The following is a 143,594-nucleotide window of genomic DNA, read 5'->3' on the forward strand; positions in this document are numbered from 1 at the left end:
AATGGACTTCATCTGACAACAAAACATACCTTTCAACAAAACACAAACTATTCAAGTCAAGTAGGGGCCTGATGATGTTCTTCATTAAGAATGCACTGATGTGATAAACTCCCTGAAGGGGATTACAGCTGAAGAGAGTCACTTCAGTTGCCAGACACAGATGTTTTAGAGAGAAGTAGCTTATCACCAGGCGGAAGGTATATCTATTATATCATTCCTCAATGCTGAAGAAAACCTTTACACTTAAAGAATTAGACTTGATAGAAGTTGTAGCAAGCCACTGTGTCTTAATTTAAAATTTATACCTGCTAAATGCTTCTTGATGTAGTCTTTTGAATGTGGCATAGAGCAAAGGCTTTTTCTTCAGAAGCAACCACTGGGATAATATGGGATGTCCTAGCTGATGTGGTTAGCAGATTCCTTTAAGGATTTCATGAATCTCAGCTGTAGACTTTGGAACTAGTGAACTTCTTTTTTCCATCTGGGAGGTAGACTTAGTCATTGCTGCATGCTTTCCCCAAAACTGTTTCCACTGCAGGGTCTGTTATCTGATGTTTTTAAAACAAATAGTAAAAATGCAACATTAAATAGTGAAAATGAATCTCACAACCACTGGAGGACAGCTGGTGGATTAGCAGAACAGTATGAAGGTGCTGAAGGTATAAACCCATAGCTACTTTTTTTTCTTTGTGAGGAAGCTTGATGACACTTACTAGTTGAGGCCTTTGCTTTGAATTACTGCCTGGAAAAGTCTTATTTTGAGCTGGAGGCTCTCTGTATAAATTAGGTGCCAGAAGTTCAACATTGCTGGAAAGAATCCAAACTTGTTGAGCTGCTGTGCTGTGCCGTGCCCCAGCCCGCTGAGTTTAGGTGAGCAATTCTCTTGGCATGTTCCCTTCTTTTATTTTTTTTTTTCCCCAGCAATCTCGATTCCAAAGCTTTCCCTTCTTCCTGTGCTCTTAAGCCGTATCCCTCAGAAAGCAGAGCCCAGAAGTTTGACTTGGTGGAGTTTTAACAGTAGGTGGCAGTGGGCAGCCAATCTAAACCAGCTGGTCTCCTCTTCCTGCATTGCTGCTGTTGTGTTGGTTTCTGACAAACTCTTCCTGAAATTACTGTCTTGGAAACGGTTTAAGAATCAGGTTTACCATCTTTTTCATGAAGAATTAAAGAAGTTATTAAAATATAAAAAACTGGCAGGTACAGCATTTTTTTAAATTCTTACAAGGTATTGCAAAAGAGATGTTGCCTGATGTCTGTTGCTCGATAATCCTCCTAATTGTGTCAGGACTGTAAAAGAAGACTTGACTGGACTGGAGGCAGTTTTAGGCACGCTGGTAGAGAAGAGGATGAGAAGTCACTGTTAAAATTGCTTGGATATAGCACTGAAGGCATTAACTGAGGTTTTGGAGTTTTAAAGTAGTATGCTGAAGGCATGAAATACAGCAGTGTCTTCCCAGCCCCGCCCTCCCCGATCCCATCGTATGACAAGACTAATGGCAAGAAAAGGTGATGATGTTGATTTCTACTGATTATCATTACCACTATTATCTGTAATGTCTTTCTGCTACTGCAAGTTTCTGTGGTTCAGATCAAGTAGATCTCCTATGGAAAGAAGAATGATTCTGGTACTTTTTGTTTGGTTGTTTGGTGTTTTTTTTTTTTCCTTTTCTTGGATACTTTTCAAGGAATTCCATGAGTATTAACTTCCCCTGAATGCTTGCTGTGACTGCTCCTAGGGAACTGCATGTGGTCTTAGTCAACTGCAGTGTGCTCTGGACAGGCCGCCAAGAGTAGAGGGAACCAGGGAAGAGATGCAGAGCTTCAGCTGTCTGTGCTGTTGGCTCCAGAACCTGCAGATCTCATCTTCTCTTCCTTTTTGTGATAGCTCTGTATGTGCAGGACAGAACTGTTGCCACTTGCCAATTGCCCTGTGTGTGACTTGGTTATCTCCAACTGTTGACGCTCTGGGGATTGAACCTGCAGTCAGAAACCCTCATGTGTTTCCCCACTGGGGGGGGGGGAACCATCTACTCCCTGCTTATAAAACCAAAACTCTTTCCTGTAATTAATAACCTGTTGTGGGAAATTCATGTCATGCTTATCTAGTGAAATCATGTCTGAATTGCTGTAAGAGGCAGAAATGTGGTATGCCACAGGGAAGATAAGCAATGCTGCTGAGATATGCACAGGTGCACGTGGTTTTGACCTGGCTTTACCTGCAAACCTGGCGAGCGTTGTCCCCTCTGTTGGAGGGAAGCTGTGATCTAAACTCTGTGGCCAGATGGCACTGAGAGCTTCCATCACAGCTTATGAGTCACAGAGCCTGGACAAAAACTGGAAAAAAATAGGTGCACCCCTTGAAGCTTAATTTCCTTTGCAGGGATGGGGTTGTAGTTTTGTGTGGAAGGTGTAAAAATTAGAGAAGTTGTGCCAACAGAGGCTTCTGTGGATTGACCAGTGAGAAGCATGCACTAGCAAAATGTAGCTACCATGCATGTACACACATCTGAAACCTCTTTTCTAGTTGATTTTTATCTAACCATTTCCAGATTTATTTTACAGGCTTAGAAATTGTTATTGTAATATTCTAATTAGTATTAGAAATAATTTGTCTGTATTTGGGGAATACATGCAAAGATCGTACCCCTTATTTTATCCCTTACCAGCTAGATGCTCCTAAAAATTCAGCAGAGATTTGCAGAAGAATTTTGGTTCTTTGCTGCCACGTGCTTTGGCCTGTAACGTTTTTAACTTGTAAAATAAATTCAAAGTTTGAATTAAACTACCCAATGAAAACCGGGGCTATAAAGTCTCTGTGGGTAGGCTGACCAATGTGTCCGGGCAGTGGAGAAGCGGGGCCACGGGAAAAAGCCGGTGTTCACAGGGCGTGCTCCACCGGTAATACCCAGGCAGCGTTTCGGGAGGGCGCAGCGCGGCGGGAGCAGCGATGCTGGGCTTTCGTCGTGGTTGAGGGCGGGTGTTTCCAGTCCTGAAGTCCACTAACGGCGTGGAGACAAAGCGGCGGCGGCTGGCGCTGCTCGGAGACGCGGGTTGTTCCCGGGAGAGCCGCTCGGAGCAGCCAGCCGCTGCCCGGGGGGAGCGGCCGCGGCTCGGCCGCCGCGGGGAGCGAAGGGTTACGGGGCGGCGCCGTGACGCCACGGCGTTGCCGGGAGACGGCGCGCTGTTTTCGCGAGGTGCCCAATAGGCGTCGGGGAAGGTGATGTCATGCCGCCGGCGGCGCCTTCTCATTGGCCGGCCCTGGCGGCGGGGCGGGGCCAGGCCCGGCCGGGGCCCCGGGGCGAGGTCCGCGGGAGCGTCCCCCGGCGGCGTGGGGCCCCGCACCGCGGGAGGACGGCCTCGGGCTGCGCCGGGGCTTGTGCCGCCAGAGCGGCCGCCTCGCTTGGAAGAAACACATAGCGGGGGGTGGGGGTGGTGTTTAAAGCTGGTCACGGCCGCGGGGAAATGGCCGGGCTGGCCCGTTCCGTCGTCCGTCCTCCCCCCCGGCCCGGTCCCCGCCGCCTCTGCAGGTGGATCTTCCGAAAGCGAAGTGCTCCCCGAGGCTTGAGCCGGGGGCGGGGAGACTTGGTCCAGCAGGTTTAAAACATGCGAGACACTTCTGGGACATGTTTTAAATATTGATGTATTTCAAAGCGCTGTAGCAAAAAAAGTGTCTTTTGTTTTTCTTTGCTGGAATTAGACAACTACAAAAATAGCTTTCTGACCTTTTTTTGGCGCCCTCCCCCCCCCCCAGCTGCAACAGTATTGTATTAAACAATACTTATTATTGCATAGGAGTTCCCATTTTTTTTATCAGTGCTGTTAAGGTTCCTTCACTGCTTTAGAAAAAGGTATGTTTATATACAAATTAGGTCTGAGTTTTGTTCTCCCTTCATCTGGGAACTTCTAATCCTCTTCCCTTTTATCCTTTTTAATTACTGTGAAGATTTTAATACGAGTAGGAAAAACAGATGGAGCTGGTTTTGCTGCAGAGAGCGCCCTGTAACGGTGCTGATTTAGCATACTTTCCTTCCAAGCCCGCCCTGAGCTTCTGAAGTGCTGCTAGCAAAGTACTTGCGTTTGAAATGTGAATCCTGCACTCCGGTTCAGGGAAGGGAAAACTTTTTTCTTCCCCCCCCCCCCCCCCCCTTAAGCGGGTCTAAAAGATTTATGGGGTTGTTTTTTGGACAGCCCATCCTTAACGTGGGTCTCTGAGACTTTGCTCTGGCACCTCAAGGTTGTTCTGTGAGGTTTGACTTGGGCACTGTAGCTCAGCTGCCAGGTCCAACTAAGAACAGGAAAAAAAACCCCAAAACCAAAAGGTACCTTGAGCAGCGATGCTAAATTGGCCGCGTACACGAAGAGCTAAAAGGGGATTATCGGCAGGACCATCCGTTTGAGGCAGCAGGGAAGGCGGGACTCGCGGATCAGACTCGGGGAGGCTCCAGTGTTGGAGCCTGACCTTGGCCAGCCTCTTCCCACCCGCGCTTCCCTGCTGCCGGCGCGTTTCGCCGGGGTGTCGCGGGAGGAGGTGACCCCCGGGGCCGCACACGGATCTCGTACCGCACAGCCCCCCCCCCGCCACCCCGCTGAGTCCCGGGCCCCGGGGGGGGGCTGACCCCCGCCGCACCGGCCGTGGAAGCTGCGCCCCCCGCTCGGCCGGGGCCAGGCGCGGCGCGGCGGCTCCCCGGGGCCGCGTACCCCCCGGCGTGGGGCAGGAGGCGGGCCGTCCCCCGCGGGAGCCGCGCCGGCCCCTCCCGGGGGTGGGCGGCGGGCGGGGCGCGGCGGCTCCTCCTCGCCGGGCAGGGGTTAGTTTCGGAGCGGAGCCGGGGGCGACGGCAGCGGCGGGAGAGCGGCGCCCGGTGGGAACAAAGCGGAGGACGGGCGGCGAGGCCGGGGCCGGGCGCCTCCCGCAACAGGTTCTCCCCGCGCGTCCCGGCGCTAGCGCAGGCCCTCCGCCTCCCGGGTCGCCGGTCTCCCGCTCCGGGCGGCGGGGCCGGCACCGGCCGCCCCCATGCGGTTCGGCTCCAAGATGATGCCGGTGAGTCCCGGGCGGGCAGGGCCGCGAGGGCTCGGCGCGGAGCGGCGGGAGGCGCCCGGGGGCCGCCCCCGGGGCGCGGAAAGTTGGAGCGGGGCAGCGGGAGGGAAAATGGATCCTGCGGACGTGGAGGGGGGCGGGAGGGCGACCCTCCTTCCCTCCGGCCTTGCCTGCCTGCTTCCCTCCCTCTGCCCAGCGCGGGCTCCGGTGCGGCCGCGCAGGGGCTTCCCCTCCCCCTCCTGTGTTTTTTTTTTGTTTGTTTTTTTTTTTTCTTTCCCCCTCCTCTCAGCCTTTCCTTTTCTTCCTTTTTCACGCCGGGATCAACTTGTTAGACGGGCCCGCTGGAGCAGAGCCAGGGCGGGGGGAAGGGAGGGGGCCGCGGGGCCCCGGTAGCACCGCGGCGGGGCCGGCGGGGCGGCGGCGGAGGGGGGCTCGCAGCGCCCGGGACCTTCGCCCCGCTCCGGGGGAGTGGGGGGGAAATATAAGTCTGTCCCGCTGGGACTGCTCGCTCCGCTCCCCGCGGGGTAAACACTCCTCTGAATCCTGCTTTTCTAAATAATGGTATGAAGTTCTTAAAGTTGCCTTGAAACGAGCCGTATCTGCTGCTTCTGGGGGGTAGTTTTGTTTTCGAGTGCCCGTACTCAAGGGGAAGATGGTGTCCATGTTGTTTACGGTTTAAAGTGATTAGGAGCTCTGGGGGGTAGGTATTCCCATTGCCGGCTGGGAGAGTTTCAGGAGTTGTTCGAGTCTGTGTGTGTTAAACCTGGCCTGCTCTGGGAGGTGTCTCTGGTTTAACGCTGTCAAAAGGGACAGGGAGGACCACCTCCTATCAGAGTTTTAACGTGAATTTTAAAACTACACCGGTTTTGTCAGCTGAAGTTGGATGAAAGCATAGCACAGCGGCTTTGCTTAGTTTTCAGCGCAAAACACATGAAGGTGAAGACATAAAACACTTGGTTTCCTTAAAAAGCATGCCTGCCCCTGAACACCTGGTTTTACCAGCAGGGATACCCCATGAAATCCATAATCTGTTGTTCTGAGAGACTGGAATATGTACAGAAAATCCCAGCAAGCTTAATACCTGCTTAGTCCAAATTGAGGGTGCCTTAAAACATTCTCTCTGCCATCCTCCCCCGGGCAATACGGCCTGCCTTACCGCGCTTGATACCGAGTAGCTTTGCACGCATAGGTAGTCCTTTCAACAGCACTCTTCTATTAAAGATTATTTCCAGTTTAACTCTTCCAGGAGCTGACTGAATCAAGCGAGGAAGGAACTGTACTGGGAGGTGAAACTGGGAATCCATGCTGGAAGGATATGGGTGTTTCAGGGATGCTTGTTTTGCTGTCGGTGTGAGGTTCTTCCTCTGCAATTAGAAGGAAATAATGAGTGATAATTTGATCTCGCAAAACACTAGAGAAGGCTGGGTGACTATTGCTGCAGTTAATGAGGGAGGAACAGACGGAATATGAGCCCAACTACAGATTAAATAGTCTATGTGTTGTGCAACTGTGGTGTTGTCGACCCATGAAAAACTAAGAAAAACAAGCAGTAAATATAATAAGGTGTTAATTCAACCCATGTCAAAACCCAGCTAGGTAAGCACCCTCATGTAACAGTGAAATCTCTAAGAGATGCTATTGCTGGCCAGTTCCTTGTCACCAAGTTCAAATAAAGCAGAAAACAAGCAGGAGCAGTCTTATCCCATCAGCATGTGCAGGTGACAAGTTCTAGAGTATGCATGGCCCTGGTGGCTCAGACTTTTCTTTGGCCAATGACTTGACTCATTAGTGATTCTGGTTTTTAACCCGTATATAAAGGGATGGATACAGCCTTTTCACATTGTGTTTACTGTTAATAATGAAAGATTTGTGAAGGTTGAATGTGGCTAAAGGAATTAAAAATGTAAGTATTATGAGTATTAGAACTTTAATTCAGCTTTAAAAAAAAAAAAACGAACAAATGAAAACAAAAAAGCTGAGTTTTGGTATAGTCTTCAGAGGGATAAGATTTCCAGCAGTGCGAAAGAGTGTTAACAGACGTGCTCTGGTCCATTGGCTGTAGGGCACATAAATGGCTACTTGCCACTTTGAAAACATTTTATAGTAAATATACTCACATGAATGTGAAAGTGTGGAAAATGCAGTGACAAAGGTAATTCTTACTATTAATCTTTTTTTGGAAGTATTTCTACAATTTCCTCATTGTCTTTTAGTTAAGGTAAAAAAAAATTAAGGTAATCTCACTTATCTTTTTATAAAGAGATTGAAAGAGTTTGGGGTGGGAAGACGATGGGAAGAGGAGGGTTTGAAGAAAGTCAGGAGGGAGCAGGGCATCTGACTGCTCTTTTATTTATGCAGTAATGAGGTGTTCATGGTCTTGAGTATCTTTATCTGCCTTGTTTGAATGAGTAGTAGGCTGGCCCTAAACCATCTGCAAAATGTTTTGTTTCTTGCCTAATGTTTCTTACAGTGTCTCTCTTCCTCACCGTCCAAATAAAATTGCCTGTATAAGGTTTTAACTCTCTACTCCAGATCCATCTCTCCCCTGCTCCAGAAGGTAGCGTGTACAAGGGATTAAACAATACAGGAGGGCTTGTGACCCCAAGCGGGGAATACAGCAAGCATGAGCCCAGCCAGGAATTCACCTCTGAGCAGCTGCCAGTGAAAAGCTTGGAAACTGCTGTAGCAGCATAACTACTTGTGCTCTTGGGAGACTACACTGAAATGGGAATGTTTTCCTTGTGGTGATGACAGATAGGAGCTAAACTGCTGCTGTAACCGTATGTCAGGACAATGTGATTAGAAGTCTGCATAAGGGTGTAATACGAAGTAATTTGTGTGTAGCTGTACTGATGAAGGTAGTAACAGGGTTAATGCTGGCAAGCTGTGTGAAGTTGTCTCACCTTTCATCTGCAAAGGCTTGTGGGAGTGTGACTGGTACTGTTAAGTAGTGAAAAGGAGCTGGAAACACTTTCTAAAATAGCATATTTTTCTGCAGCATAATTGGTCTCTCTCCCTTATTTTACATTATTACCCTAAAGATGAGCGTGTATTGAGAAATAATTTGCATCATTATGCATACTGGATAAATGGCTTTTCGCAGATAGTAGGAGGTAACACAGATTGAGCTACCCTTTAATGCCCAAAGAAGTTTTTGGATCAAAACCCCTTGATCTAGATGAGGTCCATTTTGCAATTTGTCTTGCGTGCAGTAGTTATTGTGAGCCTCCTTGAAATCAGGATGGATCCAGACATGCAAATATATTGTTATGGTTAGGGACTAACTTGGCAAACTGGAGAGTGCTTAAATTCCTAAATTAGTTTTGCCTTCTATAATCAGAAATGACTTAAACTTCTGAAACTGAAGTCTCCTGATAGGATGTGTTCTTTTCTAATCAAGTTAAACTAAGCTTTAAGTGTAACCCTGCAACTTTGATACCGTAACGAGTTGTGGTTTCCTTCTAAAGTCTGTTGAATGCCTTGTTCCAAGTGGTCTTCTCTGAGCTGTTACGTCCAGTGAGCACTGGACTTAAAGTACGTATTTTCGTTGCAGAATGCTCGCTTCTTTGTGGATGTGTGTATGTTTTTAAAATGTATTTTTAACCTTTTAAAAACCCCTACAATTAAAGTTGGTTTGCTTGTTCTGTTAGGCAGTTAATTGGAATTGCCATATGGATTCTGAATTACTGAAGTAGTGGAGTAGTAGCCCATCTTGGGCAATTTTCTTAGGAAACACTTCTTGCAGCTTAACTAAAGAAACTTTAACAGAAATGAATCTCTTGTGCTTTGTAAGATGAGCAGCTGTAAGTTTATAAACAAACTGACCCCCACTAGAGTTTAACAGCTTGTTATGATATCAATAAGTGATCTGTAGGATCTGAGCTCCATTTCCTGTAGTCTTTTAATTATTTAAGCTCCGATCAGGTTTATCGGTCATTAACTGTTTTTCTTGTCTGCCTGCATGGATTTCAGTGCATGAATGGGGCTTCAGACAGAGCTCTTCCGAACACATGCCTCCCATCTTCACCTGATCGAAGTATTTAGTATCTGTTGTGTGTTCTTTTAACTGAATTTCCATTTAATGTTAACCAGTTAAAAGTTTTAATACTGTGATTGTATTCAGACATTTTAATGGGGTATTCAGTGTTTAAAGTATTTTGTCTAGAATGCTGAATAAAGCTTAGGTGATTGTTTTGCTGAGCTTTTTTACCACTAAACTTCTCCTACCTCTTGCACTTCTCTTATAGACTGTGACCTGTCATTATGCACAATAGGAAATATTGCCTTGAGGTTCCCAGACTACTCTTCCCCCCCACCCCTGCCCCTTCTTGTTGTTACAAGATCTTTTTTTTTTTTTCTTTTTTTCTGTCCCATGAATAATTGTTCCAGGAATAGTTCTAAATGCACTTAATTTCTCAGATGACTTTTTTTAATACCTTAGCCCTCTGTCTGCAATTTGTGTTATATTATGCTGCGGTATGTTAAATATCTTTCTTTGTGTGGCTTTTATCAGAAATGGGGGAAGGGCAATATTACAAATTCATACCAGATCAAGCTGTGGAGGCCATGGGAATAGCTAATTATGCTGCTTCTGATCTATTCAACAGTTCAGGGCGTGAGTGCCTCGTGGGGCTCCTGCATTTACTGTTTCAACGGCTGCTATGCAGTGATGAAGTTTGGGATGGGTGGATAATTCACAGGATTTTTTTTTTTTTTTCTTCCTAGTGTTGCCAGATGAGATCTCTGCTTTAATAGCAAGCAGGTCTGCTTTGTGGGATTAATTTACATGCAAGTCAGTTGGAGTTTAAAAGAGGCAGGTATAAAGGTTATTTCAGCAGAATAAACTAGCAGGATGGCAATGTGCCTAGCATTCCTTTCAAATTATTGATTAAGAAGCTGTCTTGAAAATGCTCCATTTGTCTAGCCGTTGTCCTTGTTAGTAGTCTGCCTCGGGGACTCTCCTTGCTCTCCCACTGTGCGTGTTATTGAGCTTGTTTAATTATGGGCAGAGTTGTGCCTTGCTGCCGCACGGTTTCTCTGAAGAGGGAGTTGGATAACCCTGGCGAGACTGACTTAAGCTGCCTCCCATGGCTTGGTGGCACAGCTGGAGGAGGACTTCTTGCTGCCCTCTGCGTGGGCCCACTGATAACAAAGGAATCCCCAGATCCTTTTAATCTGTGGGCTGTCGACTTCTTGTGAAGTGTGAAAATTTACTTAATGTTTTGGAAACTGGAAGGTGCTCCTATTCATGAGGTAACGAGCAGATAAAACTCTTCTCTTTGCTCTCAGTTTTATTATCTTTAGGCCTGGTTTCTCTCAGCTTAGTCACTTGTGAGTCAGGCTAAGTCTTTTTGATCTTCAGTTCTTAAACAGTTGGATGATATTGTGTATAAAGGTCACTAGAAATCCTGGACATCATGTGAAGTATACTTAATGATCTTAGTCACTGTTGCTTAACTGTTTTAGAGGTTTCAGGCTTTTCTGTGGAACATGAAAGACCTGAAACATTGCCTAAAATGTGTTAGATTGCTGTAGTTTGGGATAAATGTTCATGGAGGAGGAATGGTGAGGGAATCGGGGACAGAACAGCAATCATAGCTCTATCATGATGCTGGACATGTTAAAAGGCAGAAACTAGTCTTCTGCTTGCTTTTGCTATTTGCTTTTTGTTAATCATTAATATTCTGGATCTTGCTGCTGGTGTTCAGAGTTAGTCATGCATGTGTCCTCACCAGTTGTTTCACCATAGCGATGGCATTATGTGGATGTTGAACCTAGTTGTGTCTAAAGGATGAGCCCTTTGGGATTTCGTTGCTGTGGCGTTAATACCAAAAATTTTATTACTGAGATGGTACCATTGTTTCTGTAACAATTTCTTCTATGCTACAGTGATGCTTCCAGGTCTTAATATGATACGATTCTTTGACGTGTGCAGTGCCCTAGCTTTTATTGGCATCTATTTTAAAAAGGAGGATTAGGGGAACACTTCTTGCCTTTTTTTTTTTTTTTTTAAATCCTACTCTTACATCTTTATTTAATCCTTTTGCAAAGTAAAGCACCTGCATTTTAAAATCAAATGTACTGCAGTTATCCCTTGTTCTGCACTGTTCTCTTGGTTATGAAATGATTCAGGAAAACCTTTATCTGCAACGTATCTGGGTTATAGTTGTAGTACCCAAACTGAAGTGAAAACACAGACACATTCACATTGTTGACTTGAAAGCTTCTGACTTTCAATATCAAACATCTGGCCTGTAAAATACTAACTGCCACAGATCAGAGCAATTAATAAAGTGAGCGGAAGGTACAGAGAGGTTAAGCCATTCGTTAAAGGTCATGCAGTGAGTTCAGCCTGGGATTTGGGAGACCCATAGAGTCAAACCAACTGGTACATTGTGGTGCAGCTGGAATACAAGTTTGTCATATCCAACGTAAGCATTAAATGATCTTGCTTAAAGTAATTACGTTGCTTGCACCCCTGCTTCTGTAGGGTTAATCATGAGTGGGGAGAGAACCTTAATGGTAGTTTATTCTGTTCCACACTTCAGAACAGTCCCCAGAAGAAGTGCTTGTTCATAAATCCTTTACATGTGTGTAAAGGCAATGTTCCTGTTTCACTGTTTAAGGCATATCTTGGATATAACAAGCAGCATGTGGGGTTTGTTTTTTGTTGAATAATTTAGGAGAGTTTCCTTGTCTTTTGATACTTTTCTTTTGTGAAGCTTAACTGTGTAAGGAGCAATTTAGATCTAAGCTTAGATTACTGGTTTTCCTCTATTGCAATAGAGTGTTAAATCCCACTGTTTCTTTAAATTGAAAGCTAAGGAAGAGTCTCTGGAATCGTGTATTTTTCTAACCTTCAGTTTCCTTCTGTCATTTAAAATAGGAAAAATCCATATTTTCTTAGATCGTTTTCAGCGGGTTCTTTTTTAATGCTGTCATTGTTATTCCATTTGAGCTCTTATGCTGCACCAAACCACCAATGTGCTCTGGTACTTCAGTGGAGCAGCGGCCTGCCGGTCTGTGAACATGTTGCAGCCTTGCAGTGTGCAAATAAGGAGCTGGAAGACTATACATAAGCACTGGTGTAGAGTACCCGTCTTGCATTCTCGAGGTGTGGAGGCTTGGCCTTCTGCAAGGTGACTGTCCCCTTTTTGGGTTTCAGTAGCCACTTCAGCAAGACACGCAGGGATCTCACCCCCCTATTCCTTAGTTTTGCTGGACAAAGTTGAAGTTGTGCAAATTGGCTGGGCTAGCAAATCACACGGGGTACAGGAACGCTCTTAATCCCTGTGGCTGGGGCTCGTATTCAGTTGTTTCTGTCATACCTGTGCAGTTGTAATGCGGTGGTAATTTCCTTGCTGCTTGAGAGTGTGGCTTGTCCGGTGTGTGTGTTTTTTTTTTTTTTTTTTTTTTTAAAGTGTGTGCAAACACCTTTTTTTACCCTGCTCTCCATCCTATATAAGTGTATGCTGCCCTGAATCTACAACCTCACCCAGATCAGTATCTGGGCCATGCAGAGCAGTGATTGATGGCTCCTGCCCTGACTTCTCCAGGAAAGTGAAATCCATTCTTGCCATCTTTGGGCATCCCAGGGCTGGAAAGACTCTCTAGAGGATGGGATTCCCAGAATTTGTTAGAAGTTTTCTGATTTCAGCTGTAGTTAAGACTTTGTCTGTCTCAACATAATGAAGTGTTCACGAAAAGTTGGCGTAGCAGGGAATATGACTGATTTCTGGGTGCAAAAGAGGGAGGGAGCGAGCTGTCGCTGAGTTGTGAAAGGCAGGGTGTGTAGGGGCCAGGCAAAATACTCCAGACCTCCTTGGAGAATGCCACGAAGCTCTTTAGTGAAATACCAAAAATGACAAAGCCATGGGTCATAAGCCGTGTTTCTGAAGAGCATTGCCTACTTGTTGTGCTGTCCCATAGCCACTTTATCACTGATAGCCATGCTGTGTCTTCTAGCCTTTTGAAAACATGTTTTGCTACAAGTAAAGGTTTGTGTGGGGAAGCTATGGAAATGGCACTGTGTGCTTCTTGCCTCTGCATCGTTATTCATATGCTATTGTACGTAGGCCTTGCCATGAGGCCTTGCTACAGTGTGGTTTCCAAGTGTTGCACAAAACCATTGTTATTTAGAGTGCTTTTCTTGCAAATAGCATTTAGTGAGGTTGGGTTAGAGAAAAAGTTTTCTACCTCTGGAGAAGCTGAATGAATAGTAACAGGCTGAGGGGGACAATTTCTGGAGTTCTTGGGGCAAAAGAAGCCTGTTGAGAAGCCTGGCATAATATAAATGTTGATTTGATTAAACTCTACTCTGTTTAATTCATTTAAAATAGCTGTGACATCACCTCAGTGACCACCATCTTGTACAAGGCCTTCTGTGAAGGTGACAGTTGTGACTTTGCTGGTGACAACATGAGGAGCCACCCAGCAAGCCTGCTGCCTCGCTCTGATGAACTGCTCTCCCTTCCTTCGCTTCTCAGCTGGCATGTCTATGTAGAGTGCTGTATTGCCTAGAAGGAGCTCTGGGGAGGGAGCGGCGCTTAAATAAAACCTGTCAGACAGTGATCAACTGTACAATCTGCCACCCTTCTGCAGCTTCTGTTATAGTAGCTGAATGTTTCCTGGTGAAAGTTAAAGAATGTAGAGCTCCACGTTACAGGAGCAAAGGTTAGATCAAGCGGGGTGCTTGGTGGGCTAACGGGCTGACTGATGGGGCAAGATTTGTCCTTCCCAGTTCTGCTGTAGTTGTTGTACATATCCCATTATAATGTGGTTGACTAAGACTGTCTGACCATCCATCGTTGCCAGTGTTGGAATAGCCCCAGTGGTCCCTTTTAACTTGCAAAGTAACAAAAAAGATCCATCTGCTTTGGTGCAAAAGCTCAACGTGTCTTCTGTGCCAATTGAGTGCGTGCTGTTGTAGTATAGTATTCTTCAGTATCTGCACAGTTACTAATGACTTCCTGTGTGTTTGCAGCCCAGAAGTGGTAGGACAAAACCCCTTCTTTATGGCTTTGAAAAATAACTTCAGCTGTTATCAAATAGATGTGATAATCAAGCATAGGCATTTTGTGCTGGTTGTCTTTGGCATTCTTCAAGGTGCACTTCCATTACAACAGGAGTGCGTTCCCACCCAGAACTGGTGGTGAATCGGAAAGAGCTACCCTTCTGCAGAGGTATGGTGTGACATTACACCTAATTAATTTAATAGTAGGATGCTGCTCAAATGGATGGTCTTGTTCCTTTGGTTTCCATCCCCACCCAAAGCCATGTGTCTTTTGTAGCTTCCCCTTAAATTTACTAAGGAGTTGGGTAACAACTGGTTGGGAGGAAATGCTACTTACACTAAAGACAAAAAGCAACTAAAAGGCTTATATGGTGGAAGTGATTTGCCGTGTGGCTGCATAATCAGACATAATGGAGGGGATTTGAGAAGAGCATGGCTTGCCTCTGTCAGCTCACCGTTTAGGTCAGCTAAGCTGTAGGAGTCAGATGATACCTTATGCTTTCCTTAACCTCCATGTCGTCTTGAGAGATGGTAATAGAGGGGAATTTCTCCACCACCTTTGGGTATTCTTGCTCACTGTGAGGATTAAGTTGGACTAACGCAAACATATATTTATCCTGGTGAGATTGAGAAGCTCATATAGCAGGAAGCCTGTGCTTCCTGGAGGCAAGTATATGGGAAGCTGGAGCTGACCTTGAAAGCAGTAAAGCACACAGACTGTTGTGCTACATGGTCTGACATTCCTGGTTTGGGTTTGTTTCTTTTTTGCTTGTCCTGAAGGTAGATGACTGAACAGCATGTTCTGGGGTCACAGCATAAAGGAAATGTCAACCTGTGGTGTGCTAAAATGCCCCTGAATTTCACATTGTAGTAATGCACTTCAGGATACCAGACTGGTCAGTCTGTATCACAGAACAGCCCAAACAGCATATCCTGTGACTTTCCCCATACTGGAATTACCCATGTGGTTAAACATGTGTCATTGTTTCAGGTGCCAGAAATGGTGTGTCCTCTGACCTACCTGTGCATGTCATAAGTGTTTTGGTTTGTCATAGATCTGTTTTATGGAGGTAGGACACAGATTTTGGCAGCTATTTTCCTGGAGGGGTGACTAACATGATGTCAGGAGTAGTACTTTCAAAGGTGTTTGACACTAACCTCTATGAAGTTGCTGGGATTGGAGTAAACCAGTGTTCTACGCTTCTTTTTTTTTCCTGACTTGCTACATGATTTGTTTTGTGTTGCTGTTAAATCACAAAGCTTCTGCTCTCTTGTTCATTTTTTTTTTTTAAACTGTTTGAGGTAGACACTGACTCACCAAAAAAAAAAAAAAAAAAAAAAAAAAATCCTCTTTTCTACTTAAATACTCTGCCTCCCCAAGGGGTGCTCCCAGGAGCACAGCCCCCTGTTGCTAGTAAATAGAAGGTAATAAATTTGCTTGATGTGTGGGTCAGGCACTTGTTTCATGATAAATGTGGATTTGACATGCATGTTCTGGTGGGCTGAGGTTGAGTGCTTCCTGGTGTGAATGTTGATTGTCTCTTTATTGGCGAGGTTGTTATGTTGGCTGGAAAAGCAGAAAATGAGTATCTTTAAACCCAGTAAAGAGTTGGTGTCTTAGGCAGTGGGTGGTGTGGTGTGGGTGGTATAGGTGCCAGTTTACTGTGATAGCCTGTTTTGTTTAGGTGTAGGTTGTGTTTAAATACGCTTTCATCCCTGATGCGGGTGTAACTTTGCTTTTCTCCATGAAGGGTACTGGCTTGTACAAAATCTTTTTTGATTACCAGGAAAAATACTAGGCTTTCTTTTCATTGTAAGAATATACATGCATCTTAAGGGACAATTTTGAGATGTGCAATTCTCAAGTGTCCTGACAGGCAGCACTTAGTATGGCTTTTTATTGGCCTCTAGCTGTCTAGGAGGCTAAGAGAACACTTACTGCTAATGGGGGGGATGCAAAGCTCTGGAGCAGCAAGAGCAGCTTAGCTTCTTTTTTTATTTTCCTTTATTTAGGTGGGGTGTGTTTTGTTGTTTTGAGGTTTGGTGTTTTTTTTTTTTTAATACAAAGACTGCCTCTGGGTTTGACGCAAGTACAGAAAATTGAGATGATTCAGGCTTAAGCTTGAGTTCATAACCCCATTCATTATACTTGGATGTTGCCTTGGCTTTAGGCTCTTGTTAGGTGCAGTGTGTGTTGCGATACTGAAGAATGGGAGGAGGAGCAGCTGTAAACCCCTGTGGTTATGTTGTATGAGTTAGACTGTTATCCTTTTCCAGAGCATAGCACCTATTGTAAGAATTGTGTGGTACCATTTTTTATCTGCCTGAAAATAGTATTAATTGCTTTCTCCTTGTGTACCAAGTGTTTATAACTCAGTGCTGAACTCAGAAGATGAGGCAGAGTCTGCCTGAAGGGGCAAGCCTCCAAAGACCCAATTCTCCTTTGCTGACTCCAGGAGGAGGAGGAGCAAGCTCCAAGTAGGACACCAACTGTGCAAGTCCAAACACCGTGTGTAGGCTTGCTTTTCTGCCAGTCAACTCGCAGTAGGTTTTGGTGAAGTGTCCAACAGTGCAAAAGTGTGGCTCTAAGGAGCCAAAAGGAAGGATCTGGGGAGAAAGGGGAAGAGGACAAGGAGGGGGAAATGTGTGGAGGAGAGGAACTTCACAGGTGGCAATGGGAAGACATCTGTGAACATGCTGCCATGTGGTACAATATGAAGAATATATTCAGGGTTTGTTTACCCTTAATTCCTGCAGTTATTTAACTAAATTGATGCAAATCCAAGTGTGGATTCGGGTCCGAGCAGAATGAGGTGTATGTGATGTGTCGGCAAATGTGGGTGCTCAGTAAAAGGCTGTGGTTTCCTACATATGTTACTGAAACCAATTTAGTTTATGTATCTTAAAACCCAACCAAACTGGCCTGTATCTTTTAGAATGTTTTCTTCTATTTAATGCTGATGTTGGAATAGATACCCAGTGCCAAAGTGTAAGTGGCTTTAAAAGCCACACTTGATTTGAAACATTCTTGCCTTCAGTGATAAGTGGTAGCTCAACTGAGGAGCGCGGAGTGTGTTGCGCCTGTGCTTAGCGTTCATCCAAAATAGTAAGCTTCATTCGCATAGACCTTTCTGATGTCTGGTTTATGGGAGGATGTTTGCTCTCTTTTTGTGTATCAGAATGACTGAAGAAAAGTGTCAAGTCGGAAAATGTACCTTGGGTACAAAGTAAAAGTCTTTGTTCAGAAAGCTCTCTTAATGACCTTGTGCATAATACTCTACTGAAAGAGGGGGGGAACATAGGTTAGGAATCCTCTATTTACCAGTCCTGAGCTACGCTCGACAGATTTCACAAAATCAAAATGGATAAACTAAGATGATGATGATGATTTTCTATAAGGTTTGGCAGGAAGATTGTAATTGCATCTTCCTCGTTTGTAAGTCTGAACTGAAGCACTGAGCTCTGTCTTTGAGGTTGCAGTCCATGAAAGTAGGAAGGTTGCAAACCTACATCCGTTAATTTCAGCTGGTAACAATGCTTGGCCAGAACTCGGACTGTTTTCCTTGCAGCTCTTCAGATCCCCTAATGATGATTCAGATGCATGCCTGATAGTAAGATGTAATGTGTCATTTGTGCTATAGCGTTTGCCCAGTGTAACTAGTGTATACCAAAAGCAGATGGCTTTCATTCTGCTCTCTCTCTGCATTAAGGATAAGAGGGAGAAAAAAAGGAAGGGGAGGGGAAAGCTTCCTCTTTGCTGTTTGTAGCTCTTCTTCCCCATACCTCCCAAAACGCACATAGATGTACATTGTATTTTAAGTCCTGGAAAAAAATTGACATTTTTACCAAAGATAAAATACAAATACATAATAAACTTATCTTTAAAATAACCTATACAAGCAGAAACTACCAGGCCTTTGAGATTAAAGGCTCAGTCTTGTTTTCTTCTGTGATACAATTGAAAGGGAAAAGGGCTGTGCTTTATATAGACTGGGAATAATCTGAACAGTCCCATGGTGCTTCCTACTGTACTCCACCTACCTTGCATCATAACTTCCTTTCTCATATTTATGGCCAAAAGCCAGTACAATATAAATGGAGTAGTGTGTGCAGTGGGTGAGATGGCAAGAACCTAACTCCATGCATTTGGGTGTGGCCATAGGCAAATACTAAACTTTACTCTGCATTTCTGTTGAACCTAGCTTTATTGAACAGCTGAATATGAAAAGGATTGGGGATAGCAATCATCCCGTGTGCCTGTCTTCTAGTAAGTCTATTATCTTTTGCTTACCTTAATCTTCAGGTACAATAAGTGAGGATGCTGCCTCCTGAAGGGCTGTTTTCAGGTTCTGAGGAACTTGATGTGAAAGAATCACTGAATTACTTTATTATCGTGGTATACTTTGCATTAAGCGGAGACTCGTAACTATGCACCAGCTCAGAATGCTGCTTATCAGAACAGGAAAATGTGCTGTTGTGCAGGCTGTCTTCTGTTGTTTAGAAAGTTGCATCAAGTCAGCAAAAATACCTATTTTAGCAGCTGATTTCTTTATGGCTATCTGGGAAGGTGCAGCATCAGTGTTCCCACTAGGTAAGATGCAAGACTTCCATTTAAAACTCTTTGTTTGGAGGGGTTTTATATTTATCAGGGAAGACTCATTTGTGGTTGATACCATAGGTATCAGGTCGGTGGGTGGAAGCAGTTATTTCTCATTTCTGTCATCTGTACTTGAAATCTGATAGTTAATCTATTCATTCTAAAAATTTTATGTTGCTAGTATTTCAGCTAACTAAAATTAACTTCTAAAAATATGTTTTAGTTCAGGATGTAAATTATATTCTTGTAATTATTTTCCATCCCACACAGTGTTTGAAAAAAGCTATTTCACATAATTGTCAAATATATTTTCTGTATTGATGTATATTGCTGCTGTGTAACCACACTGTGTAGAAAAGTCATTGAAGGGCGTGCTATGAGCTCCTTTTTGGAGGCTTGTTTATACAGCACATTGGGTGTACATGCTTTCCATGTTGTAGGAAGATACATTGTCTCTGTTGAAACATTCGCAGTGTAATTTAATAGGTATAACTCGGATAACAGTAGAGAGAATATTACTGCAAAGCATTGCATTATTAACCTTAAGAATGACTTCCAATGCCTCCTTAAAAATGAGAGCTAAGAAAATTTGTTACACAAGCTAAGACCATTACTTAGCTGTCTTACGGAAATGTAAAAACTCCCAACACTAGTATTGTGTGGTTCAAGGGTATTGAGTTTTGGTCTAAAATGCAGAGAATATGGAAGGTGGTACAGAATTATATTATGAGCTCTAATGCAAAGTAATGAAATAAACGACTATTTCGAGAGGCAGTGTGCTTGTTTGGCTACCAAATAATGTCCTTGTCTCTGTTGTTGCCTTCTTGTATGCCTCAAGTTTCCCTGTCTGTAAAGTAGGAAACGGCTTGCTTGTGTCACAGCTTCCTGGTCATAAGATGCTTTGAAGATGAAAAATGCTATGTGAATAGATGCCACAGTTTGTGTTGTATATTATATGCTGTACAGGAAGACTGCATAAAGTTAGAAGACTGCATAAAGTTAGGAATTCAGCAAATAGTGAAAACCAGGGTTAAGTTTGTTTGTTTGTGGGTTTTTTTGTTTGTTTGTTTTAATAAATTCTCTACTTGATTATAATATTTTATAAAGGACTGAGTTTTGCCCTGGAAGATTGTTGTCTGTTGTTGAAATTTTATGATTTGAATTAGATCTTTCACTAGAAACTGTTGGGGGAAAAAAAAGTGTGTTCATCGTTTAAAGTTGGGTAGTTTCAGGGATTAATGAAGTCCTTGTATTTTAATTTACATCATGCACAATAATAGAGTTTTCCCCTGAATACTTGCATCCTGAATAATTGAGTATTAGTAGTATATTAATTAGAAAATGTCCAATTTAACAGCCTTTTAATACCCAAGATGTGTGATACCAGTTTCATAATAAGTAAAGAGTAAAAGAAGTCTGATCCTTACAGAAACACCATCAAAGCTGAAAAGTAAATTGCATTTCTATTTTTCCCCCCTTTTAATCAATAATTGAGGTCTTCTGATCTAAAGAGAAGATTGATATCAGGTCTTTGATAATAAACAATATCTCATTGGATGAATGTAAATTGTAAGGAATGTGTTTGCTCAGGTTTGTATTCCAGACAGGTTTGGAAGCTGTTTTGGGGGGTTTTTTTAGTATAACAGAGCAGGAGCCAAAATGTAGTGTGGTCATAGCCTAGCACTTTTGTAGAACTAGTTATTCTTAAATATTTTACTTTCAGTTGAAGAAAACTTATTTACAGGTAAGTTGAGACCTGTTATGTCGTATTTAATATCAGTGCAATTGTATGAAATGATCCTGTTGGTGGGCTTAGCAACAAATGGATCAGATTTGTGGGCAAATGTAAGGCTGTTTGGGACTGACGTGCAGAAGAGAGATGGAAGATTATGAAGTTGGGTGTGATGCCGCCTTGCTTTAATTGATGCCGCCTTCTCTCCTCCTGTTTGTTTGCTTTTTTGCTACATTCTCTTCCTGTTCCGGGGTGTGTTACAGTCCAGACTTAGTGGCTGTAGTTGGAGGTGATGCATAAGTAACATGGTTTGGAACAAAATGATATATTTCGTGCTGAGAGGACTCAAAGTTGTAATTCATACCAATTTGGATTTTCTTAGATTTGTGTCTCAAGTGGCAGGCTTTTTTGAGACATAAAGTCCTTTGTTTGGTACTCTGTTTTGCCATTCAGTTGTTTATAAGTCATATGTCAGAGTCCTTCCTTGCAAAAACTATCTCTTGCTTTAGCTCATGTGTCCTTGGTAATCCCTTTGATGCCCTTGGTGCATTCGATCGAACTGCCTCATTTGGTGGCTCCATAACTGCAAACTTTTATTTTCTAAGCTGTAGCAGAGTCAGCTGAAATCTGTGATGTGATTTTAAAAGGAACTGCTTCAGTAGGTACACAACACATCCCTGGTTTCTTGCAAGTATGCCACAGTACTGGAATGCTTTTACATTTTAAAGCTCTTCAGTACCCGCAAACAGTGAGTACATCTTGGTGGTGGGGAATGAAGGGGAAATCTTTAGTTTAGAACTTAGGGACCTGAGTCCTGTTTAAAAGTGCTCAGCCTGTATGTTGGGCATTCCGAAAACTGAATCTTTAAAAGTCTAAGAGAGGAAAAAAACCCTCATCCAAGGTTATATGGAATTGTCAGATATTTCAGTATTTGCTTGGATGCTGTCTTTAAAAGTAGTGCAAGGTCTGACTGAGATTTGTCATCCTCTCTTTTTTTTATCAACTCTTTCACTTACGCCTAGCTTGAAACTGAATTTTTTGCATGTTGTTTCTTCTTTTTTCCTTCTATCTTAACTCCTCAATGCCTGTATGTAACTGTCGTAACATCTTCGGTTTCAGGGAGGAGTAAAAGACCGCTTTATGCTCTAGCTTGATGCAGTCTACAGGATTCAAACTGCTGAACAAGGTGTCATGAGAGTATTCCTGTTTCCTTTGTTTTACGCTGCTGCGCAGTGATCAAACAGCAATATAAACTAGCTGGTAGGGTAGTTAATAAATGTTGCATTTGAACCATTCCCAGCGGAAGGATCACTTCTTGGGATCCTAATGTGAGGTGGTGCAAGCAACAGCAGTCACTGACGGATACGAGCAGCGCCAAGAAGCCATAGCGGGCTTCTGGTTCACACCAGCCTTCTTTACCTTTCCCAACTCTCTCTGGGGAGAGGGACATCTCTCTGATGGATGCTCCCTGGTCAGTGCTTGCCCTAGGCTCTGATGCGGCCAAGTGGGGAGCAGGCTACCCCAGGGGACCTCGCAAATGTGCAGGCAGTGGAGCAGGCAGGGCTAGCGCCTTGCCTCTCTCCTGCAAGGTAGTAAATGTGACCACCATTTGGGTGGGAGAGGAGGGATACAACTACTTAGAGGACTTCTGAATCATCTCAGCATTGTTGTTGCATCTAAGGGGAAGTGGGATGAGGTAACTGTGAAGGTCATGTTAATTTTGTAGCCTTTTAGTTCCTTCAGACTTGTAACACTGAGGTATTCTTTTAAGGAACTTGCAGAGTTTGGTTGCTTTTTTTTCCTCCAGTTCATAGAATATGTGGGATAGAGGTAATGCAGACGCTACCAAGTCTCAGAAATGGCCCCCACACACCAGGTTTGAGTGCTCTTGGCTTAATGTATTAGTAATTATCCTGAGCATTGTGGATAGAAATGGCAACTCGTGATCCTTCCTGTGTAGTTGTCTGTATTGGTAAATCCTAAGGATTAACAACTGGATATAAACAGGCACACTGAAGAGTGAACAGCCCTGTTAGGGTCAAATTAGGTCTGCTTTGTGTATAATGCCATGTTTTTTATAATTTTCTCTTAATGCCCATCTGTGAGCTCATATTTTAAAACCAACAAATGTTACTGCAGATACACAGCCTGTGCGATTTTAATGTTGCTCTGAATACGAGGTTGTACAGCATTAAATGTGAAATGTTGATGTGTTTTACATACCTATATAACCCTGCTCTACAGCTATTTGGGAGCCTCTTTTTTTATTTTACACTTTTCTGCCCCAATTTTTGTGATGAAGTGATATCCTTACCTGGTTGCACGTGGCATCCCTCACTGTCAGTCTCCTCTAGAAACACTACATCCAAAAGGTAGCATGTTCAGTGACAAAAGATTAAAGCTGAGTATCAGAGTTCCTGGTTGGAAAGCTTTGTCTCTTAATTTAGGTCAGTACTTCAATGCACTGTGCTGTAAACAGTGCAATGGTTGCGCCTGTCTTCGCTATGTAATGAGTGGATGTAGTAAGCTGATCCTACCTGACTGCCTGCCCCACAGCTTTGGTCCACACAAAGCATACCAGAGAGGGAGCAGGGTTAACACGAATTCCCTGCCACCCATGGGCGATCAGCTGTGACCCCGGCCTTGATTCAAGCTAAAATCTTGAAGTGCTGGGTGTTCTGCTCCATCTGCCTGCCTGCCCTCCAAGGGATTCACCAGCTTCCATCGGTCAGTAACTGGAATTTTGTTGCTGCCTTTGCATTTTCCACCTTTTCTCTCCTAATTTCTCTCCTTACAAGCTCCAAGTGTGTGTGTGTTTGGTTTTTTGCCATAATGTGACAACGAAATGGTTGGGGCATCTGAACATTTTCCTAAGGATTACAGACAGTTTTGAGCTCTCTTTCACCAGGCTTTTTTTGCTCTGTGAATATGTGTAGAAGGTCTTTAGGAACTTATCAGAAATGTTGTCTTGGGGAGCTGGGCAAAACCAGAGATCAGAAACTGGTGCTAAATCTGGTGCAGTGCCAGGGCCCGAAATATTATTTGCAAGTGTTTATACTGCCACAAGTGGGACAAATACTTATACTCTGTATAACAAGACATGCTGTGTGTGGAATGTTTTTGTAGAAGTTTTTAAAAGAATAAAGACAGCTTCTCTCATAGGGGTGGAGGGGCTCTCAGCACTTGAAGAGCCCTGAAAAGCCTTTGGAGATGTTAGGGATGTGTGTGTGCATGGTTCTGTTCTGGGGGAATCTCCAAGAGGGGGTTCCTAAAACTGTGAAGAAGATGAGGCTAAATTTCACTTTGAAGTGGCATCAAAAATACTTGTTCCAGAGTATTCACACAGTGTGAACACAGATTGCTGCATGTGACTAGCAGCCATTTGATACTGAAGTTGAGAATAGGTCTCAGAAGAGAATTGATGTAAATTTTTAGCTAGGAGATAAGCTTTGATAGCAGTTTAATATTAATAGCATATAGCGAGGTGGTGTTCAGAGGCAGTAATCATCAATATTTTCTATCAAATAAGGCAACTAATTCTTAAAATGCTCATTTTCTAGTTGTGGCAGGAAAGACATGAGCAAGAATAATGTCTAGCTGTGTGGTGTGTTTGTACAGAATAATAACCAAAGATCAAGGATCCTTCTGCAGCTGTGAAGAGGTAGCCAAGTAAAATATCCTTGCTTTCCTGTGAATGGTGTTTGGGGGGAACCTTGTATTCAGACTGAGACTAAGGGCGTAGCAAGTCAACTTGTGTTTCTAAGAAACCTTCCGATGAAATGTGTTATGGAAATGCAAATTATGTTTCCACTTCACTGCCTATGTAGTAAGCTCCAGTCTTTTTTTTTTTTTTCCCCAGATGTAATTGCCATTGTTTTTCACTGTAAAGAATATTTCTGAACTCTAGATGACTGTTTTTCCTGCTGTGTCAAATGGGTGCAGTATATACGTATAGTAAGGTGGGCGGAGTTCTGGCACATCACCAGAGAGAAGGAAGGAGCAGTAGGACCAGATTTAAAACCAAACAATTCTCCAGCAATGTAATTCAGTTGAGCAGAGAATTACTTCCATAGTGTCTTACTTGCTTGTACCTTAAAAAGAAGTTTGGTTTTGTTTTGCATTCTGTATGCACAGTAGTTAACAAATGATACAATTGTGTTGAAAATAATGCATTTAATGAGAGGATTGTGACTCTGATGTGCAGTCTGGCTTTGTGTTATAAAGTAACTGTGTGCTCTTGCCTTTGTCTTTTCCAGATGTTTCTGACAGTGTACCTCAGTAACAATGAGCAGCACTTCACTGAGGTGCCAGTCACCCCTGAAACGACCTGCAGAGATGTGGTGGAGCTGTGCAAGGAGCCTGGTGAGACTGAGTGCCACCTGGCTGAAGTGTGGTGTGGCTCAGGTAGGTTAGGCTTGCACTTTGTAAATTACTGGGCATTCACTACTTCTAATAAGGTAGTGCACAGAGACCTTGACAGATGTGGTCCTGTCCCACAGGGTTTCTGCCTTAGTTTTGTTAATATCTTCATCAGACCTGCTGTGTGATAATGCATCTACAGAAAGGCTCGCACATGCAAAAATGAGTTAAAAGAATGGGAATCAAGCATGCAGGATGTTCTTCTGTGTATGCAGCTCTTCTCTGACTCAAATGAGTCTCTGAAGGGTGTGGGGGAGTTGTTTTCTCTTCCTTCTTCTCCCCACAGTGGGATCCGAGTGGCCTGTGTGAGGTTTTTGAAGTAGCAAGTTGTTGTGGTTTAACCCCACCCAGGAACTAAGCACCACACAGCCACTCACTCACTTTCCCCCCACCCAGTGGGTTGGGGGAGAGTTGGGGGGAAAAAAGTAAAACTTGTGGGTTGAGATAAGAACAGATTAATAGAACAGAAAGGAAGAAACTAGTAATGATAATAATAACAATAATAAAATGACAATAATAATAATAAAATAATTGGAATATACAGAACAAGTGATGCACAATGCAATTGCTCACCACTCGCTGACGGATGCCCAGTTAGTTCCTGAGCAGCGATCCCTCCCAGGCCAACTCCCCCCAGTTTATATACTGGGCATGATGTCACGTGGTATGGAATACCCCTTTGGCCAGTTTGGGTCAGCTGCCCTGGCTGTGTCCCCTCCCAACTTCTTGTGCCCCTCCAGCCTTCTTGATGGCTGGGCATGAGAAGCTGAAAAATCCTTGACTTGGTCTAAACACTACTTAGCAACAACTGAAAACATCAGTGTGTTATCAACATTCTCTCATACTGAACCCAAAACAACACTGTACCAGCTACTAGGAAGAAAATTAACTCTATCCCAGCCAAAACCAGGACATAAGTATCAATAGTTCTGTGACCCAGTCAGAATAATTTCTTCAACCCCATAGCCATTTTCACTTGCAGTGACAAAGGAAAACTTCCTTTTTCTGATGACATTGTTGTTCCTGATTGTGTTAATTGAGTTTGGAAGGGGTGTTACCAGAAGTAGTAGGAGTTACCTGATGTGAAGTGCTCTAAAGAAGGTGTGTGGTGGGTGGGAGAGAGGATGTAGAAACTACTTTTGACCATCCCCTGTCCTTTTAAGCCTGTGGAAGGGGGTTTTTATGTGTGTGGCTTGTTATGGCTTTTGTTCCTCCTTCTATGTTCTTGCTGATTTTCCCTAGCTTGCAGTGCTACACTGGAACTGGAGAACATGTCAACAACCGAATCAAAAGCTAAAGTGTGGCTAACTTTTCATGGCTTAAATGGGAAAGGACTCTTGACTATCTCCTGTCTCTATGGTACTCATTAGATACTGGTAACCATCCAGAGGCATAAAATAGATGCATCAGGACACGACTTTAAGTCATGAAAAATAATGATATTGGATCCAACTTTTTTGAGATGCTTCAACAAAATTATAGAGAATCAGATGATAAGAGCTTATGTTCCTGTCTTCCTCTGCTGTTGGCTCTGGCTCATACCTGTTCAAAGAAGTCTTTGGTGAGCTGGATGTTTGTTTAATAGCATGAGATACCTGAGTTCTCTCTTGACTTTTAGCCCCTTCTGACAGAGATGTAATGTTTCTGATATTTCTAAGTTCAAAAAAAATGCAACAGAAATTTTTTTCTTCTCCTTAGAAAAGAAAGCATCTTCTCTTTATAAATGATAGTCAAATAAAATCACCAATCCAGCAGGGAAAGATCTTTTAGGAAAGTGTTTTTATTGTACATCTTTGTCCAACTCTGTCTAAATCAACACACTACCAAAGTCTACAGTGAAAGACTGTAGGTTTAGGTAAAACCGCTGAATTTATAGTTAGCCTTAGACCCACACCCTGTTGAAGAGCACAGGTTGTGATGGTAAGGGACAGGGTTCTCCTATTGTTACCAAAGTTGGAGCCCTGCTAGAGTGGGCAGCTCTTCTCCTTGTGTTTCCTGAACCTGGATTCTTGATTGGATTTTGAGATGTTGAGGTAGAGTATGCTAGAAAGGTTAGCAAGATTGTCCTGAAATCAAGGGAGAGCACTTATACCGAGAGCCAAGTGAAGTCTGCCAGTCCTTAGTGTCCAAATGGTCTTGCTAAACTGAAAAGTAAACTTCTGGCTGAGTGGGACCATATAATACATGGAGGTTTATTTGTAAAATCAACTTGTCAGCTTCTCTGGTACTCAAGGAGATGTAAGAAAATAATCTGGATACAGAAACATAAAGTGAAGCAGAGAATTTTTTCTGAGATAGTCTTTGTAAGGACATCATGAGATACCACGAGAATGGTTATCTAAATGTTACTTGCACAGCTATTGTCATAAGACAGAGGAAAAAAAAAAAAGTATTGTCCATTTATACAGTGAAAACCTTGACAATTGTTTTAGAAACCAAATTACTTTGTTCCCTTCACTGATCCTATCATATTTACTAATTATTTACTTCCATATACAAACATTGGTGTGTATATAAAACTGTATACAGTTTCAGATTGTACTTGGTAATAAAAAATGCAGTAGTCTCAAATCATGTAACATTAAAAGACTTGAGTACTGGATGAAGTACGTGCATGTTGTTTTGGATAAAATACATCCTTTCTTAAGCGTCTGTATAACATCCAGTAGCAACCATTTGCAAGATATGTTTTCATGCATATCTTGGATTTCGGGTGGGGGGTGCAGGGATGGAGAGAAATACTTTTAGCTTTTGCCTAATCTCATTTTAGATGTCAGCAAAGTTCACTATCTTGTTTTGCCAAGGTATGCCATGACTTCTATTTTGTTTGTGTTTTACACTGAACAAATTAAACTTTATTTTAAAACAAACATGGTGCATGGCAGCTAACTTTCTGGGGTAGAAACAAAAGATTTATGTTGGAAAATGACTTCTCAGACTTCAATTACTGAGATCCTTCTTAGATCACTGGTGTGTCTCTCTTTCTGACGCTTGCTCAGGAATTTTAGCTTCTGTTGTCAGACCTTATTAAGTGTACTTTGAAAGATTGCTGCAAGTGCGCTTGAGGCACTCTGCTCCCTGAAGGGGGCAAGTTTACTGCTCCCTGTCCTCCCAGTTTTACTTGAAATTTGATGAGTATCAGGGCAAAATTTCTTGATCTTCCTATTATTGCCAGAATTCTGTTAGGTGACTGCCTTGGCCACTGTGGAAAGCAGTCAAAAGGTGTGTGCGTGTATAAAGATTTTTTTTTTTTTTCCTTTGAGACAGGGAATAAAAAAATGAAGTCCGATTGTTTGTCCTTTCTTCTTGAGCTTTCCAAATGTAGTTTTGTTTGGTATTTGAAATCTCTTTGACCTTCCTTTGAAGTCACTGAGTGGTATTAACAGAATCCTTGTGTAAAGGGCATCTCCCTTGATTATAGAGTTTCAGTTGAAGTATTGCCGAGCTGCTAGAAATCTGTCTTATAAACCTGCTGTATATTCTTTAAGATGGAAATCTGACAGTGGTACTGTTGTTTTTTTGTTTTTGCCTTTTTTTTTCCTTGAATTAAGGTTTAGTAGATGAAGAGCTTATTTAGCTGTCTAGACAAGTAACCGCCGAGAGACTGCTTTTTCTGTAACAGTGACCTACTTGCTTATTCTGTAAAGCTAATCTCTTTTGACAATGACTCCAGAAATTTTCCTTCCTAGATTGCTTGAGCGCAGCTGCAGCATTTTCATTTAAAGGAACACTTTTATGTTGAAAAGAGCTTTTCACGTGCTGGAAACATGTTGGTAGCTCCTTGTCTTATGAAACTGAAAACATTTATACTTAACACCAACAATTTTTCTCCTGAAATTATTATTCCATATTAAGATAGTGACTTTGAAAGACCCTCCATTGAATATGAATGAACTACTCTCTGATTTCTCCCCTCTCCCCTCCAAACATCCAACAAAAGCAATGTCAGGAAAAACAAAACTGGTGCAAAAGTGGGGGTATTTAATTTCAGTATTTGTCTGCTTGTCTTATTTCTCAGGCCAGGAACAATATATTCTGTTTGTCTGGCACCCAGTGCAAATGGATCTAACCTGATCGTGAGTCTCAGATGTTGTCATAAGATACTATGACAGTATCCTGACTGCAGAAAGTTGACTACTATAATGTATTGACCATATATTTGCCATCACTTTTAACATAGGTGTAAAAATGTATGGTAAAATGTCTAGAATAACAAAAGCAATTGCTTCTATGTAAATATTTAGAGGCCAATAAGTAATTCTAATTATATAGTCTCTGTGAATGCTCAGCTATGAAGTGTGTAAAATTTGGAAGAACAGCAGTACAGAAAGGGAGGAGTACTGGTAAATGAAGGCAGTAGATAAAGACTCCCACTGGATTTTTGCAATATCAAAAGGCAACAAGTAAGGCTTAAAAATTGGAAATGTGACTGAATCTTGAACTTGGGAACAAGAGCAGGAAAAGAAATTCAGTGGACCTGTGCATGTAACTTTTTAAGAAATCTCATCTTAACTGTCTGAAAAGAATAGCAAATTCTTATTGGAGTTCCTTTTCTTTTCTCTTTCTTTTCTTTGAGCCATGAATCCAAAATAGTTTGGCTTTTCCAGGTTTATCAGAAGCACAGCTTTTGAAACACCTGTATTCTGAACTTCATCAAATTTGCTGTCTGAGAGAGTGAGCTGGATCTATGGCTGACAGGAGCTAGAGGAGAACACTTGAAGTGACAGGAGCTGTGATGGCTTGCTGAGGATCAAGCCTGTTGAGTACTGCGTAGGAGCCTCTTCAGGGTATTGAGTGCTTCTGCCTGAGCTTGAATGCAAGGCCTGCAATCTGGCATTTGATCGCAATCCTTAGGAAGCAGTAAGAGAAGAATTCTTCTTGTCTGAGAGTTTATCTTTGCATCTCTCTTATTTCTCATTGGAATAGGAGTAGGAATCGAGGCAGGGGAGCCCTTGAGGAGGGGGTGGGAATGACTAAGAAATAAGTTTGTCTGAGGTTCCGCAGAAGTGGAGCAAAAAGGTATGCCAGCACATTTCCTGTGGTGGTGAGTGGGTGAGATGATTTGCAAATACAAAACTTAAGGCACTAGAGCTGAAAGCTCTGAATTGCTTGTTTGCTTCCCCTTGGGCTGTGACAGTGCCTCAGCTTCTCCCTTTGGGGACTGACTTTTAAAGGACCATATCTACTTTTCAGAGGTGTTGGTTTAATTTCAGAAGCAAGGAGTGGTACAGTGCCTTCCTAAGGGAAAGTTAGAAGTGCTTTGGATGAGGGCAAGGGTTACATGCACACACTGTACCCAAGTAATAAAAGGTGTTCAGGTGAAAGATGATGGACAGACTTTTTTTTTTTGTTTTGGTATGTGCCCAAGCTACATAGGAATGTAATAGTCAACTGGCTTTTTACTCTTTCAGAACGTCCCATAGCTGATAATGAACGGATGCTGGATATTTTGCAGCGCTTTGGAATGCAGAGAAGTGAGGTTCGTTTCTTTCTTCGGCATGAACGCTCTCCCTGCCGGGAAGCAGGTAGGTGTTGATCTTAGCTGGTCCATTTGTCTAAGTTTCATTTCATTCCTCAAGGTTAAGGAAACAGCTTGTGTGTGTTATTTATTAATATTGGTAGTCAGTATGGTATTGCAGCCCTCTTTGGTCTGGCCGTTATTTTCTTACGAATAGAGAATGCTAGTAACAGAAAACTTGTTCATTTTAGTAAATACCTCATCCTTCCTTGCCAGATCTGGGGACTTTAAATCCAAATTGGAACTTTTGCAGGTTTTCTAGAGCTGGTCGTCACCAAAGCATCCAAGCGCATCCTGTATTAAATATATTAGCCACAGCTAAATACCTAGAGATCTGTGATGGTCTCTTCTTTTAAATCTACTAACCAAACCGTTGTCCAGTAACGTAACTTATTATTTGGGCTTAGGATGTTTCACCTGGATAGTACTTTACCAGGGTGATAAACTTAGCATACTTGTCAAAAGGTGGAGTTCTTTGATGTTTCTCCCACAATCTACACTTTCATATTAGTTTCAGGAATAGCATTAAATTAACTGCCTAGTCACGTTCTCTGAGAACGTAATATCTATGCATTGTAAATCTAAATATGAAACCTATAAAGAAAATGACTTTTTGCTTTTCAAGGTTTTTCTGTGCATCTCATGTTAATCTCTTCAGTAGAATCCGTAACACTTTCACCTTTAAATCAGTCTTCTTCCTCCCCTTTTTCTGTTTTCATCCTTGGTAATCTTCCTTGGTGTTGGAAATACCACATTTGTGTTAAGTGGCATTGTACCCAGCGTATTTTAAAATGGCTAAATGTATCTTGATGTTTGAAATGTGTAATGATGATAGAATGAGTACATGAAAAGTTAAAGCTGTGCTATTTCTACCTACCAAGGATCTTACAGTGCAGCTTAGTTGTCACACTGTAATTTTTCAAGTCCAGAGTGCTCATAGTATAAGGATTATTGGCATTTTATTGGCCACGGCATTGCTAAGCAATATGTTTGAGGAAGAGCAAATGAATAGTTAGGAGGTCTGCAGTTAGTCTTGCAAGAACATGCTCTTGAAATGGGTATCAAGTGATACCTAAGAATACCTAAGAAGTGAACAGAGATGGTTTCATCCTGTAGTACATGTGTGTCCTACAGGGAAATGAGCGAGCTTGGTCTTTGGCATCTGAACACCATTTGTACATAATTTGATGGAAACATTAAAGTAGGATTCTAGTTAAGTAGCATCTTTACTGTCACAATGACTGCCAGGAAAAAAAAAATTGTGCTTTTAAACTTTGTTATGTGCAAATAATCAGCTGTAGATTAAGTGGTGCAGCTTTCATGATAGGTGACTAACCTTTAACTGTTGTTATTCATATTCTCTGTGAGACAGTTGACAAAGGCAAACCAGAACATCTAGGTGCTGGTTTTAAGACACTGTGATCTAAATGCCTCACTGAATTAACCAGATATTTTTGTGTCATTTGTAGAGGGGAACATGGTTTTGTGACTATTCATCTGTAATGCAGACTTACTAGGGGGCTGTTGGCCACGGGAGAAATATTGAAATGGCATACTGTTGGTTAAGCTTTTTTGATTGTCTGTGTTTAAACAGTCTTATATCTCAAAATAAATGTTGCCATTGAACAGCAGTCTCACAAAAATATCTTGTGTCATCAGTCAGGTTTCTCTAAGTGGCAAGAGCATGGGAAGAACAGTTGTTCAGATTCTAAAACAAAATGATTGTACTGTTTCCCCTTTTGTATTGAATGCTATGTCTAAAGGGATAAGAAAAATCCTAAAATACCTTACCGTCTTTGACTGTCCTGTATTTCTTCTAGGGACTGGCCAAAGGTCTCAAGATCCAGCCTTAAAAAGAAATGGTGTGAAAGTGCCTGGTGATCGAAGAATAGAGAATGGAGTAAGTGCTTGATGCAGCGGCCAGTATAGTGAAAATGGGGGCTTCCCTTCCTTTGAGATACTGGTGCAAATCCTACCCTGGAAACTAAGAGGCTATTTTGGAGAGATCTCTAATGACTGCTGTAAAACAGACACAAAGCCTCTAACAATTATCACCCTTGATTTTAGTTCTTAAGATGTCTCTGAGGTCCACTGGTTGCCATATCTGTGTTTGCTGCTCTGAGATTACCCATACAAATTCAGCATACTTTCCCTTTTTTACTCCCATTGAAAATTTTCTCTTGTTTTCCTTCAGTTCATTAGTAATTTCATGTTCAGTTTTGTGCCAGAGATCCCTTAGTTCCAGATTTCAAGTTGAGACCAGTTAGTGTTTCAGCATTGAATCCACTGTCTGTCATTTTTTCTTGGTCCAGAAGATATAATTATGGATATAAGATTGAATCTAGGTTCAGGAAACAGATGTGAACAGGTAACTCATGTAATAATAATGCTACCTTTGAGGGTGGTGGGTTTTTTCCCCCGCTATATTTAAACTTTGTTTTCTTTAACTTGCATTGAAGTGCTTTGAATTGAATTTGAACGGTACACCTACGACCACAGATCAATCCTGCTGTGTGCTGAGCATTCTGGGCTCAGTCAGTCAAAGCTGATTCATGCTGAGCTTAATTATAAAGGGCTCTGAAATGCCTCTTTAAAATGCTGCTGAGATTTTGCTAGAAATATTAATGTTTCAAGAGATGTCAACTTGTGTGTGTTGCTGGTATGGCTACACGTGTGTATGAGCTTACAACTATTTATTCTTTTGCCATGGAAATATGCCATTTCTTTCTAATTATTTTACTGGATACTCAGTTTTTGTTATTATTTTTTTAAAGACCTTTATCATACTTTTCTGCAGTAGCTCTATGAAGTTGCATGCTAGCCAAATTAAAAATTCTAGACTTAGCATGCTTTGGATTTTCTTTGACAGGTCAGTGCTCCAAGGATGGATATGACACTGGCTGAACTTCAGGAAATGGCATCACGCCAGCAGCAACAAATTGAGGCTCAACAGCAAATGCTGGCTAACAAGGTGAGTTTGGAATGAGATTGTTTACAGCCAGGAACAAAGGTAGTAAGAGTCACATGAGGTGGAGGGAGGGTTGGGGATTTGTATTTTTTTTTTTTCACCTCTTGTAAACAGAGGGCTCCCTTTTTTTGGCTCCCTCTTTTTTAATTTGAAAGTCAACGTATGCAAATATCTAGCAGTAAAACATTAAAATAATGCCAGTGATATAAGTGACCGTATAGCTTACTGAAAGGATAGAGCATATAACATTAAGATATTGTCATTCACCCTGGTGGCTCTGCCAGCCCTATTTGTGTTCTGTGTCGTGACCAGCCATTCACCGGTTTGATCACCGAACAATGCTTTTGTCTCTGGATATAATGCTGTCCTGTAATGATATCTTGCTTTCTCCTGACAGAGTTCAGTGTGCCTGGTTTCCTGGGGCAGCTGTCTGGGAAAGATGGCATGTATGTGATAAAAGTAACTAAGAGAATGATTTATAAAATGTTTGCTGAACAATAACAGAAAAGCTAATGAAAGCACACAGGGTGCTCCTAGAATTGTTTAGGGGAAAAAATACTCTGAATGACTCCTCAGAATGGTGGCATGGATTTCATATTTGACTTAAGTGTTGTACACACTACTCTTGAAAATACTGTAGAAAATGCTGCTTTTTGCAAAGAATCGTTAAATGCAAGTCCATCCTGAAGAGCACTCAGCTGTTTGGATGGTTGAGTTCCCATGCCTTTCAGAATGTGCTCTACAGGGGGAGGCGGCTGCTCTGGGGCTCTTGTCTTGCTACTCTTCCTCTGTCAGAAGCCCCGTCTCACTCTCCTTTCAAGGTAGCTTGAGTTCTAGCACCCACCCCATGTTTAGCATCTTGTTTGGGTCCCTTGGCTTTCAGTAGGTGTATCTTGGGGGACTGCTTCAAACTATGGCTTTGTAATGGTTCTGAAGCACCTGCAAAGTGGTACTATGGCCTGTCAAAATAGCAAATAAAACTTTATTTCTGTTTTATGGTAAGAACTGGTATGAAGAAGATGCAAATATAAATATAAGAAATCAGTCAATCAGCGAAGCGATTAGTTTTCACTTGATCTTTAGCAGCACAGTTAATACCTATCCTGCTCAGATTAATTTGTCAAGGTAGAATGTTGCCCTCTTGGTTCCAAATGACAGGTGAGTGTTTCATATAAAAGCGGAGCCTGAACTCTCATAACTTTTGGTGGTTTCACTCACAGGTGGCAGTAATAGACCTTGGTCTTATAAATAGCAATAACACTGTAGTCACTGTCTATATGAAACCAGATATAGGAACATTATATATATATATATATATTTACTACATTACTATAAAGGGAATTGTACAAGATTTAAAAAAAAAAAAAAAAAAAGAGTTTGAGACTGGATAGCTACCCATACAGGTAGGTGTCTGCTGCCTGTGGTTTGCAGGAGAGTAGCCTTGTGGGTGTCCCATGGGAGAGTTTTTCATTTAACATTGTCTCCCTGAAAGGGCATTTAGGAAACCAGGTTTGCTCCAAAGAGAGGCTTTCCATTGCCTCTTTTCTGCCTTCTGAAATCAGATGCAATATTAAAAATAGATTCTGAGGGGGAAAAATACACTTTCTTTTTAGACATGAGCTGTATTATCTATTTTTTGACATTTTCCTGTGTGGGATTGACTCTAAACTAGTGCATACACTGCAGGTGCTGCCTGGCTTTCTCCGGAAGGCAAGCTCACGCTTTTGCTCTTCCTTTTTTATTCAAAGTGCACAAGAGTCCCTGTTCTAAATATGAGTGGTGATTTTTTTCAAGGAAGTGTTGAGTTCTAATGTTAGTAAGCAGTGGTAGTCTTGGCTGTTAGTGGGTGCTTGGGAAAGTCTTAGTAGTTCACCTACCTCTGGAACAACCTATCATCTCCAGAACTAGAAGCCATGTGTAATGGCCAGTGATTTAAAGGAAGTCTCTATAAGTGATATAGTGGTTTCTTTTAGCTCTAAACTATAGACATCTGTATATGGAAGCTGATAGCACACCATTTTACTCTTATACTCTTGGAGAGGCAGAAGGATCCTCTCCACAGAGATGATGTCTGTTGTATAAATGGGAGCCAGGTCACTGTGGAGGTTTTCCCATGTCTTGAATCATCCTCTGTTGTGATAGCAGTGATCACTACCAGGAAATTGTAAATTTTGAGAGCTTTGGTATGCAGTGATTCCCCTATCTTAAGTAGGTTCTCGCAGAACTAATAAAAATACAAAGAGTGATGAAAATTATCAATAATTTATGGAATACCTTCTGTATAAAGAATGTCTAATATATTCCAGCATGACTTACAGTTGCTTAAAATGTGACATATGATAGAGATCTGTAAAGTACAAGCAGCATGGAAAAGGTAGAGGGAAAATAATCATTAGCCCTTGCAACTCGAGAGCCAAGTAGTGATCAAATGAAATTGGCAAATTTCATGGAACATGAATGCTAAATCTTTCGTAGGCTTCAAAGGGTTTTGAGCAATTTCATGAAAGAAAAATTTACCAAGGGGTGTTAGACACGGATACCACCTCTGTTTCCGTAGGTTTTTGTACTACAGAATGGTTGTACCTGGAGGATTGTATTGGGACAGAATCAGTACATGTTTGCTCTGTTCTCTCAGACTTCCCTTGACAGTGTGAAGTCGGTATACTGGCCTAAAGCTGATCTGAGCTGCTGTGGCAATTGTTTTTAAGTTTTGAGACTGTTTTTGTCAGTACCTTACCATAAGTTCATGTTAAAAAAAAAAAAAAAAAAAAAAAAAATTCCTTGTCTTGACTGCAGGAACAACGTCTGAAATTCCTGAAACAGCAAGATCAGCGCCAGCAACAGCAAGCTGCTGAACAGGAAAAACTGAAGCGATTAAAGGAAATTGCTGAGAATCAGGAAGCCAAACTTAAGAAAGTGAGAGCACTGAAAGGCCATGTGGAGCAAAAAAGACTCAGCAATGGGAAATTAGGTGAGTTGCTGCTTGGGGAAAGTAGCCTGTGATTTTTCATGAAGTGTGGTTCTTGGAGCTCTAAAATTTCTGGTGATTTCAGTGATTCAGAGGCAGCATTTACAGTGTTCCAGGAAATGTTAATCTTAACAATTTCACATCTTGTATTTACCAGGAAGACTCCTGAATTACCTAGAACAAAATATATTTTTCTTACTGTATTTTAAAATATCCCATAAGGGCACCCTGTGTTTTGAGCCTAGCATATCTGCTTTTTAATTACAGAGTAGGTTTTTTCCTTGCTATACCTTTGTGTACCACAGTAACTTTTTCCATCCTTGATGCTAATACCCCACACATTTAGAGTGTTATTTTCTTGGCCTGTAACAAAGCTTGGCCTGATAGCCACATTGCCTCTTATGCAAGAGGTAACTTAATGGCCAAAGTGGCTGAGTATTTTCTTTTTAATTATGGAAATCTGACTAGTGTCTGGCTTGCTACTGTGCTAGTTGGGTGCTTGCAGTTCAGCATGTTGATGCAACATTAAATATTTATTTCAGACTTCATATCAACACACATTCTTCTGCCTACCTTTTCACCCTAACTCTGTATTTATTGGACAGAATTTGTCATTTCCAGCTGGATGCAGATGAAAATATATTGTTTTATTAAGTTAAAATATAAATATATTGTTTTATTCAGAAGCATGATGTTTTACAGATAAAGCAAAAGTGTTTTTTGTATGGGGAGAACGCATTTTCTGTTTGGGGGTGTGCACAAAATAAACATCAGCTTAAAGGAGTAGATGAATGGTAGAGTAATACAAGATCTTGGAGCATGCGTATCTGTTTACCTGCACCTTCCCCAGTAGGTCTGGTTCTTGGTACTTGCTCGAACTCCTACTGATACCCTAAACTTTGTTCTATAGTGCAACAGTTTTGGCAGTGGGAGCAGCTGATTACAGCTGTTTAAGATGCAAAAAGCCCTCTGAGTCTTTGTTTAATGTAACAGCTCGAGTGTTTTGTCATTGAGTTCCTACGACCTAAATTCAGAGTTTTAAATATCATAAATATGCCTTGTGGTCGAGTGAGCCTCTCCCTGTGAAATTCAACATTAAGTGAATTTAGGGTTCTACAGATGAAATTTAGCCTGGTAATGCGGTTTTTGTTTGTCTCCATACTTCAGAAAGTGAAAAATACTCTCTCTCCTCATCAGTGCTCTAAGTAGACTGAATTTGCATAATCTCGCTAGCGCGTTTGCTTTTACAACTGCTTGGAGGAAGAGCTGCTCTGACAGGGACCGTGAGTTGCGGCGGTCGGCTGCAGCCCGTGCGCAGCGCTGCTCCGGAGGCCGGCAGGGTGCTCTCTGTCCCCTCAACTGCCGCCTCGCCTCGGGAGCAGCCCACGCTCGGCTGTTTCTCAGGGCAGCTATTGTGCTCTCTCGTCCTCTCCAGTGGAGGAGATTGAACAGATGAACAGCCTGTTCCAGCAAAAGCAGCGCGAGCTGGTGCTGGCGGTGTCAAAGGTAGAGGAACTCACCAGGCAACTGGAGATGCTGAAGAACGGCCGAATTGATGGTTACCACGACAAACCAGTCGGCTGTAGCTGAGCTTGACCGCCTGTATAAGGAGCTACAGGTAATGGAAGGCCAGCTTGTGACCCAGAACTCTAAGGGCGAAAACTTGGTTGGGTTGTTTCTTACTATGTCAGAAAGAAATCCTATTGCTCCTGTTCCTGACAGAGCTGTGTGGCTGCCTGTGTGCTGAGGATGAAGGGTTAGTTGTACTGGGTTCAACGTAAACAGGGGAAGGAGCACGCAGTGTTTATACCTTTCCTCTCTGCAAAATTTGGAGACTAACCAACACTTTCTCTGGAGAAAATAATCTGAGTTTGCCAGCATGACTTGACTTTTTAGAAGGCTTTTCTCTTTGTAACTGTTTCCTGTCCCCCATCCTGAAAGTTAATTTGTTTTGATTTTTGTTGTTTTCCCCTCCTCCCCCCCCCCCCCCACCCCTGCTTTGTGAATTTATTCAGTTGAGGAACAAACTGAACCAGGAGCAGAATGCCAAGCTGCAGCAACAGAGGGAGTGTTTGAACAAGCGCAACTCGGAGGTGGCAGTCATGGATAAGCGTGTTAATGAGCTGCGAGAGCGCCTGTGGAAGAAAAAGGCAGCTCTGCAACAGAAAGAGAATGTACCAGTAAGTGTGGGATATTTAATAACAAAAAAATTAATTTAATTTGTGGCCCGTACAGTCGGAAGTAAAAACTGGCTTGTGGGGAAGGCTGTTCAGATGCTAGACTTGTTGTTTTTATCCATACGTGGTGGAAGTCTTGTATTATTAAAGTACTTTTCACGATACATTGGTGTTAACTTACTCTTTATGAACAAGAACTCCTCTTGTCCTCTTGTAAAATGGTTTGGTTTTTTTGGTGGGTTTTTTTTTTTTTTTTGCTATTACTACCTCATGTTTATCTCAAAGATTTTTTAGAAAACCATCTTTAATATCAGAGTATCATTTTCTACTTGTTTTATCTTTTTTGACTTCTATTTCAAACTCTGATGGATGGATACTGCAGCATAACATTCTTTAAATTTTCTTCTTTTTTTTTTTTTTTTCCCCAAAGGTCTCTTCAGATGGGAGTTTACCCCAACCAGTGGCTTCTGCTCCAAGTCGAGTGGCAGCAGTAGGTCCTTACATCCAGTCCTCTACTATGCCACGTATTGCTTCCAGACCTGAACTTTTGGTGAAACCAGCATTTTCAGATGGGACACAAGCTTTGCAGGTACCTGATGGTCCACTAAAAACACAAACTCTGCCCAACATGAGAGCTGGGAGCAGTTCACAAGCTAAAGCTCCTGCAGGTAATAGCTTATGATTAATATTTCTTCTGTGGAAATGTTTTGGTTTTTTATCTACCATCTCTGTCTGTTTTCTTTTTCTTCTGTGTTTTTTTGTTTTGTTTTCTTTTCTTTTCAAGCAAAGTATTGAGATGTCAGTCTTACTATTTTCCTGTCCCAGTGAATATACTTTATAAGCACTGAGGTTATACAACTCAATGTGTTGTAAATTAAGTAATCCTCTTAGTGAGCAATCTGGGTTGTTATACAGTGTAGAATGTAGGAGGATTTTTCTGTAAACTAGAGATTTATTTATTTAAAAATACTTCTAGAAACTATACAACAGTGTGTGTTTGAGTTCCTAGAGGCAGTTTTAGGACATGCATGGTAACCACCTGGTGCCTAGACTTAAAAAGTAGCAAAGCCAAGTTTTCTGATCATGCATTTTGGAAATGACACATGTAAAAGATTAACCAACATTACAAGAAGTATTGTAAAGGAGGGAGTTGATTGTAGCACAGAAATAGCAATAAACTTGCTGACATGTTGATGGTGTAGAAATATGGAGAGATGGAAGTCTGACACCTGACACGAGGCTTGGCCTCTCCTGGTAGCAGTGTTAATGGAGATTTGCCTGGCTTCTCTCTCCGGCTTTCTTCTACAAGATGCTGTTCAGCTCCATGAGAGTAGAAGTCTGGAGAAACTGGAGAGTTGCAAACATCTCTTCTGTGCTATTTTGGGAGAAGACTACTTTTCAGCTGAGAGATAAGAGAAACTCTGATCTTCCTAAAAGGAAAAAATGGAGGCTGAGCTTGTAGAATAGCTCTGTTTATTTATTTATTTTTTTTTATCTACCTCACTCCATCTCCAGTTCTGGCAGGTATTATTAAAGTAGCCGTGACACAAAACCAGTCCCGGTGTCTCTTGCTGTATTGGAGAATGGGGAACTGTTTAATTTTATCTGGTTTGCAGATCCTAAAACTCCTGGAGTGGAATTTTAGCTCTAGTCCGTACAGGATTTTAATTTTTTGCTATAGGAATCTGTGGTGGTATGCTATTTGAACTGAAACTTCACTCACTTTTTTTTATTTTTTTTTTTTTTTAGCATTTGGGCAAAACGACTTGCTTTCCTATAGAGAGAGTATCCGATGCTTTGTCAGAATGAAGCTTTTCTCCTGTTGCTTATCATTACTATTTGAATTTAATATCACTTATTGTACTATATGATTTAGAACTTAGTAGAGAGAATTTGGTGAAATATTTAAACTAATAGCAAGTTGCAAGCATTTTCGTAGTTATTTTTGAAGCAGACTGGTGTTCCTCAGGGGTCAATATTGGGGACTGACGCTGTTTAACATCTTTGTCGGTGACATGGACAGTGTGATTGACTGCACCCTCAGCAAGTTTGCTGATGACACCAAGCTGTGTGGTGCGGTCAACATGCTGGAGGGAAGGGAGGCCATCCAGAGGGACCTTGACAGGCTTCAGAGGTGGGCCCATGTGAACCTCATGAGGTTCAACAAGGCCAAGTGCAAGGTCCTGCACATGGGTCAGGGCAATCCCAAGCACAAATACAGGCTGGGTGGAGAATGGATTGAGAGCAGCCCTGAGGAGAAGGACTTGGGGGTGTTAGTTGATGAGAAGCTCAACACGACCCAGCAATGTGCATTTTCAACCCATTTTCAGAAAGCCAACTGTATCCTGGGCTGCATAAAAAGAAGCGTGACCAGCAGGTCTAGGGAGGTGATTCTTCCCCTCTATTCTGCTCTTGTGAGACCCCACCTGAAATACTGTGTTCAGCTCTGGGGCCCCCAAGATAAGAAGGACATGGACCTGTTGGAGCAAGTCCAGAGGAGAGCCATGAAGATGCTCAGAGGGCTGGAGCACCTCTCCTGTGAAGACAGGCTGAGACAGTTGGGGTTGCTCAACCTGGAGAAGAGAAGGCTCTGGGGAGACCTTATTGCAGCCTTCCAGTACCTAAAGGGGGCCTACAGAAAAGCTGGAGAGGGACTTTTTACAAGGGCATGTAGTGATAGGACAAGGGGTAATGGCTTTAAATGGAAAGAGGGTAGATTTAGATGAGATATAAAGAAGAAATTTTTTACTATGAGGGTAGGGAGGCACTGGACCTGGTTGCCCAGAGAAGTTGTGGATGCCCCATCCCTGGAAGTGTTCAAGGCCAGGTTGGTTGGGGCTTTGAGCAACCTGGTCTAGTGGAAGGTGTTCCAGCCCATGGCAGGGGGGTTGGAACTAGATGACCTTTAAGGTCCCTTCCAACCCAAACCATTCTATGATTCTATGGATGTCTACTCCAATGAATGAAGATCAGCTTTAATGCAGTGCCTGTATGCACAGTGAACATACAAATGATTTTTCTACTGTTTTGGATATCAGTGGCAGGATCTATTTATGCTTTAAGGCATCATGTTTTTCTTTGCACAATATTTCTCATCCCTTCTTACCATCCTGTCACTTTTAAGTTACTGTAAATATCCAAGGAAAGTTTCTTACTAACTGGAAAGAAGGCAGTCTAGAGAAGTTTCTTGTCTGAATGCTGTAAATGCAGACATGTGCTAGGACAAACAGTTTTGCTGCTGCCTTGATAGTTGTTTCTGAGCTTGGTTTGCATTCTCTGTTTAAAACAAATGAGCAAAAAACTAAAGTGATATGATTTATAGCAGTTAACATGTATATACTTGTATGCTGTCTAGACCTGACTCTTACAAAAAAACTGTCTGTAATAAATAAGTCAATAAAAACATTATTTTAGTTTAATCTGTTCCACTTGTTCTCTCCTAGGTTCTGTGGTCCCCGGTGCAAAACCTTCTCCATCTGCCACTGACTGGAGTAGTTCAAATGCAGACAATCATATTAGTCAAGGATCAGGCTTGACTTCAGCAAAAGGAATTGTGACTAGTGAAGGACAAGGTATGTTCTTACATGCTTGGCTAATCTTAAAATATGGAGAATCTAGATAATGATACGTGTCTCTTCTAAATGCTTCAGTAAGTATATAGAATTCATTTGAAAGCACAGAAAAAAGTCAAAGAATATTGCCATATAAGCTTTAGGATGGTGTTGCAGGGATTTATTTTTTTTAAAAGAGACTTGTTTCAGGTGGTGAAGTAGATACTAATGCATTCATACATGCTTCTGTTCAATTTGCAAGATACAGCATTTGGCAGGCCTTTGGGTCCTTAGTGCAGGAGTAGGATGGATACAGAAAGCATTCCCTGCATACACTGTCTTGAATATTGCACAGAACAGAACTCTCATTCCAACAATTGTGTTGTCCCTTTTAAAAGTCTCCCTCTCTCTCTCTCTAACAACAGCTGAAGGAGAAACTTTTTTACGTGACAAAGAGAAGAAAGTGCGTCCATTCTCAATGTTTGATTCTGTGGACCAGTCTGCTGGGCTGGGCACACTGAGAAAGAACCAGAGTAGCGAAGATCTCCTGCGAGAAGCACAGGTATGCAGGAAACTCGAACTACTGCATTCCATCTGACTGGGATTACTACACAGCTCTTCAAATACTGCTGCCAAGAAGCTCTTTGAAAAGTACCTAGGTCTTCTTTTAAAAGACTGCTTCTAAGGAAAAAAAGTCTTTTAGGCTTTTAATGGCAATTGGTAACTCAGAACTGTTCCCTACAGTCACTGTGAAGAAAATCTATCTACGTTTTGACTGAATACATAAAAATGGCTGTGTTACTTGTACTAGCATGTATGCATATAATTTTTTTCCCCAAGATTATATGCGCAGAGGCATTTGCATGGGGTGTTTTTAAGTCATTTACACACTTGTTTCACTGTTTAATGCAGCAGTGTCCTTCACATGTTTGATTGCAGCAAGACTTCCCACCTAAATCTTGGCACAAGGGCACGATTTGATCAGGTATGGCTGGAATAACACTGAAGAACTGGGGATGGCAAGTGCTCTGTTGGAAAACAAGCTTGTTGCCTACAGATGCTACTAAGTGCCTGTGCTATCTCTAGAGAAATTACTGTGCCCTGCCATTGTTTGATGTTTTAAACAGAGCTGCTACAGAAAGAATTAAAGAGAATGGGTTCAAAGTCTAAACAACTATGATGATAAAATGTTTACGAAGTCTCTTCATGTTTGCACTGGTATTGTAAACAGTATTGCAGCAACAGCAGAAATGCTAGATACTGTGTCATTCTTTGAGGATCTTTGGTCCTTCACAGCAGAACACATTTTGGTGTTTAATCTTAATTAACCTCTTTTCTTTTTGTCTTTCAGACAGCCAATAAAAATGTAACAAAGGTACCACCACCTGTCCCTACTAAACCAAAACAGATAAACTTGCCTTACTTTGGTCAAGCCAGTCATCTGCAACCTTCTGATACTAAGCTGGATGGAAACCTGCAGAAGCTGCCTTTGGCTATTGTAACTATGGGGAACAAACAAAAACCAGTGGTACAGCAGCCATCCCATCCTTCTCAGCAGATACAGCAAAGAATTTCTGTACTGCCTGCAGGTCCTTCCTCTAGCCAGGACCAAATTCTTCCCTCCTCCAAACAGGAGAGTCCTCCAGCAGCAGCTGTAAGACCTTTTACCCCTCAGCCGTCCAAAGAGACCTCACTTCCACCATTTCGAAAGCCTCAAACTGTGGCTGCAAGTTCAATTTATAGCATGTACACGCAACAGCAGACTCCTGGGAAGAACTTCCAGCAGGCAGTGCAGAGTGCTTTGACGAGGGCGCAGACCAGAGGACCACACTTCCCAAGTGGTAAGCATGTGGCTCTCTACCTCCCTTCTGTCTTCATAAACCTCAGATGTACTTTCCACATGGTCTGTGGGTATAAAGCTGTTCCTCAGGGGAATTAAGCAGGTTAGTGCAGCTGTAAGAATCTTGGGTGGATCTTACATGCTGTGTATCAGTGTTAACAGAAAGTGCAAAATACCTGTCTTGCGTTTGCAAGATAACTAACGGTAAACCTGGCTACCAGATTAATTCTCTTCAGTTGATTGTGTTATTCTGCTTCTTTGCCCTACATAGGTGAATCAGGTTACATGTTCTTTTTAGGTTTGTTGATCAAATATTCACACTTTTTTTTTTTTTCCCCACCCCTCTCTGAACTGCTCTGCAGTGTATGGCAAGCCTGTGATGGCAGGAGCTGGTGTACAGAATCAGCTGCCGCAGACAGAGAATGTCTACTCAAACCTTCAAGGCAAGCCAGGCAGTCCGGAGCCTGAGATGGAAACAACAGCCTCTGCTCATGAGAATCACGAAACAGAGCGAATACCCCGTCCCCTTAGCCCAACCAAATTGCTGCCTTTCTTATCCAATCCGTATCGTAACCAGAGTGATGCTGATCTGGAAGCACTACGGAAAAAGCTGTCCAATGCACCCAGACCACTGAAGAAACGTAGCTCCATTACTGAGCCAGAAGGACCTAATGGCCCCAATATTCAGAAGCTGTTGTATCAGAGGACCACTCTGGCTGCAATGGAGACTATCTCAGCTCCGTCACATCCCTCCAAACAGACAGCATCAGCTGCCAGTCCTGAAAGCCCAGCAGAAATCCCAAATCCTTATCTAAGTGCAGAATCGGAAAAAGAAACAGCTGCTTCTATGCCAGAACCGGCCATTGCTGAGGAAGCAGAAAACACACCAGCAGATCAGAGTGAAGCTGCTGTTCCCTCCGTAGCTTTGGACACTGTACCTGAGGGAGTATCAGATGGCGATGAACTCACGCAGCCGAAAATGGAAGAGCCAAGCCTAGAAGCTCCACTGCCACTGGAAGTATACATGGAAGAATATCCTCCATATCCACCACCTCCCTATCCATCAGGGGAACCAGAGAGTTTGGGAGAGGACTCATTCAATATGAGGCCTCCTGAAGTTACTGGACAGTTTTCCTTGCCTCCTGTAAGTATTAGCTTACAACTTGGGTGCCCTGTCAATAAGTCATCTCGAGGTCTGCCATAAATCCTGTGCGTTGTATTGTAGAACTTAAGCAGATGTGGGAGAATAGTCACACAAGTAGTCTAGAAGTCCCTCTGGGTATCTGTTCTATCTGTGTGATGCCCTTATCTCCAGAGTTAATGACAGTCATGAAAAGCCTCTGTTGTCTCTAGACTAAATGACATGATGAAAAGTTTCAAATGGAATTTGATACACAAATAGTAAAACTCCTCTGGACTGTAAAGAACATTCCTTATAGAAGTCTGCTTACTACATCCAAACTATAGTTGCCTCTTCAGAGAAAATAAAGTTCTTTTTTTTTTTTTTTTTTTTTTTTGGAGGCACAGATACAGATTTCACAAGCATTTCCTGCTATTGCTGATGAGAGATGGAAACTAATTATCTTAATCCTGGATTGCATTTGTTTATCTGAAAGTGCCTTGCTTGAAAAATATGGAGAAACAGGCTTCTTTAGTTTCTGCTTTAAAAACTCATTGGTAGACATCAACTGCTTGCATTTCTTCTACTGAAGTGTTTTCTGACTTTTTCTTTGGAACCTGATTTAACATCAGTCAGTTCTCAAGTTGTATCAAAGTGGAGTCTCTTAGGGCTAAGGGCAGGCAGCATTTTACCATCTTGTTTGTTTTGGAAGTTTGTATCTGCATGTGGTATGGTGTTATCTCACTGTTGTAGAACAGACGTGCTTACTGCTTTCAGTTCTTCAAAGAGTTTCTTTTAAAACCTATTATGAATAGCATTCTAATAACTTTATACATGAAAGTGTTTTTTTCCTCCATCACTTCAGTGCAGAGGAGTTAAAAGCTTTGAATGTGCTTTTTAACCTTGTAATTTCTGCATGGAATAGTCATTGCATGTTTTCATGCTTTAAAGGCTTTGTCCTTTCTCCTTTTTAAAGGGAAACTTGAGTGGTAGGATTTCCTCAATTGTAAGAACTAGTTTCTGGTTGGTTTTGTAATAATTCTGCAATGATGAGAAGAAACCGGCCCAACTTCTTGATTTCGTATTTAAATACTTGGGTTGTGCTGACAGGCACTTTCTTTAGAAAGCCTGTACTTTTGATATTATGTATAAATCAACAGGCAAAAGAGTATTTTCTGGGAATCTCTTCGTATATATCTTATCTTCACATGTTTGCTCTTGCAAAACATGAGTCATTTCTATTCATCTTTGCTTGGACATCTGTCAGAAATTTACATACCCTTATGAATAGTGTTTATTGCTGCTGCACAGCCAGCTGGGGAGAGTGCTGAGCTAATATATTGTCTAAAGGAAAGCGTACAAACTCAGCTATAGAAATACTTGGTTTCCAGTATCACTGGGAGTATCCAAAGTGTTTCTACACTTGGTTCTATATTCTTTCCAAAATCATTTTCCATAATGGTTTATGTTCCTGCTAAACTCGGGAAAATGTTAGGATCTTAACATTGGTGCTTAAAAAGTAGTCTACTTCATGGAGCGTACTATTTGGTTTGTGTAACAGCTTTGAGAGCTAATGCTAAAATGGTCTGAATACAAAAAAAAATTGCATTTTTTCCTGATCTTCAGGGATTTGGGAGTTTTATTAATGTGTTTGATAAAGGTGAATTCTGTATTTGAGTTGATAGTGACCTTGTCTAGAGATAAAGGCAGAGATCTTCCATAACATGCCTAAACTACTATATTTGTCATGTGTTGGGGAATTGGTAGAAAATAGTTTAAATTTCATATGAAACACTGCCTTAATTGGCCATTTCTGCTGTCATTCCCAAATAAGCAATCCTGTATTCTTATTCTTCCCAGAAAAAAATGCCTTTAACTTGTGTTACCTTTTCACAGGGGAAGAGGACGAACTTGCGTAAAACTGGCTCCGAGAGAATCGGGCATGGAATGAGAGTGAAATTCAATCCCCTTGCGCTGCTTCTGGATTCATCTTTAGAGGGGGAGTTTGACCTTGTGCAGAGGATCATTTATGAGGTACAAATGCTAACTTCTAAGAGAAGGAATAGCAATTCTGGTTCAAACTGGGAAGTTGCAGCTTTTCTTGACTGGGGAAGCTAAAATAATAGTGCACAACCTAGATCTGCCCTGGAGGAGATAAGTCCTAACAGGACATGGCCACTTGGAGGCTGGTTTTAAAAGTGTGTGAAAACCACACTGGATATTTGGTGTCAAGAGTATAAATTTGCAGGACAACTTTTTCCTCGTTTCTTACATAGTGTTTCATCCCCTATCTGACAGGTGGGGGATGTGAATTTTACTTAGAGTTAAATAGGCAAATACCAGAAATTTGTTTTAAATGCTTTTACTAAGCTGTCAAGATACTATTCTCCTGAACAACTTTAGGTTCTTACTATTAAAAGGAGGCTGCAAGCTTATATGTGAGTCGTCTTGTGAGATTGGTTACTGCTGTAGTTTTCTCCCTGTTGCTCATGTCCTTCATAGAAATATGGCTCAAAATCATATTTCAGAATAAGACAGCTCATTTTTGTATGTGAAGAGATGTTTATGGTACAGCGTTTCACGAGAATGTGAATGTCTCCTTTTCTGGCTGAATAGGTTGAAGATCCTAGCATGCCCAACGATGAAGGGATTACTGCACTGCACAACGCTGTGTGTGCTGGACACACGGAAATTGTGAAGTTCCTGGTGCAATTTGGCGTGAACGTGAATGCTGCAGATAGCGATGGATGGTAAGGCTTTCTTTAAGTGGTACCTTACAGATGCTCTCCACAGCAGAGCTGCAGCTTGGGGGCTGCTGCAGGTCCCTCAGAAGGTCCCTCAGTTTGCTCCTGTAGAGCTGGCAATGGCTCTTCCGCAGTAGAACAGCAGCAGTCGTCTGTGGGGCACCATATGAGAATGTGCCGAGGAGAAAATAGGCAAATTATATTAATGTTCCCTATATGAAAAAAAGTGTGTGTCTGAGGCCTAGTAGGTTGCATACAGTTGTCAGGAAGTTGCTCTCTCTCTTTGAGATACTGAAGACAGCTTATGTGTAACGAGCTGTTTGCTGAAATTCCCGATGTCCTCTCTGTGAGACAGCCTGTAGCTTACATGTGCACTGGACAGTATCTAGCCCTGGAAACTCTTCTCAGTTCTATGTCCAATACTGGGACAACTTAAAAACAAAACAAAGCAGAAAACCTCAACCTACAAACTAGGCTTGCAACTGATAATGGGTTACAGATCCTTCTTAAGGTAGCTAGGGACCTTTTTTACAAAAGGCTAGGAGAAGGGGGCAGTGATTTTACTATTATATCTGCCTGTAACAAAAGTGTCTAAGGCCCAAGACTGAATAAAGACGCTTCTTGTCCCTCAGCCTCAGCAGTCATCCCAATTACCTGCACTTGTCACCAAGTCAGGTCTTGAAGTAATTATCTAGATTGTAAGAGGCATGATGTCAGAAGGATATCTGAGTGGTTTTTTTAATATTGATTTATTTTTTTATTCTTATTGCCTTAATGAATGTTCTTAAAATGTTAATGGATTATAAAAAGGTAGCGTGACTAGAGATCCATATGGAAACCCAGCTTTAGGGCTCAAGCGGCTCTTGGTAACTCCTGTTATCTGTGAAAAGCAATTGCTCTTGACATCCAAGTTAAGCGTTTCTGGTGGGAAGCCTTCAGCAATGCAGTAGATTGCTGGAGGTCATGCACAAAAGTGGTTTGCCCCTAGGAGTGTGTAAGGACTGCTATGAGCAATAAAAGTAATGTCATCTTCTTGGCTTGCAGGACCCCATTACACTGTGCAGCATCTTGTAATAATGTGCAGGTCTGCAAGTTCTTGGTGGAGTCAGGTGCAGCTGTATTTGCAATGACCTACAGTGACATGCAGACGGCTGCAGACAAATGCGAGGAAATGGAAGAAGGCTACACACAGTGCTCCCAGTTCTTATATGGTAGGTGATGACAACTGAGTTCTGGAGTGTGCTAGGGACTCACCTGGCACTTTTCGGTACGCTTTTGGGTGAGAAGTGGTAAGCTGCATGCTTAGGATGTGTGCCCATGCCTTGAGTTTCTCTTGGAAAGAGAGAGGTTTTAGCCAGCTTCTTGTCACAAAATGAGGTCCATCGAGACTAACCTTGTAATATTGAACTTATAGAGAAGGTCTGAGTAACAAAATGTTCCTCTACATTAAAAACCTTGAAATGAGTTAAAAGCGTGCATCAACAAATGTATCAGTGTGAGGTGATGATTAGGTGAATCTTACCACATAAGTACTTTTTTTTTTTTACATTAAAACCAAAAGTGGTCTGGGTATCTCAGTAGGCAGTTCATATCTGCTACCTGGTGTCTTTTAAATGAGGAATATTTCCTAACGTGCGCTTTAGAACCAAGAAAGGTATTGCCAAGTTTCTGCCTAAATGAAGGTTAGTAAGCACTGAATTTGACTTTATCTTTCTGGCCTTTTTCTTCTCTTGCATTTAAAAAGAAATCCCATATTAAATTTAGATTTTATTCAAATAGTAAGACTACAGGGAAACTGTCTTTTAACAGAGAGGATTAATTCCCCCTAGGGTGTGATGCGTATTAGTCACTGAGGTTTTAAATTACTTTTCTGTATGTAGTTCTTGTCCCCTAGGCACCTACCACCAGCTGGAGTGTCATCTATCTGTAAGAGGTTAGAGTAATAGCAATGTAAAAAGCTGTAATACAGCCTTTCTGTTTTTGTGGAACATGCAAGAACTGAGCTTCTATAAGCTGCTCAGCCAGCGTATTTCAAAACAGTCTGCCCAGCTATCCTCACTAAGCTGGAAAACTGTATCTCTTGGTGCCAAATATATGGTTTTCCCTATGAAGGGAGGGAGCCTATTTAACTAGCATCAAAACCTGTGGGCTAAGCAAAATTCTGTTTAGTTTTGTATCCAGACTCCAATGGTGGTCATCAACAGAAAATGCCCAAGGAAGATTGTAGGACTAGGTTAAAAATAATACTTGTTCAATATTTCTTACTGGTTTTAACTCTAATATGAGTTAAGAGGTAGTATCTTTGTGTTGAATAGGTCTTGAGACATTTCTTTTGGGAATTTGTCTTAATACTTAAAATTCAGGTAAACAGCCCACAAGATCCTGTGGGAAGGAGATCCATGGCTTTATTATATACAGCATTAAGAAATACATTCTTTTTGTTTGTGGGGTTTTTTGGACCCACTATCTTTGTTGTAATCTCACTTTATACTCTGTTTTTTCTTGGGTTTGGGATTTTTTTTAATGTGTGTTATGAGATACTTTTTCAATGGGTCCTGAAAGGACTGTAAGCCTTTGGCTTATTGCCAGCTTTTCAAAATTGAAACCACTGAAACTAAGGTATCTCTTGATACATTGGCTGTTGAGCTATCAAATCTCCATATTGTTCCAGTAGGAATTAATCCTATTGCTAAGACTGTTTTTGATTGCCTATAGTTAATAGTAAGAAATTCATTCACTGGCTAAATCTGTCTCTTGCTGTAAAAGAAGTCTGGGGATGTGTATCTGTCTGTTTCCAGAACAGATACCACATTAAAACCTGGCCCTCTAAACTTGTCTGTAAGGTGAGAAACCTTGGTGTAATTCATTGATTCACCTAATCCCTTTTTGTTGTAAATGATGCACAATACTGAATATCACCAACAAGTACAGGCAGGTTTAAATAAAACCGCTAGTCCTTTAGCACTGATTAAATTACAAGTCTGATGCTGCTTAATTATGTCATTTTTCACTTTCTAAGGCTTAATGCCTGTGTCTGTAAGAGCTGGTTTGTGCTGCTACCCCCCTGTGACTGTTAACACTTTTTTAGAAGACCAGATCCATTGTATGAATCTTCTCTTTGTCTGCTTTGATGTTCAGTGCTCAGTCTTACCTTCCACATGGGTGCAGTGGAAGTAATTTAATTTTGCATGATGAGCTGGCATGCAGAAAGAACAAACTTGATTTGAGCAGATGCTTCCTTTAGCAGACGTAGGTAAGAGTTCTATACAATAGGTTGTAATAGGTAAGAGACGGAAAGGGAAATGACAAGTTTTGCAATACGATGTGCAACATACATACTCTTTGCTCCTGACAATACCAAAACCAAACAAAAAACCCAGTGGGATTCAGTATTTTAAAATGGAAAAATTACTTAAGAGAAAGTTTCTGTAACAGTTAAGATACTTTTTCTGCTTACTTGTTTGCTGCTTAGAAGCTGAGGAATGTGTACAGAAAGAATAGTATTTCACCTTTGGCTACAGCTTTAAAATGAGCAAGTTCTAAACATCTGCAAGGCATATGCATGTACTCCAGAACATCTTGCTCCAGAAGCAGTTGAACAGAATCATGTTTCTGAAGTCAGTGTTTAAAAAATAATTAAAATGGGGCAGAAGTTAAGAACTGCTGGGATAAAAATGTTTTGAGTTAACCAAAAGCAGCTGGTGTGTAGCAGACAAATCTTTCGGGTATAGGTCTGAGATGCAACTTGTTTTAAAGTTCTGAACTAAAGTGACACGGGTGGCAAATGACACCTCAGGCATCAAAATTACAATGGTCGTCAACATAAGCAGGTATTGCTATCTCCCTTTGACACAAAAGAGATTACTGATGAATTAAGAGTACAAACAAGTGTTTCTTGCTCATCACTTAGGAAGTGTGAACACTAGCACAAAAATACAACCTTTTATCCATCTGTGCTCCTCTCCGCATTTCCCTCGTATTTTTTGAACACATGTAAAGAAGGAATCTGTCTGCTGTGTGCAAGGGCTAACTTCACAATGCCACCTGTTCCAGGACTGACTTTGAGTAGGCTGATGACAACAAGGTGCTAAGTGTGATAGGAACTGAGGTGGTTTTTTGGTTTGGTTAGTTTTTCAGTTGTGTGGGTTGGTGTTTTTTGGTGTGGTGGGTTTTTTTTTGTGTTTTTTTTTTTTTTTTTTTAAACCTGTAACTTTTTTATTGAACTGCTCTGTTTTTAATGTTGCAGGAGTCCAGGAGAAAATGGGGATAATGAACAAAGGAGTGATTTATGGACTCTGGGATTACGAGGCTCAAAATGACGATGAGCTCTCAATGAAAGAGGGAGACTGCATGACAATCCTGCGCCGGGAAGATGAAGATGAAATTGAGTGGTGGTGGGCACGGCTGAATGACAAGGAAGGCTATGTTCCCCGCAACCTCCTAGGGGTGAGTCCTTGATATTTCCAGAGTAAAAAAAAAACAACCACCTCACTATGTGGAGTATACACAGCATTATTCTCATGCATCTAGGTTAAGTGCAATTTCAAAAGTCAAGAGGAAGGAGTTGATGATCTCCATTTATTCATTGGGGGAGTTGGGAACCTTGGCAGAGTAGGTTAACACCTTCTGTTTAGATACCTAACACAGATTTATCTGATCATGATGTGTGTATAAGGTTTTGTTGAGCATGTGAACAGAACAGGGTTTCCCCTCTTTTAAAAAGGGATATACTGGCACAAAGGGCCCTAAGAACTGAAACTTCTATGAAGAATTAGTCACGAGTCTTCCCCTGTCTGGGTGTACACAGTGCACCGTGTGATCCAAGATGGTTTCAGAGTTTTAAGAAAAATATTGCACAACTCTATAGTTATCTTTTTTTCTAGTGTTGAAAAGGAGATCATGTTGCCAAATAAAGGCAGATCTTTTTCTTCTATGCTCTTTAAGTAATATTTAACCATATGTCAAAGGCCTTAAATGAATGGCCTCTCCTTTGCTCATCACCTTCTGTACTACCTCTTTTATTAAAAACAACCATGTACAAATAATAGATACTTTCAATTATGTCCCCGTATTTTTCCTCGTGGTTGAGTTGCTAGAAAACCATAGCAGATGGACACATAAAAATTCCATTAAGCTTTTTTCTACATATCCAGTTGTCCTGTTGCTGGAGATAAGAGGTTCTGCCAATGCTAAAGATTAACCACTGTGAATTTTAGCTGATTGATGTATGATGCTTGAAAGAGGCTGAACCTCCTTCCTCATGTAGATAATCCTTAAACTGGTTAGATTTTGCAGAGCGACTATATCTAATGCAAAATCAGTTCATTTCTGTATCACTTTCAGGTCAGGCCTACCCACAATGTACTGTAAAATTCTCCCTCACATAGTACTTCTGCTCAGTTTTTTCCTCTCCAAATGTAAACACTTCCAAATTGAGAGCTGCCATCAGCCCTGCACAGAAAGGTCAGAAATGGCAGCTGTTTTTTTTTCCTGCCCCAGGGTGAATTGTGCACGTATTACTACTTCATAAAGTTTGTGCACTCAGCCTGAGCACAGGTGTGTAAGAACACAAGGAACATCTGTGCTTCTGTAATAAAAAGCACAAAGCAACACAGCTTAGACTGGGGATCACAACTCATCCTTCTAAGCACAATACAGTCTGAACAGAATCTTGGGTGAAAACTACCCAAAACCCAGTATTAAATGGTATGCTCTTCTGTCTGTTCAGTTGTCCTAGTACTGTTACTGAAGTATTATGTGGTTATTCTTAAAAGCAATTACTGGACTCTAATATAGCAGCTGAAATCTAGGCTAAGATGTTTAACACAGAGGAAAATGTTTGGTAGTTTAATATATTCTTGTATTAAGTTGTATTTTTATCACAGCTCCTTTATCCTTTTGCAGTTAGGTGCACTGAATAAAAACAAGGTTGAAATCATCTGCATCAGTACTCTACCCTTCTTAGTGACTCACTAGCTCCCTAAGCTGTGAGAGCTCTAAAACTGAATGCAAATAAGATAACACTGTCAAAATACTGACGACTTAATACCAAACAAAATCTATTGAACACTGTCAGGTGTTACACTACTCTGACTGACTTTTTATCTCTGCTAGTGGTGAAATCATACCAGGCTGAGACAAACCTTGTGGGTGAAGCTGTTGGTCTTCTCTGAATCATTAGCTGACTGTGAAAAAGAAAGCCAGAGTCTGGCTGAAGAGAGAAGAGGGCATCTTTAAGAACTTTAGCTGAAAAAACCTAGGATGTAATGTAGACATGCATTACTGTTTAGAGCATGGAGGATTCATCTTTCCTAACTGTACACTTCTATTTTTATGCCTGTAGTCATGCTTTGCAGAACAGTAGTTGTTCCCAAAGCGCTTTGCAAGTGGGAGCCAAGAGCTTCCCAAGCATCTTGGCACTGCTGTGTGCTGTGTTGAGCTGTGTCCCATCAATCGTCACCTGCAGCTGAGGCTGACGCAGTCTCTGTACCTGTGCGTCCATAGCTGGAATGTGTGAGTAGGACACAGCTCAAGGGCCACAGGGTGACAGCTACTGATTAACGGCTGGGCGGTTAAATGAATTTAACTGGCCACTCACTATCCACTAACTAAAGCACAGCTCCTACAGTTCTTACACAGCCAGATGTTTCCAGCTTGCCCAAAGCTATAGATATGTAAAGGCTGATAGGCATTGAGAGAGAGAAAGCAAAACAGACTTTAATACCTCTCTATTTCCATTTATAAAACAGGGAAAAATCCTGTAGTTCACTGAACACAAAAGTCTCTTGACTTACAAAGCCACATGCTTCTCCTAGGCTGCCAATCTGGGTAGAGCTTAAGGTACTGAATTAGGTGCTGTTTAATGCTTTCCTTCCATACTGACATGGTTAGTATTTTTTAAGATTTTTTAAGAATGCTAAATTTGTAGTTGTTAGTGATCTGGGTGTTTTTTATAACCATGCTTTTGCTACTAGAGATTATGTTAGAATTGTAGCACCAAAGAGAGGTTTTTCTTTCCTTTTTTTTTGTCTTTTTTTTTTTTTTAAGTAACCTTTTAAAGCACTAAAATTTTAAATCTCATTTCTATTTTACCCTCAGCTGTATCCAAGGATTAAACCTAGACAAAGAAGCTTGGCATGAAATAGTACAGAAGCCAGATTCTTGAAATACTAATCACGGATGACTTACAAAAAAAAAAATCCATTTTGTGTTGGTTCCAGTATCATGAGACTTATTTCAATGACAATGTAATTTGAAAGCTATGAAGAATGTGCTTTGAAAACAAATGAAGGATTGATGCATTAGCAAATGGATGAGGGCATTCTACAAGATGAAATAATGCTTACAAGCAAATGAAATTCTGCTGCCTTTGGTCTAAGCAAACCATTATGTTCAAGTACCCACTCTGATTTCTTCAAACATGGCAGAAAAGAATTTCCCATTTTTCTGCATTAAATACAAGGACCTTTTCAATTTACCATTGAAGGAATCATCATGAAACAGACAACTTGGCTTTGTCCAAATTTATCCCAAGGCTTTTTCCAGATGGGAGAAATTAAAATAGAGTACGTGCACAGCACCCAAATGCTTATTGCTGGAAGCAGAATCTTTGTTAAAGAAGCTAAACTGAAGTGCATGTGAACGGTGACAACCACATGACTGATCCATTAAGCAATAACTTTTAAAAATGCTGTAGCATCTTAGGAATTCCATGTATTCAAAATATTATGTGCTGTAACAGACAATGTAGTTTTAGATTCCTCTTTTTACAAAGAAAGAGCCTCACGTATTTATTGTATTTTGTACTTTGAAAACTAAGTGTAGAAACTTTCTGTAGTCCTTGACAACTTACTTACTTGTTTTTACTTGACTGTGATACCATTAAACTTTTGTCTCCTCTTAAGCTTTAACTCTGTGTGTTTTAGTGTTCAAGTTTTTATTAGACCATCTGAAAATGTTACCAGTAGGACACACTGCTGTTCTATGTTACACTAACATTCAACTACTTTCTGTATGAAATTGAACCCCTCCTCCCCATTCATTCAAGACAGTCTTTCTGCATTTAAAATTAAGCCAGATCTGTTACTTGCATATAGCCTTCGTTAATCTTGAAAGCTAAGGGCCATACTTAAGAAAAAAAACTCAATACAAGTATTTTCCAAATAAAGCCTTTCCCAGGGAACTATCCTTTATATCAATGGATTTGGGAATAATCATTTGATAATGAAGACTATTTAGATGATCAAATCCTTCCTTAAGCATATTTAGGAAGTGCCTTACCCTTCAGGCTCATGTTTTCCTCTTAGGTAAGTCAAGTCCTTACTGCTTTCTGAAAAGGTGCCTGTAAGTACATGTAATTGTTCATAGGAAGGAGGATACAATTCCTCAGGTGGGCAAACTTAAGTCAGCTGTAGTAAGAACTCTTGGAAGCAGCAATCTGCCCATGTTTACAGCTTCATGATTGTAACAGGTTGGGTATGTGGTATATAGTATCACTTACCTTTCTTGGAAACCTTTAGTTTTTCAAGCATTAATCTTTTAAAGTATCAGACTATCTAAAATTTTGTTAAGTAACTTAACTGACACACATCTAGAGTGATGTCAGTGCCTAGTCTGCTCCAGAATGCTGTTTTTCCCCTTTAAAGGCAACATACTCTGTTCCTGACAACAAAAGCTCTGCAGATTCTCTCTGATAATCTAAGAAAAAAATGTGCTTACTTGCAGAAGGAATAACTTTTTATTTAAATACTTTCTTGTATTGCAAAGGAAGATAAATAAGATACCTGAGAGCATGGCCTTTCTCTTGGAATCATCTGGTTGCCAACAGCCTCCTGCTATAGACACATCAATGGTCAGGAGGGAAGGACTTGTCCTTCAGTTTGGTCAAACATGTACTTGCTACTCAAATTCTTCAAAGAATATTTAACCAGAATAATGCTGGGGCTTGACAGAAAGCACACAAGGGACCCATAATGTTACCTAAACATCTGTATTCAGGGATATGCAATACCATCCCTTTTCTAGTTTCAGGTATGCAGGATAGAGTGGAGCTGTTACTCAAAAAGCACTTATTAAACCAAACTGTCTAAGCTATAATGAGCTTTCTTCCAGAAGTCATGTAAAGCACCTTAAATACAAAGATTTGTATTTTTGAAAGTTGTACTGAGGATTTATACTAAATTAAAGCTTTTGTACAGAGGATATATAGTAGTAGATAAAGACTGTCAGACCCATTAAAATGAGGTTGCAGATTCTGCTGTTGTTGAAGTAGAACACTCTCCTTCTTGTAACTGTGTGCAACATTTGCCGTGCATAAGTTAAGGCACATTCATGTTAAGATATTACTTGTATGTTTGCTTGATTATCTTCATCTGATCTTGCTCTCTTTGAGGTCTCTTGAGCTGATGTCAGTGGCTCAAATGACAGTAAAGCACAGCCACTATAACAAGAGAGAGGAAAATGGCCCAAGGTTAAGTTTAGTAAAAACACCTGTAGCAAGTATGAATGTTCACATTTCTAGCATGAGGAAGAAAGTAAGTCTACTGTTACAGAAGTAATTTTAGGATCTTTCCTGAACGATTTAAATTTATCTCTCATTTAAGTCAGAAGACTTTCAGGATGATTTGCACATTCCTATGTAGGTCCAGAAATAAGTTATGTTCAGGTAATAAGCAAGTTGAACATGTGTAGGAGGGTAGTTTTCTCCTAACTTAGTCCTTTCTGCAGGGCACACATGGTGCAGAAAGCAGCAGACATGGTCATTACCATGAGTCACTACTGCATTTACATTTTACCCTGCTGTTAACAGAAAAGGCAGGGAAGAAGCCTGCATACATATTGGCCAAAATTACTGCCAGTAAGTGAAAAGTGGCAGCACATTCAAGGAACCTGGCCTGTCTGTTAGAGAATACAGTGTGATGTAGGTACATTTTAAAAAAGGGTAACCTTTCTTAAGACTGCTTATAAATACACAAGCTATATAAATCCAGCATATATGTGAATACATACAATCAGTCAGAATGAAGCAGGAGTCTCTACTGTTAACCTCCCCCCAAAAGATGACAACAAACATTTTAGAGCTAAATGAACTTACATTAACGAGGTTCAATTCTATTGTTCCAGTTTTCTCAGTATCCAGTTTTCTAAACATTTCTGTGGTAACAGAGAGATGACAGACAAGGATGAATATAGGAACTAATTGGAAAGCCCTCACATTCCTTGTGCTTCAGGATCAAAAAGGAATTTAGTCCCAGAGTCTAAAATTTATGACAACGGTCTACACCCCAAACCAGAAAGGGCCACTCAAGTCAGTGCATGCTCATGTGCAAGAATGAGACTGAACATTTTTAGTGGTTCAGTCTGTAGTAGTAACGCTATTTGTCAATCTGTAAGTGTTTAGACTGATTTTTGTTTTTAAAGCAACATTTAGTTGTTTGCATGAAAGACTGCCTGGCTCCAGTTCAGCAGCCTGGCCTAAACGGCTGATTCCTAGATCTAGGAGGAGCGTGCAGACTGGGTTGCCGGAACGATAGCTCAGCTTTGAAGTTGCTTTGGTTCCAGTACAATGTTTTCTGAATAAATTATCCTGGACTTGAAAACACAAAGCAACAGAGTCTGTCGGGTTATTAAGCGCGTACTCACTGAACAAGGTTTCCAGCCGAATCAAACACCGGACAAAGTTATCAAAGTCAATGATGAGGTCTTCATCAGCAAAACGAGCCACAATGATTTGATGTAACTGGCAGTTCAATTTGAACCCTAAAAATACAACATCAAGGATTTAAAAAAGAAGAGGAAGAAAAAAAAAAAAATGCAAAAAGCTCCAACCAACAAAAAACCCACAACCTTATACACTGCCAGAAATTCAATTAGCTACTTTTGGTTAAATTCTCAAATGTTAAGAGTATTTACTCCATTTTTTGAAACTCCCAACAACCCCTTCTGTACTTGGAGCGATTCAGAGCTGTGACTGGGTCACATGTGTTTTTCCTGCTGCATGTGCTCCCACACTTGTACTCCTGTTTCCGAGGGGACACGGCCAATTGCTCCAGCTCGTGGGCCTTCCCTGGGTGATGAGGTGGCTGCCAGACTCAGCCCACTGAGACCCGAGATGAAGCCGTGGCTTTCTTTGGGCAAATGGGTCTCTGTTTCCAAAGAGTATCTAAACTTTGGGACAAAAAGAAATGCTGCCTCATCTTGCGTGGTAACAGGAGGGGAAAGCTCCAGAAAGCCCAAACACAGACATTAAGATGGCCCCAGAAGATCAGTAAGTTAATTTGGGATCATATGGCTCTGTGATACCCCGCTCACTCAGTGCTGTAACTCAGATTTGCTTTTCAGTGGTTGCAGTAGCAAACTGACTCTTCTTTTAATGCTCTTGTGAGCATCACCCTTTGGTCAAGCCACTTCCATTCCCTAGGTCAGAGTGTCCCAGTTTTACCAGCTTATGCCAAACCCACATATACCCAGAGAGACTCACTGAAAGACAACAGTATGCTGTTAGAAGGCCGGACTGTTGCAGTTATTTGTGCTTCTCCAAAAGCTGGTCACTAAAGAAAACTAACTGCAAACTTGTCACTCCTTTGAGATGCTTTTAGTATGCCTACATGGCAAGACACTGCTACCCAAATACAGGAGCCCAGGCTGAGTATCTAGATTAAACAGAGGCCTTTCAGGTCTGGGAACACAAGATTTTTCAGCTTACAAGTGATATACAGGAGACTAGTGAGCATCTATCAACTCAGCTTGAAACTGGTATTATCTTAAAAAAAGACAGACCAATATAAATACCTGCTGTTTCCAGCGCTCTCCTCATCTCATACGAATTCATGGTACCAGATCGATCCACATCGATTTCCCTGTAAATTTTCTGCAGAACACAAAAGCCAAAGTCAAAACCTGTCAATAATTCAGAGCATGCTTTGGCTTTCATCGGAAGTCAAGCATTTTGAAATGCAGCCTGCACGTTACTTAGAAGCATTTGCAATGTTGGTCTGAAGGACTAGGTACTTATCTCCGAGTTCATCTAAAAGCGGCTTTAGAAAAATAAGCCCTTTTTCATGCCGCAGCCAGAGCGGATAAAGGCTCCGGAGGATTCCTTGAATGCCCGTGCAAAATGGCACTATTGCTACCAAAGTGGCAAGACTGACACCAAACTCGCACCATTAAGTGGGAAGGCTAAACATACTTGGTTGCGAGTTAAAACAAAACAGAAACCCCTCCGAGGGTAAGGCAGGAGAAGAGGCAGCCTCTCCTTCAGCCCTTCACCCAAGCACCTGAAGGACAAGCAGCTGCCCAAGGACTCCAAGGAACAAAACCTGGGGGACTGAGGACACAAACGCATTGTGAGCTGAAGTGAGAGTCCCTGCTTTGGGAAGTGTGATTGTACACACTGTAAGAGGCAAAAATCAGTCTGCAGCCGCCTCTACATTTGATTGCATATTCTCTCAAAAATGTTGCGTCTTACCTGGTATTTCTGAATCTTTGTCCAGAGGGTATGGAACTCCTTCAGTCCCAGTTTACCACTCCCATCATTCTTTGTAGAGTTAAGGGAATCTCTCTGGAGGGAAGGAAAAGGGGTTTCCCTCCCTGTGCTGGGTTTACTTACACGGGCAGTTGTGACTTAATACTTAAAAAAAATTGCAGTTAAGAAAAGGATGGAAAGTCCTCTCTCAAAGACTCATCCCGTTGAATACATACTTGTTGCCCAAGATGTCTTTCTAAAGCCGTAAGATGATGGATTCATTTAAACCACGATCAGTTCACAAGCTCTTTCTGCTCCTCCTTTGGCAGCTCTCTCTCTCTTTTCAATACATGTATAAAACAGCTGAGATGATGCCGTTTTGTTCTGCGTATTTGGTTCAACACCTGCAGTTACAGGAGCATGACTCCTAAGTCTGGATTATAAACAGGAAAAGCCACAGCCAAGCCTGCTATTTGGAGAACTTAAGTTCTTGCACAAACAGCTAACAAAAGAACCTGGTCATGGCATCAGTCCCAAAAACTGCTAAGGAGTCCCTACACACTGCCATATTTTACACCAAATTATAGCAGAGCATCAATTTGGTTTGGTAATTTTCCCTTTTTCTAACTATGCAATTCAACTCCCACTGCACAGTGAAGCTGAACACATCTATTCTTAGACTTGATCCTTCATCCTACACTTTTGCCCTTGTTCTTAGGAGTAAAAGCTCCTAAAATCCAACATACTCTCTACTTCCTGTATTTATTTCCCCCATTTTATATTTGCAAAGTCCTCGTGGCTTTATGATGCCCTTACCAACTCCAGCCAGATAACAGAGCAGTGAAGTGCACCCAGGTGTGCACGTTCAAACTCTACAGCCAAGGCTATCCACACCATGCTGAGAGCCAGGTCCCTTTTCCCAGCATGAACATCACTTTCTCCCCAGCTAAACCAGAACATGCAAACGCTGGGAAGACTTCAAACCAGATCATCCTGTCTGATAATGGATTTTCCCTGCTGCCTGGGAGAAGGCATGTGCCACGGTCAGCAGTAATAGCAAGGGCTACCATTTTTATTCAGGGGAACCAGGGTAAAATGAGCTTCACCTCAGGAGTCATTAGTACATCAGTATGGACCCACCACTGCAAAGGCAGCTCACCTACTTCAGCACAGGCAGAAGAATATCATCTAGGCACAGCCTTAAAGGATACATCTAACAGGTCAACCATTATTTTGCATGTCTCAATACTAAAGCCATCAGATTTAATATCTTTGCCTGTAAAGAAAGAGCAAGAGACAGGATTATCACTGCACGCTGTACCATAGCACCTTCCTGAATAGCTCGTAAGCTCTATAACCAGCGTATACACATCAGCCCTTATTTGCTTCCGTGTCATCGGTGGCTTCCTTTGACGAAGACGCCTAGGGTGAAAGTTAGCTGTGATGTTTCCCCAAGCACACAGCCCAGTTAGCCTAGTTTGTAGGTGTGCTACAGAAGCAACAGGCAGAGATAAAGCTTTCCTGCCCTAATTGTCTGCCTGCAAAGACAAGGGTGGACTTTTGTAGGCAATGTTGCACTTCTGACCTTTGGAGGTCAGTGGTAGGTAGCTTCATGCAAAGGAAGAACATCAATCAAGCTTGGTAACCAGCAATACACCATTGCTAACTGGCTGGTGCACACAGACATACAACACAGTCCTGGCTACCTGGCTAAGATTTCACTTTGGAAATTAAAGAGACTCTTACTTCTCCGAGCACTTATTTCTCGAGCACTGTTTAATGGAAAGGAAAATGATGCAGAGCCAAGCTCTGAATCACTTCACAGAAAAAGAAGCCCAGAGTTTCAAAGTTTCCCCTCCTCAGGGACAGCCCAGACCATTGGGCTGGGCTACTGTTTGAATCCTGAGTGGTTCAATACTAAAGTAGCACCAATACCTTCTCTTGATTATTATCAAGCATTAATCAAATCCGTCCATCTTCCCAGCAGCCAATTCCCAGTAGCGGACGCTGGGATAAAAGGCCATATGCACCCTGCCAAATCACATGCCCTGTGAAACACACCTTTGGTGCAGGCGCAGCCCCGGCATTTTTACAGCCCCCTGAAGAAGCAGAGATAGCACGTGGCCACGGCCATACGGAGAACCAAGCCGCAGGTCTGGGGCAGAGCCCGGGGCTTTCACTCTGCCTGGGTCAATGGTGCGCTCTGTGCTCTCACGGCCACGCTGGAAATCTGCTGGTGGCCAGCTGAAGACACAGTTGGAGGAAGGTACTTACGTTTAGCCATAATTTTATTCAAGATGTTGCGCAGTTCGAAGGCGGAGATCTCTGCATCCTACAGAAAAGAGAAAAATTCTTCACTGTGAGCTGCAGACACCGTCTATCTCATAAGCAGCTTCTGACTCCTTTGGGTGAGTTGGCCAAGTTCAAACATCCCTTGGAGTTTATTTCCCCTGGATGGAAACGCAAGTGGTAAACTCTCCCCACCTCCCATTCCCAGGAGCACCACCAATTCCCAGGCATTAGCACACCGGGGGGGTGGGCTGTGGGGTCTGCCCGAGCCCCCAGGCAGGTGAGAGCAGCCTGGGGAGATGGCCCAGCCCAGTCCTCATCATCTCCTGGAGCAACCCATGCCCCATGCGCCTGCACCAAATGCTCTGCCCCAAGGACAGAATTAGGGACCTGTGGAGATCAAAGTCGAGCCTGCAGTTCAAAGAGAGCGAAGATTGTTCGGCAGGAGCGCTCACAAATCTGTTCTGTAAGCAGACGGGTAACTACACAGATTTTTGAATGCACAATTGTGCACAAGCTTGAGATCTGACTCGGTGCAAGAATTAAACTTCATCCTGGGGGAGGCATCTCTTTTACTGGTTACATGGGTGAGTGGCTAAGATGTTAACAGAAAAACACTCACACTTCCTGCTAGCTGTCCAAAAAGCTTTTTAAAGCTGGGTTCGATGTCATCTTCACTGATCTCGGTCTAAAAGAGAGAAACGGAGAATATGGAAAGGAGGAACTTTTCTGCCTGAAAATGACTTAATGCATTTCCTTGCCCCTAGTAAAACACAATTTAAATGGCAAAGTTGAAGGTACAGAGTGCTTTTACTTTGATTTTAATCACTTTTATTGTCAGGGGTGCCTCAAAATGCTGGCGTTGCAAACACTGCAGGAATTAAGAGCTTTTGCTATGGCTTTTACAAAAAAAAAATTAAAGAAAATTTAAAATTCTTTGTTCTATTAAAAAAATCACTACCAAATTCAGAATTTCACTGTTGCTGCTGCTGCTACTACTACTGTTGGACTAGCTGTCTTCATTTAACGAAAAGAAAGCAAAACATAAGTTCTTGTCTTGCAAAAAAAAAAAAAAAAAAAAGGAAAAAAAAAAAAAGAAGTCACACAGAGGGGTGGATGCATTAGTAGGCAAAACATCCCCAGCTCCAGGAAGACCAAACATATGGTGAGCCACTACTTACTCATGGAAACAATATCACATGCAAAAACACCCCCCTATGGCTAAAGGGCTGCACTCCTGGATTCCTGGAGTGGAAAAGGAATTTCCTGTGGCTCCAGTTACCCCTACAGAGAGCACCTCTGCTACCTGGGAAGCCCAAGCTCGCCACTCTGGATAAAGGACAACATGTGTTTCCACTATTGCTTATGATGTTCCTGGACATTATGATGTTTATGATGTTTGCTGGACATTCAACTATGGATATTGAAAGATCTGTTTTCAAAGTGGGACAACAGTTCTTGATTATGCTTATAGAAAAATGCTACCCTGCACAGGGAACAGGCACTCCAACCCCACTTATTTACAACAAAATTATCTCCGTTTAAAGCATTTAAGTTAAGATATACCTCTTCAAAATTGGCCTCAATTTCATCATCTATGACCCTAGAAAGATAAAGAAATCAATATTAAAACCAGAACAAGTCACTTCTCTGATGCTACAGAAGCATACAACAAAAGATTACAGAACAGTAGAAAGGTTTTTGCTTGCTTTGAATTAGGGAACTCAATATGAAAGGTCCCACACCCCTTCCCAAGGCCTTAGCCCAGCTGCTCTTTTAAGATGCAACATGTCTAAATCTTTTCACGGCTTCACAGCTAACGGTGTGGTTTGAGCCAGTTCCATTAAAACCCATTTTAATTTTATCAAAGGTATCATTTGGTTGAGCAAGTATCTTGAATTTTTTTCCAGCCTGATCTCAAAGGTGTGAGATCAATTGTTCTGATCAATGCGTTCTCAGACAGCCGAAAGCACACGCATGTCTGTCTCCCAAGCAGCGAACCCAGCCTGCAGCTCTCTGGGGCTTTCTTCTCTCCACAGACCAACCTGTGCTGTGGCACCCAGCTGCCTACAGCCCAATAACTAAAAATGTCTGCCCAGGTAGTGCTGGTAATAATAATAACAGTAAACAAACAAACAAACAACAACAACGATTTGTTATATTATTATTTTTCTTCCACCATTCCTTCCTGCTAAGTTTACTCAAACTTTCCTCTGTTGCACATGGGGAAACTGGCGACGAACAAGAACAGCTCTGATCCCATCCACGCAGGGCGATTGGGCATTCCCCCTTCCCACTCCCTGCGGGAAGCCGATGTACCCCCACCCTGGGCTGCTCCACCCTTCCACGCCCACGAGAAGGACCAGAGATCACCCATGTGCCCATACTGTTCTTATGTGGTTACAAAAAAGCTACATACGTGGAGTTTGCATTTTTTTCCGAGAAGACTCGCAGACAGAAATCCCCATTTTTGTTGGGTTCAAAGGTTGAGGGCACGACGATATATTCTCCTGCAGGGAGCTTGAACCGGTTCAGCACTTCTCGGAGGTTGATAAAGGTGTTCGATTTTTCCCTTGCTTTGTTGGTCAGGAAAAAGTTTTTGCTCAGATGAATATTTGTCTGGCCAGAAAACTTATGAAAAGCAAAGAAAGAGAAAAAACCCCCACAGTTTGCATGTATTTGCATTTACAAATTAAAAATATAATAGATACGACCATTAAATCTGGATGGAAAAAAAAAGATGTCTGTTCAACAGAGCCAAAAGAGAGAAGAGAAGAGAAAGGGGGTGGGTGCTTCCTACCACAGTACTCCTGAGCTGAGGCTGCAAACATATTTTGCAGATAATCCCAATAAATCATTCAGGTCACGCTTACATTTTGCAGATGATGAACAGTGTGTGAAGACATTTGGCAAACTCTTCCACCGACTATTTTTCTTTAAAGTGAGATGGCTTATGACCCATGTCCCTCTGGTCCCCAGAGCTGGTGCCACCAGGGGACTGCAGCTCAGCTCTGTCTCTGAGGTCAGGCTGCCTTAAAGCAGAGAGCCTGCTTACAGAGGCCTCCAAGAATAAAATAAACGTTACACATTATAAAAGCATATTTGGAGTGTAACATCTTCCAGAACAAACTCTTCTGCAGAGGGTTTTACAGGTGGGCTAGCTCAGCTCTAGAATCAAACATCAGGAATGTGCATGGTTCAGAAACCTCCCCCTCCCGTCCTCCTGGATTTTTTAAGGATGCAAAACCTGTCAGACCCGCTGTCACGGTGGGAAATAAAATTCCACCTTTTGGGGAAAAGTCACGGGACTGTAGCTAGAGTCTCTTTTTTTATGGAAATCAGGTTTTTGGACCACTAGGGTGAAAGCTGAGTGGCTGACAGAGTACTGCTAAGGCTTTCAAAAGGTACATAAAAAATTTAATTAACTGGCAGCACCATTTCCTTTCCTGATGAAACCACGTTTTACATAACAGCAGCTGGTTTTGAGCGTAGCCTCAGGAGCTGTGAGGTGCCCGGGCTGCTTTGCATGCACCCTTGAAGGTACAACAAGCACCATAATGAGATTACCCAGGCATTTTGCTCAACCTCGTTTGTTCCTCTGAGGAGCAACAGCTCAGAGGCATCTGCAGCCCTGCCTCCTATTGCATAGGCATCACTGCGTTGCCACCCCTCTCTGATCCCTGGGGCATGCTGCTATTAGCTACCTGCAGGTAGAAACAGAGAAAAACCAATAAAGACGGTGCTTAGGGAAAAGAAAATATACGCTTCCTTGGAATATTAGTTGTGTGTCAAACATGAACTCTGTGCAAACCTGAGAAAGCAGCTGTGCTCTGGGGGAAGAGGTGTGGGTCTGGGCTGGGAGAAGACCCGTGGAAGAGCAGCTTTGGTGAATTTCTGCAGTATAGAGAGCTCTCAAACCAACCCAAGATGCTCTGAAAACGCAACACGGGCTCAAGGCCCCTTCCAGAATAAATGGCCTCTAACTTTAAGACTCTGCACAGTCAATATTGTCCTGCAGTGAAGGAGGATCCTCTGAACTGTTTCTTCCCACAAGCCATTCAGCCCCAACTCTGCACCTTGACCACCAATGCATGCTACGTACCTCTGGGGGCACCTGCAAGGAGAAAAGGAGAGAGTTATTTGCCTGTTGAATGGCAGCTCCAGGGCTACTTCTTTTCACCGCTGTTTCGCGGATACATCCACACTCTTGAAAAAAAGACCCGGCTTGTGGGGGAAGGTGAACGCTGAGCGCACTGAGCGCACATCACCCAACGCTGACTGCTGGCTGAGCTCCCAGCTCCATCCTGGAGGCAGGTGAGGCTCACCCCGGGCAGCCTGGGCACAGCCTGGCACAGACACAGCCAGGCTGGTCGTGGTTTCCTGCTGACCCTCTACCCTGTGGCCCGCTGTGATATTTTTTGTAGACTCTGTTTCTCTACTATTTCTTCCCACCTTCTCTTTCACCCCCCCAACCTCTCCACCATCAGGAGAGGAGGTAGGGGCTAAGCAAGACAATAATGCAGTTTTCTGTTTCCTTACAGACTCCAGGGACCTAGCTTTGCTTTAAACCTTATTTGCCCACGGGGACCAAATTCTTTGACAAGCTTTTCCAAAGCTGGGATATCGAGAAAGCAAGCAGTCGCACATATTGCCTACAGTTACAGAGCAACCCGCTCTGGGCAAGACCAGTAGTCCTATTTTCATGGCCAGTTAAGCACTGTTCCTTTGCAGCTCTGAACAAAATGTCCTGCTTAAGGAGTTACCACAGACACGTCTCTGACCCTTCACTCAGCAGAATGAGTTTTACAGGTGTTTTGGCTGGTTCTGCTGCTGGGCTCACGCTCCCCAAGCTAGCACAGGTGTCCCAGCTAGCGTCACACCCCTACCGTGGCTGCTCTCAGTCTGCCACTTTTCACCACAACCTGACAAGTGAAGGTCAGACTGGATTTCTGCACTTTTAGTTTTTGTTTTTTAAATACTTTTTCTGCTCCTCCATTTAGAAACACAGAATATTATCAGTGAGAAGCAGCCTCTGTGGGTCATCTGGTCCAAGCTCCTACTCAAAGCAAGGCCAATATCAAAGTTCGATGAGGTTGCTCAGGACCTTGTCCACTCTAAGTTTTATTATCTCCAGGAATGCAGATTCCATCATCTCTCTGGGTATCTGTCCCTGTGATTGACCACTGTTTTCATGGAGGATAATTTTCTAAACATGTAAGTGGACTTTTCCTTGCTGCGGCTGGTGTCAACCCAGCTGAGTTTTGGTAAAAAGCCCAGTCTGAGAATTGCACTACCTTATTTACAGGGCAAGTTTTCCTTTTCCTCCCATGCACCTGTACTGCCTTACTTGCCTCATAAATTGCAAAACCGATGGTATGCATGTCCTCTCCCATCTTCCTCTGCTTCCGCCGGTGCTTCTGAATCAGGCCAATGAGGAAAGTGCAGCCCCTCTCAGGATCATCAGGATCCTCATCTTCTTCTTCCAGCTTGATTAAATACTGTGGATTCGTCCAGAAAGTGTCTGGGAAGTGGATTTATGCAAACTGCTCAGAGGCTTCTTTGAAAGCAACTGTGCTGATATATACATGTCAGCTAGGACAGATGCAGCTCTGACTTCCAAAATCACCTGTGAGAAGGAAAAACTGACACTCCCCTCCCCAGGCTTTACAACCACAACTAGACCCTCACCAGGGAGCCACATTTCCCAAACACCTGCACTTTTTGGACGTCAGTCCTGGATATCCCAGGTATATCCTCCTCCTCCATAGGCCACCCCAAACCAGGTCCCAGAATAAGCGCCCAAAGTACAAGTGGACGACTATGAAGGGTTTCTCCATCACAGCGGTGACCACGTGCTCTTACTTGGGTAATTCCTGCAGCCCCCTGCAGTGGCTCCTCGCCTCCAGTTCCCATCCAGCTTCAGCAGGCTCCACTTCTTGTACCTGTCACTTGCCAGGGTGTCTGGAGTCAGGTTGCAGATCTCCAGGCGGGAGTAATGTCTTAAGAAGTCGTTGAACGCCATCCTGCAGGAGGCAATGCCACAGGCAACGGCTCCTTAGGATGGACAGGTTTTCTGTACAACCACCTTGTCTATCCTCCGTCTCTCCCACTGCCATTTAGCACTAGGATTTGGGGTGAATTTGCTCACCCATCTTGGAGAATGTACTGGGAGAGATTACTTTTTGTGAAAAAAGCAGAGGAGAAGACATTCCCTTCAGCCTGAATGGAAACCCAGTGCTACTTACCAAAATTCTCCATCTTCATGCCTCCTGGTCAGCCGCTCCCGTACCTCAGGGTCAACACCACTCCAGTTTGGGCAGCTGAAAGACAAACCCACATAAACTACAGGGTAAAGGTTAAATCCTAATGTAGCTGGTCTGGCACAATGATTTCACTTGCTTACAGCTCCACGCAATTGCAATACTCCACAGTATCCAGCTGACAGCAGCTCCAGGGCTCTCAAACCACAGCAGCATTAAAATACAGGGACCTGGGATATTCGATACCTCACTTCTTAAATATCCAAGGTGTCGTGGCTTAACCCCAGCCAGCAACTGAGCACCACGCAGCTGCCCACTCACTCCCCCCCCACCCAGTGGGATGGGGGAGAAAATCGGGAAAAGAAGTAGAACTCATGGGTTGAGATAAGAACAGTTTAATAGAACAGAAAAGAAGAAACTAATAATGATAATGATAACACTAATAAAATGACAACAGTAATAAAAAAAGGACTGGAATGTACAAATGATGCAATTGCTTACCACCTGCCGATTGACACCCACTTAGTCCCCCAGCGGCGATTCCTCCCACCCCCCGCTCCCCCCAGTTTATATACTGGACATGATGTCACACAGTATGGAATACTTTGGCCAGTTTGGGTCAGCTGTCCTGGCTGTGTCCCCTCCCAACTTCTTGTGCCCCTCCAGCTTTCTTGCTGGCTGGGCTTGAAAAGCTGAAAAATCCTTGACTTAGTCTAAACACCACTTAGCAATAACTGAAAACATCAGTGTTATCAACATTCTTCACGTACTGAACTCAAAACATAGCACCGTACCAGCTACTAGGAAGACGATTAACTCTATCCCAGCTGAAACCAGGACACAAGGTAAGGATCAAAACCAGTTTTATTTGCAGAAAGTGCTAATGCCTTAACTGAGACGGAGCTTTATTTTAGAAAAAGGAAGACCCAGAACAAATACCGCCCAGCCACAGAACTAAACTCCGTCTTTCATTGTTAACAACAGAAAAGGATTTTTAAAGCCCTTTTAGCAAGAAAGTTTTCTGTAGCTCACCACTGAGCCTGGGCTGTTAAAGGAGCAGAAAGTACAGAGGGGCTTGTAGGAACCACCAGCCAAATAACTGCATCGTACGTGAAGGCAGGTGTTTGTACGAAGGGCACTGCGTGCTGTGACACCTATGTGGGAGATGACAGTGGTGGGATGCTTCTTTTAAACAGCTCAGAGCAAACATCACATTCAGATGTGACTTAGAGAGGAATTTGAAGTAGGGAGAAGCCAGGTGACAGCAGAAACACGATCATACCCCTGCAGTAAAAGCCTACAGGCTATGCGCAAGCCATCAACTCACTTGTCATTCCATTTTCCGGTCCACTCCACTTCCCCCCAGGGATTTCGGATTCTGATCAGCTTCTGCACCGTTCCTCGGAAGTTCACCTGATGGGATCAGAAGCGTATGGAGAGTTATCCAGGGATTCAGCACTGTGCTCCCTTTCACCTTTTCTATGGGAGTTAAAGGACATGGCAGAGTAAGTATCTCAGTGCTACACAAACCCTAAAGTGTATATATGCAAACAAGCACTCATCTGGTCCAAAAGCCATGAAGTCAAACTGATTTTGAATGAGGTCCATGCACCCAACCTTGTCCTGAGAAGGTTTATAGCATGCACTAATCAAAGCTCACGATAACCAAAATGTCTGTTTTGTGTTGCTAAAAAAATTACCTCTGACAGGATTTCAAGCAAAGGGAACAAAGCTACTACAGGACTGCCAAAAAGCAGGTACAAGGGGATATTTCTCTTAAGTTGTCATTTATGTACAAACTGCCTTTTCATATTCAAATGCATCAATGCATCCCCGCCACCATGTAAGATGAGCCTGTTACAAGAGACGGGATACTCAGTCTGGCCACGACCCCTCTGACCACAGGAATGCCCTGCAGTTCGGGAGCCTCAGCCCCTCCTCGCACTGTGCCAAGGCCCTGGCTTGTTATCTTCTGATCTCTGTGCGCACTGAGGCCAGGCCAAACAAAGCTGTCTGAGTTTCAGTAGGAAAAGCCAATATTTATGGGGAACATACGGCACTAATTCGAGGAAGGAGCTGGCGCACCTCTAGAGCCCAAAGTGAAGAAAACTGCACAGAGCAGCAGCAGCCCAGAGTCCAGAAATGATGCTCCAGTGCCCAAGATGAACTATCCTTACAAAGCCTGACTGTATCTCCAAAGGAAAAGCCTGGCTAAATCATGCCTGGTTGTGAATTAAGGTCAAACTCCCTCTTCACTGCTTTTGCTGTGAGAGGAGAACCAAATGCAATCACATAAACCTGCCTGTTAGCAGCATCCACCTCAGTGCAGCATGTCAGCAGCTCTCTACACCTCACTCTGGAGTTTCAGAAATTATTTCAGAAACAATTGTCGGTGAAGTAACTGAAAGTCCATTACACACGTAGAAGGACGCCATGATCTGCTTCCTTTGTTTTCACTTGTCTTAACTTCACCAGTCACCTACTCTTGGACAGGCACCTTGCATTTGAACATCGTGCCCTGCTCAAAGGTGCTGTCTGGGAGGCATTTAAGGGACAATAATTTTTTTTTTTTTTTGCTTGGCACGGCTCTCTCACATCTTGCTGTGCATTTAAGCTACAGTACTGCCTGCTACGCAGAAATGTGTTGAGGGGCCCGGTCACCAGCAGAGGGTAGTGTGCCCTCTGCACAGACCTTCCCACCACCCGCTCACTGGGAAATAGCACTGCTTATGGAAAAATAGGGGCTTTTTGGCCAAACCCCCAAGAAGTCAAGTTTGCGTTTATCCAAAACACACCAACTAATTCAGTATTTCTTCAGAGAAAAGGGGCTCAAAACCTGATTTGGCAGAACGGGTGAGACTGGAGAATTTGCAACGCTGAAGACGGATTTGTGGCCGCCATGGCCCAGGCCACGCGCAAAGCTCGCTGCTTTTCACCCCTTCGGGGTGGCGAACGTACCTCCTCCGCCCCGGTGACCGAGTACGCGTGTCCCTTCACCAGCTTCTGGGAAGTGACTGCCTCCGTCTCTGCTGCACTGGTGATCTGGAGAAGCAAAGAAGATCGGTGAGCGTGGCTTCCCGCGCGGCGGGGGATCCAATGGAGCAAAGCTTCCCCCTCCAACGGAGCTTTGATCTCACTGCGGGGCTCCAGGGGTGGTTTAGCTGCCGCACAGAGGCAACGAGAGGGATCTGTGTGACAGAGCGGGGAGAGGGGAAGGCAGCACGTGTGGTGGTGCTGGAGCCCCCGGGGTCCACGTTCATGGCACAGGGTGCACACCAGAAGCCCTGCACCACAGCAAAGCTCCCTCCCGGCTCTGAAACACTTAGTGTGGTGCATCCCCTCTCGTGCATCTCCAAACGCCGTACAAAGGGGGTACACACGATGAACTCTTGTGTTCTCAAGGGGCCCAGGGGAACGCAGGGGGTGACTGGTCTGAGGCTGCCCAGATGTCACCAGGGATCACACCCAGGTCCAGCAAGCCCCAGCGCTTTGCTTAGAGGTCGAAAGACCCCCTTCAGCTCCACAGCGGGGTGGGATGTTCCCCCTCCTTTCCCCAGCACTGCCACCCGAGGACCTGCCATGCAGGGGAGCGAGGGAAAAGGCTGCACTTTGGATGCCATTCATACCTGAAGGCATATCACCCTCTCACTTTTTCAGGGCCATTACAATACTCGGACAGTCTGGCCTACAAACACGGCAGAGAAAAGTCACTTCTTGCTAGAACGTGACTGCTTGACATCTTGCTGTAATAATACTTAACCCTCTATGAAACGTATGGTTGTCATTGCCTTCCCACCATTTCAGAAAGTGTGTGATCTTTAAACAAGCATATTTGAAGCGTCAAAAAAAGAGAGGGTGGGATCAAGCAGGCAGGATTCCTGCTGTCAATTCATGCCCTATTACTGCCCCGCAGCGCACTCTCCATGTAACGCTTAACCTCTGCGTCCCCATTTCCCTTACAGAAGAGAAGGGAAGATTTTACAGGATTTTTTCAAAGGCTAAACTCATTAATAATCAGTTTACAATATAGAAAGCGTCAGCATTTACCAACAACAGAATATATTTACTCTCCCTCACCCCCAACAAGAGATTTGTATCATTCTGGGGCAAAAACCCAGATGTCAGATTCTTATCTAAATGCAAACGAGTAAAACAGGCCTCCAAAGTGCTGCGAAGTCGCACGCTGACATTAACCAAGTACTTTTCCTGCTGTGAAGCTTCCCTCTCCTGTGACTCTGATTTAACTTGAAAAATGGGAGGAAACATTTGAATTTGTATTATGAATGGAGTTCTTGTAAACAGTTTACCTTCCCTTTAGACATAACTAAGATGTAATCTCATTTGGGAGCAGGGTGATTATCACAATAACAATACCTAGACTCATTTCAGTCAGGCTAAAAGCGATGCTGAATCCTTGCAGGCAGGGCCAAAGCGCCTCTTTTCCTTCTCGTACAGGTTCAGCTTTTGACAATGTGTTTTCCCATAAAGCCTTTTAAAGGCCTGGCAACAGTCCGAGCCTCCCCGCTTCAAGAACAGTGCCCAGATTTTTTGGGAACATTTTGGTACAATTTGTGCAACAAACAGGCTACAGCAAGGATTGAGGTTACCACCTCTGAGCATCTGACTGCAGGAGCCATTAGCAGCAGCTTTCTGTCCAAACCTACTCAGCCCGTACCAACCTGCTGCCAAGCTACAGGCTTTCTTAAGAACAAAGATGTACATCAGGACCCCTAATGAGTTCCCTGTATGATCTGGTATCACGAACCTACGAAACAGCAAAAGCTCTAGGTCTTGAGGAAGAAACACAAGGGAGGCAACGAGCTTTTACACATGAACTAATGAAGTCTACATTTCAACCTAACCCCGAGAAGAGCATGCGCCTGGGTCACACTCTTGGGTCAAATTCTCCAGACACAAGGTAGAGCAGAGAACCGTAGGCAGAGGGGACCAGCATCCTTTGCGCACCTCCTGCAGATGGAGCAAGGGTCCACCCTCCAGCTGCCCACATGCGCAGCAAGAGCCGAGTGTCCAGCAATAAGCCCGCTAACTCACATCAATGGAGCAGCCAAGGAGAGAGCCTTTCTGAAGTGCCTTCTGAATGATTTTGAAGAGGTTGGGTGGTGCCTTCTGCAGCTCATACCATTCTGCAATTCCACCGGTGAAGTCCTCAAAGCCTTCAGTGGTGGTGCCACCAGAGAGAGACTCATACGATCCGTTCAGCCTGCACAAAAGGACACACACACACAACCATCAGGCTCCCTATTTTTCTCTTCTCACACACACACCATCAGCAGGTTCCCCATTCTCCTCTTCTCTTGGAGAGACGCACTCAGTTTGCCAACTGTCACAGCATTTCTGCTTTCAACAGCACCACACCAGCTACAAATGCGCCCTCCATTCAGCTTTGCTTCTTAGAGCTCTGTACTTGCAGAGCCCAGCACAGAGTCTTAGACACTCATGTATACAGGTTGCAGGTTCAGTCATATCAATGACAAAACTCATGAACGCTATTTGAAGAAAAAAATAATATTAACACAATCAAGACCAAACAATTTGCCTCTCTAGTTCCACATAGTCTTTTAACCCCTTTAACAATTACGGATCTGATTTTCAGCTGATCTAAATTAGCTCAGTTTCTTAAGTCAATTGAAATTAGTAATGTTAGATGGCAGAATTCCTCCCTGGCCATCCCCAAATTGGAAATTCAGTTTTGAGCATCTTCACCTTGAACAGAGACCTAGGCACAGGGACTGGTGTGCTTTGCATGCTGAAGCACTGCTGGTGCAAGCCCTCACAGGTGTGAGAGCACGTCAAACAGAGCTTCCCAGACCCCAGGGACAGGAGACAGCACTCTAGCCTTGCCATGAGATGCGAGAGCTATTTTTCCTGGCTAGCAGCAAAGCCGGTCCATTTGGCTACTTGTCTTTAGCACCTGTCAGTAAAGCTTTACTAAAGCAGCCATTGTGGGATACCCCAGGAGTTGTAAAGGCTAATAATTAGGCTGACATTTTAAATGCATAGTATCCGTGCAGTTGAGGATGCTATGGGGAAGCAGAGGCATTGGGAGATTTGAGTGGGGTGAAAGCCTGGCCTCGACTCACTTGGCGTAGGCCTTCTCCAGCAGCGCGCTCCAGAACTCGCTGCCCTCGGCCGAGTGCACGAAGAGCAGCTCCCCGTTCTTGGTGGGCAGCCTGTCGTCCACCACGACGTCCAACCACTCCCCGTACTGCCAGAACTGCAAAGAGAGCACAGACATGTCGTCACTGCCCCACGCTGTGCACTCAGGTCACCAGGATGTTTATCTGCTAATGCCAATTTCCTAGAGGAAAATCAATCTCCTGCAGAGCCAGCTTCGCCCACCCTGTTCGGGGATGCACGTCCTCAGCTGGATCTGCTGATGGAGGAAGGACCACAGAGACAGCCCCTGCTCCCAGCTCTTTGGTTAGTGGTCGTCTTCCTTCCACCACCATCACCCTTTTTGCATGTCGCCGTTTTTCTGCCTCGCTCTTTGATGTCCCTCAAAGTGCTCCAGGAAACACCACACACGTAGACATAGCCAGCTACGCCAGCTCCTGGCCAACAGCACTGGGGGGGGAAGGCTGTTTTCCACGTACCTGGAAGTGGAAAATTCCTGCATATCTATCCTGGAAGCTCTGGTCTTTGGGAACAACACGGGCCAGAATTTCTTCATTCAGGGTGAGAGAGGCAATAGCGGCCAAGAGCCAACAGTCCCCTGTAAAAATAAAAGAAAGAAAAAAAAGGAACAGTGTCATCTTTATTATTCAAACTTCATTTGTTAGTTTCTGTACTGCATAGGGATTGTGCATTATAACCAATAATCACCTCAGCTGTGATGAGATGATCCCTCCCGTCACTCTACCTCTAAGGCAGATCAAATGTATGTACACAAATACCCGCCATTTCCAGGCAAGTGTTGAACTTTCTCAAGAACAAAGTAATTAAAAAAAAAAAAAAAAAAAAAAAAAGTAAAAGCAGGCTTTTTTATGATCTACCAACACAGTTATCACCCATGCTGGGACTATTTGAAGGAAAACTTAATATTCAATTGAGTGTCTACAGATTAGGAAGCAGCATGGGGAAAATGCAAAGAGCAGGGCCTGTGGGCACATGGAGGTACTCAGGGGTGCAGTTCCTCCTCAAAAGGCCAGTGTTTTATCAAGCATAGGCTGTTTTCCTTTCCCTCCTCCACATTTAATAAATGCCTGTTGACTTGCCATCCAGAGACCTATCCGGTGGACAAGCTCCCTTTAAGGTCTCTTGCCAGCTTCCTACCAAATAGGAGCGTCTTTCACCTTTTACATCTCTGGAGAGTCTTGCTAGAGGCCTCTCTGTTTAGTCCCACATCTCGTTGTTATAGTAACTCACAGAATTAACTCACAAGGTTGACAAAACTTAACAATTTTGAAAGAGTTGATATGAAGAAATCCATTACCCTGGAGACGCTGCTATGTGATCATGTAAACTTAAGATAACTAGAGCTAGAATATGTGCCGTATGTATAACCAAGAACGTATTATTCATTAGGAATAGATAACAGTAGATTAGTCAATGCTGGATGAGAATCAAGTAAATACCCTGTCCTTGCCTTACCTTGCTTAATTTTAATACTAAAATCAAGACCCACTTGTGCATAATGACTATGTAAATGTGAGTCCACCTTAGTATAATGAACTGGACAAGAGCATGACATGCTCAGAAGACCTTTTCACTACATAAGTTTGTGTAGCCTATCACAATTTTTGTTGTATGTCTTGCCCTGTAACATAATTGTATAAAAACTTCAACCTTTCTTTCTAAAGGCGTGCAGGTATTTGGAGACCTGGCACACTATACTGCAGTACAGCAATAAAGACAAATATCTCGACTCGATGTGTTGACTGGCTTTTTGCACATCGGGTAAAAGAACCCAGCTTTTGGGACACCGTCGTCTCTGGCACTAGTCACCAGGGAGTCGGGGAAGGTCTGAAGGCAGGCACTGTTCCCCAGTCCCGCACACCTCTTCACCCTTCCTGGGATGGGGCCAACGTACACCGAGCCTCATGCCACAGCCCCAGGGCCCAGGCCGTCTGGATAGTATTTTTCCACACCATCTCCTACCAAGCAGAGGGAGGAGAAGACCACAACTATATAAACATTACCTCTATTTTTTGTAATTATTTTCAGAAACCAGTCTTACTTTAACAGAGCGGTTACCTTTCTGCTCAGCCATGGGCCTCCTGCAGCTCATTAGCAAAGTGATTAGAGATTTAAAGACCCAGCTGATGCCCCAACTCCCACAGCCCAACACAAAACTCCTTGTTACCAATTACCAGATCTGCTGTTGCCTTGCTTTGTGAACACAGGAAAGCTGGTATTACACATCAGATCCCACAAAATGGTCCTGCAGCATATGTAGGATTGCAGGTTCAAGAAACATGAACCAGCTGCAGCTGCTAGCAAGTCAGAGGCCAGCAAAGCAGTGGTCTCTATACAGCCAGCTCTCTCCTATAGGAAAAGGGTCACAAGCTCACAGGTGAGAAGCTGGGATTCAAATGGGAGAAAGTCTCAGGGAGAGTTAAGTCTAAAGCAGCTCTCAGACCCAAATCCATCACCACTCAGATAGCAGTAGGAGGAACACAGACAACGTGCAACTCCCTCCAGGCTGCTCGACGCTTTTCACAGCTGATCCCCAGCAGCAGCTCTACGAATGACATCTGTCCCATGGCCCTTTTCGCATCTCACAAAAGGTAGGAGATGTGAAATTGCAGAGTAATTTCAAAACCTGAGATGCTTTTACTATTTCATAACCTAGAGGGGAAGAACCACACATAAAACTTTCCCCTCGGCCCTGCCTCCAGCTGCTTGTACTGCAATGGAGAAATTGTCATGTCAGAGAAGTTTTTCAAACAGGAAAGTCACCTTGCTATTCTCCTGTGACAGCAATGAGGATGTTCCCCTCCCTCCTCTGCGACAGCACATCCATCTCACCCTGCAAAATGGCAACTCGTACAGCCTCCTTCGTGGCATTTGAGACCCTCTTCCCTGGCAGCTCTGCACCCTCCGGTGCCGTGGTGCATTCAGAGGCACCACCAAGCACAGCAAATGTGCTTGCTAGAGAAGAGATTGGGGTCAGAAGATACTAAGAGACATTTTTACATGGGCTAATCTACAACTAACAGTATGATCCTCTGTCCCCCAGCTGCGTGAGGGCTCTAGCAGTTACCCTTCACAGCAATTTTCTTTACAGAGGACAATGTTAAAGCGGTATGCAAACAAAGCCTTTGGTCAAAAGGCAACAACAGGACTTCAACTTCAGTTCAGCTTACATCTGTGCTCTCCCATATACAGCCTGCCCGCACAGTTATTTTTGTGGTTTTGTGGGTTTTTGTTGGTTTTTTTGTTTGTTTGTTTGGGGTTTTTTGTTTGGTTTTTTTTTTACCAAGGCAGTCTTCAAACAAACCTGGCAACATGGTAATCTCCTGGGAGAGACTGCCCAGAGATACCTTCTGTACAGAGGATCCCTGTTTTTATTAAGTCTCTAAAACAGGTAGTTTCTGAACACGAGTTGGGATTCTTCAAGTCCAAGGGACGACCACTGGCTAGAGAACAGCCCTGGCACTTAGACTGGGGCTCTTTTGGGGTCCAGCTGAATTAACACCATACTACCTCTCAATTAATATCATAGAGTCTCCACTCTTTCCTCCTTAACTTGTTTTTCTCCCACTGGCACTCATCACACAACAAGTCAATTCATTAACCCAGACAAAAAAGTCTTTCTGTCGCCTTACTGAGTTAAAAGAGGTCACAGCTTGTGACAGGACTCTTCTGGGTCAAGAGAGCAGTGGGTTGTTATGTATTTGGCAGTAGAAATATTGTATGTAAGAGACATCGTGAGAAAAGGGGATGGATGTAAATACACATGTGCACTGGACCAGCACACACTGCAGGAGAGCTGGGCACTCTCCATCAACACCCCAGCACTGCACACAGGTGGATAACCCTTGGCCTCCCCCATAAATATTCCTCTTCTAGCACCCAGGAACCACTGGGTGTTTAAGACCAACAAAATCCTAAAAGGAAAAGAGCAGGGATCTTAATTCTCCCTGTTGTGCCGCTGTGTTCCTGCTCCAGCAGGAACAATCATTCACAGTTGGGAAAAGTTAGCAAGCCTTAGCGAGACTTTTAACTTCTAACAAACTGCAAATCTCAAAGAATCCTGAACACTGGGAACAGGCATGAGACAAGTCACAAATACACAAACTGATAGGTTAACCGGTCTCATCTCAGCATAGAGGCCACATAACTGATAACCCACAGACAGGTGCCTGTCCAAGCAGCAGAACAACCCTGGCACACATCCCACGCTCTGCAAGGCTTTTAGAGACAAACACGCGCAACTTGGAGTCTCTGGCATCTCAGACCTACACCAGCTAGACTAAAGCCGGTACAGATACGCTCACCCAGACTACTAGGATGCCTTCACGTGGTTAGGTAGATCCATGCTCTCATTCAGACTAAACTAGATAAACCCAGAAAGAAAGCAACTCGGCCTGCTCAGTACCGCTGTGCTAGTCCTAAGGCACAGCTGGGTAAAACCATACAGCTCTTGGCATCTACAACAAAGCTGCAGGCAGAGCTGAAGGCACTTTGTGCATGCTCTATCGGGTGGGTGGACACAGCTGGAGGAACGTCCTACACCCTTTGCTCGCAGTCAGCTGTGGAGGTGTTTTTCCTCTCAATTGCTCAACCTGCAGCATAAACCAGAGTTCACGTTGCACAGCCTTACTCAACCAGGCAAACTGGACTGCTCCAAGAGAACCCCAGAGCATCTGACATCGGTGTTACCAACCTCAGAAAAACTGTGCTGATTTAACTTAGCAGCCACTCTGGCTCAGAGGGCAGGTGTCCCACCATTCTTCCAAAGAAATATTAGCATATCTATTCCATAAACAAGGCAGGGGCTGGGCAGGCAGAGAGCCGCACAGAAAGAGTAAATGAACAACTCAACATGACCACAGTAGCTCAGGAAGCCTTGGTCAAGAAGATGCTCAGGCATCTAGATTAAGAGCATACAACCTTTAATGCTATAATACATCTTTGAGTCAGATATCCCCTGTAGATAAGAAGCTCTGAAGTTCAAGGAGGAGAAACCCCCCCAGAGGACCTCTAGGCCCATAAGCAGAGTTTATAAAGAATTTCCTTTACTTTCTAGCTGTCCTATCAAGGCAGACATGAAGAGAAAGAAACAGCAGACTTTGTTGTAAAATCTCTCTGTTGAACTTTATACTGGTTTCTAAGAAGAATTTGGAGTCAGAGGAACATAGATCTTAACTTGGACAACTCTGGGCAAGGTCTTCTTGAGGTTAAAAGGCAGATGCAGCACATATGCAAGATGCACCACCCTTTGGTTTCCACATTTAGAAGTGCTCAACAGTCAGGATATCATCTCTCCCTTTCTGAACAGTCATCACTAAAAGTAGACCTGATAATTCAAAGCCTGGATGAGAACAGAGCTCGTGATAACACCAGGAGTTTTAGCCTGCACTAAGTAAGCCTGAGCAGGGTCTTTACCAAATAGTCTTAACTATAAGAACTGGTACTTTTGTAAGGCTCTTGACAATGACTTTCCTTTGACAGAGAGGGAAAGTCCAAGAGGAGGCTAACAGACAGGTTACTTATATGAAGAATTTGAAAGGAGCGTTAGCAAGGCTAGGTTAATCATGGAGAATTTTTGTAAATGCACAATACAATAGGCAGAACAAGGTTATCAGAAAAGGGAATATTATCAGGCTGAGTTTATTTATATTAACAAGAAGTACTATTTTTTCCTGTTGTGCTTCCTTTTTGCTGCTACCAATGTTTTACTTATTTCCATCTCTGCATTTACCTAGTCTCCAGCTATAAACAAGAATGTTACAAGAAATGTAATTGCAAGGCAAGCATAAATAGCCGTAAGGGCTTAAAACTGGCCATTCTGGAGAGCAAAGACAAGCAAAGCATCCTCATGAAGCACCTGGAGGGCTGTAAGCAAAAGGCAGCTCCTCTGGTCCCTGCACAGCCCATGTAAGGGTATGGGAAAAATGTACATTCAGCCAATCACAGACATGTCATTATTTTAACACACTCATAGCTACAGGTTAACAACTACTGAATGTATTTGTATTAATACCATGGGACTCCAGGAATTTTTCTGGTTAGAAACATGAGGCTGTGGCAACCCACTTACAGTAGAGTGGTTGCCAGCGTGGGAAAACCAGGCATCTAATTTTCTAAATTCATTCTATTCAATTCATTATTTTTCCACACGTTTTTATGTAAGGAGGAGACACCAGTGTCTGAACAGCAGAAGAGAGATACCGAGCAGTGTACGCCCCAGTGTTGTGATACCATGGTGACATCCCCTCCAAAGAAGGCGGTTAAGGGTGAATAAGCTTCCTCTCCCCAGCGGCTTTGGTTCCTCCCCTCTGCTGTAATGAGTCACCACATCCCATGTGCTGCGGTTCTGAGCCAAATACCATCATTGACTTCAGATTTGATACTGGAAAACTAACTCTAAATACTCTCCCTTAAAAGTTTCTCCTAAAAAGCAACAAAAACAGAATAAAGGATAATCCAAAGCCCAAGCGGTAGAGTTGTGGTGTCCGGAGAACCAAACGAACTGTCGCCTTGGTGAGGCGACAATCTTTTCTGTGCTGATGATCAGCTGTGCCTTTTATGCATCGTGGTATTGTATAGTACAGGTCAAAAACGATGAAACAAATTTATAGGCTTCATCTGGCCCACAGACCAAAGACTCTTGGGCTAAAAGGAACATCTGTACCACCGCTCATTAGCCAAGCTGTTCGGTTACACATCCCCTGCCACGAAGCCTGTTGCAGCAGCGATAGGTACGTCTGCTTTGGACACCTCATCTGTCCCTGTGGTATTCGAAGATGTTCTGAACGGCTTAGCACAGCAATGAAACTCCACGTGGGCACAGGTCTGTTGCTTTTTGACCAAGCCTTTTGGGGAATAAACAGATGACAAAAGCTTCCTACAGAAAAAAGCAACATAGTAAAAAGCACAGGTTTCCAAGAGCACCTGACATCTTCCAGTGCAATCTTTGTGACATCCCAAAATGTGATGTCATCGGGATGGGAAATCAGTGTCAGCACACAAAGTTCAAGTAAATGGAAGCTTAAGCACATGTATCAATACAAATGGTGGTGTCAGATGTGGCAGTTGCCAAAAAAAAAAAAAAAAAGGCATTTGTACACCACATCTGGTACATCTGCTATCTGAAAAGCAGAGATTCAATACAGACAGGCTCTTAGTAACTCAATGACTATACAGAGAAAAGATCAATAGAATCTAATTTTTAATCAACCCCTGAACAGTCACACAATACCAAAATCCTGCCCAGATTCATAAGACGACAGTGGGGCGAGTCATAGCAGTAGTTAGCCATGGTGAAAACAGTAATACAAACAAGAACACTAATAGCCTCCTATTCAAATGTTGTTTCAGGAGGTAAAATAATAGCAGCTGTGAGTCAGTGCGTACCCTTTGGTGGTACCGTATAACCTCATGAGAACATCTGACTGGTCTAAAGACCACTAAGGCAACAAATGCTTTCATCCATTTAAAAAAAGGTTTGGCATTAGCAACAGCAACTCCACAACGTGAAAACCAAGTTACAAATCTTTCATTACAGTGCTCTTGCTGCCACAACATCTGGATAGAAAAGGAGTCTGCAAAAAGCAGAAAGCAACTAAGTGCCTTCAGAAACGAGCATCTATGCAAAATGCCAGCTGTTGAAATGGCATTACAATAAACAGTCATTTCACGTCGAACTACTCCTTAGCTGTGAAGTCTCACAACAAAAAAAAAAAGAGGACAAATGTCTGGCATGTGTGTTAAGCACTGGGACATGCTCGATGTCAAAGCAGTCGTGGTGGGAGACGTGATATTGGGCAGAGAGAGAACACATGAAGGAAGCTGGTGACATACCAAGGATTTCACTGATGACACAACAGAGCCTAATCCATGCCGCAGACAATATTGGGGCATGAGGAGAGCTAAATTAACAATCTAAGTATTTTTTATTGTCAGGGTGGGTTTTGTTTGTTTGTTTGTTTTTACACAAATTGTATCTAGTTGTTAAAGCACCAACCTGAATAACTCCTGAAAGAAAAAATAAGCACAAAACATGTGAAATAAGCTTCCCTATCCATTATATTTTTGGACATGAAAACACAAATAGCAGCAGCTGGACTAGAAACTAAGAAGCTACAACATGGCTAATATATTATGCTGATGAAAAGCAAACAAACAGAACTTCGTTCCTTTGCCAACCCCGCTGCAAAAGCGCAACACACAGCACGTATTCGTGATGTTTCCCTACACCGAGAGCTTTTCCTCAACCACGTTATCAGTCTAACCTAAAACACTCTCCCTATAGTTATGGAATAAATAGGAACCTCACTGCTTCCACTTCAGCTTATTTCCTCTCACATCCCCACAGCTGCCCTCCTCACCAGCCTCCACACCGAGAGGAGAGGCACAGAGACACTCGCCTAAAACCCCTTCTGGCAGGCAAGGCAGGAGAGGCTTCGAGACCGGGATGGCTGTGCATGCACAGCCAGGTTAAGCCACCTGCTTCCCGCTGTCCCCCGGGGCTTCCCTGCAGCTCCCGGGGCTCCTCCGGAGTGGCAGACCCAGGGGCTGCCATTGCAAACTTAGTGACAGCCATGGCAAAAGCAGAGGGCTCACAGGTTGGCCCATCCCTCCCGAAATACCCCAGTTTTTATTTCTTTAAGAGCTGGTGAGCAGCTGGGAATCCCTCCGTGTAACTGGTTTTCTCTGTACTGCATCTTTCCAGGTTTCAGGGAGTCCCTCCTGCTCGGCAGCACTCTCCCACTGGGGAAAGAAACACCCTGCTACGCACTCAACTGCTTTTCTAAGCAGACTGTTAAAGGCAAAAATTAGTCAAGCTACTCCCAGGCACACGGATGCAGACACGAAAGGAACCGGTAGCAACCAGAAAAGCCATCAGGAAACCAGTCTGTGTCACCCCTGCTCGGTGCACACAGCAAGGCTGTGCTCAGTGGCCAAACACACATCGTCCCTACCTGCAGCTGCCGAGGAAAGGCAAGAAAGATCTGATTTGATATGAAGAGAGGTGGTAGGATGCAAAAGGATATATTTATAGAGTGAGTTACAGCCTAGTATAAACTGTGGTGTCCTGCCCGAACGGAAAACTCGACTTTCTGCCTCCACCTTACCTAAGGCCCCTTGGCAGATGTCTGTGCGAGTGGCTCCACCGGCTATGAACTGGGGGCTGGAACACAGCTCCTGGGAACAAAACAAGCCTTGCATTACATATATCCACAAGTAAGGAAGGGAACGAGGCCTCACTTGCAGCAAATTTAAACAAGCGATCGACCGCAGCAGACGAACGCCACAGAGCTGGAGCAGGTCAGGAACGAGTGCGGGCACCAGACAGGCTAAGCGCGGTGAGAACGGGAGCTGGTGACCAAAGCTTGTGGGCAGCCATCTCACTTCACAGTACGTGCCAGGAGGTCCACTGCGTTTTTACACACGTGCACACACCGCTCTGCTGTTACCTCCCCGCCACTGACTACGTCAGGGTCTTTCTGAAACGCCTAGGCACCCCGGAGTCCGTCCGACCCCATGGCTCCCGTGGGAGGTCTTGTGAAGGAAACCTCCACGTCGCGGTCAGCTCATCTCTCTGCTAAGGGAAAGAGTTATCCACAGCGACAGCCCCGAGCGCTACCCAAAGCAAGCGGTTTGTCCGCACGGAGAATTCAGGCCGTGAACGGCTTTTTCGCCTATTTTTTTAGTCGTTTTCCAGATGGAGCCCGTTATCCTGCCGGCCCACACCCCGGGCAAAGGGACAACCCCAGCGCTCTGGGCAGCCGCGGCCTCGCAAAAACGGGGGCACCGGGATTCTGCAGCCGCCTGGGTGCTGCCCGGGGAGAAGCGGGGGGCCGACAGGGAGAAGGGGGAGCGCAAACAGCACACGCACGGCCCCCGCAGAATTAAATCAAACCCAATTTAAGGCGGGGATGCTACCGCGACCCCCCCTCTCCCCAGCCCCCGCCGCCCTCGTACCGTGGGTCTGCGCCAGACGACGCCCTGCGTCTTGTAGGAGCCGGGCCCCAGCTCCCGGTAGCCGAGGGCGGTGGGTCCGGCGGGGAAGGAGGGGTCCTGGAAGAGCCGCCCCTCCTGCAGGCACTCCTGCCGCAGGGCCCCGAAGTCCTGGCCCAGGTAGGGGACGGCGCGGTCGTGCCGCCCCGCGCCCAGCGCCGCCGCCCGCTCCTTCGCCACCGCCGCCGCCATCCCCGACATCGCCCCGCCGCCGCCGCCGCCCCGCCCCCGCCCCGCCCGGTCTGACATCCGACAGCCCCCCCCCCGGCGGGTGTCACGAGTGCCGTCGGTGCTCAGCCCCGCAGCACCCCCCCCCCCCGGTTTGCTCGGGTCCTTCTGACCCGAGTGGCCCCTCCGAGCCACTTGCCGGCCGGTCTCCGTCTCTGTTCCCCCGGGGACCCGAATGGAAGCCCGTCTCCCTCGCAGCTGGGCACCTCATCGGCTTCGCGCCTGGCTCCCGTGTTGCCACACGCATTCATCAATTAAAAAAAAAATAAAATAAAAAAATCAATATTTCCTATGTAAAACCCAGAAGTATCCATGTCCAAACCTGTAAGCTTAGAAAAAAGTCAAAGGAGGGGAAAAAACTAATATGGCTCAAAACCTAATGCAACACATATGTACCCTGTAGTCATCCTGTCACAGTCTTGAACGCTGCGTGCAACAGAAATCATTTACAGCTTGATTTGCTGGTGGTAACCAAAGCATGTGTTGCCGTCACCACTGGCATGAATCCATCTGCACCCCCCTGTTCAGCCCAAACCACGTGCAACGAGTTCCCCCCAAGCACGCACCCTCGCCGGGCGGTGCGGGAAAAGGAGCGTCTCCGTTTTGGCGGTGTGCTGCTGCCAAGGATGGCTGAAATGCCGCTGCTGGCACCCACACAGTACGGCATTCCTCCAAGGGGGAATTCAAACCATTTGTTTCATATTTTAGGCCTGACTCAGGACGTGCTGGGCGCCAGGCAGCATTCCCCGGGTGGCGGTGCAGAGGCTGATAGCCCTTCGTGCTGCACCCACCGCCTGCGCTGGCTGTCCAGCTGCCTCGGAAGGAGGCACCTCCTTTTGTGGGTCATATCCCAAGACCTGGATGCACTAAACGCTTGTTTGGAGCCATCCTATATGACTAAAATGAACATTATTGTTTGAAAAATGTCTAAAGAATCATAAAACACCCAGCTATAGCATTTGCTGAGATGTGCTGGGAAGATTTCCTTGAAAAATCACAAATCAGAAGTTTTTCTTCATTGCTGATACATGGTGCCTCAATGCACTGGGAAACACTGTCCATTTGCTTTGTGGTTTTGGACTTTAGTCGCTTAAGATTCCTCTGCCTATACTCAGCACAGGTCCTACTTACACAGTTAGGTGGGAAGCCATTGCTATTAAGTAGGAAAACAAGATAAGCATTACCCATTCAATTCACAATGTAGCAGAGGAGGCCCTCAAAATCTTTTTGAATTTAGATACGAGAGTGGTATGAGCCACACCAGCCAGCGACGTCTGTGTAGATCACAGCCGTGCAAGGGAGCAGTCCTGATGTCACCTGTGAGGTTGTCCAAATCTGGCCAGGCACAGACCAACTTCGCTCTGCTTTGAAGGTGTCTCCTCTTCCTCAGGGGTCAGAGGGGCTCTCCTAATAAAAAGAATAATGGTATTTTTAGCAGAATAGTGAGGCATGTGGGAAATCAATCACACGTGGAGAACTGGAAGTAGATCAAGTAATGTTACGTGCCGTAAGCGCTCTCTGAACAGAGCTGGTACATATTGTGTGCACTCAATTACCGGTATGCCATTAGCCAAGGTCTCCAGCATGGCTGTGCTGAAGCTCTAGCAGGACGCAGTATGTCACCGGAGGATGGTTTTGCGTGACTGCTTTGATTCATTAAGCACTGCTGAATTATCTTGCAGGGAAGAAGGCCATCTGCTGAGCCAGGAGACAAGAGACAACAGCCCCTCACCACCTGGGAGTTTAACTCACAACGAGCTGTGTTCCAGCCTGACGTGACAGATCCGGCAGCAGTAGAGCGGCTCAAACGGCGGGCGTTTGGCTCCACGCAGTGGTTCAAATCTGTACAGCTGCCACAGATCAGACTTCTCTGATTTTTCAAGAGTCCCAGTAAAAAGAAACCGGTGACAGTTTGAAGCAGTGGTTTTCACTGGCCCACAAGAGCGGTTTTGGTTTGTGAACTCCTCTAGCCACTTTCCAGTAGACGCAGAAGTTTAAGCTGGGTTGAAATTTGTCATATAATCGCTTTGCTTTTCTTAGTCATCTCCCCTCATCCCATAGATGATATTCACAGACCACTCTAGGGTCTGATGGCAGCGTGCCGACAGCCTCTGCTTGGACAACAATCAAGAAGATCAAGCGTGTACAAACATGTTATATGGCCGTTCTCTGCATTCAGAGTTGCCAGAGTTTTCTTAGACTCCCTGCAGTGGGATGGGGGTTGAGGCAGGGCCAAATAGAAAAGGAGAACAACAGAAGGGAGCAAAGCCAGAAGGAAAGCGAGCCAGCAAGGATTCAAGTAGGCTGTGGGAGAGGTACCTGGGACAATGCAGAGAATATTTGCCACCATGGCTTGTTAGAGTGCTTCCAACAATATAGGGACTGCACTGTCCCAGGTGGTTTGATGAGAGACAAGGATATGGTGGCATCATACAGGATTTCACTTATTATGTGGGAAGTTGGCCCTACCAGCAGTCATCTGAACAGCCTACCCACAAAGTCCTCTGCAGCCAGGTAAGTCAACAAGTCAGCTGCTTCCAGCCCAGCAGCAGAAGTGGACTTGAGTCCACAGCTGGAAGGAAGTAAGTTCTTTTGAGCACTACACGAGCCAGTCCCTTGGTTTTCTACATGCTCACACAATATGCCCATTTTCTTTTAAGAAAGAGGTAATTGCAATTGTCTGAGAGACCAGTGTAATGCTCCTAGGTAAAACAGCAGCCGCAGGAATAGTTACACACCCATGTCCCCCTAAAACTAGGCAACTTCAGAAAGAAAAAGAAATTTGACTTTTTCTTAAGCTCTCTGCACAGCTGCAACTGTTCAAAAAGGTCACTAACTCTTACATTTCACAAGCAAAGTGGTTTCAGCTGTTGCTGCAGCATCTCATGCTGGTTGCTGATAAGAAGCATCCAGCTGCCACTAGCAGCCTGGAGTCCCAGGTAGGACGGGCTTCTCCTTTCCTATGCCCACACTCAGCAGTTGTGAGCAGCTCAGTGCTGCTCTGCCTTCCAGCATCCCTCTCGCTCATCTGCCCTCCACTATACACACATATTGGGGGAACAACGGGGAGCAGCTGGCCAACCACCCACAACGGGGGAAACGGGGCCACGCTCCTGCTGGGCTCCTGCTCTCCTCCCCAGGAGCTGCCCTGTCCTCACCAGGATGAGGGCAGCTTCCCAGAGGGGGATTGCGGTGGTGATGTTTCACAAGGAAGGGAATTGCATTCACCTCTGGAGCTGGGATATGGAGAGGGACTGAGCTTTCCTCATCAGCGCAAGACTGGCTGCAGCTCCGGCCAACGCAGTGAAAGGTGGCAGAAAGACCTGGGTCATCCTGCAAAATGCAGCCGCCCTTCCCAGCTCCTTACGGTGCTGAAACACCACCCCTGGATCAGCCCGGTTGTGTCATGGAGCTTCACACCTGGGGTGCAGGTGTTACTGCTGCAGCATGTCACCTTCCTCCTCCTCAGGCACCAACAATTTTCTGGCTTTTATAAAACAAAGGAGCAGGATCATGGCTAATTTCAGATGCGTTTCCCTGTAGGGAACCCACTAGGTTGCAGCTTGTAGCAACCCCTCCCTCCCCAAACATTTAGATAAAATATTGCAACCTGTAAAAGAATAATCTTAAAGACAAACGTTTAGGACCTCTCATAGCTCGCACTAGCCTGCCTATTAATAGTCACTGCATTTTCACAGTAGTAGGGTGGGTAGGAGCCCATACATTTAGAACCGGAGAAGGCAGGCTTTCTATATCAAGCTAATCCCTTTTCATGCTGTAGGGTCTACAATACAACTAAGCAGCTTTAATTCTCATTAGCAAAGTGCTGCAGTACAGGAGAGCCATTTCATTTCTCTCTAATACACTACAGCAAAAATGTATCTAGAACTGCTAGATAATTGGCAGTTATTTTCTTCTAAGGATTTCCACAGATACAGAAGACTCTCAATTTCAGGGAATTTGCAGACTCTTCTTTGAAACCAAGATGATGCATTTTCCTGGTTTATTTGGTTCTTCCCCATTTCTCTCACCCGCTTGCTATTGTCACAAAACGGGGAGAGGGGAAGGAAAGCAGGAAGAGCCAGGCAAAAATACGCAAATCCCAGAAGGAACAAAAATCCGAATAATTGTTATAACTTTTTTTCTGGTAGCTGTTTCCCTAGGGGTTAATGCCACTTCAGCAGCAGTTTTTGAGAGTCATGGGGAACCTGAAAACTTCCTCCCCCGCCCCCCCCATAATATAGCCATCAGTTGTTGCTGTAGTCAACTATACAGTCATCATCTTTTCTTCTTCTTTATATCCTCTAGATGGTGCTTGTGTATCACTTTCGACACAAAATAAATCATGCTGCCGCTAATCAAGTTTGGAAATGGAGTTGAAGTGCTGTAGTACAGATCACTAGGAGCGGAGGGCTGTGGTGGACACCCTGGGCGGTTACCTGGTCCAAGCCCCCACCAGAGAAAACGGTTGTCCTCAGCCTCTTCCCAAACGCGAGATACAGGGCAGAAAAAAAATCCTACGGCACATTTTTCTGGCATTTATGAAGATTAAAATCTGATTGTATTTCCTCTGTACCACACCTTAACACGGTGGTAGTGCACAAGGGTTCACCCTTTCTGTGCCCACTCGTGTCCAGTGGCAACTGGAGTTACAGAGCACACAGGACATCAAGTATATGTCTATAAAAGTACGTGGGAAACAAAAGATTCCTGATCAAACTGTCATTTCCCAAATGCCAGAGCACCATGCTTTTCCATGAACAACATTGCCAAAGCTTGCAGCTTACAGCAATCCCAGCAGAATGGGAGCATGCCTCTGGACCACAGGAACAGAGGAAATTTCAGCACAAGACGCTGGTGCAGGGAGGGAAAGCAAGCAGCGTTCTGCCTCACGAGCAGAGAAAGTGGGTACCTCCGAGTCGGTCTATTTGTCAGGAAAAAAATCCATCCTGGAAAGAAAAAAACCCTCCCCTCAATCCTTTATTTTTCCACTCTTCACTCTGGTTCAGTACACAGACACGCCTAGAAGTACTGAAATGTAACAGAAATTAAGTTCTGGCCACCCTTCTCCTTTACTCAATTTCAACAGTATTAATTTAATTTGGGGATAACCAGTATAGTAATTCCCACAGCCCAGCCTTCTCTACCTGTGCCCACCTGGAACCAAGTCATTTTTGTTTCCTCTTTTGCATTCACGCTCTTCAAATATTTGCAGACTAGCAACCCAGCTAGCCTCTGTTTGGACTCCTTATCTCAACAGGTTTCAGTCCTTAAAAATTCTCTCTTCCCTTCCCCACACCTTCTGTCTAAACTTACCAAGGGGTAATCATCAAACATGCTCTCTGGCAAACAAAGTTAGTGTTTACCCAGCTCTTAGCTGGACACGCAGTGGGCTTTGCTGGGGAAACCTGTCCATTAAATAGGAAGACAGCAGAGAGCAGCTGTGCTCCGTGGAAAATTGCTCTTGCTTCAGTTCTTGAACCTACAGACATTTGCAGCCACCTTGTCAGGGAGGTGCGCACCCCTGTGTCAGTACAAAATGGGGTTGCCAGGTTAGAAACTTGGAGTTTTTCTACTACAAGGACAGGAACCACTATTTTTTAAGGTCTAAAAAGCCTTCTGTACCCAAAACTTGCCTTTTTTTTTTTCTTGTAAACATTTTATATGCAGGAAACGCCACCAAAAGACTGTAAATACCATGGCTAACTTCTTGCTAGCTGAGATAAGACTCCATTTTTATAGATGGGAAAGGTACAGTGACTTTTGCCCAAGGTCACACTGAAGATAGGGAGCAGAGGTTACCAGCTTGCCTTCTATCTGGTGATATAATTTTCCATTTTTAGCCTAGGACATGCTCCTGGATTGTATCCTTGCCCTCTGCAGGTCATATGGCCAAGTGGCCATCTCTAGCTCTGTCAAGTTCACACCTCTTATTGCTAATAAATTAACTCATAAAATCATACTGCTTTCAGAGTATCAAAGAGAATTTTTTTTTTAAAAAAAGATCACTTAAGCCAGAAGTGGGTTCAACTTTTCAACTTTTTCCTGTCTTTGAAACACAATGACGTCCCCATAGCCATGTACGCTGTAGCAGCAGATATGCAGCTCCAGGTTTTGCTGCTACACAACCCTCCAACAGTATAGAGCTTGATCTCAGAAGGAAGGAAAGGAGTTTTAAACCATCTTCATCTGAATTTTTAAAGCACTGGTTCTCAAGCCTGACTTTTTAAAGCACTGGTTCTCAAGCCTGACTTTCAGCACACCGAACGCACACAATCGCTTTACATGTGTAAATAGGCATGTCTGCAAAAACACTGCTTTCCCTCGCTCCTTGTTAAAAGTGTATTTTAAAAAGGGGCAGCAAAAAAGCAAATAACGTGGCAGTAGCACAAGGCAGTGCCCACAGCCCCAGGCGCGCCGGCTGCGGCCGCTGCCAGCTCCCTGCCCACGTCTCTCGGGTACACCTCGGGTACATATTTGCGCTTCTGGTGCGTCCTCCCTCCAGGGCTGTTGGAGTGCTTAGGGCAGCCCTCAGCTCCACCCCAGGCTGCTGCCTGCCCTATATTCACCTCCTCTTGCCCAGGAGGCAAAGACAGAGCCCTGCGGCACGCCGGGAGGGTGGGCAGGATGTCCAGGGTGGCAGCGAGGCTGTGCCAAGAAAGAGCGGCCGCCGACGGGCTCGGATCCAACAGGAATGCCATCAAGTATTTGAAGCAGGACTACGAAGCCCTGAAGCAGCAGTGCCTGCGGGCTGGCACCCTGTTCAAGGATGAGGAGTTCCCAGCCTGTCCTTCCGTACTGGGCTACCGGGACCTGGGACCGTACTCCTTCAAAACCCAGGGAATAATCTGGAAACGCCCCACGGTAAGGGTGCTTTAAAACTGCTTGTTTACTGGGTTCAGATCTAATCAAAGCCCACCTGAACATCCATGCTAAATCAGTGGTGAGCCTGAATATTCACTATTCCTGTACGTTTTGGTTTTCTCTTCTATCTTGCTTTACCTCCATGGTTAGCAGAAGCAAAGTTGAAAAGGGAGTGGGGAAAAAAGAAACCAACATCTTCTAAGCCCTTTGTAAAGCAAGGAATGCTGTAATTGTTTCATGGGGACCTGCTTCCTCCCTGTCCATCCCAGCTCCACAGAGCTACAAGTCCAGGGTACGATGCAGACGTGGATGCAAAAGCCCCACGTGTATCCAGACAGACCTCAGGGCACCCCAGGAGCCATTGACCATCAATTTTAACGGTACCCACACCAACGTCTTGCCACTGTGCACCCTAGGAAATCAGGCTAATACTTAAATAAAATCCTCTGCCTTGCTTCAAGCTACCTATAACAGTTAAAGAGAAACTGACTGGAACTGTTATTACCCAAATACATTGTCATGGTTTAACTCCAGCCAGCAATGAAGCACCACACAGCCGCTCACTCACTCCTTCCCCCTCCCAGTGGGATGGGAAGGAGAATCGGGGAAAAAAAGTAAAATTTGTGGGTTGAGATAAGAACGGTTTAATAACTAAAATATAATAATAACAACAATAATACTAGAAATATAACAACAATAATAATAATTGTAATGAAAAGGAATATAAGAAAAAGAGAGAAATTAGGGCCAAGAAAAGACAAATGAGGCACAATGCAATTGCTCGCCACCTGCTGACCGATGCCCGAGCAGCGATCGGCCGCTCCTGGCTAACTCCACCCAGTTTATATACTGAGCATGACGTTCTATGGTATGGAATATCCCTTTGGCTAGTTCGGGTCAGCTGTCCTGGCTATGCTCCTTCCCAGCTTCTTGTGCACCTGCTTGCTGGCAGAGCACGGGAAACTGAAAAATCCTTCACTTAAGATAAGCGCTACTTAGCAACAACTAAAACATGAGTGTGTTATCAACATTATTCTCACATTAAATCCAAAACACAGCACTGTACCAGCTACTAGGAAGAAAATTAACCCAGCTGAAACCAGGACATACATATATCCTATAAATGACCTTTCATTTTAAAAAAGTCATTTTCATCGGGAAAGATTAGATGCTGAATTTTTTTTTTTAACCACAAAATCAGGGCTTCGGAGATTTTTCCACACTTTCATTTTTCAGTCATTTGTTTCTGTCCCTACTTTGCTCCTCCTTTGTCATTTTGCCCCTCCTTGCAACATCAAGAAAAACTGAAAAACAGAGTAAGGAAGGAAAAACCCCCAAACAGCTTACCCTCCTCTGATGGGGGGAAAGGAGAACGAGAAGAAGGGAAAATTTCAAGGCTTCAATTTTTATTATTTTTTCACCTGAAAAGAAAGTAGGAAACAGAAACCTACAGGTTTAATAACTCCAAGTTTCTATCCTGGCAACCCCATTTGTCCATCAGCTCCTCACTCTGGCACCTGGATGTTTCAGCAACACGTACCATGGATGTGCTTCTTGGCTTTGCCTACCCTGGGAGAAGATCAGCCTTAGAAAACTCATTAAATTAGACTCGGGCTTCTCATGCAAGAACAACATTGTGCCCATTGCAGGCAGAGACACAGTCACAAGTGTAGGGGGATAAAGAATGAATGACTGAGGGCTGAGACCCAACAGGGTTAAATGTCCCAGCCCTGCCTGCCAGAGACCTGCCCGTGTGGGACCCCCTCTCCCCTCCTGGCACTCAGCAGAAACACAAGCAGTTATGGACACTTAATCCACAAGTACTGGGATCCACTGGCTTATATCCCTATGCATGGGGCAGAGCCCAACCTCCACTGCAAAGTGACACAAACCTCTGCTTTGCTCTCCTATGGAGGGACCTGGATCTGAGCTACTTTTACACGTTGCGGATGACTCCTGTCGGAGGTCACAGCCCTGCTCATTTCTTGGACTTTTTCAATGGGCCAACAGGTTTCCTTCCATCTAAAACTCTGCCCACGATTGCGGGCTGATGGAATCACTGTTCGCTTGCCTGCCTGCATCTGAAATAGGCAGCAGGACCCAGTGGGCAATTTGGAGGAGACCTGCTGGAGAAATGTCCCCTGCAAAATAAATATCCACTGCTAAGGTCACCCCCCACCCCCAGGTTGTGACCGCCGGTTTGCAGACAGCGAGTGTTAGACACTCTGCCGTCAAAGACTTATCTTCTGATTTCAACAGTGGATTTTTAGAAAGAGAAAAGGTGGAAACGCAGTTGTGCAAAAGGTGTACGTGGCACTTGGCGGTGGCTCAGAAAGGACACGTGTCTAGGTGAGTAGTAATTCACATGCAGCTGAGTGCCGCCAGGTGTACTGCTTTGGAGGGAGGAGAGAAAAACCAACAGAAAACCTTTTCTGTGTGGTAGGAAACCTATTCCTGACTCCTATCCACCCAGACAGCTGCGAGGCAGCTGACAGCTGGATAACCACAGAAGCAAAAAGGACATAGCTGAGATCACACCTATTGCAAGGAGATTCACAAACCAGTTCTTCACGACATACACAAGAAATGCTGGGTTGTCCCCGTCTCCATGGGATGCTCAGAGCTGACAACTGCTGCTCTCTGGGAGAGTCAGCGACTGCCTAAGCCTTCCTCAACCCCTCTTGCCAAGTTAGGCTTCCTATAAACTGCCCCTTGCTGCCATCCAGAAGCTCGTGCAAAACGCTCAGGAGAAGGGGAAGGCTTTTGTCTCTAGAGAGACAATATTAACTTCCTAATATAGGGCATGAATTGTTGGAGGCCTCAGAGTTGGGGTAGGAGGGACAGTAATTGCCATAACCTACTTGGCTGGCCCCAAAGGGCAAGGAAGAAAGGGAGGGTCGCTAATAAAAATCTTTGCACGGTTGGCCTTCCAGGAAGCAGGGTCAGGGTGGGGAAACGTCCTCCATGCCGGTGGCAGTGGAAACTCAGCACAGTGCCAGTGCCAGAGCCAGCAGCAAAACCACATTTGCACTGCTTGAGCCAAAACCACAGCAAGATAAAATAAGACGTAAATGCTGAGGTTGAATTTTCACCCCTGTCCTCACAGCAGCAAAAATTCTTACCAATATCACTGACAGTCTCAAGTAGCAAAGGGCTTCAGGGTCTGCCTCAAAAAAAAAACCAAACATGCAGTCTTGAATTTAATAAGGCAACATTGTTCTGACACCGTGTTAATCAGGGGACAAAGGATGTATTTTTTAAGAAATGTTGAAAGTGTTTAATATTTTTTGAACATTGAAACAAGGAACAAGAAGCAGGAACTTTTCAGACCAGAAAGGGTGATGCATACTTTGAAAATGTGTCTTTTCAGGAGTTATGTGCCAACCCTCAGTTTATAATCGGAGGAGCTACTCGAACAGATGTCTGCCAAGGAGAGCTGGGTACGTACAACACTTTTGAATTTTGTTTTGGAAGAAGAAAAAAAAAAAAAAGAAGCTTCATTTAAAAATTCCTCATACACAGGCCATTTTATGGGCTATCTCCCAGACACGGTATAGAGAGAGGCAGGTACCCAAGAAGGGGACTCACACACCAGCATTGCTGCCTGAGGCAGGGTATATATTGGCTTTTAAGAGTTATATCAAACTTGGGAGACCCCAAACTGTCTCCTGGAGGTAGGAAGATAATTATCCGTTTGTGGAACAGAAGACTGGCTTGCTTTTCACCTCTTGAAACAGAGCTGGACACCAACCTAATCATGAGAGCACTTGCCCTGAAGCAAGAGTGGGTTTCATGCCCATCCCAGCAAGAGTGGCTCCAAAGACTGAGGGGACAAGGGACACCAGGGAGGTTTTACCCTGTAGCCTAGTCATTGGAGATTTTATTTGGGAGGCAGAGCAAGTTCTAGCCTCAGTTTCATACAAAACAAATACACAACAGCCAAGGAGCAGAGCAGGAACTTGTTTAGTCCAGGGGCTGGGGCTATGATGTGCCATTTCACGCTAAGCAGGATGGCCCATCTGCTTGCAGGCATGAGTTAGAAACAAAGACCATACCGTAAAAAATGAACGGAGCACGTAAACTTTGTACCACCACCACGACAAGCAAAGTGTTCCGAGCCCTTCATGCTGAATGTTCCTTCTGCTTGTACAGTGTTTGGTGTAGAGCTGCGAGCAGGGACAGGAGCGACCAGGCACCAGCCACACTGTACAAATGCAGCCAAAAAAGGCAGTGTTGCTCAGCTTCCCGAATTAGGGCCTGACGCTGATGAGATGTCTCTCAGACAGCACTCATCCTTTCCTGGAGATCCATCATAGAAAAACTTCCGTACCCATTTTTCTCCAACGCTGGCCGTTGTCTAAACAGAGCTCCTATGCGAGTGGCCAGAAGGGAGCTGTAAGCGGGGCTTTATTCTGCCTTCGAATAGCTGCTGCGGCAGCCGCCTTCCCTGTCTGCCTCGCTGATAAGATCCAGCTCCAGAAGACAGCAGCAGCAACCTCTCCTGACTACATATAGAGGCGAGAAGGCTGAAACTCTTGTAATGAGAATTTGATAGATTAGACACAGAGAAATCAGCCTTTCTCCCTCCTGCGCTGCTTACGGCAGTACTCCTGACCTTACTGGTCTTCTGGCCCATCCATTGTGCAAATGAGATTCAAACAATTTCTGCAAGTCATTGGCAATAAATAATACCAATGCTGGTCCTGTAAACACAGCACCATTAAAGCAATTGCTAAAAAATTCCCTGGTGTGTGGGCCTGTGCTCCAAATGCTAAAAATAAGATGTCCAATCATACACTTGCTCCAGGATATTTATTCAGTGGATGCTGGAGCAGAGTATGGGGAAATCACTTACTGTATTTTAGGAGAATGGATCAGATAAGTAATAAAAGTGACATTTCTTGTCACCTCCAATTTGGGAAGTTTCTATAATAGCATAAAAAAAAAAAAAAAAAAGATCATATGCCTGAAGTAAAACCTCATTTTCCTTGGCAGTTTACAAGCTAAAGGACTGAAGAATTTTACTTGCTCTTAAACTAGAAGAGGTCAAAGCATTATTTGTGTTAAGCCTAGAAACTGAATGCAAATACCCTGAGCCCCTTTTTATTTCTGTCACCTCCTGAATGTCTCTGTGGAGTCCCAGTCCTTTGTGCTAAATGAGCTTTCATTACAGAGCAATGCCAAAATCCAGCAAATAGTGGTAACAACAGAACTGGATCCAAAACCCTCCTGTGAATCTAAGGACAGTGCCTGGCTCCAGGCTTTCCCAAGTCAGCCTTCGGTGGGCAGTACCCCAAGTGCTAGTCCTGAAAGCTACCCCTAAACCTAGAAGAAAAGTCCCCAGAATCTGATTCTGCTTTTGTTAGGAACTTCCTTTTCTCTTGCTTTCAAAGAAAAGATAAAATAATCAAAGATAATCCAATTTATTTCTGCAAGGCTGCTTACAATCGCTTCTATACACACTGACCCTTCACAAAACCAAACTTCAGAATATAAGCATGGGAATCCCCTTCTAGTGTTCAGGTATTTGCTTTACATCTCTGAGGCATACTATACTTTTTTGGTATTTGATCCAATACCTTGAATATCAAAGTCCCTGTTACTAAAGCCCTCATGTAAAACACTTCTATTGAAACAGACCCTGATTACATATTTACATAAGCCACGTATGTGACCCATTAACAAGTCCTTCAGGGAAATAGAGCCTATTTTAATAATCTTCTCTGACATGTTTCTTTACTTTTAAAAATAACACTGCAGGTCTGGGTTTATATGAACAAAAGGAACAAGAAAATGCAGAGTTAGTCTCACTCCATTAAACTTATTTCTTTGACAACAGCGTAAGCCAGATGAATATCAGCTTGGGAAGTTTGATGGGAACTTGAAAGACTTGAAATATTTTAAACGTTCTTTGAACCATATCTTTTTGATAGCTTAGTAACAACTTGAAATGCAGTCACATAGCCTTAGTTATTAAAGGTGACTTACGAACTTTTCTTGCAGCTATCTGAATAAGTTAACCCCAGAATTGTTTGCAGAAGTTCTTAAGAAGCAAGTGGCATAAATTTAACTTAAATAACACAACACACACTCAAACCCTCTCAGTTTAATATTAGCTTTCCAGATCCACACTGTTTATATTCATGGGGTGTCTTTTGTTCTGAAGGCTCAGAGGGTACTTACTCCAGGCACTGCAGCTCCCTTGGCCTGGGCTGTCAGCTGGAGAAATCCCCTGAAGCCAACGCAGATGCACCAGTTGACGCCACCTGAGGAACCCACCCCATGCCTGGTTTGTGCGCATCTTGTCTTACGGGCAGATTTGAGAAGGTTGCGGGTAGATTGGAGAACAAACCAAAGCCTGACAGCTCTGATATCTGTTGAGGGAGCCTTTGGAGCTCCTGTAGGCAGGAGAGTGCTTAATAGTACTGGGTTTGTTCACTTATTTTGCTATAGACATTAACATATGGCCCTTCTGATGTTCAGTCCCCTGGGCCCAGGGGTATTGGAGATCCTTGTGCTAGCAGATATATTCCCTAGATCTCAAAAAATACACTCACTGACACCTCTGAGACCCTAAAGAGCAGAAAGCCCATTCCTTTGCTGGGTGCCCCTTCACCTTTCTGTAAACAGCTGCAGAGCTTAATTCATTTCCATAGAAAACTTTAAGAAGCCTTCTTTAGAAATCTTAAAGCAGGAACAGCCTGCACCACCAGAAATCATAAAGCTAGTGGGTCAGTGCTTCCTTGATGTCTGGTAGGATGCCCCAGGTACTGCAAGCTCTGAAGAAGGGCTTCCAGCAGAGACTAAAGCTGAGAGTCAAATCTGCTTGACAAACCGGGAAGCAAGAGCCACAGGATTGTATTGGATCCCTTCTGAACACCAGGCATTGCTGAAATAGCAACAAGCCAGAGTACAGTCAGGACCAAAATGCCTCTGTACTGTCCAGTTAGATCTTGGAACCAGACACTCGGACTTTTGGCTTGAACTCACCATCATTAGGTCAATGAAGAGTTTAGATGCTCTGAGGCTAGACACTTTCATGGTAGCTAAAAAGAAACTGAGCATGGCTCTGTAGCAACTGAAACTAATCAAATTTCTCATTTATTTTATGGCCTCTGCGAGTGCAGTGTGCTTGGGTAAACATCATCAATATAGAGGAGTCACTCAGCTCCCAGGTCACCAAGGATTCGGTATTCTCCGCAGCAATTCGATTATCTCTGTAAACCAGGAGGCGCCTGCATAGCACTGAGAACACGAGCCATCTCAGTACATCTGTGAGCAGCAAGTGATTTTATTTCAAGTGCACTAACAGCCAAAGTAATACTCCAAGATTATGAGTGTGTGTATATATATATATATATATATACACACACAGACACACAGAGCTAGGCTTCATGTTTACCTTTCCACCACAAATCCAAGGTCAGAATTGCTTATTTCTAATTAAAAAAAAAAAATTAAAAAAAAAAAATTGCACTTTACCAACATTACAAATGACTTCAGATTCAGGAAACAAGCTGGCTTCTTTTTAGCACATTCAGCAGCAGCAGTAAACACTGTAATTGGCACTTGTCTGAAACTTGTTCATGAAATATGAGACTGAGCAGAAAGCAGTTTATGTGCTGATAGGTGATTTAGCCTTGCAGGGCTAATGTTGAGGACGCTTTTTTAAAAATTTATTTTTATAAGCTAAAAGGCTACAACTTCAAATGCATACAATAAGCAGAAATGCCTTCTGATATTGTCATTTTTCTGACTATAACTTATTGGAAAGACATTCTAATTAAATATTTAATTCATTGGTCAATTGGCCACCTTTCCTCTTCCTCCAAAAATTCACTTTTTGGAAGGGAATCAAATAGTTTCCTCACAGCTTGAAAGATGACTTATAACCTGCAGCTGAATCAGGACAAGTTTGAGTGGTCCTACATAAACTGCCTTTCTAGGGAGCTTATGCTGTTGCACTATCCTGTAGGCACAACCACAAACAAAACTCTGAAATTTGCTGCTGGCAAAATTATGTTGAACTTTGAAAAAAGGAACATGTACTGTCAACTTGTACTTTTTTAGAACTAGTAATATATTATCCAGTAGTGCTGAGAAAACTTACTAATAGGCCACGATCCCATTATTGTGTACAAGAAGATAAGAGACGACCTGTGCAGTTTAGGCTCCATCCTGGAAGCTCCTTGGTATGGACAGGTTCCTGCATCCTCTTTAATTTGTCTTAAAGCCAATATCACAGGAACCTGAATGTAATGTATCTCTTGTATATAAAGATGCCCCCAAACCACCTGCATCTAGGCACGCCGTGCAAACCTTCCTTTTTATCAAGTTACTGCACAGCAGCCAATTCCCAGCTAGTTCCTTTCGGAGGGTAAAGTTGATATTTGTTCAGCCACAAGCTTAGCCAAAGATATTAGGCCCCCAAGTAAGTTTAGAGATAGGACTCTGCACTGCTCAAGGCAGGCATAGCTATTTTTTAGGCCAAGTTCACCATTGCAATTCTTCCAACACAAGTCTTTCCACACGTGCTTTGAGCAGACTTGCCCCTAATGCTTCCCTGGGAAGCTAGATTGCACGGTGTGTTTGCTGGAGGCAGAAGTACCGATGCCAACATCACTCGCTCTCCCAGATGCTGAGAAGTTAATTCATCCCGTAAGATAGCCATAAAGGATTTCATGCTGCCTTTAGCATCTTCTGGGGTTAAGATTCTGAAATTGTTTAGTTCTGAGTCAGAGAAGTAAATAACTTATTTAAGAAAACCCCTCTCATTTCATTGATTCTTCTGCCTAATTGTGCATCAAACATACACCATCCTCAGCAAAAGCCCGGAGTAGTTTCCCCTTCACTGGTTGTAGAAACTTGGCCTGGATCAGGAAAGGGAAACCCTTCCAGATGTTGCACATTGGGCGAGCACCAACTCATCACTGCTGCAGACCTTCTCTGGTCTCACTGGGGGTGGAGGGACACAACAGGGACACCAGAACCCCCACCCTGCCACCTTCTCAGAAATAGTACTCTGTACTTCACAGCATGCCAGGAACAGCCAGGGCAGCAAGAAAATCTGGGGTAGCTGAGAAAATGAGGGCTTCAGTTCTAACTTTATACAGATTTCCATCTTCCTCCTCTGAACAGCCATTCCCCAGACTTATCACCATTATTTCTACCTCCCCGAGCAAAAGCAGAAATTATAACAGCATAAGGCATGCACTTGTACCAAGGAAAGCCTCAAAGAAATAGATACAAAGCAGATCTGAGTGGTTTTCTCATTTTTTCCTGCATCTACATTTTCTTGGGAAAGGAGGTTCTTAAAGCCTTTTTCCCCCCCACCTTGTGCTCTCCCAATTTTGCTTATTTTATACATAGGTACCTAAGGCTGGGAGGAACCTTCCAGGCCAGTAAGTCAAGCCCTCTCCCACAGAATGCAAAATAATTAGGCTGAAGATGAGCTCGAGAAGGTTTTTGCTCATAGTTGCTCCAGAGGCTGAGGCTTTCAGACTCTTTTTTCTATACACACAGCATTTCCAGTTTAAGCATCTCACAACCCTTTTATTTTAATTTATCTTCTCTTCTGCAGAGGAAATCTTACCTTTCAAGCAAGAGCTCTTGGCTCAAACAACTTTTCTGCAAAGTAGCATTTAACCTGCCTCACACTGCCTCTTCAAGCTTCACTTGCATAGGATGAGCAGGACAAATTTTTTTAACCTCTTCTCATAAGAAATGCAGGTGGATGGGGAGAAGCAGGTAATTTAGCCATTTTCTACCCCCTTCCAGCTTGAATACCCTTTCCTGAATATGGCAGCTAAGATATTGCAGAGCAATCCTGGGGGAAGGCTCAAGCAGCACCTCACATGCTAATACTAGGTTTTCCCTCCTGATTGGAAATGCCGGGGCTGGCACACTGCGTAGATCCTGCTTTTGCACCCATAATCCAATCAGCCAGCTCAGGTGCTTACAGGTCATCACACCAGGGGTGCTTCTTTACAGGTGTTTTCAAGTCACTGCTTGCCTAACTGGGAACAGCTGTTTCTTGTTCAGCTCATAGGAGGCATCCCAGTACTTCCCAGGGGGTACAGGCAGCAGACAGCACACAGTACCAGGCAAGTCCCTGCATCTTACTTTTACAGTTATATTCATCACAGCACTAAATCATAAAGCCCAAGTCAATATAAGGAGTTAACTGCTGCTCTAAGATATTAAATCATGCTACAGATTAAACTCTTTCCTTGGTTTCTCCTTTAGCTTATTTCCACTGAAGCAAGAGCTGTTATGCCAATTCTTTCTGCAGAATATGCACCTGCACAAAGAAACTGTGTCTTGGCACAGATAATCCACAGGGAACCAGGAAAATGTTAGTACCTTCAGAGCAGTTTTGTTTTCCTAGGCTTTCTGCACACCTCAGAAATAACACAGAATCACAGAAGTTCTTCCTGCTGTTTGCAGTATGCAAATACTGTAACAAACCCACTAGTCATTGAGTTTCCCAGGGGCACCACCTTTGGTGCGAGAGAGGCTTCTACTTCCCCAACCTCCAACCCACAACAAGCAGGTCACCAACCTAGCACGCAGCCTCCAGGGAGGGCTGGGCATCCTCATCCTTTCCAGGGTAAGGAGTATGCCAGAGAAAGGACTCACCTACTTGCAGAGTTCCCAGGTGACTTCTGCTTCCATTACAGTCATGGGCAAATCTGTAGTAATAAACCTAAGTGCTGGTTCCAATTCAGACCTTCAAAGAAAGGGCTTAGAAGGAGTAGCCACCCAAATGTTCCTGCTATCCATCGAATCTTCTCCAAAAGACAAGAATAGAAGTCCCGCTACCCTTCTATCAACCCAGAACTTTTGCCCTCTTCTGCCCTTCTAAGCCCTTGCTCCTCCCAGGTGGGGTGGTTTGGGTCTAGTTAAAGTACCGCAGGTCATTAACTCTGTGCTGCCCAGCCAGGCTTTGCAACCCACATACCCCAAATGCCTTCTCTCTCTGGCTATGCTCCCGGTGTCCTGAGGGCATTAACAAGCTTAGATAAAGCAGCCTGCTTTCACAGCTTCATTAAAAAATCAAAATAGCAAAGCCCCAACTAGACCATTGAAATCACCACCATGATCAGCCTCAGAGGCCCCAAGATACCTATGCGGTCTGGATGAGTGGCAAATGAGCAAAAGAGATAAGTAACACAACAAAACAAGAATGGATTGCTGAACCAACACTGAGTCTGGCAGGACCCTGCAAAGCACTTGATGCTGGCATTTTAGTCTAGATAGGAGTGTGACATAATGGTGTAAGGATCAGCTCGGCAAACCCCTATTTATTAATATACTTTTCTGTCTTGTAACATATGCGGTTTTAGGTGATTGCTGGCTCCTAGCTGCCATTGCATCTCTCACTTTGAATCCAGACATTCTGTACCGTGTTGTTCCCAAGGCTCAGAGTTTCCAGAAGGACTATGCTGGGATCTTTCATTTCCAGGTACCTATATGATCAGGGTATTGAGAATAACAGAGGAAAATGCTCGTATTCAGCTGAAACCAGCTTTTTTGTGTGTTGGCACAGGCTAAATAGTCAAGAATTATGGTGTGTAAGTGAAATTGGTGGGGGAGAGGGAAAAAAAAGAAGAACAGAGTTAAATAATGTTAAATGATGCCTGCTCACTGGCTAGGTTCTGCTGTCTTACAGCTGATAGGGCTCTGGTGAGTTATACAGGTTTTGTAAACTGAGCCAAACCATCACGCCATGTGAGTCAAGCCAAGCTCTGTTGCTGCCAACTGTCAAGAGTGAATTCAGGCTGATGCGGCTCCTCCCCGTTCCCTTCCCTTCCCTCTCCTCCCCTCCCCTGGATTTCCTTGCTTGCAGACCCAGTGTGTTGGGACTGAGCCAGCCTGCTTTGACTAGAGGTTAGGCTCAGGTGTGAGCAGCAGGGATTCACCCTGCTAAGCTAAAGGGGGTGTTTTGGTGAGGACAGGTGTTATACAGCACATACCTATCCCTTCCACCAGCTCATCTCAGCAGAGGGGGTTATTGTGTGAATTATCTTCTTTCCTTTCAGGACTGCATCAAATTCTGGAGGAAATGTTTCTAGTGTTCAGGCAAAAAATTAGCATTAGCAATGATTCACACATTTCCCAGTCTTTTCAGAAGAGATTAGCACTATCGAGTGTTTTCCTTTTGGGTGACCTTTCCTTGCAGCATTTTTACAGGGGCATTGTTTGTTTTTTTTTTTCCCCAGTGGATTGGGCCTTAAAAGAGTAGACAAGAAAAGATACTTTAGAGTATCCTGTCTACACGCTAGCTTTCTGGACTGTTCATCATGTAAGCTCTGCATGGAGCACAGACAGTGTTCCAGACGTTATGTGCAACAAGTTGCTGTTAATATTACCTATCAGCAAAATTTAATACAGGGTTAAGAAGCCTGCTCAGTGCTTCACAGGGCTGGGAAGAGTTTGCCTCTATTACAAGGGAGAGGAATCCAACATGGGAATGAAACCTTACAGTGACTTATCCAGGGGGAACTGATGACAGGTGACGGGGTAGGAAGATGGAAGTGTGGAGCTATCATGTGCACACTGGCCCTCATCATGTTTTCCTTTCTTCTTTTCATCAGTTCTGGCAGTACGGGGAGTGGTTGGACGTCGTGGTGGACGACAGGCTGCCCACCAAGAATGGGAAGCTTCTCTTTGTGCACTCGGAGGAAAGCAACGAGTTCTGGAGCGCGCTGCTGGAGAAGGCCTATGCCAAGTACGGGGGCTAAGCAGGAGGCAGCGCTCCTGGGTGTGCAGAATTTGACTGCCCACGTGGTTGTGGCGTTAGACACAATGCACTTCACTTAAATGCAGCCTCCATTCCAGCCATTATTTACAGTTTCCTCTAGGTCCATAAAGGGTATTGCCAACTGCCGGGTTCAAGGGGCTTTACTTCTGGTGCCCCAGGTCACACTGATGATCACATGGACTGAGAGATACTAAATTATAAACCCTTCTTTCTGCACTGCTAATGCTTACAGGTGGAGATGGCTCCTTATATAGTTCTTGTCATCTCTCCCACAGGTTGAATGGCTCTTATGAAGCTCTTGCAGGAGGGTCCACTATAGAGGCCTTTGAGGATTTTACTGGAGGCATCTCTGAGTCCTATGAGCTGCGGAGGGCTCCTTCAAACCTGTACCAAATCATCCAGAAGGCTCTGAGAGCTGGGTCGCTGCTTGGCTGTTCCATAGATGTAAGAGGCTGCTGCTGCTTTACTCTCCTCACTCCTCTTCTCTGGGCTCTGGTCCATACTGTACCAAAAGCTCAGACCAATGTTAGACATAGGTAGGAAGGTCTGAAGTAAAAGCAAACTACAATTGGTGGGAGACTTTTATTGATTTCTGTTATAAAAACTTTGGATGAGTTTCTAAATAACCAACTCTCATCATGGCTCCCTTTTCACAAGACAGCCTGTGATAATACTGAGGACTGGTCTTCCGGAACTCCGTTTTCATTCTCTGAGTATGTTTTCTCATTCAAATTCTGTGTAATTTCAGCTCCAGACACTCAACTGCCAGATAAAAACTCTTTGAGACACTTTGTTGTAGCCTTTAGTCTGATTCTGGCTTTGGTTTTCCGTCCTAAAGATTATTGACACCTGTAATACAAACTCTCTCAAGTTGCAGATGATGTTTGTACATGTTTTGGAAACTTCACACCTTTCACATCCCATTTCATTATCTTGTTTGAAATCCTGCTTCATGGCATATGGGATTGCCAGAGTTCAAATTTTGATATTATGGATCTCAACCGAGGCAGGCTAAAGCTTAGTTCACATGAACATGGCTTTGCAGGTGACTGGGTCTGTTACCTGAGCTAGGAATTGGATTTAGATTTAGATTTCATTGTACATTCTTGAATTTCTGCTGTGCTAGGACTGCATATTTAGGGGCATGAAACTGTGGAGGTGAACTTTTGCTGTGGATGTCACCTCTATTTAATATACTTTGCATCAAGAATATTGATATTCATTGTGCATACCACTTTGGATATCTTCCCCCATATTAATTTGCTCGTGAAAGCTGAGCTCATACACAATATATAGTCCTAAATGTGTATACTTTTATTGCCCCAGATAACTACTGCAGCTGAAATAGAAGCAATCACAAGTCTGAAGCTGGTAAAGGGACACGCTTACTCTGTCACTGGAGCAGAAGAGGTAAGCCAGGCTCTCCAGGGCCATCATACAAACCAGCTGCAGTGCCTTCAAACTTCTGATGTCTTTCTGTGGCTGACCAAATAAAAACGTTGCTAACTTACGCACACTCTTACAGAAAAAAGAAAATACCTGTAGTACTTACGCAGGACAGAAGCTCTGTTACTGGTAGTTATACAGAGTATACTGTGCAGTCTGCAGCTTGTACCAATAGACTGGAATACAAAATGTAAAGGTGGGCCAAGATGTTACTGAAATGGAAGGTACGGAAAGGAGAAACAGGAGAGGAGGCAGCCATTTCCACACGTGTTCGTACTGCATGAGGTGGGAGCGTGTACTTTGCCAGTCAGTGCTAATAGGAAAGGAGTAAAAACCTCTTTCATGAACTCGGCCAATAGTCTCACCTTCACAATGGGCCCTAGATACTCCTGCTCCTCTGAAACTGGAATCATTACAAGGTGTCCATGCCAAACAACCTCTTTCCAACCTTGTTGTGTTGTGCGATGTCTCCTGCTTTCGAGGAGGTAGATATTCTGCTGTTTTGTAGCTGATGTTTTTCCTTGCAGGTTGCTGTCATTATACGAAATGGTGAGTGCTGCAGCTAATGGCTCACTTGGTGGCACAGGATAATGTAAAATAAGGATGGAAGGCATCTAGGTGTCTTTTACCTATTGCAAATTGTAATGGACTGCATCACTCAAATACAAATCGTGTTTTATCCTGTCTGAAAAGCAATTGCCCTGTGATGATTGGAATAATGGAAGCTCTCAGGCTCTGTTTGTTGTGGATCTTTTAGGTATATTACCGAGGACGGCCAGAGAAACTAGTGAGGCTTAGAAATCCCTGGGGTGACGTGGAATGGACTGGAGCTTGGAGTGATAAGTAGGTTTTTATATGCCCCTGCTTCTCTGTCTTCAGTGTATTTTGGTATCTTATAAAAATTAAATTGGGGCTATGCAGTTAATCCAATCACAAAGCACATTTAGGAGAGATACTAAATCAGTTGGAATAAAACACTATTAATTTATTAGCAAGGTTAGATATTGATCCGCTCTGCCCAGCAGACATTCTTCCCTGCCTCAGGCAGAGTTTTCTAATAAGAGAGAACAGCCCATGTGTTAATCGAGAGCAGCCCAATGCAAGCCGTATCCATGTCATTTTGCAAGATAACTTTTCTCAGATTGATCCTACTGATGGTGCCATGACCTTAGTAGAATATGCAAAGCAATCCCATTCTGGGGAATTACGGCAGGGATAAACCATTGTGCCTCTGCTTCAACTCTAAGGTTGCTCGGCAATAAATCAGACCAGTATTTGGTTTCTACTGGAGAATCTTGAAAAAATGAGGATGTTGACTAAGCTAAGGACCCGGAAGATTGAAAATCTCTCAGAAACTGTCTGGGCTTTAACTATCTTGGAATCTCAGGAGAATGGCAGTGATAACACCTCTGTTGTTTTTATATTTAGAATGGCATAAATTTTACTTTCATTTGGGCCACAATATATTTTTTCATGCAACACTGAGATTTCAGTTTCCTATCCTGACTGACTGCAGTCCTGGTGCTGGTGTCGTATCATACTTAAGGATAGAAAATAGAGATAAACATTACAATTATTTTTACCTTTGTCAGAGCTGCTTTGCTCAGCCCCAAGATAAGGTGCCTCAGGCATGCACACATGCCATATCCTAATTTTGGTACACCTGTTTTACCATGGGACAACCCTGCTGAGGCAGGTGCAGAACTGCGTTGTCACGTGGGAGCAGATCAGAGCAGAATCCGGCTTGCTGCACGTTAACATCAGAATGGGAAAGGAGCAATACTGTTTTCTGCAGTACATTTTCAAATTCAACCTTTTTGCTTTCTTGCTCTTCTGTGACCCCAACAGTGGAGTTTATATCATTTCCCTAGGGACACTATCAGGCATCCCAATAGATCTTACCATGGAGAAGCTCTGCCCAACTTTCAGGCTGTGTGTTACCTAATCCAGCCAGTCTGCAATATTTGTACATTCTGGCACCTGGCAGCGATGATTCAGTTTAAGGCTTATTTGTTGCAAATACGGTTGCAGTCTGATTCCAGCCTTGTATAGTCAGGTTGCAGTGTGTACTGCCACTGGGAGGGGCAGAAGGTCCAGTTGTTGAAGAAATACATACTCCCTTATCAGCTCTAACTGAAGAGAGACCCTAACTCTCTGATCTCGTTGGAGAATAAAATACAACAATTGAATAGCTTGCTTTTGTGCTTTGTCTGCAGTGCTCCTGAATGGAATTATGTTGATCCCAAACAAAAACAGGCTCTGGATAAGCAAGTAGATGATGGAGAGTTTTGGTGAGAATTGTTCATTTAGCTTAATCTTTCAGACATTTTATGTGCATGTATGCTCTTCAAGCAGTCCTTTCAGTTGGATGGGGAGAAACTGCCAGCACCAAGGGGGTTAATAATGACATGCGTGCTTTGTTAGCCTCTTGTTTATCTCCCTTCCCGTTCAAACATTACCTTTTATTAGAGCTTGCATAACTCAGTGCTTATCCAAAATATAGAGACCAGATGGTAATAAAATTAATGAGGTGGCAAGAATGAACCTCAGCTGCTCTACATTTTGAGGTTTGTTTTTTTGCCTAAATGCTACACACTAATGAAAAAGTTTAGATTACCAGCTTGGGAAGAGTCTGTTTACCCAGACCTAATGGAAAGCCCTTCCCAGTTAGCTGATTATATGGATCAGTACTGAACCCATGTCACTCTGTCCTAGACTGGAAAGATAAATGGCCACTGTCTTCCAGTGCAATCAGCTATACGGGCCATAAGGCACTAAGAAATGAGAACAGACCTCTGCTTGCGGCATGAAGTGATCAAGGTCTGTCACTCATGCAAACCTACTAAGAATGGTAAAAAAACCCATCAATGATAGAATTAAAGCAAAACATCAAACTGAAACTGTTTTTCTACAGAGTGACGCTTTCATAAGGGCAAACTCTTACTCCCATTAAATGGCATCTCCTTGCATATTTTGTTCCACCAGTTTTAGCGAATTTACTTATGAAGCATGATCCACGAGGGATTGCCCACAGCTGGGATGACAGAAAATGGTGACTGAGCCCATAAAGTGTAACAGCCGTTGAGAACAACTGTCTCCAGGAGATACAGCTCATTCAGGGAGTGGGAAATTTTGTTTCCCAAAAGCCAGTTCCAAGTTTCAGAGTTCAATTAAATGGGGCTTTGGGCAGCTCTGTAGTACCGACGTTTGCTGCCCTGTTGGGAGACACATTCATTTGCAGTTGCCTCGGCTGTTGCAGGCTGATGGACTAACCCTGGTCTTTTTGTGCACCAGGATGGCATTTTCGGATTTTCAAAGGCAGTTCACCCGCCTTGAGATCTGCAACTTGACTCCCGACACACTGACAAGCAACGAGGTCAATAAATGGGACCTGACCCTGTTTAATGGACAGTGGAGACGGGGTTCAACTGCTGGGGGCTGCCAGAATTACCAAGGTGGAGACCCAGCCAAGCGGGCATTTGGTGAAATACCAAACAAAACTATAAAAAAATAAATCTTGTTAACTGGAGGGGGCTTTTGTGGGAAGGGCTTGGAGGTTCAGCTCTTTCTGCGGGGTTTAGACAGCAAGCAAAAGCTTGGCAGTCTAAATGAAGATCTAATTCACACTTATTTCCTCGTCAGGGATTACCAACCCACTAAGCAGTTAATTCATGGCTGTATTCTTTTCTTTTTTCCTCTGTCTGCTTTTCCTGCTTACACGGTTTTTGCTACTGGCTGGAATAATCCTCCAAAGGGGTGGGTAGGCCAGGAAAGTGTCACAGTTCAGTGACAGTGTTGTTTCCCATTCATTTTCAGGTTAGACCTCTGGAGAGGCTGCCTGGCATTTGGTCCTCTCGCAACAACAACAGCCTTGGCCAAGGACATTTCCTGGAGATAAATGACTGGCTGGAATTAACGATATCAGCTCCTCCCTGTTGGTCATTACTCCCCAGGAAATAACCTTGGTGCTTTGATTTGCTGTGGCTCCAATTGATATTCAGCATAGCTGTGAAAACATAAAACCATATAATGTAATGGAAAGGGCTGGAAAAACTCCAGGCAAAAGTCCTTCCAAAGAGGTATTCTCTGTAACTCTAGTGACAGCCACCTGGGCTATAATGACAACAAAATCTCCTCCTCTTTGTGTCACCTTGGGAATTCTTAGCGACATACTGGACCAATCCCCAGTTTAAAATCCGGTTGGACAAACCAGATGATGACCATGAAGGGAGTTTGGATGAGCCGTGCTGTACTATACTGGTGGGCTTGATGCAGAAGAACCGCAGGAGACAGAAGAAAATGGGAGAAGCTCTGCTTAGTATTGGTTATTCGCTCTATCGGGTAAAGTTTGTTCCTGATTAAAGGCTTTATTCTTTGTTCTGTTACGCTGGAAAAAATTAGCAGTGTGCTACATCTTGACATTCAGCACTAGACTTCAATAAGAACTGGATTTTGCAAGATGATTCAAATCCTTCTCTCATTTCTTCCTGACCCACATAATATGGGAAGATTCAGATAAATTTAGGCTCAGTTTTTGTCCCACTTTAACAGGAGAGCAGCGTAAAACTGGAGGCAATAATTTAGCAACAGTCTCATTGAGAGCCTTCTCTTACAAAATCTGAATGGGGGCAGGCTCAGGGTGCCTGGCAATTCCAGATAAGTGTTTCTGATTACAGCCTATCGTTAGTGCTCAGTAGTCACTTTCCTTTTTTTATTATTTTTCCCTTGCATTTGAAAATTGGTTTGATTCATTGTCTGCCATGCTATTGTTCTGGTTCAGTGATTTTGGTTTTTTTTTTTTTTTCTTCCCTAATTCTCCCAGTGTTGCTTCTGTCTCTAAAAATATATTATAGGGAAAAAAACTACAGTGTCACCTCTAATTTCTGTGATATGAGGGGAGAGAAGCAAATATAAGAATTTCCAACCAGTGTTATCATTCCCAATATCGTATCTGGAGAAAAGCAATTAAATGTTGTGTAGATTCCACTGGATGAAGATCATTAACCAGCACAGGTGGGAGCAGATGGGAATGGCTGACTTTTGCTAATATGTCCTGTGCAGGATGGTTCAAAACTAGGAAAGGTTTTCCCTAGTGCCTAAGTGTCTGCATACACAAATGGTTCTCACTGGGCACATTCCTGAGTTGCCATCTGCATGGTGCCAAGCACCCTGGCCTACTGGCATCCTGAATTTGCACGTGAAGGACGTTTGCCTGCTCCTATCACTGAGTACAACCCTGGAGAAGTTAGCAGAGCTTTTGTGCTTTACATCTGTTTCATCCCATCTGCCTCCTCTGTGATCTTTTCCACAGTAGGGTAGATTTGGTGGCTCTTAACAAGATGAAGACTTTATTTTGAAAGGCATGGCTGCTAAGTCATCTCAGGTAGATATTCAGCTATGATCCAAGTTACTTGAGTCACACACTGTTGTAGATTTACATCATTGCAGCTGATGCTGTGGCTGAGGAGGTCCGGTTAGGACAGCATGGATGGTGACCTAAAGCAGATCTCTGTGCAGGAGAAGGTGAAGAGGTGTATGCTCAAGTCTACCTGCCCTGCAAAGCTTTTGTGAGTCATGTAGCTCAAACTGCCTACTGGCAATAACTGTAAGTGTGCCCATCACTGAGCTCCTGGCCTTCTAGTATGCTCGTTATAAGGAACAAGACCTGAGGTCTCCAGGGGCTATCTCAGGCCTCAGAATCATTTTGTGTGCGATAGTTCCAAAAGCTCTTTCGTGACTTGGGAGGACACTCTCTGTGGTGTTCACTGGAATCTATGCTTTTAAGACAACTAATTGCTTTTGGAAAAGCTACCTTATATTTGGAGGTACAAATGAACATAGCAATTTAGTTAATTTAGGATGGACCAAATCTTGAAATTTGTTACAATTGCCTTACAACAGTCTCATCACCTTCAGGCTGGTTGCTAGTGACGGTAGCCTTATATTTTCATCATATTCCAGTAACAGTAGACTAGTAGATTTTAGGTCTGCTGTAATAAATTCTCAGTTTGTTTTTGGTTAGCAAAGTGGGGCTAACTTGTTGACTTTCCTGACCGAACATTTAAAGGCTTACCCAAATATTTCCAACCAATAGTATCATTCACAACACCATATCAGGAGAGAAGCAATTAAATGTTGCAAATTAATTCCTTTGGATGAAAATCCTGTTTTTCCTTTGGAACAGCTCTAGCAGAAGCTAGAACTTTATGTATAACTGATAGTACAATATGTGGTTGTAAATGAAAATGAAAAAAAAGTGTCTCAAGGAGGCTTTATCTGATTTTTTTTTTTTCTCCTAATGATAGATGTGGGTATGTAGCAGCCCTTTAACATCGGCTCTTTCTCTTCCTTTCAGATTCCTCAGGAGGTATGTAATCTCTGCTGAAGACTTCTACCCTCCAGATGGGGACCTCCTGTTGCAGTGGAGAATTTAGCTACCAGGCAGACTTCTTCCTTACTAATGACAGCTCTTCTGGAGGGCTTTGTTCTTGGATCACTGGACCGATATCTCAAGTTCTGAATAACCAAGGGATTGGGGCACAAGCATTTATTACAGACATCTTAGTCCCAATCTTGACTTCATTTATACTTGTTGAAATCTGGCTTCCACTAAGTTTGTATAACAGAGGTCAGAATTTCTCTATTTAGTACAGGTGAAGGCAGAACAGTGTCTCTGCACTCTAAAATTGAGAAAATGTAGCTAATGTTTAGAAGAAATGCCAAACTCTGTGGATCCATTCCTTTCATAGTTCTGAGCTGGGGCTCCTGGTACTGAAAAAAACCCTGCTCAACATTCCCTAATCCTCCCAGATGTCAATACTGAGGTAAAGAGACTTTTCATTCTTGAGGAAAGAGACCCCAGGGGTGTCTGGCAGTAGGAATAGCCTATATTCATTACTGAGGTCCAGCAGCCTGCACTTCCAATTTTTCCTCGGCTTTTCAGCCCTTTTCTTCTCTCTCAGTAAATGAATATGTGGTCATGTAGCAATTAACTGTGCTCTTTTAACAGCCTTGCAGATGCAAAGGGAAAATGAACTTTATAGATTGAAAAAGATATGGATCTGGATTCTTAATCTTTGCAGTCCCACTTAGCTTAAGATTGAGTGAGGAGGAAGGATGGGGCTGTTGAATAAATAACAAATCCCATTTTACCTTCAGAACAAAAGAGGACACCCCCCCCCCCCCCCCCCCCCCGTATTTTTCTACAGTTTACAACAGAAAAACTGAATGATTATGAAATGTTTGGGAACATCTTTGTATGCTTTGATCTTAGACAGCCAGAAACCTTATCCGTATGCAATGTTCCCCACCCTGTGTCAACCACACAGCACTTTTTGTGCATCATTGAATCACGCTTTTTGAAAGACATCCCTGTGGAGCAAAAGTCATGAATAGGAGGTTTATAGCAGAGATGTTATTCTTACACTACTGTTTGTTCTTACATCGGTGTTTTGTTTTATGACCTATGCAATGTTTCACTTGCTTAAGTGTATATTGGTGTTAAGGAAAAGTTAAGTACTATTTTACACATAATCCAAAGGAATATCCTTAGTATTCCTAATAGAAGTTGGGTAAATCAGCTAATGTGGCCCCAAAAGTCTCACCCTTGTGACTGCTTTGTCTTGTTTACTATTCTTTTCTGTCTGTTTAAAGAAATTAGAGACTACAGTTCCTATGCAATTAGGAGATTTATCCCATACCATAACTTGCTCAAAAATATTCTGAAATTTAAATTTTCCACAGCCTATGAAAGCAAAAAATGCTTAATACATGGACAACTTAAGTACAGCAGGTACTAGTTTGACCAGATACGAGCATACATTATGATCTTTTTATTTATTTTATATCACAAATTGTAAAGAGACATGTGAAAAGATAATCTGTATAGAGAAAGATCCTTGCCCCTTCTAATTATTTTCCTGACTGTTTCCCATGTCAGAACCCTGGTGGTTATCTTTTATGCCATCGCTCGCAGATTTATTATTTTATGCTAAGAAAAACTTGAGATGGCTTTAAAGCACTGAAATTGAAATAGGGTGGCTGGCTTAGCAGTGAATTGTCAAATGGTTTCTAACAAAAACACATTTCCCGCAGCTGGAAAATAACACAGATATTCATGTAAACCGTGCTTTCTTCGCAAGGAACCAACCAGCAGCTCGGTCTGATCCTTACATCAACCTGCGTGAAGTCTCCAGCCGCATGAAGTTGCCTCGGGGAGAATACCTCATTGTGCCGTCCACTTTTGAGCCTTACAAAAATGGAGAGTTCTGCCTGCGAGTTTTTTCTGAGAAACAGGCTAAAACGCAGTGCGTATCTTTTCTGTAAAGCGTCCTCTTCTGCTGGTGAGGCACAAAAAGGAAAAGGTCAGATGTTGCACCCACATCCTGTGCTCTATCTTTTCCTTTAACCAGCAGAACAGTCCCATTTCTAGGACCTATTTTCTTATGTAGTCTACCATATGTGACACACACATCCTTGGTAGAGAGGTCATGGCTCTTCAGATGGCCTCCACCAAGCACTCAAGCGGTAACTAGATTCCTCAGGTCTGTGAAGTAGAAGTTACCACAATTAAAGAGTGCAGGATTTGGGAGTATGATGATGAGGATATGGTTTTAAAAAGGGTTGTATCAATAGCAGCCATTGAATGAAAAAACAGGAGTCTGGATACAAGACAAGAACAACAAGGCTGGATTTCCCAAGGAAAATATCTTCAAAGAGGTGGGACAGACAGAGGTTGCATGAGGAGTGTGGGAAGCAGGAAACCTGGAGGCCTGTTCTGTACATTCGCTACCACCTTATATTAAAACAGCTTGTTTTGCTAATTATTTTAAAGGCAAATGGTAGACTCATAATTTATGGTTTGTTGGTTTTTTTTTTTTTTCTTTTTTCCTTAGGATGATTGGTGATGTGGTGTCTGCAAAACCATATGAGGTAAGTGTCTTACCTTGGCAGATCATTCTTTCTTTTCCTAGCAGACTTTGCCTTCATAATGTGGGGGCAAAACAGGGGCAAGATTTTTATTTCTCCCCTAAGCTGGGATCACAGTATGTTTTTGTGCTCAGAAGGAATATTTTTTGGTTGTGAGGATTCTTTACATATCTCTGTGTCTTAGTTTCACATGCATTTTCATGTACCTGGGCCCATGTAGCACAGAAGCTGCACCCTTGTAGGCTGGGCTGGAACACATTAAATTGTCCTTCCATCTAGCACAGGTAGGAGAAGGCAGGGAGGGCACAGAATGATCCTTTCCATAGAAACAAATAGTATTCCTGAAGTCTGAGAGAAACTGCAAAAACAGGCTTCCAAAGAACTGCTGAATTGCTATGGCCACGTGCAGCAACACTTTCACTGCAGCTATTTTATAAAACTATCTTCGTAATAGAAGAAAACTTTTTCATCAGTCTTAGAAAGTATTTACTCCCATATGAAGCCAGCCTCTGGCTGGTCTTAATTTAAGTAGTGCCACTGTTTTGCCATTGCGGCAGAGCAAGTGGTCATTTTCCATTGCTGTAAATAGTCCCCTGTAAAGCTCTTTTACGATATCCACAGCTCGCTTTCTAGAGCCACCTTGTAAACCACACTCTTGGTCATGTCTTTCCTCTAGCCTCATGTTGATAACAAAGATATAGATGATGAGTTCAAGACTCTGTTTCAAAAGCTCTCTGGAGAGGTAAGTGGATTAAAGTGAAAGAAAAAGACTGGGACCTCTCTGTTATGATTATGCAAATATTTGACTTGCTGATTCCTTTTACTGTCTGGTCTTCAAAAAACCAAGCAGTTCTCCTCTTTTATTAACTCACAGCTTCAGTTCAATTTATTTTACAACAGAGCAGTTTTACTACATTGTTCCTTTTATTGGTGCAAAAATGTGATTTGTTCCCTTGGTAATGCAGGGCATGGACTAACTTTGAAAATAGGGATGATGGGAGTGAGGACTGTGAAAATATTATTCCACGGTGAAATAAATTACCTGTGGAGTTAGCGTGTAATTCTGACAATTGCCTAGTTGGCCAATTCCTTCCTTTTTGTTTAGAAGCCCCAGGAATCGGAAAACTGTTGGCTTAACTTTCTCTCTATTTATTGTATTTGACAAACCTCAGTATCTGCGAAGCCCTGCTGTACTAGCCTGTGGCTGTCATGTCAGATTTTCTCTTAATGAAGAGGCAGCCACTGACATCAGAGAGGGAAAATATCTTGTTAGTTAGAAAGACCTTTTTGAGTTTTGAGAAGGCAATTTTAGTATTGTTTGGTTGGAGTTTCCATAAGCCTGGAAAATCTCAAATGCTCTCCTGAACCTCTTTAGCTGAGAAAGAAGGTAGTCACCCAATTCAGTCAAACCTGTTAAAAAGTTAACTTTTACTGGGTCACATCACCATAGCACCTAACAAACCACTTATTTCCCATTTGGAAGGCTAGGAAATATTCATGGTTTCTGAGGATCTCCTCCATGTGATGTCTGATGGTAAATATAAAGTGTTAGAAAAAAATTAAGGGTTTACATGAAAGGAAAATAGTCTCTGGATGTCTGACAGCAAATGAATATAGCTTGTTTCAAATAATTTTTATGTTAACACCTAAAGTATGTTTTGTTTTCTGTCCAGGACTATGAAGTGACTGCAGTTGAACTTCGAACTATCCTAAACCGGGTTTTGGCGAAGAGTAAGTAACTTTATGTAGTTCCTATTGAATGGAGCTGAGAGGCACACGCTGAAATGACAAGACATAAAGTTGCTCTTTGGGCAGAGTGAATGTCTGTGCCTGGGTCCATTAGCACACAGATGAGACCTGTGCTAACAAAACCCAGCTCTATCAGCTAAGGGTGATGAAAAACTGAGTTTGTGTCTGCCCCCAGCTGAGTTTCTCCTGGCTTGTTGAACCTGTAATATGGGGGGGAAAAAATACCACCTGGTGCTCCCCTTCCAAGGTCTGCCAGCTGATTTCCCACAGAGGCACTATATTCCCTGTACCTTCTTGGGAGGACCACCATGGGAAGATACTATTATGCTGCTGCCTAACTTCCGTGGACAGATAGAAGCTTACTACCGCCAAAAGCAATAGCATCCCCTGCCCCTGTGCCAAAAAAGCCACGTTAATCAGCTGAAGGGAAATAGTGGAAGAAATGGCAGAGCATTTACTTTGCTAACAAGATTTTAAGGTGGCTGACATTTCCAAGGTTGTCTGCAGAAAAACATTTATCTAAAAGTATTTCTGACTTCGGTTTTTACTCCCTTTTTGTACAGGAAAGGATATTAAAAGTGATGGATTCAACATTAACACTTGCAGGGAGATGATCAGCCTTTTAGATGTATCCTTTGAATGTCATTTCATCAACTTTAAAGTTTCTGGATCTGCTTTGCAAAACTCCTGGACAAGATGGGCTAAGTTTACACTTCCATTGTTCAGAGACACGGCTGGAGGCATAAAATTTAGCCAAGCAGCGTTATCAGCTCAGGGTGGCAGAAACCTGAACCATTTAATCATCGGCTGCTTCTCTCGCCCGCTCTGCATCTCTCAGTGCTTAAACTTTTCCCTAAAAATAGCAAGGAGAAGAAGCAGGGACCTTCTGCCTGGATGCGCCTGTGCAGTTTTGGATGCATACACAGCGTGCTTGGCAGGAGGCAGGTTTTAAGCACAACCTCAACTGCCATCTCTAAGTCAGGTACTGCTAATAGAGCACAGAGCTCAAAGCAGCAGACACAGGCTGGAGAACCTGTTCAGAGGGGGAAGGCTACAAGTGCGTGCTGTGCCTTCCTCCCTTCTGCATAGCTTGTAGGACACATGGCAGGTAGTAAGCTTTGCGTAGCCAAGGGAAAAGGAGAGGTCAGCACATCTGCCCAGTAGTCCTTTGACGTGCTGGGAAGGTAGCCAATGCACCGGGAGGGTCAAGAGCCATGCTGCCAGGATTACACTAATGTTGGTCTCATGACATGGTCATGTTGAGGTCAGCAGGGATTAGCTGTGGATCTTGTGGATCACTGGCTGTTAGGAGAAGTGATGCCTTTGCCCTACACTCCACAGTCTCCCAAACCCAACAGGGCAACCCAATAAGTACAGCATCATGGGGGGCAACTCCCTGTTTCTGCGTAATTTTCCATAGGAAGGGATGGTCAAGGCCCTGAAGGACACAGGGGAAGACAGTCTAGCCTACTATCGACTCTCGCTGTTCACCTGCAGTTCCTGCCTCTGGTTTCTAACACTTGTCTGCTGCGAGGCAAGTCCTTTTTTTCTGTAAGCACTCTAATCTCCTGTTAAATGTACAAAATGCGAGTGGATCTAATCGTGCTTATATCTTTAGCAATTCCATATATCAATCCTCGAGAGTGCAGATAGCCTAGAAAATCTTGGCATGCCTTTAGCTAAGCAAATGGAAAGCTGTGGGCAAGTCTGCGTGAGATGGAGATGCATTACAAATGAGAACTAGTATGGCATTAAGATGACACTGTGGTGGGTGATTTGTTTTTATCAGAACTGGTTGCTCTTCAGTTTTGCTAAGGACAGAGGAATCCTGATTTTTGAACCATGCCTTAACATCCTCAGACCAATGGGACTGGCACCTTGGGACTTGTAGAATTCAAGACACTTTGGATGAAGATTCAGAAGTATTTGGTAACACAGTTATTTCTGACTGTCTCCCCTTCCCTCTCAGCTCTGAAGTACAGATCCAGAACTGAGACAGGGTTAAGCCACCACAGGCAGATATACTTGGAAGCCTTTCTTCTCATGGTTGGAGTTTGTTCCAGGGCTCAGAAACACCTCAGATTTAAAAGGCCACAAGCAGATCCTCATTTGCCTTGGCCCCACCACTCTTCATAATTTGCAATACCTTATGGAAAGTCAGATTAACCCTCTTTCATTGTTGGCAAGGACAGCTCTCTGCTGCCTGCTGTATTAAAGCTCATGTGAACATATCTCTGCCGTTGCAATATGTTACATAGCCAGCTGAGCACCAGCAAACACAAGAAATGTACTTTTAGGACCTACAAAAACCCGGCTTTGTATTTTTTAAATCTTGTAGAAGTGCTGAATTGTTTTTATGGCAGAGGATTTAATATCCCAGGAAGTTCAGCCAGAACCAAGCAGTCTAAGGGAAGGTCAAATTTGGACCTGCTTTGTTTGACAACATCCCTTTCAGGCAAGCCTGCTGCTACCATACTTGATGCTGGTCAGCCCAGAGCATCTGTCCTGGAGGTTCATGAAGAGGCATTGGGTTCATGAAACACTGGCTCTGTCCTGGGGCAGGTGCCAGCAAAGCAAGCCCTGAGAGCCAATTCCAGTCTGAGCTGTAGGTCTGGGTGGCATCTAATTCTGGATAATAAACCTGCTGGCAGTAGGAAGCATCTGTCATCGTGTCTGAAATATTAAGCAAAATGGACTTTGTCTGTTGCAGTGTTTGCCAAATGATAGGATATTTTCCTCAATGGCCTGTCTGCCACCATGTAACATGAAGGCAGGCAGGCTGCCAGCCCATGGGAATGTGTTTCCCAGTCTGCCTTGCTTGCCAGTAGCTACTTGAAACATTTCCCTTGCTCATTAACGTTTCCAAGAGTGAGACTTGGGCTGGTGGGGCAGCCCCTGTCCCAGCCATCAGAAACCTGAGGCTGAGTCCGCACAGCACAGTGATGGTGTGGACGCAGCAGAGGTAGGCATGATTGTCCTGGCATTAATCTAGCTACAGGAGCAGGGAGGGTGGCAGTGCACGGGCTGCAGAATGGACTAGCAAACCAAAGTTAAACCCTAGAGGAGTCCTGATGATTTCATTCCGGCTGCTAATGCCTGGTGACCCTCGTGTTACCATGCCTTCACTACTGCTGTTAGCCAGCGATGGAAGCCAAAGCCTGCCTGCCTGTGCTCCTAATATCTCATTGCTGTGTGGGCACACATTGAAAAGCCGTCTCTGCATTCCCTCATTCCCCTCTGCTGCAGGCAATCTATAAGAAAGTGGACAGTGACTACTCTGGTACCATCGACTCCCATGAGATGCGAAATGCCCTCAGAGAGGCAGGTGAGTATGCTGCTTGGGGGCACCGTTGGATCACCAAATATCGGAAGAACAGTGGAGCCTTTTAATGACTTTGCTTCCCTCCTGTCACCTAGATCACAGCGTTGCCAGTGCCGTTCTCCCTTCCTGACAGTCACGGACCGCGATGTCCTTTTGCTGTTATATACATCAAAACCCATTCTCTGTTCTGCATTATGAACCACTGATATTTTTGTCCATGCTGTGACCATTGCTTATCCATCTGATTATTACTTGCTCTATTTTTGCCCTCATTATTTCCTAATCTAACTGTCCTCTTTCAGAGCTATGTCCAAATCCTCTTTTTCCTTCATTTCCTCCCACCACCTTTCTTTACACTAGAGAAGGTGCAAGCCTGATCAAGGCATGCCCCAACGATGTCCTCTCTGATGTGTGCTATTCACTTTTGGAGCAGTGCTTGCCCGCTCAGGGGCATCTAGAGGAACACTGGTTTTTGATCTGTCTTGTGCTCGGTGGAGTTTATGTGAATGATCCAGAGACAGAAATAGCACTAATATGGGCCTGAATAGAACCCAATGTGTTATGTGAGCAATTGGCTCTACCGCAATCACTGCTATTCAGCTGCAGTGCCAAGACTCGCTAATTAGGGGTTTATCTGGGGAACATAGGAGTGGTTATGCTGTGAAACAATGTGAAATATGCAGTCTGACAAAATGCTGTGGGAGAGCTTTATGCCTCTCTTCACCCAGCACAATGGGCTTTGGAAAGGACCCACAGCAGAGGTGGGTGATGGAGTCTGACAGACCTTCTGGGAGGAATAGTCCTCAGTCCTTCACCCAGGTCTGCCTGCAGCTGCAGCAGTGCATGGATAAGTCACATCAAAGACAGCATATTAACCTGCTGTGTCAGTGATTCATGTGCTTCCCATGCCTTCAGGTTTCACGCTCAACGACCAGGTGCAACACAGCATTGTCATCCGATACGCCTGCAGCAAGCTGACCATTGATTTCGACGGCTTTGTGGCCTGTATGATCCGCTTGGAGACCCTGTTCAGTAAGTGCCTCTGTTCACCAGCCAAGGGGAATTCCTGAAAACTTTGGGGTTTCATCAAGTGTTTGGTGTCTTTTAACTGTGAATGTAGCAAACTGCTTGGAAATGTGAGGTTGCCAGAAATTTTGTGTCTGTTGGAGAAAGCAGCAGAGAAATAGCAAAAGCCTTTCTGTCTGAATGACCATGGAGGGTGAGGGACATGTTTTCATAACCTATCATGCTCTTCTGCTTTACAGTCATCTGCACTTCATGATCAGTGCTCTGGCACCCAGGTTGTCCCAGCTCCTATAAATGGTACCATTTATCATTTACAATCCTTACTCAGACCTGATTTACAGGTTTGTCCCCGGATCATACCAGATGCTACTGCATCAGATTTTATAGTTGTCCTGCTGCCAACTCTCGGGTTGCTGCTGTAGATCTGACTATTCCACCCCATGAAGTGGCTTAGAAATTACTTGTAAGAGGAAAGAACAGCTGTAATGTTATCTTGCAGAACCAGTCTAGATTTCCAGTAGATCATGGCAAAAAGCCAGACCTCTACATTTTGTCAGACAGTGATTCTCTACATGCCAAACTCTGTGGTTTATATCCAATTTTTTCCCCCGCTTTTACTTTTCAGAAGTGTTCCATCTCCTGGACAAAGACAAGAGTGAAGTCATCCAGCTCTCTCTGGCTGAGGTGAGGCTGGTCAGATTGAAATACCATCTGGTTAAGCTACAGCAATGGACCACAGTAAAATACATTTATTTAAAATCACTGTTCTAAGTGGTAAACTCAACAGTGATTCAAATGGAAAGTTTGTTTATGTGAAAAGGTACTTCAGCTCAGAAGGCCTGTCTGAATTAGTAAAATGAACATTTACCTTATATGAGCAAAAAAGTAAAGATACATTCAAAACCCCTAAGGTTGCTTCAGAAGATGCTTACACAGTGTGTTTCACTATCTACTTTTAGAAGGCAGTGGTCAATTCATTAGAAAACACACAGCAGGGAACTGTTCTTGTCTGGCAGAGAATGTACTGATCAACCTGCCAGAATTAGAAGAGACCTTTTAAGATGCCAGGTCCTTTTTCGCCACGTTGTTTTTAATGCAAATTTCTCCTGATGAAGCTGCAATAAAAGCAATCAGCTTGAGTCTTCCCTTTGCAGAATACAAATATATCTCAGGAAACAGCTGGAAAGGGCCCCAAGAGGTCCATCCAATTAGTCCTCTCAGCTGAAGACTGGTTCAAAGGGAGGAGGATGGCTAGGAAGCCCTGTGACCCTCAGACACAGTTAGTTAAATCTAGCTGAAATTGTACATTGCACACTCCGACCCTAGAATTTTTCAAAGGTCATGCAGCTTGCCCTGGAGAACTGGTCTTCCCTCGGAAGAGACCTCACTTGCAATGTCTGAGGCTGATGCTAGCAATAAATTTCCCTGAAGTTCCAGAGCAGATGGATCCTACACATACAACAGATTAAAATGCAGCTCCAGCTTTTCCCAGCTTGTTCTCCCAGAACTGTGGTAGAGTGCCCCGGTGGCATCCTGTGGACCTTACGGATGATCTGACTCCTTGTTCTGTTTCTCCCTCAGTGGCTGTGCTCCACACTGGTTTGATCCACGGTCAATGAATTCAGCAGAGACCTCTGAGACTCTTCTGAACATGGAGCCACTCATTCAGCTTCTCCTTGTTATGAAAAGCAGAGAGAGAAACTTGGTTTTATTACTGGCAAGTTATTTTAAGCCCACTAAAAATGAAGTGAACTTCTGTCAGTTATAAAATAAATGCACTCTTGAACAAAATAAGATAAACAAACAAATAAAACAAACAAACCCAAACCCAACCTCCTTTACTTTTCCTGCACAAAGAGTGTTTCTCTGTCATGCTGAAATGTCACAGATTTTGACTTATCATAGATGGGCCCAGGAGGCTTTGGTTTGACTTCTGACTGTGTATCTGTGCTGGTTTTGGCTGGGATAGGGTTGATTTTCTTCATAGTAGCTAGAATGGGGCTATGTTTTGGATTTGTGCTGGAAACAGTGCTGATAACACAGGGATGTTTTAGTTATCGCTGAGCAGTGCTTACCCAGAGCCAAGGCCTCTTCTGCTTCTCATACCACCCCACCAGCGAGGAGGCTGGGGGGGGGCACAAGGAGTTGGGAGGGGACACAGCTGGGACAACTGACCCAAACTGACCCAAGGGATGTTCCAGACTGTATGGCATCATGCTCAGCATATAAAGCTGGGGGAAGAAGAAGGAAGGGGGGGACATTCGGAGTGATGGTGTTTGTCTTCCCACGTCACTGTTACATGTGCTGGAGCCCTGCTTTCCTGGAGATGGCTGAACACCTGCCTGCCCACACGAAGTGGTGAAGGAATTCCTGGTTTTGCTTTGCTTGCGTACGCGGCTTTTGCTTTACCTGTTAAACTGTCTTTATCTCAGCCCATGAGTTTTCTCACTTTTACCCTTCCGATTCTCTCCCCCATCCCACTGTGAGAGAGGTGAGTGAGCAGCTGCGTGGGGCTTAGTTGCCAGCTGGGGCTAAACCATGACAGCATCAAAGTTCAGCAGTGTTCAAAATCCTGGAAGGGATCTCCATTGCCTGCAATGTCCAGCATATGTTTCACAGAGAGAAACCCATGCTCAGGGCACGGGCAAAATTTGTGCTGCTGCTCTGGCTACCTCCCTTCCCAGGCAATTGTCCACCTCAGCTGTGCCAAGCACCTGCAGAAGCCGGGGGTGAGGAGCTCAGGGGCAGATGATGAGCTGCTGAAAGCACAGGGGAATTGGGCATGGACACAGCCCCAAAGATGAACAGGGAATCAGGCAAACACGATGGCACTCCTCCATGAGTCTTGGCTCGGTCTTCCAGGAAGAGGAGAGAGGATGGAAGGCCATCCAACATAGGAAAGTTGCTGCCGTTATTTCAGCTGGGATCTTCTCCTATGAATGCTTGTCCATATGCATATTTCAGTGCCCAAAGATAGGATTTGGAGTTTTAGGAGGTGAGTGACTGGAGCTCAGAAGCTCACAAAGGCAAGCGTGAGGGGAAGAACATAAAATGCATGTGTAGGGGGTCTAGGAGCTTGAGTGTGTGAGGGACGTGCTAATGTGGATTGTGATTTAAAGAAAAAACTGAAGCTAATAGTCACTGGCTAACAGTGCTGTGCTTTCCTAAGATCTTGTAAAACCTTTGTCCTTTACAAAATCTCCCTGCATTTAATTTCACAGTAATATAAAAAGTAATAGCATAGCAATGTAGGCAAGATAATCTAGCAGTCTTTTTTAGCAATCAGAAAATATTTCTGTAACTCACAGAAATGATCTGATGAGAATGACATGTCTTTGACACTTCTCCCAGGGCGTGGAAGGAGTGCAGGCAGAGATCTGCATCCCCAAGGTAGACATGGGGCCAAGGCTCTGTCCCCCTCTCTCTTCAGTGCTGTGTTTGAGAGGGGCCTTTCTCCATGTCTGCTTGTTCCTAAGCTCTTCCTTTAAGCAGGAAGAAAGCTGTTGTTTGGTTCCCATCTCCAAACACAGAATGCCTTGTGACAAATCCCAAGCCTCCGCTTGACAATTCCCAGCATTTCTTCTTGGTGCTGGCTACAGCTGTCCAAGTAAAAGGGATGTGTGACCTGTTAGAGTGCGTGGCTCTGCCTTTCTAATAGATGGTATTCTCTGCTCTCATTTAGAGGTCCTCTCCCAGTAAAAGAGAAACGAATACTTCTTAGTTCAGGTTGCAGGATAAAAACAGCCAGCGGGGGAACTATAGGCTTTCCCCTGCTGTCCTTGTGCATGTATCACTGGTCATGACATGCATGCAGCTGTCTTAGGTTGCCACCAGTTTCTCCTGGTAGATATTTGCCTGCTGACCAGCAATAGACATCTACGTACCTCCACCTGCCTGGAAGACAGAGCTACCTGGGGCAAGCTGGGGGCTCCAAAACCTTGAGAATTTTCTAGTGAGTGCTCTGCCTGTTCAGTAAGATGAACATGTCCTTCCCTGCCCTATGTCTTGAGTATGCAACACGTCTCCTTACTAACAATGCAGCCGGGTGAGCTAACTGCTTGCAGCTTCAGATTTGCTTTCTGCTCACATGTGCTATTCATGAGTTCATTCCAATTATGATCACAGAGAGGCTTCTCTCCACAGGACTGGGAAAACTCAAATATACGCAGAAATCCATCGCATGCTCCCAGTTCTTCTCCCTTTACATCAAGCAAGATGCCCCCACCACAATAATTCTCATAGTTATCTCAATGACTCTCACCCTCCTGTACAGGCTGGGCAGAGTGCTGCACTCCATCTTCCTTTATCTTTGGGAAGCAGGCAGCTCCGGAGGAGCCACCCCCTCTTTCATTTGTTGTTTGAGCACAGTACTTGCCTATCAGGTCTCGGAGAACAACTGCTCAAAAATAAGCCTTTTCATGGGATTAAATGCACTTCTCACTTTTACTTGACTCATCTGCAAAAAGATGATTAATGTCCACCTTATTTTCCTTCCTTGTGCTGCAAGCTGAACAAATATCTGCACTCATCAGTTCTTCTAGTTCGTCCTGATGGGGCTAAAAAGCCTTTTGACCAAAATGCCTGCAGCAGCTCTTGTGGAAGCAGTGGGGCATGGTGGACTGAGCCAGGGCTTGGGCATCTGGACTCTCTGCACTCTTATACCCTGCATGTTTGCCATGCTTCATTTTCAGAGCTGTGAAGCACTGCAGCTCCCGTTAGGTTTGAGTAGCTTAGTCACGGGGAATTATAATGCAGGCAAGTCACAAAGGTTCATGAATTTGTGATATATTCCCTGTCACTATGAAAACCGTGCTGCATGGCATTCTCAGCACTTTATAAATAAGGTGGGGCAAAAGAGACCCCCATGGAAACTCTGCAGTGGCCCTTCAGATCTTTTCTTTCTCTCTCCACTTTCCCATAGAAATGTTTTCATTTGCAGTGCGACCTCATGAACTGAAAACTTGAACTCTGTACATTGCTCCTGTAAAGTGTGATTCACATTAGACCATGTTCAGAGTTCCAAACTCCTTGTGCACTAATTGTCTCGTGGTTGCCTATAGAGGAACTTCCTATGGGTATAAATCCTACCACATCAGCATCTGACACCAGCTTTGCACCAGAGTAAATGTCTGCATGAGGTGCAAGACAATCACGGGCATTTGGGATTCTGCCTATGAGCTAGGAGGATAAAAAGAATCAACCTCGTACATGCAATTATCTGACACCTGCTCATCCTCCCAGTATGGGAGATTTACAGAGGGATCTCTCCTTTCCATCACTGGAGGCTAATGATCAGATCCATAGCTTATGAGTAAGCACAGAAGGAGCAGTCCTTTTCAAACTCCTTTTTGTTCTTTACTTCAGAAAATCCCTCTGAACCTGACTCAATGGTATGTTTTAGTTCTTCATTTCCATACAGTTCAGACAACCTGGCAGGCCTGGAAGCACTGAGATACTGTGAGCATGTTTTTCCTTTCCATCTTATTGAGGATGCATCCAAAATCCCAGCCTGCTGTTGTTGTTATCCCAGCCTAAGCTTGTAGACTGGAGATTCAAATAAAGTCCATAAAAGCAAACGAGATTCTGGGTGCAAAAGGAACCCAAATTCCAAAGCTTTTGAAGTTTCTCCACCACTAATGATGTCCCCAGCGATAGTTAATCTTAAAGTAGTGCCCTGCTACTGCCTGACAAGCTTGTTGCCATGGTGTCTGTCTCTCTGTATAACTGGCACGTACAGCATAAAATCCTCTTTCTTTAATAGAGAAAATTACTTCCCTTGTAACTGTTGGCCGCTCATTAACTCCTTCCTCTGTCTTTGAAATCTTTGATGCAGCTCTCACCTGAAGTGCAGGCCCCCATCAGCGCAGCATCACCTGCCTGTGTGGGTTGGTCAGTGTGGTTCTTGGGGAGGGTTGTGTTGGAAGAGAAGGAGCGTGAAGCAGAAAATAATTGGTAGCAATGGATCTGGGAGATGGACTAAAGAACCACCTGAACAAATGCTGGGATAACAACCAGGAAAAAGCTGAATGAATCAGCTTTTCATCCATGCAGGAACTGAACAATGTCAGGAACTGGAGAAAACAGTTTCTTCTTTGACTCTTGCTGGTTCCAGGGAAGAAGACATGTGCACTCTCTTCATAATACACAGGGCTGACTTAGAAAAACAAATGCTCTTCACTTATTTGGAAAACTCTGTAAAACGTGGCTGGTTTTGTCTATTTGCTCTAAATGTGTAAAAATTACATTGCTGGCTCAAGGGGTGATTAATGTATTTCTTCTAACCCACCTCCTATTCATTCAAAAAAAAAAAAAAAACACAAACCCAGACCCAAACCAGTGATGCTTTCTTTAAGTTCAAGCTAGCTGGTCTGCTCCTCAATCCCTCACCACATAAGGTTTGCCTGGACTAGTTTAAATGGAGTAGCTTGATCTAGCTCTTATATAGAAGATAACAGTGAGGGACTTCTTCCAACGCCTTAAAGCATTTCAGGCTTCCCTAAATTCCCGCATCCTTTTTGAATTCTCTCTTATTCTCCTAAATGCACAGTTGGTCACATTTTTATCTCTGCTGTATGCTTCTTGTCAGCTGATATGGTAAAATGTTTCAGTGTCCCCCTCTGTTATGTGTAAAAAATCACTGAAGCTGGTTTTAAGGGGAATTTCCATCATCCTCCTCAGTTGTTCACTCCCTGCCAGCCAACACACAAGCCATACCCAGGTAACAGGGCCTATACCGGTGCTCCAGACCTGGTCCATCACCATCAGTCGCTGAGGTGGAGCAGCAGGAATAGCTACAATCACTGGCAAGGGGAACATCACCCACGTGCTCTGCTGAGGCCACATACCACTTGGAGCAGCTCACATAACACAGGTATGTGGAGCACAGAGTCCCCAAGAAAACTGCTAGGCTATCCGTGCAGAAAGCACCACAAATCTTTCCAAAGATTTGTCTTCATTGCATCGTAAACACATGAGTACATTAAACACATTTCAATGTAAGTGGATGTTTTCTCTGTGTCTTTACTAAACCCTGTAGCTCTATGGGGACACGACTGAACATCCCATCACGAACGTCGCTGCCCTGCCAGTGGCATCACAGACTATGAAGAGAAAATAAGCAACTGACCTCTGTGCCATTGAGGGCCTGTATTTAGACACAAAAGCAAAGAAACCACTTTATTACTAGATAACCATAGCTCTCATTGCCTTTAATGAAAGAAGTCAGGCTACTTCTTTATCTCCTGAAGCTTTTAAAGGAAAAAGAGAATAGACCAGAGCAGTGTGACATTGCTTTAATTATAAAATCATCAGTGCTCTCTTTAATAATGAATGGAATCCTTTTACCACAGCTTAGCTACAGATAGCACAGGATTTGGGATTTCCAGAGATTTTTCATTTCTGTGTCTTATTTTCTCTGCACACCTTAACTACCTAATTAGCCACCACTCCTAGGCCAGTTCTTGGGCACAGCTCTCTGGATATCTGGACTTTAATGTCATCTGTCTTTAATGTCATCCATGTAAGCTTGACCGGAAAAGAAAAGCTTTCCTTTTATTTAAAGAGATTTATTTGGTAATTGATATCAGTAAGATATCTGGCACAGTCACTAAGCTAGCTAGCTTAAAACTGTATGTGTTTGTAAAACTGTGTATGTTTTCCCAAGCTGTAATCACACTCTTAGACCGCTGTGTAAATTTACCCAGCACACGTGCCAAAGCAGGTATGATCTCTTGGGAGTTTAAAGGGGCTTTGTGACCAACGCAGTTTATGGCAAATTGTGTTTTGCTACATTTTAAAAGCTCATCATATTTGCTCATTAATTTGCAGGGAGTTGGAAATGCAGTGCTCATCAAACACAGGATTGATTACTGGCAGCGGCCGGCATTGCGGCAGGCAGCGGGACGTCCCGCGGGGTCTCTGTGCTGGAGGGCAGTGGCATCCCCAGGGGCTGTTCCAGCGTGCAGGCTGTGTCACATGAAGGATGCTCCTGTCTGCCTTGGGTGGCATCTTCTGCTGGGGAAGCCTCACCTGGGAGATGGTAACTCTATGAGTGAATACAGAAAACTAGGAAAATATTTTCAGTTTCAGAAAGAATCAGCATGGAATTAATTAAACAGAAGAAAGGAGATTAAAGGAAAAATAAGAAAATGATAAAGTACCAACCTGACCTCTAATTTGTAAAGCACCTTTAGTCAAAATCCTGAGAGAAGGAGCTATCTGAAGTAGCAGTTGTGAACTTAATAATAATGAAGTTGATTCCAGCAGAGAGTGCCAGCCTTCTACATGTTAATTTAATTGGAACTCGTCTCAGTTTTGGGTTGGGATTTTTTTTTTTTATTTGAATTTCAGACATGCTGGTCTGGTGCATGAAAGCTTGAATGAGAAATTATCTAACCAAATTTTAGTGTCCAAGCTGACTAGAGCACAATGAACAAGCTTTGTGGAGAAAATAAAATTACACAGTTCATGCCTTGCATTGTATAGTGAAACCAGTAACATGAGTAACAAGAAAAAATCATGACTTAAAAATGATGTGGGTCACGCCAGGGATTTCCTGAACCAAGTGTGTTCAGTCAGAACACACTCGACTGTGTTCTGTCAAGTTAGTAGAAAGGTTAAGTGCAGCCTTCTGAATTAGGACCTTGAGGTTCAGTTCTCTTTGCTAGTGACTTCCAGGGTATCCTTGGGGCATTCACTTAAACTGCCTCTCACCTCCATTTAGACCCTGACTCCAAAGCTGCACTGCTCAGACTTGCCTGTGTTTAGTTGCTCCCTGCCTGTGGAGATACCTCCACTCACAGGTGCTGCAGATTTTGGACCGGAGCTGCTGAGGTCCCCGAAAGCTGTGTTTCTCTAAATGTGCAGAAATATTTAAGTTTCGACAGTTTTCACGTTTTGGCATCTAGCTCAGACTCAAGGCTAAGCAGGTTCCAAGCACTAGATGTTTCTCTAGGATAGAGTCCTCTGAGAGACTCAGTCCAAGAGGCGTCTCCGAGGATGCCTAAAGCATCTCAGGAGGATCCAGTTCTTTCTGAAACACAGTGATAGCAATGCTTTCGTCTGAAATATGTCTATGGAGGAGTTGTTTCCCTGCCACTTTCAGTCTCCTCCCACACATGGTCGTGTAGTGGTTTAAGTGCTTAGCTAGGATGGGTGTGAGAAGCTCTGCTTCAAGCCCCACTTCTCTTTAGATGATGCAAGTCAGCATCTCCTGTCCTCAGGAGAGGCTCTACCACCTAGCCCAGGGGTAATATTGGAGGGGAGGTGCCTCTCCATTCTTCCTCTGGAAGTTATGCCAGTATACAAAATAAATTCAAATATTTACATGCCAGGAATACAGAAAGCCTCAGTGAGATGGAGCACTCTGAGGGGCAGAGCTCCTCCATGGAGCAGTGTAGCCCGAGGTCTGACCCTGAAAAGAAATGCCGCTCAGGGGTGGGAGCTCAACACAGATGGCTCATTGACAAAGGTCTATGATTCCTGCATCCCAGAGGGTCCCAGTCACCCTGGCACCAACAGACTTAATTTTGCCTGTCCTCATAAGAATCCTTGAGCCAGCTCTGTCCATAGGACTGCCAATATTATTCTAGTTTAAAGGATATCTCTCTTCAGTACCTGATGTCCTCTCACCATTCTGTGATGTAATGGAGCTATGTAATGGTGAAGTCCTGTTGTCAGTAGGGATGTACTTTTTCTTTTAAGACAAGGTGCATTTTGGAAACAGCATGTACATGAGCATGTCTTGAAAAAACATGCTATTTGTCAAATCAGGATATTGCTTCTCTGAATTCCTACACACAGAACAGATGTCAAATACGATTAGTGTGATTTTTTTTTTGTTTCAACTTTGTTTTACACTGAATGACCACGTCTAGTTTGGAATTCCTGGAAAAAAAAGGTAAGTAAAATACTGTTGGCCAGGTCTCTTTTACTTCATTTAAAAGTAGCTGGCAACATAGTGATAATTGGCTTGAGGATACTTGGTGAGGAAATGTTTCCATCCCTAAATTCAAGATCATTGGATGGATGGAGACAGCTAAATCAGAACTTAGCTAGAAGATGAATGAACCTGGCTGGACCAAAGAGGTTCACTCCATTGACCAAAAAGTGAACAGCATGTTTTGATATTAGTTTTGGTAGGTTGAAGCATTCTGATGTATGTAGTAAATTATGTTCCATGCCACTGGAATGGTCAATAGAGAAATTTGGGAATACAGCTCATTCAGAGACACCATAAAACCAATTATACCACCAGCAGATCTTAAGAGTACCACAGAGCTAGACAAGACTGTGCTGCAACACGTCTTCAACCTGCACTCCCTAAACGTTTACATCTAATTAATTTTCTTAATTGCATAACAGTGCACTTCCTAATTACACTGGGGAACCACTCTTGGATTGTAACAGGGTCTTTATCTATTGCTCAGATTATTCTGGCTGTCGCTTTATCAGCATACTCCCCGGCCTAATTTTGTGCTAGCCCGTATGTCTACGAGCACAGTCTGCTTGGGGAATGCTTGACAGATCCTTCAACTGATGCAGCTACATCTCCAAGGACCAGATGGATACCCTTATTCACACTGAGTTACTACTTGAGTAGTGCCATTGAAATCAATGAGACTACTGTGGAGATACTTACTGCTTGATGTAAGGGTTTTGTTAAGAGCTCCTATAAACAACAGCCAGAGGAAGCCATTTGCAGTGCACATCCACAGTTTTATTGGTCCTGCAATACCCAGGAATTAGACTATGTGTTCTTGAGTGCCATCTAATTTGGGGAGTAACTAAGTCCTCATCAACAGATGGGATGCTCCTGAAACAAGGAGCACAATGAGCCCCCAAATTAGCCATTTTCACATGAAGCTGACAGAAATGAGGAACCCATACCCCCAGATACCTCCATTTATCCTGCCATTGTAACTGGCATACACAATGGTATAGGCAGGTATATAATAAAACCATGCAAGAGTAATTACAGTCAAGCAGTAAAAAGACGGACAAACAAAAATCCCAGTGTGAGGAGTCTGGTTTGAAGGAACACCCATCCCGATGTTGCCAAATACATCTGTCAGGCAATGGTGCACTTTTTGTTTTACTTGGCTAAGCATGTGACTGTGGTTAAATACCTGAAGTGTATTCCACATCTTTCAATGGCATGAATGTGCTTTAACACAGCATTGGTGCCTCTGAGTTTCCACCACTACTGGGAAGTAGCGGGAGCCTGGACCCTTTTTGCCCTATCCCCATATTTTGCTGAAACAAACCAAATATTTCATAATAATGCTTGGTAGATTTTCTATCTCTTTTCCTCCTTTGTTTTCAAATTTTGTAAAACCTGACTTCTTAGCCAATGGGTTTACCAGGACCTCTCCCCAAAAATATCTGGTTCACTCAGATGTTCAATATAACATTGATGTAATACATTTAAACCTGATCAAAGGAAATATATTTTACAAAATGCTAACTAAAATGCAGTTTATTGTCACTGGATATTGTTGGTCTACAGCATTTGGCAAGATGAGAAAAGGGATCAGACATCTGAATGGATAAAAAGGGTAATCAGTGTTTTAACAATTATTGCTAAAACCTCTTTTGGAAAATCATGAAACCTCTAGATTTCAGGCTTTGAGCTGACCTCTAATATTAGAGATTGAGAGCAAACCTGCCATGAAGTTTAAAATATCCCTCCATCTGTGTGGCTACTCTGAAACACTTGATCTTGGACACTTCGAGACAGGATGGTCCACTGGGTGGACCACAGATGACTTCCAGGAGATCAGTGTTTGCTTCACATTATATCAAATAGACGTGTACTTATTTGCTGTGCAGTTACCACTGGCGCTTTGTACTTCACCCCTCTGCATTGCCAGGAGCCTAATGTCAGCTTCTGCTTTGCTGAGCAGAGAGGAGTTGACATGTCACAGAGCAGAAGGAACTTGTGCCCTCTCAGAAAGATTTCACTTCTCCTCCTTCTTCCTTTGCTGCTTTTACTGCATCCTAAATAAATGCAGTTGAGTGGTAAGTTATATGTTTATTCTTTATTTGTAGACTTATAAGGCAATGGAGACTGTGAAAGGTATTTGCAAAGCACAGTTCTGGCCAATTATTGAATTGGCTAAAATATGTTTGACCAGTAAAAATTACTCAAAAACAGAGGACAACCTATAAAAATGTAATTGTCTTTTTCTACAAAAATAACTTACAATGTGTGGGCTTGAAGGCACTAAGACATGTATTAAAAATATTTCACATAATCCTGGTCTCTGCCAATTGTGAAAAACCTCTTTGGGTCCCTAGGGCTCCCTCAGAAAGTACAACACGGGCATAACCCATAGCTCTGATTTCCAGATCTGAAGATAATGGTGACTTATAGTCCCTGGATCACCTGAAAACATCCCTTCATAATTCCTGTTTTCTAACAGCTCTAGAAAATTACTTGTGGGATTGAATAAAAACCCGCTAGAATTTTAAACAGCTGTCCTGATAGAGATCAGTCCCCAAAGGGGAAGCATCTGGGTACCCAAAGGGACAAATATTTCTGTCTGCAAACATGCTTCTTAGTGATGATGATATACAAGCTGTAAATGCTTCCTTTTCATCTAGCCCTTTTAACACAATCACAGCAACACATGGCTTCAGCCTGAGTTTTTCACTGTCATCCATTCCAGCGACTAAGATCTGTGAGACAGATCTGCTTTCAAATTCAGTAAGACGTGTACCAGGTGCCGCATCCATAAGCACTGCACAAACAATGAAATCCAGAAATTGCCTTTCAGCACAGCCTGATTAGAACCAGTATAAAACAGCAGCGAGGGCTGACTGAGCCTCAGGATCTGTCTTACCACTTGCCCTCTGCGATGCACTTCAGACTGCACTGCCAGTGGCTTTCTCACCATCGTGCTTTCTAAGAGTATAAATGAAGGATGGCAGGCTGTGAGAGCAAAGGATGATTATGCAGTTGCTATTAGACTGGGACTTGGGAGATTTGGTTTGGACTCTCAATTGTGTCGCAAATGACTTGCGTGATTTTGAGAATGTAATTTCATCTCTCTTGGGGTCTCCATTTCCCATATTTGCTGTCCTTTCTTCATCAGGTTGGCTCTCCCATCTACATGAACTAGACATAAACTGCTGCTCAGCCTGCATGTCCGCACTAGCACCACGAGTCAGTTGTCATGTTGGGATCTCTCTCTGTGTGGTGGTCTGCTGTACTGGAAGTGCAACACCATGTCAACTGTGCAAGTCCTCTTTTAAAAATGAAAAGTTCCTCTGCATGCAGGCTGGCAGAGCCCTGTGTCTTCTGTCACCCACGATATCCGTATGAAATTACACACTCAGTTTCCAAGCAAAAGAGTTGTTAACTTTCTCAGTGACACCCATCAACCTGGGCAGATATCCCAGACCATCATGATGAATACGGGTTCCACCAAACAAAATAGGCCCTGATATTTTTTTTCAGCCTGGACCCTGAGTAGCATCTTTGCTTTAAGTGAATTTGCAAAGTATAAATGTTTGGGAACTCAGTATATGATTCCCCTGGTAATATAGAAGGGAAATAAAATCTGGACCACACTTTTCAGGCTTTATAGGAGTAATAGGAATAAAAGGCAATAAAACGTGAGTTATCACTGAAGTCACAGGTTTCACTCTAATACAAGCAAAGGTCAGATCAGCTAATAAAACAGTTCATTCTTTCCAGTTCAGATTAGGAGGGTGCTTTAATCCTCAAAACATCCTTGTTGAATATACTCACATATGCCAGTGCCTGTAGCTAGCTCTAAAAATAATAAGCATGATTCATTTCAGTTTTGGACATGAGTTGAGCTATGAGGATCATGACTCACTACATGGGCAAGAATCAAGGGGATGTCACCAGTTCATACTCAGATGAAGGAGTTAGTATCACTTGTTTTCAAAAGCAATTTCAAGGCTGGAACTGTTTAACTGCAGAGATCCAGCGAGTACTTGTGCGTGGCAGGACTATTGAAATGATAACGTGCCAGCTCCTTTTGGCAGGGCCTGGACATTTTTAAGCAGAGCTTTTCTGGAAGTTTTCTTTCCAGCTCAGTCGCTCACAAGCAGAGGAAAACTTCAGCTTCCCTCAGGCTCTGCCACAACATGCTGCTGGGTGCTCTTGGCTGGCTGGTGCGTGGTGGCACCGGAGAGATACGGGCTGCCTTGGAGTTCAGAACAAGCTGTATCAGAGGCAAATAAAGGTGAAAGACCCTTACAGCAATGTCTACCCCATTTTTAAAGGTCCTCTGCTGAGAAAGCTGTTTAAGAAACATGGCGAGAATGAGCCAAAGATGTATGAATGATGGAGAGGTGTTGCAAGTATCTCCTCTCCCAGAGAGACTTCTGAGTGCCTCAGTCTGATCTACCTTTGCTGAAATGGTCTCATTTTGGTTGTTGAAAGTCTAATTATCTCTATTTCTTTTTTATATGTGGAATTTATTATGTCCATTTCTATCCTGAATGCAGCATTTTCTGTCTCTGAAGAGACAAGGACAGATTGCGAAAGCTACTGGGTATTGATTTTGTTGACACTGAACTTTAAATTAGAGCCAATTTATGAGCACGTGTAAAGAATGTTGTGAATTTGTTTTAAAAAAGAGCTCCATTGAAACACACTAAAATTGGTAGGTACCATTTAAAAGAGCAACATAAACCTTATGATAGCCAAATTTGAATATTATAGTGATGCATATCTTTTTCTCTTTAGGAAAAAAATCTGTAAAATGGCAGGGGATCAATGATACCTAAAAAGTCAATTAGAATAAAACATTGTCCCTAGGTTTCCATGTGGCCATATCCTTTATTTCCAGCTAGAATGGGGTGCCCCTAATTTTGTATTCAATACAGCTGTGCTGCCAGTGACTTCCACTCATGCCTGCCCACTGGAACGGTCTTACAGAGACGCTTCAGTGCAGAATCAAACTGTCAGCACAGGACTGATCCCAAGCTTGAGCCCAATCCCAACTTTCATCAACTGCTTTGATGCAAACCTGTGAGCCTGTCTGTCCTCTCACCTGTGGTATGGGCAACACTGGTCCCCCAGCTGGGTCCTCCAGCTCTGCACCCCATGGCAGGGAGACAGAGTCCGAGACACACATCAGCCAAGGTCCTTCTTGGAAGGACCTGTCATCCTATGGGGCAAGGTGCCACGGGGCATGGAGAGGGACAAGCCACAAGAAATTCAGAAATTCAGGGTGAGGGAGTACCAAGCAGTATCATTAGACTAACCCTTAGGATTGTAGTATTGTTTTTTATAAGCAGCTGAATGTCACTATGAAAAATGTTTACATTTCGAAGAATAAACAGAATTTTTTTTATTGCTGATTTGAATCCCTCTCTGTGCCTTTGCAGTGGCCCGAGGCTGACATTTCATGTTCTTCTTATATTCATTTCTTAGTCTGTTTTTATTTTGCGTTGGTTTGGGGCTTTTTTTTTTTGCTTATTTGATAAACATTTTGTGTATGTGACCTGAACACCACAAGATAAAGTTCAGTTGGGAAATTTTAATGAAATCTGGCAGGTTGGGAGAGAAAATCAGGAGGTGTTTGAAGAAAGTGCTTGTATTTCACACTGTGTTGCAGCAGCTGAAATTAAATTCTGATTAATATTGTTCACAAGCAGTAGTGAGTGACTATACTGAACTTTGATTGTCAGTAGTTTTTTAATACATGCCAGAGGTCAAACAAGTAAAAGACCAAGGAGGTATGGCCGGGGGCATGATGGGGAGAAAACAGGGAGAGGGTATTAATGTGTTACATGTGGCATGTACATGCCTGCTATTTAACTACAGTTCATTCCTACTTCATACCCTCAGGCAGCCTGAAGCTAATAACCCTGTCATCTGGAGAGATAACACAACACTGATCATCACAATTTCACTAAATAAGTAATTTTAAGTTAATTATATCGCATCCTAATAAGACCAGCTCTGGTTGACTCCTCGCTTATCTTGGATTACTTTGTCAGGACTGAATATATTAATTTTACAGATAAAGCTGTGCGTGCTTGCACACCAGCTGATGCTGAGTGTCTCTCTGTGTCACCTACTATCTGCACATCTCTGACCTCCTGAAGTCCTGATGAACAAGACTCATTGGGCAGGGAAGCCAGAGAATTTTTCCCTTCTCATTTAGCACTGCATGATTTCATCCCGCAGCTGCGCACGCCTCCCATTGAGGTGGTTGTTAAAGTCACCTCAGCTATGCCAAGGCATAAAGGACTGCAATCCAAATGCAAGCGTGGAGCTTGCGACTCAGCTCTCCTACATGTATGCTCCAAAGCAGGTCCCTCAACCATTTTGATAAGCCCAGACTCTGCTGGTTGATAAAGTAGCCCCTTTATTTTGATATCCCAATGATACGAATAGCACTGACAAGCTGCAGAGAGGAGGGTTGGAGTAATGGGCAGGTAGCAGAGCAGGCAGAGGAAGATCCTGGAAATCTCTCAACCTGCCTCTGAAACAGCTACTTGAGAAACAGTTCTTCAAAATGCTCTTTTTGCCAGAAAGTGCCTTTGTGTTGAAACAAATCAGTTCTACCGCATTTTCAGTCTCAGATTAGAGCTGAATCAGGATGGGAATATCAATGAATTGATTCAATTTCTTTTCCTCAAAATTTTAATTTGCAGGAAAAATGTTTGAAATCAAAACATTGACATGATTGTAATATAATCTTCAAGCAAAAAACCCTCATGGTTTTGGCTTTTACACCTTGATTTAGAATAAAGGAGAAGCAGGGATATTCAAAGTAATAGTAATTCTCTTGGGGCAGAAAAAAATTCCCTGCCACAAACTGGACACAAATTTCAAGTTTGGAACTAGTTTCAATAGTCTAGTTGAACATTCACCTTAGAGAGCCTCTTGGTCCATGAAAGGTCCAGCCTTCAGAGACTTCTGAGCCAAAGCCTTGTGACCTCCCCCAGCCTTGTTCATCTCTGCTCTGCTTCCTAGGATGAAGCACTAGAATCCAGACATCCAGAGTGAGTGAAAAGAAGAGGGAACAGAGGTGCAGAGCATTACTGTATGGCCAGCACATCTATGCAGTGTTCTTTTTAATGTTGGGGTGCATCAATGAGTGATAACAAATGGTGGCTCCTAAATAGTAGGATATGCTAAAGGGGAGAATAGCAATGAGACCAAGTCCTGCTTTTGTTGAAACCATTAGCCAATACTTCAAAGAAAATGTGTTCGGGGATTATATGACAGATCAGGACGCCACCTGTGAAGGAGTAGTTTAGTAAGAGCTGGGGAGAGTGATACTTAGCAGGTGAATCTGTGATCACTAAGTGTGCTGCCAATTTTAGTCAACCTGTGTTTGAGAAGATGAAAGGCAGGTAAATGAGAAGCTGGGTTCCTGAGGAGGAAAAAGACAAATCCATGAAGTCAAGTACAAGAAAGCAAAAAGTTGGGCTGAGAATCCACAGCCATTAGGTGGGAGCTGAGGAACGTACGTAACAACACATCATACTACCACAAGTGGTCTAACCAGGCCGCATGGCTAAGCCTCCTGAGTTAGACAAGCACTTGCCTTCTCTGGGGGAATTACAGAGTGCCACTAAGAAGGATTTTCTCCCTTCAGATCATTAATCACTCTTGCTGATGGGCTCTAAGAGAAACACAAGGTTAACTAATGTTGCCCCCTTTTGCAGAGGTTTTTCTTTGAAGAGAGGGAGTGGCAAAGCTCAGGGGACCCAGTAGTTCAGAAGAAAGTAGTTCAGGAATCACATTCAAGTTCCTCAGGATTTGTACCCTCCCAGCAGTCATATTTTCACCCTAGGAAAATGAAACATGGCCTGATTTGCAATATTTTATCACTTGTGTAAGAGAACTCCTCTCTCAACAGCTGTTTACTTTATAGTTTTCCCAGTAAAATTTGCATCTATTTAAGATAACTGAGCCTAATGATTTAATTGGCAACTGCTATTAGATGTTCTCAAAAAGTTTGATCTGAATTCAGGGTTGATAGTAGCAGGAATGAATTATAGACTTGAGTCTCTGGTCGAAGGAAATAGGTTTCAGTGTCTGCCCAGAAGGAATTTGGTTATGATTAATGTGAACGGGGCAGTATAAGAGTTGATGAGAGCAAAGACTGCTTACGGGAGGGAAAATGGTTATTTACCATCAGAATTAAATTGCTATCTTTACTGACTAGATCAAAATATGAAAACTCTGTGTCTTACACAGACGGAGAGACACATGTTGTCCCATGACAAGGAAGTATTGGCAAAAGGAAGTGTTTACTTTTGGGTTTCTTTTTAATATGACTGACTTTCTCCAGGCAAAGTCACTTTACACTTATTTCACCTCTGTGTATTGCCTTAGTTAAGAGACACATCCACAGAGGCATTGCATGGCTGGCTAAGCCTACGCTGTAATAAAGACTACTTTTACTTTAAGGCTGGGGAAAGATTTTCAAGACAACATGCTTTTACCAAAGCCCCTGAAGCTACGCAAATCAACAAACTCTCAACACTTATATCACATTGATTTTTGAGTTCATGGGAGGCCTGAACAGTCCAGATTGGAAACTGAAAAGGTGCTAGGAGCTGCTCTGACTTGTGCTCTAGCCCATGTAATCCCACAGGCTTTCTGCATTAGGAAAAGAATTGAAACAGAGAGGTACTGTGACCCTCAGCTCTGACTTCTTCTCTCTAGCTGCTAACATACATTTGGGACATTTGCCAAATGTCTCGTTTACAGAGCACGTTGAGGAACTACAGGGTCCAGGCTGATGCTTTGTGTCCTGTGCAGTAGGACTGAACAAGAACCATACATTTGCCAAGGGACTAATTTAAAATGTATGTTTTTTCTCAGCCGCTCCACACAGGCACAGTGGTCTTGTCTGTAGCATTACAGAGGGCCTATCTCATTCTTCTCCTCCCTGGGCCACATAGTTTTCATGTGCTTTTATCTTTTTTCATATGGGATTTTTGCCATATAATCCTCACCTGAAACAGATCTACTCAAGCAAGCAAAGATAGTTTCAGTCTTGCAGCTTGGATCTGGAGTCTGTATTCAAACCTCTGTGGTCTTAGGATCTGAGGGTAAGACATGCACCACTGTTGGCTCTGGACTGTCACCGGTGGCTTGATGTAGCACCTCGCCGGGGGACTCAAAGCACCTCACAGTTGGTGCCTGTATGTTTAGTTCTTTTCAGCAAAATGGGTTTTCTTTCCCCACTACGTACCAGACTGTTACGTGCAACAGTGCTAGCTAGCCCTGGGTACTCCTTGGGAAGTCCTGTTATGCTGGAGAGAACTGTGGCATGTCACAGAGCCTTGGGTACAGGACTGACTTCAACCTACGCCCAAGCTAAACAACACGCAGGTGGGGGAAGCTGTCTGTTTTAATGGTTTTGTACAAAATGCTACATGCAGCCTCTCAGGGTGCATGAGTTTGTCTAAAACTAGTGACTGTATTTGGATCTTCTTGTAAGGAAGAGAGGCGGTTGTGGCTAGATTAAGGAAAAGGTGTGCTCCTGAACCTCAGTGGAATTTACTTCGGGAGTATTGCTCAGAGGAGATGTCTTGGCTGCTCAGAGGTGGGTAGTGTCACAAATAAATGGCAGTTAAATTGAGAAGGAGAGAGAGGAGATGAGAAACTGTAAGATATAATAATCAGAAGTTAAAAATCCCTAAGGAAAATATCAACTATAGTGTATCTGAAGTACGGAGCAATGTTTAAAGTCAGAATAATTCTATTTTCAAGCCACATCATTGCCAGTATTTGGAATAAAAAGAAGAGGTAATGGAAATAGTCTTGACATTGTCTTTTCATTTGAGACTTGGTATAAATACTTGCAACATCACTGTCATTCAAGTCCTTCCTGTTCAGACTAGACCCACCTTTTTCACATTGTTTCTGTGCTTTTGCCATTTCCACCACACCAGCCTACTCTGACCTTAAGCAAGTCTCTCCCTGTATCTGTTCCCCTTCTGTAAAATGTGGGTGATAGTACAGCAAGCCTGCAAGGAAAAAATGACCTAGATGAACATTATCATAGTAGGCACTGTGAACACAGTTTAAGGAAATATGCTCTCAAACACAATGTGAATTCAGCTTTAAAATGGCTACAATCACAGGTTGATGTAAAATTTCTGTTCCAGTTGCCCTTGGCTATTTTGGGTGTTTCAAAATCAGATTCCAATGAAGGACACTGCAGCAATATGCAATACAATGTGGCTGAGGGCTTGCACGTGCTGGTTCACATCAGTGCCCTTTAGTATGTAGAGCTCACTGCCAGTCAAAGGCTCCCTTCATCCAAGCTCAAATTAACTTCACGTTGTTCAGAAATGCCCACTCCGCATGCATCTGCTGCTTCTCCTCTCTTGTTTAGACTAATGAGGACAGAGCCTGCACATCTTGTTAAAAGTTTGCTGTAGCGTTCACAGTCAGATTCTTGGTGAGGCTTGACAGGAAAGCCACCAAAATTAAGGCCAAGCACACAAGAATTTCCATAACAGTTTCAGATATGACCAGGTAACCTGAACTTATTATTATATTTGATAAGAAAAGGGGATCCTGTATTCACAGAGGTGCTGGGAATGTCAAAGCATATCCTGGAAACATGAAGGACATGAAAGTGATTGGAACTAGGAGTCAGCATGGATTCAGCAAGGGAAACACTGCTTGCCCAAACTGACAACCATCTATGGTGAAATGACTGGCTTGGGAGATGAGGGGAGTGCAGTGGCCATTGTCCACCTAGACGTGAGGAAGCCTTTGACCACTGTCTGCCAGAATAGCTTCACGGAGAAGCTGAAGAAGCATGGACTGGCTGAGCAGACAAGGAGGCAGAAGGAAAACCAGCTGAGCGGCTGGTCCCAGAGAGGGGTGACTGGCGGCACCAAGTCTAGTGGGAGGCCAGGAGCCAGCGGTGAACCCCAAGGCAAAAGGCACTGCCAGCAGGTGGAGGGAGACGGTCCTTCCCCTCTGCTGGGTCCGTCCAGCCCGGGGCTCCCCAGTGCGAGGCAGAGCCGGCCATACTGGAGAGAACTCTCACCCCGGTGCCCCTCCCACTTTCCGTTGGGCTCGGAACGTTGGTCCGTTGGAGCCCACGGCCACCAGAGCCAGCAGCACGGAGCCGTGCTGGCACGCAGGAGCGCTGGGAGGAGGCAGGATCCGGCCGAGCAGCACCGAGCCGGCACCGGCGCCTCGCTTCCCGTCCCCGCTGCCGCCGACCGGCCCGCGTCCTCGGTCCACGGCGAGGGTCCTCCTCTCCCGGGCAGGATGGGCCAGGCCAACTGCTGCTGCGGCTCCAGGTGGGCTCTCCCTGTGCCTCGGGGGCACGGCCGGGACCCGCGGCGGCGGCGGCCTTTCTCATGCCCGCCGCTCTCTGCTCTGCAGGGAGGCTCTCGCCGACGCCGAGCCGGTGCTGAGCGCGGACGTGCGGCTGACCCGGGGCCGCAAGAGGAGCGAGAGACGCCTTCTCCTCCTCCAGGAGGAACTGGTGGTCGCCAAGTTGCAGTAAGGCCCTCAGAGCCCAGCTGCCTTTCCCCCATCCCTGGCCCTGGCACCGGGGCAGGGACACCCCGGCACCAGCCCCAGCCCCAACCCCGGCGCCTTGGTGCTGGATGCGCCCATCGATGTCCGTCCCGAGGGCAGGTGGGGGACCCCGAGGAGGCCACCTCCATCCAGCTCACCGCCTGCCTCTCCTCTCCGCTCCCTGCAGACGTGGCACCGCCGTGCGCCCACAGCTCCGCCTGGCCCTGGACCAGCTGTGGGTGCTGAGTGGCGGAAAGGAGGCAGCGGGGGACGAGAAAGAGGAGGAAGGCGGCGATGAGGACAGGACCTCCATCCTCCTCATCTGGCCCAGCGGCTCCTGCGTTGCCGCTTTCCCGTGAGTCCCATGGCCGGGCAGGAGACGTTGCCAAGCACGCCCGCGCCATCGTGAGAACAGGGCAGGGAGCAGGGAGCAGGGAGCACGGCGGCAGGGAGGGATGGGGGCATTGCCAGGTCCTGCATCCCCTTTGGGTCCCCAGAAGGGGAGGGTGAAAGCGGCTGCTCTGGCAGGACACGGGGAGCCAGGGCTCGGGCAGCGCCTCTGTCCTGCCCCACGGGGCTTCGTCCCGCTCCGGCGTCCTTCCCCGCGGGGCAGGGCTGCACAGGCCTCTGCCCACGGGCTGGGGGGCAGCGGGGCCTGACGCTGGTTCTCCTCTCTTTCTGCAGCTCCCGGGCGCTGAAGGAGCTGTGGGTGGGCACGCTGCTGGGGTGAGCCGCGGGGATGCTGCAGGTGCAGCCGGACGGGGGAACACAGCTCCCCAGCTGGGGAGAGGTGCCCCCGCGGCTGCCGGCAGCTCTCGGGCAGAGCTGCCGGACAAGGGAGAAGAGGCGGCTTGGGGCTCAGCCAGCTCTCTCCCCGACCCTTCCCGGCGCACAGGACACCAGAAGGAGCCAAGAGAGCCCGGGTGACG

The 143,594-nt window shown here is 43.8% G+C and overlaps 3 protein-coding genes across 3 annotated transcripts; 2 read left to right on the plus strand and 1 right to left on the minus strand.

Moving 5' to 3' along the window:
* The first annotated feature begins 4,750 nt into the window (after positions 1-4,750).
* On the plus strand, positions 4,751-55,592 carry TP53BP2 (tumor protein p53 binding protein 2). Its single transcript, XM_030034891.2, is given in 19 exon segments — positions 4,751-5,038; positions 24,634-24,781; positions 30,208-30,321; positions 32,135-32,214; positions 33,184-33,285; positions 36,079-36,253; positions 37,686-37,819; positions 37,821-37,868; positions 38,266-38,430; positions 38,858-39,095; positions 41,871-41,999; positions 42,404-42,540; positions 43,330-43,819; positions 44,181-44,962; positions 46,835-46,972; positions 47,555-47,688; positions 48,727-48,893; positions 51,929-52,128; positions 54,781-55,592. Coding segments are annotated over 19 exon segments (3,450 nt in total). The 5' UTR covers positions 4,751-5,011; the 3' UTR covers positions 54,823-55,592.
* Positions 55,593-56,400: 808 nt separating this feature from the next.
* On the minus strand, positions 56,401-85,053 carry CAPN2 (calpain 2). Its single transcript, XM_030034892.2, has 21 exons — positions 84,808-85,053; positions 83,958-84,027; positions 75,309-75,427; positions 74,796-74,929; positions 73,747-73,915; positions 71,653-71,736; positions 70,022-70,107; positions 68,680-68,754; positions 68,297-68,457; positions 67,786-67,955; positions 66,537-66,548; positions 64,854-65,065; positions 64,001-64,037; positions 63,057-63,122; positions 62,420-62,477; positions 61,357-61,421; positions 60,149-60,217; positions 59,473-59,551; positions 58,324-58,440; positions 57,776-57,834; positions 56,401-57,121 (listed from the first exon to the last, which is right to left on the minus strand). The coding sequence occupies exons 1-21, from the start codon at positions 85,042-85,044 to the stop codon at positions 57,098-57,100; spliced, it is 2,103 nt and encodes a 700-aa protein (XP_029890752.1). The 5' UTR covers positions 85,045-85,053; the 3' UTR covers positions 56,401-57,097.
* A 6,612-nt stretch (positions 85,054-91,665) lies between these two features.
* CAPN8 (calpain 8) lies at positions 91,666-122,970 on the plus strand. Its single transcript, XM_030035195.2, has 21 exons — positions 91,666-91,935; positions 95,306-95,375; positions 103,281-103,399; positions 104,532-104,665; positions 104,974-105,142; positions 106,025-106,108; positions 106,902-106,987; positions 108,361-108,435; positions 109,439-109,599; positions 110,310-110,485; positions 112,500-112,511; positions 114,239-114,450; positions 115,039-115,075; positions 115,749-115,814; positions 116,746-116,803; positions 117,385-117,449; positions 118,682-118,750; positions 120,068-120,146; positions 121,059-121,175; positions 121,795-121,853; positions 122,751-122,970. Exons 1-21 carry the CDS (start codon positions 91,699-91,701, stop codon positions 122,772-122,774), a joined length of 2,109 nt encoding a protein of 702 aa, XP_029891055.1. The 5' UTR covers positions 91,666-91,698; the 3' UTR covers positions 122,775-122,970.
* The last annotated feature ends 20,624 nt before the right edge of the window (positions 122,971-143,594 follow it).

The sequence above is a fragment of the Aquila chrysaetos genome, chromosome 13 (assembly GCF_900496995.4).
Source record: "Aquila chrysaetos chrysaetos chromosome 13, bAquChr1.4, whole genome shotgun sequence".
NCBI classification, from domain to species: Eukaryota; Metazoa; Chordata; class Aves; order Accipitriformes; family Accipitridae; genus Aquila; species Aquila chrysaetos.

Excerpts from the sequence above, each read along its gene's own strand:
- CAPN2 (XM_030034892.2), bottom strand. The coding sequence starts at position 85,044 with ATGTCGGGGATGGCGGCGGCGGTGGCGAAGGAGCGGGCGGCGGCGCTG. Across the intron at positions 74,930-75,308 it reads CAGGAATTTTCCACTTCCAG|TTCTGGCAGTACGGGGAGTG; the intron begins GTACGTGGAAAA and ends CTCTCTTTGCAG. Across the intron at positions 70,108-71,652 it reads CGGTCACCGGGGCGGAGGAG|GTGAACTTCCGAGGAACGGT; the intron begins GTACGTTCGCCA and ends TGATCCCATCAG.
- CAPN8 (XM_030035195.2), top strand. The coding sequence starts at position 91,699 with ATGTCCAGGGTGGCAGCGAGGCTGTGCCAAGAAAGAGCGGCCGCCGAC. Across the intron at positions 95,376-103,280 it reads TGTCTGCCAAGGAGAGCTGG|GTGATTGCTGGCTCCTAGCT; the intron begins GTACGTACAACA and ends ATGCGGTTTTAG. Across the intron at positions 117,450-118,681 it reads AGATGATCAGCCTTTTAGAT|ACCAATGGGACTGGCACCTT; the intron begins GTATCCTTTGAA and ends TAACATCCTCAG.